The 144,179-nt window shown below is 45.5% G+C and overlaps 1 protein-coding gene across 1 annotated transcript; it reads left to right on the plus strand.

The window, feature by feature from the left end:
• Positions 1-36,801: 36,801 nt before the first annotated feature.
• On the plus strand, positions 36,802-94,200 carry LOC147708211 (uncharacterized). Its single transcript, XM_086925716.1, has 4 exons — positions 36,802-37,165; positions 38,390-38,476; positions 39,651-39,773; positions 94,091-94,200. The coding sequence occupies exons 1-4, from the start codon at positions 36,802-36,804 to the stop codon at positions 94,198-94,200; spliced, it is 684 nt and encodes a 227-aa protein (XP_086781842.1).
• The last annotated feature ends 49,979 nt before the right edge of the window (positions 94,201-144,179 follow it).

Here is a 144,179-nt window from a genome sequence, read left to right on the forward strand (position 1 = left end):
TAGTCAATTCAATATGAACAATTCATTTACATTATATAAAAAACATTTTAGCAACGGAGAAGAAAACTGCCAGATGCAGTGAATTGGTGTAAAGGTAAGTACTCAAGTGATTGAGGAAGAAAAAAAGGGGAAAAAGTTTCAGAAAAGCAATTTCAATAATTAATATCCAGCTGAATTACAATTATTCTAGCTGAATAGCACAAAGAGGCCTGCCAACCACAATTTGATCACAAAACTAATTCCTGATGTCTGATTTGGTGTAACTGTAACCATGCAGACAATCAAAAGACTGGGGAAAGGAACCGAAGTGCAGGCCCCGGAGGGGGGGGGGGGGTGGGCGGGAAAACGCCAACATTTTGACCCTGGCGCAATTGAGGGAAGATTAACACCTGTGCTACGGGTCTTCTTCAGGACAAAAGGAGGGGAAGGGGATACCTAGGTTGCAGGGGAACTTGAGTCCCAGCAGAATTTCAGGCAACCCGTCAGTGGTGTGCCCAATTTTGCAATAGACGTATTAGAGCGATGTCTTAATATCAATATGTGTCCGTTAAGTGGTTGGAATTTATTTCCAGTGTGGTACTTGTTGAATCAGGACACATATTGATATTAAGACATCGCTCTAATACATCTATTGCAAAATTGGGCACACCACTGACGGGTTGCCTGAAATTCTCCAACCTTTGTTTGACATATTTGATTTATTTGTGTGTTATATGGAACAAGAGGGGAAGAATCAACAACATGCTTATGTTAATATTTGCTTGTTTTACTTGCAAATTGGACTCTGTAAAACTAAACAGCTTCTAGGTGATTTCAGAGATTACTAATCATATTAATAGTAGCTTACAGTGCAGAGTTAGTTAAGGTCATAATTCTGCAGTGTACATAGTGGGATATCTCGATATATGGGATCCTCTTGGTGATTCTGCATTAAGCTGTGAATGATGTAGTGGCTCAGATCTTAGGTTAGGTATTAAAGTTAAAATATTGAGTTATACAATTGTCTCAGATATTTTGAGTGTCCTACTTGAGTAGAAATGCCTGAGTGTGGTAAGTGGTCCTTACTGCTTTACAGTATATTGTAGGAAAAACATTTTCGAAGACATACATACCCTTTCTTTATGTGGCATCTTTGTTCATAGCCCCTTTACCATAAATTAATTGATAATACTGGGCCTAAAATGTTGGTAGTATCACAGAACAGTTAGATTAGCAAGCTCACTCAAGTACAACTTGCAAGACATTTTTTTTGTTTAGCAGTGTATTTACCAGAGATGTCGAAGACCATACTTCCGGCATTTTGTCAAGTATTGTCTTTGGTTCCATCTTTGAATTTAGTTGCCTTTTCTTGCAAATTCATCAACGGCTCATATTCCTAATTCAAAATAATACTAATCGCTAACTGTACAAACTTTCTTTCATTGGATGATTTTACCTAACCTGTAGATGTTACATCATCCAGTGTTTCACTTGGCTTCTAATGAAGATGGATTGAAAAACTCAAGGAGGCCACCTAACTATAGTACAGTGCCTTTAAGCCAACTTGTCTCCTCACAGTGGAATTTAGGGTCAAATGAGAAGGCACAATTGCCATTTCTTTCAATCAAAACCATCCCAGTTACTCTCTTTCGAAAAGGGTGCTCTATATAGCAATACAATTCTTAATTTTACAATTCATGGTCTACAGAAAGAAACTGCATAACCCAATATATATGATTCGATTTATTGAGTCTTTCATTGTTATCCTAGCTCAGACAGCTAATGCACTACCGTTGTAGCTTTTGGACAAACTAAGGAACAAATAAATAAGTATAAACAAGTACTTTGACACGCCTTTACTCCTATTAGTCTCATCCACATGGGTTGCGCGTCCTCATAGATCGTTTCGTAGGACATGCGCCACTTCTCGCGGACTGCACCTGTACGGACTACCTAGGCTGTACGCACTCAGACCATAATCCTCACACAATACAACTACAAGGGGACAGCATAGTACAAACCACCGAATGTGGAGGTTACAACCCACAGTGTTGGAACAACCCCCTTAGGGCCTTGTTAGGTACAACTATAGATACCTATCTTTAAACAAATGCAGACTCGGTCCCTGACACAGGCATAGTATGGGATACGTGTAAGGCAGTAGTCAGAGGACAATGCCTAGGGATCAGTTGGAGCATACGCCGCAAAACGCATCAAAGACACTCATTAGCCTAGAAACTGATATAGCATGCAACACTGGCACCCAACAGGCCTTGGACAAACCGAGGCAAGAACACACAGAAGTTGTAGAAAGACTGAGATATCTAAACTATGCAGCACACTCAGCGCGCACCCATGCAGCAGCTGCCACAGTGGGTAGACTGCTAGCGAGACTGATCAGGCAAGAACACACACAACCAGTTCTTACATTGCCATGGCAGGGCAATTACAGACTCGTCAGCATGACAACCATCAAGAATTCACCACCCACTACACCAGTGTGTCTAAATCAGTTGTCCATGTAGAATTTACAGCGCTAAAGTCCTACTTGTGCCCACTCTCCATGTCATCAGTGTCCTCAGTGTTTAGGGCTGAACTTGATGAGCTGATCACACTCCTAGAATTCCAGGTGGCAATACAAGCACTGCAACAGGTAAAGCGCCCAGCACAGACTGCCTACTAGCCGAATATTATAAAACATATCAGACAACTTTGGCCCCACAATTACTCTCACTATTCCACAGGTCACAAGAGACATCTATCCTCCTGGTGACGCTCCGTGAGTCCTTGTTAGTCTCATTGTCTAAACCAGACAGAAATACGGAGTTGCTAAGCTCGTATCCTCCGCTAGCATTATTAAATATGGATTACAATACACTAGCCAAAATATTAGCAAACTGACTGGCAACAATAGAACGGCACCACGCAGACCACAATGGTTTTGTGCCTTCTCGTTGCACATCGCTGAACCTGCGACGCTTTTTCCGAGTAGCTCATTACTTGAGGGAGCGCTGGGATTCACTCAGGTTGCCTAGTGTTTGACTTAGAGAAAGCGTTTGACAGGATGGAGTGGGACTTCTTATTCGCCACTCTCAACAAGTACGGACTAGGCACCAACTTCCTAGACCTCGTTAAATTGCTGTACATGCAACCTACGGCCAAAATCAAGACAGGCTCTTACGTATCTAACTCGATCACAATTGAGCGTGGTACCAGGCAGGGCTGGCCACCCTCTCTGCTGTTGTTTTCATTGAGCATTGAGCCTAATCCCTGCGCAGAACAAAGGAGGACTGGGGTATCCCTCTGGGGGACGGCACACATGCAGTTTCCCTGTATGCGTATGAATTGTTAATATATCTCTGGGATACTCGGGAGCCATGCCAAGCAATAGAAAGAGCATTATCAGAGTTTGCTTCCATATTGGGGCTTCGAGTAAATTGGGGAAAATCGTGCCTGTACCCATTTAACCAGTCTACCCCTGACCCAGCAAGCATTGGTGGTCAGCGATACATTGGTTCGCTGGCAACAGTTGGCATTCCTCTACCTAGGAATCAGAATTTATCGAGAATCAGGAGTACCTCCTAGAGGGTAACCTCACAAACGCTATAACAGCGGTCAGGTCGCAGATGACATTCTGGCGCACACTCCCATTGACCACCATGGGTGGAATTGGAATTGGAATCTGGAGAACCAGATGGTTCTCAGAATCACTAAGGATACATGCTGCACACCCACTGACAACACTTAGGCATCACTGGGACAAAAACTTACAGCGACAAAGCACTGTGCACAAATGGGTGACAATCTTAGAAGGATCCACACATATTCCTCGGAACGCTGGGTACAGTCGCATACAATTCTTCATAATGCAAAGGGCTTACAGGACACCAGCTAAGCTTTATTTATGCTATGGTCATAAATATGTCCAATGCCCAGATGTAGACTAGTGGGCGGGTACTCATACATATTTTGTGGATCTGCACTGCAGTTGCCACTTATTGGGAAACAGTCACAATGCACAGTTGATACCATTGAGTATACCTGGGATGTGTGCCTCCTGAGCCTTTTCGAGAGGTCCAAAAAATGCATAGTGAGGTCCTGATTCACAGATCGCAGGCTCATTGTAGCCAAGTGTCTAACCACTGTGTGCGGAAAACCTCAGAACCCCCAGCCACGAAAGCCTGGTATCAATCCCTAGTATGCTGCGCCCAGGCAGAGAGTTTAGCGCTACACCATGAAGACACCATAGGGCTACGAACATTGCAGCTGGCAGCAGCATGGGATGCAATACTATTGGATCTTCACAACTCCTGGCAGGATAATTTGGAGTCTTATGCTGTTTTCAGTTTGAGATCACAATTCCATATGGGTGCCAATCATAATCACCATGTGATCAGTATCCCTCAAATATGAATAGTTGAATATTTAACTGGATATTTACAATCTGTACTCATATCAATTGTTTAGGTAGGTCAACCAAGTGCACATTAAAGGGACAGGGACAGGGACAGAGATATTGACCAAGGAAACCTTTTTTTTACAACTGTCTGAGCCTGACTTATTTTTGTTTGCATCGACATAATCTAATTGCTGTAGTTTGTCCTAGAGGATGGAAACCAGCTTGAATGTCCACAATGGTGTTTCAAAACGTTCAGTCTGCATTGTGGACTTTCAAGACAGATATTCCAGGAAAACAATTGTATTCTTCTTGGCCCCAACCCACTTTGAAACCCTGCTTGGTTTCGAAGACTCAAAACGTCTGTCTCTTCACGGTCAGAAAGATGTCCTATAAACGTTGGTGCATCCCTTACAGCTTGCATACAGCATAATTCAGTTAAACCCATTGGTGTCTCAAGACTTTCTTGAAAATTAGAAATAATATTGTTACTTGCCAAACCGTTGAACTTTTTGCACCTCTAACAGTGGAATTAGGACCACTTGGCAAACGTTTCCAGAGGTGCCCCAGACAACCAATTTGTATCCACCACCAAATAGATCAGTAATTTATTAGGTTCCCCCTTTCAACATCTGCCTCGGTGGTTTCCAGCTCTAATTATCTTTTATCACTTCAATGAAAGTTAGTCCTACTAGAATTGAGGCAAGAGATTCGGTCACTACTTACTGTACAACAGTCATGTCCGCCACATGCCAGGTTACTGTCCCCTCTTGTACTGTGACCTTTTAGCTGGGAAAAACTTCGGGGCATATTACCAAGGGGGGTGATAGGCAATTATCGCCGATTTAGCGGCGATAATTCTATCGCCCTATTAGCAAGCTGTCGCTAACTGATGTTAGCGACAGCTTTTAGGCGATAGGGAGCGGTTTGGGATCCGCTTTGCATGTCAGCGATGTTTATCGCCAATGACATGCAAAGTGGGCGTACCCAACCAGTTAGCGACTGAAAGCAGTCGCTAACGTCGCTATCGCCTATTAGTAAAGGCAGGGGTAGCATTGGAAATATTCGCGCTAAGCGCGAATATCTCCATATACTAACACCTGCCCAGACCAGTTCTTAGCCATGTTATCCAATGGGAGGTGGATAACATGGCTAAGAGCATTTCGTCGCTAATGCGTGAATATCGCTGTATTCTCAGCGATATTCATGCATTTCGCCGATATCGCTGGATATTTTAGCACAATGGAGAAAAACGTTGCTAATAGCATGTTTTCTCCGCTAACATATACAGCGCTAGGCAGCAAGAAAAAAATTGTCGCTAAGCCTATTTAGCGATAATTATCGCTACTTGTTGGTAATATGCCCCTTCATTTTTATTGCAGCACCTGAAGGATTTTAAGCGAAAAATGTGGCCTGATTCAATGCCAGAAGATGTATTGCTCACTTTTCTATGCCATTCACACATAAGTACACTGCACTTTTATAAACCAGTACGTCCCTCTGTAACGACTTATAGAGTTTACCCTGGTCTAATTGTGTGTTTGTCATACGCCCAGGTCGCACCATCAACTGGCCAGACAATACCGTGTGTTGATCACATGCCTCATCAAAGTATGCGGAAGACATGAGATTATTAGTCTGACATGTATTGCGTAAATCTTTAGGTTAAAAGGTTACTACCGAACGCATCCCACATCATGAAACAGCCAGATCCTTAAACTCCCCAAACGACATCTTAATATCCCTCCAGAGCACTTAGCTTTAAGTATTTGCAACAGTCTTGAGTAAAATGCCCAATTTACCATGCAACCTATGTTGGTATTTACCATACCAAATACCCATCAAAGCATCTTGGCCTCCACAGCACATCCCTGTACACAGCTTGTACAATACGCACGTTACTATTACATGTCAAGAACAAAAAACACACTTTATTTCCCTTTCTCTTAGACAAATACAGCCTCATTGGACTCATTCATAAAGGTTTCACTCAATCAGTTCATATTCACCAGTTGGGTGGGGATATATGTGCTGCCTGATACTACACCTCAATCACCTTTGCATAATTTCTCAAACAATAGACACTCCTGATATTGGAAGAACAGTTTTGGAATGTATGTCATTTTAATGCACAGCACTGGCCTTTGTTTGGTCCACTTCTCACTCCACCCACACCAGATGGAGAGAAGATCTGAAAAGCTGGAGGCTCCCACATCTAGACTCTTTATAGATGTAAATACCTTTGGTCAATGAAAAGACCGAAAATTCCTCGTCCACGGGCCCCAACCACGTTCCATGTGGCTATGGCAAAGCCATTTCAACATCTCTGGCACTGATCTGTGAACACATTTAGGATTATTTATTTAGTAGCAGAAGAACTTGTAAAGCTTCCTTCACTCATCACTTTAACTCAAGCAAGGGATTTCGTTGATAAATAGAATAACAGGCTGCATAATTATTTTCTTATTCTGCTCATGCTGGAAGACTTGTTTCTGGTTTCCAAAAGGTTTGGGTACCTAAGGGCATATTTACGACCTCCCTTGTGTCCCTCTTGCACCATGCAACGTGGTGCAGGAGGGATGCAAATTAATAAGAATAATTATGAAGTCATGCAAGGCCACCTTGCCTGGCCCTGAGTGTCTTCATAAAACTCGAGTAATGCAATGCAGCGATTTTGCGCAAACCGCTGTGTTGCATTAGTCTGCGCAGGGAAGGCATTTCCATAGGTTTTGGGTGGGTGTTCTAGCGCAACATACATGAATTTTGACACATTCCCAGAGTTACCAGAAGTGGTAGACCGGGGAATATGCTAAAAACGTACGCCTCTCCAGGTAAGGCATAACGAGGTGAAATATCTTTTTTTTTTTATTTAAAACTTTTAATTAAAATATAAAAAAAAGAATATACATGTTTGCATTTGTATATACAGTACATAATGTGATACGCTTCGCCTTTATGTTCTCCGAGAGAGAGAGAAGAAAAAGAAAGAAGAAAGAGAGGGGGGGGGGGCTCTTAGTTGCATGTCTTGGGCTGGGCTAGCGTCAGCTGTGCGTCTAGGAGCTCCCACATCTCTTCTTTTGAGTTGTGTTCCTTTGAGAATTTCCCCGTTATGTTGTCTGCTCCTCTGAGAAAGGTGACCCAGTACATCCATGTTTTAAAGTTAGCTTTGGCCGTGTTTTTCCAGTTCGTCAGGTTTATTTTTAGGGCAGCTGTGAGCAGTAAGTCTAGTAGGTCTCATTCTTCTTTGCTGTTTAGGTCTGCTGTGATGTGTTCTGTGGCCAGGCCTACAAAGCTGATTGTTAAGTCTTTGTTGAATATATCGTTCAGAAAGCTATTCACCTTCATCCAGAACTTCCTGACTTTGGTGCAATTGAAGATCAGGTGTTCTAGAGTTCCTTCCTCTTTCCCGCAGTTCCAGCAGCTGCCTGATTCTGTAATGCCAATTTTGTGGAGTCTTGCCGGTGTCCAGTAGGCTCTGTGGAGGAGCCAGAATTTTGTCTGGGCTAGTTGTGGGGTTATCTTGTTTGTTAATGCCGAGCGCCACAGTTTGCATTGTTCGTTGTCGTTTAGCTGCCTTCCCAGGAGTTGTTCCCATGTGCTCGTTGTTTTCTTGTTCAGTGACGATGTGGATGGGTTTAGGAGCTTGTATATCTTTGCCGTTTGGTGGCCTGCCGCGTTCAGGCTTTGCATGTATTTGATGATGGTCGGTTCTTCCTTGCTTAGGTTCGCTTTCGTTATGGCTGTTTTGATCTTCAGGAATGTGTAAAGTTCCCGGTCCGAGAGCTTGTGTAGTTGTTGCAGGTTTTGGAATGTTAATGGTGACTGTTTAGTTTCTAGCTGGCTCGGGAGGTTTATTCCTTTCTCTATCCATGTCTCGTTGTGCATTGTTGCTCCTTGGTAAGTTATCTTTGTGTTGAACCAGATCGATTCCCATGTCGTGCCCTTCAGTTTCCGTGCCATTCGTTTGTCTATTTTCATCAGTGCCTCTTTGGTGTGTCTCAGTATTGGGTTTAGTCTTTGGGGGTGCTTGTTCGCGGTTAGAAGCGCTACGGGGTTTAGCCCCCCCAGGATGTTCCTTTCCACCTCTAACCAAACAGGTTCGTAGCTTTGGGTGTTGTCTAGCCAGAGGATTCCTTGCCTCGCTAGGCATGCGGTTTAAAAGTTTTTAAAATTCGCTAGGTTGAGTCCTCCAAGGTCTTTCGTTAATCTCAGCTTTTGTAGGTTGATTCTGGGTTTCTTGTTTCTCCATATGAAGTTGTTTATGAGTTTGTCCAGCTTTTTGTGGAATGTGTCTGTCATCAGAAGCGGTAGCATGCTGAGCGTGTAGTTGATGGCTGGCGTTACCATCATCTTTATTGTTTCGATCCTGCCCCACCAGCTTATGTATTTGGGTGACCACAGGTCCAGTCTTTCCTTTATCTTCTTCAGCTTTGACTCCTCGTTGTGTTCTAGTGTGGATGTTAGGTCTCTTCCGAATAGCAGGCCTAGGTATTTAAGTGGTTTTGTCTGCCACACCAGTCCTGAGTCTCCGAGTACCTCTCTGGTGGTGTGGATGTTCATTGGTTTACATTCTGATTTATCTTTATTGAGCTTGTACCCCGAGGCTTCAGCGTACTCTCCTATTGTGTCCATTAGGGCTGTTATTGACGTTGACGGATTGGTTGTTGTGATGAGGATGTCATCCGCGTATGCTGCAAGTTTGACGGTTTTGTCTTTGATTCTGACGCCTGCTATTTCGTTGTTGTCTCTTATTCTGGCTAGTAGTGGTTCTAGTGCTAGAAGAAAGAGGCCCGGTGAGAGGGGGCAGCCTTGCCTGGTGCCTCTCCCCAGCGTGAGTGTTTCCGATGTGCTTCCATTTACTACCACTTTTGCTTTTGGTTTGTTGTACAGGGCCATTACCATAGTTCTGTATTTGGCCCCCAGCCCGAACCTGCTCTTACAGTTGTCTAGGAATGGCCAGGAGACCCTGTCAAACGCCTTTTCTGCGTCCAGTGCTATCATCAACGCCTGCTTGCTGCTGTGTGTTGTGTGGTTGATGAGATGGCACAGTAGTCGTGTGTTGTCTTGCGATAGTCTGTTTTTGATGTATCCTACTTGCGAGTTGTGGATAAGATTTGGCAGGACCTTGTTTAGTCTGTTGGCTAGTATCTTCGCGTATATCTTACAGTCAACGTTTATGAGCGAGATCGGTCTGTAGTTCTGCGGGTATTGTGGGTCCTTCCCCTCCTTGGGGATTATTATGATGTTCGCTCCGCCCATGGACTCGGTCATCTTGCCTCTCTGTATGCAGTGGGTGTATGTTTCCGCCATTAGTGGTTTGAGTTGTTGGCTGAAGGTTTTGTAGAATGTTGTCGTGTACCCGTCTGGTCCTGGTGCCTTGTTTGGTTTGAGCTGGTTGATGGCTGCTTCGATTTCTGTGTCTACTATGTCCACGTCCAGTGATGTTCTTTGGTCTGCTGTGAGCTCTGACAGGGTGGTGTTGCTGAGCATGGCTGCGCCGTCGTCTGCTTTTAGATTCTTGTCCTCGCTGTATAGTTCCTGGTAGAACTGCCTGAATACCTCGAGTATGCCTTTGTTTGTCGTTTGGGACTTATTCGTTTTGTCTGTTATGGCTGCGATTGTGTGTTGCCTCTGTTTTGCCTTTAGGTATGATGCCAGTTGTTTCCCAGCCTTGTTGGCGGCGCATAAGTTTATGGATTTGAATTTATTCAGCCACGTGCCAGCTCTCTCGCTTAGAATCTTGTTCAGCTCATATTTCTTCTTCGTTATTTTGTCGTCAGGGTGTTCTTGTCCGTTATGTTAGCGCAGTGCCCTCTCTCCAGCTGTGTTATTTCCTCTTCCAGTTCACTGATCTTTTTGTTCCTGCATCGGTTCATTCTTGCTTTGATGTTGATCAGTTTTCCTCTTAGCATCGCATTGAGGGCGTCCCAGATGGTACCTTTTCCCACCTCATCGTTGTCGTTGTGTTCTAGGTAGTCGTTTATTGCGCCTTTGATTTCCTTCACGTTGGTTTGTTCTGCAGGATGTCGTCATTTAGTCGCCATCTTCTCGTTGGCATCTCGTTGTGTCTTCCACTTAGTGATAGTGTGACGTGCGCATGATCTGAGATGGTTATTGGCGCGATTTCTGTGTGGTCGATTAGGTGTGTGTGGGTGTTGGACATCAGTATGTAGTCTATCCTGCTGTAGGAGTTATGTGGGTGCGAGTAAAAGGTGTATTCACGTGCATTTGGATTTTGTAGCCTCCACGGGTCTGCGAGGTGTAGTTTGGTGCATAGGTCTTTCAGGGTGTTGGTGTTTTGAGATTCGTGGCTTGTTCTATGTAGGTGTCTGTCTGTGGCATGGTCCATTACCCTGTTCATGTCACCTGCTAACAGCATGAGGTCTTCTTGAGGAATATTGGAGAGCATCGTGTCCACTTTCTGCCAGAATTTCTTGTCCTCAGAGTTTGGCCCATAAATGTTGGCTATGTGTATTTGTTCCTCTCCTCTCAGTAGGCTCGTTATTAGTACTCTACCTTCCTCGTCTGCGTTTGAGTGTTTTAGGATCAGGTTTGCCTTCTTGCTCAGTATGGTGATTACACCTCGTTTCTTCCCGTTTGCCGGCGAGCAAAAGACTTCCCCTATCCACCTCGCTTTCAATTGCTTTGCTTCTTCTTCTGTGAGCTTGGTTTCTTGCAGTGTGTAGATGTCACTTTTCAGTTTGGCTAGGTGGTCTAGTACTTTCCTTCGTTTGACTGGGTGGTTGAGGCCCTTGACGTTCATGGACACCACCTTGAGGTTTGTGGTTAGTTTGGTTTTTGGTGCGTTATTCATGGTGGTTTGGTGTTCTCGCTGTATTCTATGTTCTTCGCTAGGTGCATAGCTGAGTGTTTTGTCCGTCTTCCTTGGGTCTTCCTAAGAGCCTCCCCACGAGGTCTGGCGTGTGGGATGTGGGATGATAGGTGGAAAGAAGATATAAGAAGAAAAAGATGACTAAGTTGCACAATTACGTACTGTACCATTCGCCGTCCCGTCTACATGTCCCCCCTTCTCCCTCGTCCTCCCCCCTCCCTCCCTCCCTTCCCACCCTCCACCTGTAGAATTGTGGGTGTGTGACAGCAAAGGTCCTCCCGCTCTCTCCCCCCCCAAGTCTCTGTCTGGTGGGAAGGTGTAACGTTCTTGCCCTTGTGTCTTTGCATAGTGTTGGCACACTTAGTTCAGTTAGTGACTATTAGTTGTTATTCTGAATAGGCATGGGTTACAGGGGTTTAAAAAGGATATAGCTGGTATCTTCTTCTTTTTCTTCTCGTTAGATCGCGGTTGTGGTTGGTCTGCTGAAGCTGTACCCTTTCCCCTTGTTGAGGTAGATGCGGTTGTGTCTATGTGCGTGCACAAATGTGCGTTATCTGAGGTAGTTGTCGTTCGTACTGCGCCTTTGCGTGGTTTGAGAGTTCTGCTTTGGTTCTCTTGATTGTCGATGCGTACCTTAGTAGTTTCCGTAGAGTAGTCTCTGTTGCATCTAGAGGTAGGGGGCAGAGTCTCACAAGGTTTCCGCAGGGTTGGCCAGTGTTATAGTGTTCTTTGCCCTTGTTTCACTCCCCCCCTCCTTCAGCTCCGTCCGACGACGCTCTTCGCTTTGCTCCTGGGCTTTGTAGGTCCATTTCCTCCGGGTCCGGGCCTTTTAAGTATCTCCGTAGGTCGCTGGGTTCCTCAAAAAGTCTGCTTCCGTGTCTGTCCGTTATCTTCATCCTGGAAGGACTAGCGAAGGTGATGTTGCTTCTGCGCAATTGGTCGCGTAGGGCTAGGAACCCTTTCCTCACTTCAACTGTGAGTTTTGAGTAGTCTTGAGTGATTGTCACCTTTTGGCCATTGATCAACATTGGCTGGCCTTTCCTAGCTACTGCGAATATAGCGTCTGTATAGTTGGCTCGTAGAGGCTTGCAGATTATTGGTCTCGGGATGTTGCTGTTCGCCGGTTTCCTAGCTGGAATGCGGTAGGCTTTTTCGATCTCGAAGGGTCTGTCAAAACTGAGGCCTGTAAGCTTTGGAATTATGGTCTCCAGCATGAGGGCGCACGCGCCTGGGGTGTCTTCCTCCTCTTTGGGGACTCCCAGTAGTCTGACGTTCCCCTTGCAGCTTCTGTCCTCCTGCTCCGCCAGTGCCCTTTGTAGTGTTGAGGTTCTTTTTATCACTATGCCCAGGTCTTTGTGCATTGTCCCTGTGCGGTCCTCGAGGTGGCTCACTCTTTTCTCCGCTTCATCTATCCTTCCGTTTCCTCTGTTCTGCTCTGCTCTTATTGCTATCAGCTCCATTTGGATGTTGTCCACAGTCTTTTTTGTGGCTTTTGTTAGATCGTTGCCTTCCGTGATTTTCTTCAGTAATGTGTCCAGCGTTATCGTTTCGTTGCCTTGGCCGTTTTTGTTTTTTGCTGCTCTTTTTGGGGTCGTTTGTGATCCTCTTGTCCTCCTTCCCTGCCATTGTGTCGAAGCCTCTTCTGACTTGGTGGGTCAGAAGTCTTCCTTCCTTCTGTTGCTGCTTTGTTGGTTCTGCCCTCGGATCTTTTGCTGCTTTGGTGGTTTGGCTGCTGAGTGGGAGCAGGGTGTCTTCTCTGAACCTGCACGGCCACTTGATGGTGCGGGTCCTGGTCTTCGCCCCCGCCAGCCTCCTGCGTTTTGCACGCACCTGCTGCGCCTCCTGTAGCCTGCACTCCACTGCAGCTATCGAGCTTTCCTTTAGTGATTTATCTTGGCTTGCCTCTGCCTCGGTGTTTCGCTGCGTAGTCCACCTTGTGCTGGAAGCTGTGTGCTCTTACGTGTTGACTGGCGCCCAGACCGGCTTCTCTAGGCCCGCTTATTGTCCGCGCGTCCCCCCGAGCTGCTCTCACTCTTGCTCTGTTGTGATCTCTCTGAGCCTCAAGGTGGCTACCTGTGCCTCCTATGTCCTTAGTCGGATGTTTGTTGCGCTTGGCCTTCCTCGTTTCTTTCCGTTTCGTGCTTGTCTCTGGCGTCTTTTTGTTTGTACTGCTGTTCCGCTGCTCGACGTTGTCTGCCCGAGCTTCTCCCACTTGTGTATGTCGCTTTGTGTGCTTTGCTAGTTTCTCGCTGTACCGTTTTACCGCTGCATCAAGATGGCCGCCTCATGCTTCTTTCCTTTACTAAGATGGCCGCCGTATTATCGGCTTGTTCCACGACGCTGTTTGTCTGCTTGAGGCTTGAGGCTTGTGTATGCCGCCTTACAACTTCCTGCTTTGCGCCTTATCGCAGCGTCACTACGTTGTGTCTCTGTCTGCGCTTCCCCGCTCGTCTATGTCGCTTAACTGGTTCCCCGCTGTTCCGCTTTATCGCTGCAACAAGATGGCCGCCCCGTGCTTCTCTCCCTTTACCATGATGGCCGCTGCGTTGTCGGCTAGCCTCTTTGTTACAGCTGCCTATGCTGTGTCAAGATGGCCGCCCCTTGCTTCTTTGACTTTGCCAAGATGGCGGTTTGTATTCTCGGTCAGCTCGTTTGCTACGCGCAGATTTGGCTGCCTGCCTTGCGGTGCGCGTTTGAGCTGTCTTTCGCCGGGGGCACGCTTACTTGATTACCGCCTCCCGGTAGTTGTGCTGAGGTGGCTGTTGCCTCTTTTTTTTCCTCTGGGCTGGTTGCTTCCAGTCGCTCGTGATATCATGCCTCCCCTTTCTCCTTTCTGAGGGCTGTCCGATGTGGGGGCTTGGTTGCTTGGGTGCTGCGGCCGCTGTTGCTCTGGTTCTGCCTATCGCTTGCACGGCCGTATTATCCTCCCGCGTTTCTCTTTCTGTCTCCGGAGTCACGCCGCCATCTTGTGGTCGCTCCTTCCTCTCCTGCCCCGATTGCCTTCTTCCCCGCCGTTGCTTCGTTCTTTATCTTTTTGGTCTGTTAAGCCTCTCGTGGGGTGCCGCTTCGTTTCCTACACGCCCTAGTTACTTTTGGCTCTGTTTCCTTCGCGTTAACCTTCGTTGCGCGCCGCTCGTTCGACTTGGGGGTCGGGAGCTCCGGACTTAATAAGAATAATTATGAAGTCACGCAAGGCCACCTTGCCTGGCCCTGAGTGTCTTCATAAAACTCGAATAATGCAAACCGCTGTGTTGCATTAGTCTGCGCAGGGAAGGCATTTCCATGGGTTTTGTGTGGGTGTTCCAGCGCAACATACATGAATTTTGACACATTCCCAGAGTTACCAGAAGTGGAAGACCGGGGAATATGCTAAAAACGTACGCCTCTCCAGGTAAGGCATAACGAGGTGAAATATCTTTAATTCTCCTAGTTTTTACCTCTTTTTATATGTGCTGTATTGTTCTTCTTCCTGCCAAAAACAATCCTACATGCAACACAGGCACCCTTTTGCCATGGTGCAAGGGTGCCTGCGTTGGCGCTAGGAAACAGGGTGCCAGTGCAGGGGAAAAGGTGGAATGCACCATTTTGACCTAAATATGGCACATTCCTGTCCTTTCTTTGTTACGCAGTGCAGTGTTGCAAGGTGACTTGCTGTGCTGTACTGCTTGTCTTGGCCATAAATGTGTTCGAAAGTTCTTTTTTTCTTGATTATTTCCAGGATGCCCGTTGGGTGACAGAAGCGCTCTACAAGTGTGTTATACATACATTATACATACATTCTGTTAGCAAAATTATACCACGGGTCAAACGTGTTGCCATTTGTTTTTAGTGACGTTGTCTGAAATTCTTTTGAAATTCATTGATGACTTTGTGCCATGTCTAACACTGGGCATAGGACTATGCTACGCTCGCGGAACAGGTGTAGTTTGCACAACTACGCGCTACGCAAATTGCATGTAGCACAGTGCAAAAATGCATAGCGTAGCGGGCATTTTTTGCTTGCTCGCGGTCCTCAACGTCAAGTTGGTCAGCGCGAGCGAGCAACATAACATCCCCGCTAGACTTTTTCCTTGTTCGCGATCAGCAACATCAAGTTGCCAATCGCAAGCATGGAAAATAAACATCCAGGCGAGATTCTCAATGTGGGGAGGTCAGGTTTTTCAATGCGAGTCGTCGCGTATGCTCGCGACCGATCCCGATGAGAAACTACCAGTCCGCGTTGAGAAAGCTGCCGCTCGAGTACAAATCTACTTGTGCAGCAGAAAATGACTGCTTGCACTGTGCAAGATGCGGTTTGCAATGATTGCACAGTGCGGACAAGCATCCGGCAGTGTGCAATGAGTACAAACAGCATTTTCCCTATTGCACTACGCAGTTCGCGCAGCTTGCATAGTGCGAAGTGCACTTCGCGTAGCTACTTGTAGCACTGCTACGCAAACTATGCCCAGGGTTAGCCATGTCATAGTTGATGGAGCAGATTTCATCTGCAGTCAGGCATTGTTTATTTTTGTGCTTCAGACAGACTGCATTTAAATTGCCCCACACATTTTGGTGCAAGTTAAAAACATGGCACATGAAAAATATGAAAGTGAGGCCTAAGTCAGTCTGAAATGCTTGTGCTGAATTAAGATGTGTTTTTGCAATGTAGATAAAAGTGGCCTTTTTAGCTTTGAATATTAATAGAATGTGTTTCTCTCTTCCCAGCTCACCCCTTGCAATCTAAATTCACTATTCCTGTCTTAAAAGACTTAGGCTTGTTGCAGATTTGAATAAACATGTTTAGTTTAAAACACCTCTTTTTATAATGTGTGTGAATTAAATAATGCACCAAACACTACACATGGGGCTAAATGCTTTTTTGCATGAAAAGCTATCTAAAACATTAAAGCATGTTGCTGTGTGCGCTGTATTAACTCTGTGCACTGTATTAACTGTGTGCGCTGTATTAACTGTGTGTGCTTTTACGTTTTACACTAAAGCATAAAAATGCGATGTTGCAAATTGCACATTTATTTTGCATGTTGTCATAAATAATAGAAAAGCTGTTTGAAACTAATAGCTTGGCCAGGTAAACATTTATAAGGGGTATTAGTATGAGGGAGGGAAACATAATGGGCTGATTTACATGAAAATAATATTCTCTTTTGTGTCAGTTTTATTTTTAGGGCCTAAGAAAACATGGCTGGTTGTAAATCCAGCAAGGCTATGACTTGCATGAAAGAAGAGTGCATGCGCAGACCTGTTTGACTCAAACCACGAAGAAGTCAAGGCCTCTTTGTACTGTGAACTGGACATTCTTGTGATTGTGCCAATGTACCAGTTAGTTAAAGATATCCTTCCTGACTGCACTGTGGAAGGAAGGAAGAGAATTAGAATAAAACATTTTTCCTAGCAGATGTTGCAAATATATATAAAATGAATGTATTCATGTATGCTTCTTTTGTTAAAACTGGTATAGTCAGGATTTTTGAATAAATCAGGATTCTGAGACCTCTTGCCATCATGACTGACCAATCACGAACAAGTTTTCCTGAAGATGCAACGTTTTTGTGTAGTCTGCCAAGAATTAGAGTATAAATAATGACCTCTCTGGAGGCATGGTTGGCTATTAGGCTACTAGGCTCATTAGGCTTCAGGGGGGCATGTGAGCTCTTGAGAGAAGGAACAGATTAGACCAGACATTCTATGGGTTAGGTACGAGATTGTCACGGGTGCAGCCTTGGGCGTCCGAGAAGAGTCAGATGGGGGGTTCCCTGGTGATTTTTTTCCAAAGTCCTGGCACATCATATTTTGGCCCTATAGGTCACATTCCTTTGAGGTCTTGTGAAGGGCGGGCTGTTTTGCTCTTTAGGCACAGACAGGAGCAGAGAGTTCAGTGGATTAGGATAGAATTAGATGCTAAACTTTAGGTTTATGCTTTGACTAATTAATTAGGTTTGAAAAGATTTATTTGACTTATGCATTTTTTTCTCTTATTGGGAGATTTTTGCAAACTATTAATTAATTAATTAACTATGAATTAATTATTAATTTTTAATTTTTACGCAGATCCATTGCCCCATCCCCCACAATCCCTGTCCTGATGAAGACCCTCTAGCAAGGCTTATACCACGCCTGCACTTCACCTGGGTCGAAACGTCGACACTCCTTCTTGTGTTCAGCCTCCGTCATCATTTATTATTATTGATTTCCTTTGAGGCATGATTGTCTAAAGCAACTGATTAATGAATTGTTCCATTGTGTCAATTTTTTAAAATTCTGTTGTATTTTGGTCTTAATGACCATCTTTTTTAGTTCTTACCTTTCACTGTCCCAGCACTACCCTTCCCTATTTTCATTCTTAGGGGCATTATATGTGATTTAACATGTACTCATTTTTATGAATGATTCTTATATAATACACGTTGTGATTAAAAACAATGTCGTTATAATTACCTGTGTATGTACTTATTCTTGTTACGATTGAGTTTATTGCATGTTTATCTGGGACCACTTTGTCTGAAGGTTTAAAGAAGCTGTTAGGATGTAAAGTGAAAAAATTGTTTTTTATTGGTGCTGCTCCTGAAGGAACAACTGTGCATTTTATGTCTACCAATTTGGGACAAAATACATGTAAGTAGGTCCACCAATGGTGCAAGATTACTGGAAAAGAGGGTGCTTTGAGGTTTCCAAAAGATGGTACTTTTGAATTGCAAATTATTGCCAAATTAAGGGAAGTGTTATGTGAAATAAAGACACCATCTAAAGCTGCACAATTTGAGGCCTTAAGCTTGTGGGAAAGACAGCAAGAGAGAAAGCAAGTGAGGATAAAAAGGCAAAGCACCAAATGCAGGAGAAGGGAATTAGTGATGATAAAGAGCTTCAAATAAATATTAATTCAGGAGATGAAATAATGGATGCATTGTTAACTGAGTGTCCACCACTTTATGTGGTTCCCATGAAAAATACTGAACATAGTGCACCAGTAAGTACGGCAGTGGCTACTGCTTCTATTGAACAGAGAAAAACACAGATTGAGAACACTGTGCAAACATTTCAGATTGACCCATTACCTTTTGATTCAGCACTGACAGTGATACCTCCAGGTGTTACTGCTTCAAATATGTCTGATTCAGTCCAAGAATTGCTAACTGCAGATGCACAGATAATGCCTAGAAAACTTATGACTGTCCCAATTGATATGGTCCCTACTGAAAAGGTTCAGAGAGCTGCAGAAGGAGTGACTATGGCAGAGTTTATTTCAGAAATTCAGAATTCACAGATTATTGAACAGAAATTACCCCAAGCACTGAAAGGTGAGGGAAAAATGGCCTTTACAAGATCTACAGCTCAGGATAAAATAAATATGTTTGAAAATGGGATTTCTCAAACCTGCTTGATGAAGCAGCAGTGATTAAAAAGATAGAAAACATGGGAGAACATATTAACACAGGCCCTGAAAAAGAGAAACAGCTTAGTCTTTTAAATTCAGCACTTGAACATGGAGAAAATAACAGTCCATGCTGTTTAAATAATAAAAATGTGAACCAGTGTCAGGAAAATGAATTAATTTCCCTGAGTCAGGAAACAGCTGCATGTGCATTAACTACACATAATGGCCTGACAGATTTGGCTCAAAAATATGAAACTGATGGTTCAGGAAGTTTTTCATTTCAGAAACGTGTCAGGGTACATATGGATGATGAAGCAAATGAGAAAATGTGTTCTTCAGGAATGCAATTGCACATTGCAGAAAAAAAATATATTTTTAAAAGCAATGGGTTTGAGAAATTAAAAGACAAATGGGCAAGAAAACATGAGAAGAAAAAGAAACCACCAGACCTAGCAAGGAAACTGGATAAGGAAAAGAAGCCACCAGATTTAGTTGAGAAAACTAATAAGTAGAATGAGGAGAAGCTTTTGCTTACTCATTGAGAGAAATGGTGGGAGAAATGTTTGTGCATATGCCACAGAATAAAAGTGAACCTGCAGCAATTCTGAACAAAGTCCCAAAATTGAGAGACAAATCAATGCTGTGGTACCCACAAGTTGATGGATTTGTTGAAATTTTAAAGGAGTTGTGCATTCATTTGGAAATGTTCTTTTACATTGCCATGCAGACTAAATTGTGGTTGGAATCTAAAGTTGTTCAAAGGCCAGGTGAGGAGACAGTGAAAAGGGTTTGCATGAATGCACCATCATTTGCTGTTGTTATGGAGAAAAATATAGCAGTGATTTCTTTCCTGAAGGGCAGACTGCCAGCAAAAGATGCTGATTGGGTACAGATTAAAAGATCACAGGATGGAAGTAAAGGTGTTTTGGTTTGTACAAATTCAGGTATGGATTTTGTACTGCTGGAAAGTGTCCTTTTGCCATCTTTTTAACAGATTTGAGCATTGGAAGAAGAAATATACATTTAAACATGATGCACAAAAACATAAAGAAATGCAGATGCAAAATATGCCAGTTAAGCAAATGCAAATGTCAGTTCAGAAACACATACCTATAGCAGGAATTTTTCAAGCAAAGATGGTCCCACAAAATATGGTAAATGCTAAAATGTATTTAAATAAGGTGTCCAGAGCAAATGTGAATTATTTCCAGAGGCAAAATCAGAACCCAGTCTAACAGGTTGCTGTGTTTGAAAATGAGAGTTTTAACCCTCACAATTCAGAATTTACCAAGTCCATTGTGAAGGCAGTGGATAGTCCGGATTTAGTTGCAGGAGTTTTGAACAAAGAAATTGCAATCTGCTCCATCATAGTTATGGGTACATACATTGGGCATATGCAAATGATTTCTGTGCATGCACCAAGAGCAAAATTTCCACTCCTTCATATTGGGGTAAGTCCTCTATGGAACTTTGCTTTATGTTTACCGCATAGTTGAATTGCACATGCATACAAAATATATTTTAGCCCTAGTCTTAGTTTGGAATTATGCTAAAACACGTCTTGCATTCTCCAAATGATGCATTAAATCTAGTGTAATGCTTTTGCTCACATGCCAATACATTTTGCACTTACGATAATGCATTTTGAATGTGTCACTATATCTGAAGCAAATTTAAAAAAAACATTTTTGTAGTGTAATGTGCTATCACCCCTTGGAAGGATGGCTGACACAGTCTATTTTCTACTGAATGGCTACTGATTTAATAACTACAATTGCATCAGACTTCCTAATGCTTTAGGCTGCAGAGTCACAAAATCTTACATTAGGCCCTTAGATACAAGTGATTTTTTTTTGCTCAAAAACAGTCTTGACATAACCAACCTTTTGAACATGGTTTTAGATGTTTCAATGTCCTAGAAGCTTTGACCATCCTTAAAGGTCCTGGTATGTCCATTGCCGCACTCAGCTCAACAGCATTGCTCATGCACTGCTTCACAAAATAATCCCCAAAACACTATCCTGCTTGGCTTAGCAAAGAGTAACAGCACTGGCTGCAGTGACATAGACGTTGCTTGACACAAGTCAAGCTCTCAGTGGCTTAGACACACCATGATTGATTAGATTTAATAAGGTTCAATGCTTTTCTCCATATTAGAACATTGGAATGTAGGGAGCTCCATTGAAAACAATGGAGTGCTCTGGGCTTCTAATGGCTGGTAGAAGCCAAGAGCAGCAACATTCCAATGTTTGGTCACAGCTGCTACTGTGACCAAAAGCTTCACGGATCCCAAGGGGAATTCAACCACCTCGGGCTCCTTGAGGCCTTTGTTTTATTTTTATTTTTTATAATATTTATTTATTGTTTTTATGTGAACTGGTACAATCAATACAGCAGACGTAATTCACAGGTAGAGACAGGATGAATATAGTAAGAGAAGAAGGTATGTTTATTACAGTAATGTAGATTGACAGAACATCATGAGAGTATTGCACATACAGTACTCATCGTGCTAGGGTACATACATGAGAGGTCACTACTACCCCGTAAAGACAATTATGCATTAGTGGAACTTACAGTTAAATCAGCAAGATGCAGGCGTCAGAGGCGTATAAGCGGGAGTTGGTCAAGTGTCCACAGTACTAACTCCCTTGGTGGTGTTGGTGTCATCCATCGGGTGAGTGAGCAGGTATGCCGTAAAGGGGCCCCAAATATCACAAGGCCACAAGGGTAGAGGAAAGAGTTCTGCAAATGTATATGTTTGTTCCTGCCAGAATACCATGTCTTGGATCCAATCCTTGAATTTGCGTGCCCTGTCACGACCCCATCTACATCATATTCTACGTTTAGCTGAGAGGAGGCTGAAGGAGACAAACTTCCAGTGCGCAACAGCCGATTTCTCAGTGTCGCCCAGCAAGGCAAATAGGGGAGAGAACAGAAGCTGCAACAGTGTCATTTTTTCTAATGCTGCATGAACTTGATGCCAATAGCCCTGGACAGAGATGCAGTCCCAGGCGAGGTGCAGGAAATTCGCTCCTGCAACACTGCAGTGGTCACAGTTGTCATTGTTACCAACGTATACCGCATTTTTAACATTGTGGTGGGCAGTGTTTTCAGCAGCACCTGCTGCAGTGTTAAAAGGCATTTTTGCATTTGCATGCACAACGTGGCAGGCACCGCGAGGCGCCTGCCATGTTGTGCATGCAAATGCAGGAGGGTACCATAGGTACCCCAATGTTCATCACCCACCCCCCTAACACCCTCGGGGCCCGCAACAGGCCCCCACATGCGGAATCCGCCTGCCTTTCAATTGCGGCAATACCCCCATGGAAAGGCACATCACCGCCTGCATCTTGATATGGATGGCAGTGTCTTGCAGACACCACCACCATATCAATCCCCTTTTCCGCCCGGTCGCCTGTTTGACTGGCGGAAAACCGGCATACGGTCTTTCCGTCCGCCAGGGTCCCCCCGCCATCCTAATATGGCAGGGGGAAATGGGAGGCAGGCGGTGAATAATGGTGGACGGATTGCCACCGCCATTCGGGCGGTGGCGATCCGCCCACCATTATAATAGACCCCTAAGTGTGATGCAGCAGTATTATGCAGTATCATGCACAGTGGGGTGACCTCTGGAGGTTCTAGTGGGTATGTAGGTGAGGGCTCTTGAGGTCCTGCCTCAGCCGAACATAGAGGAAGGTATCCATAGGAGACTGGGGGTGTTTAGAGAAGAGTTGTTGTGATGTACGGAACTTGCCGTTGAGTTACAGATCCCCCCAGCACGTAATCCTGTGCTTAGTTTTAGTCTTTTTGAAGGCACCCTCCTGTCGGACCATCATCTTCAGATGATAAACCAGTGGAAGTAATGGTGAGTATAGCATGGGGGCCTGGGAGCTTGTGGGGATGTCTTGCCATGCTTTCACAGTGCAAACAATCAGTGATGGGTCGGCCCCTCGCGGAGTGGTGGGAGTCAGTACGGTGCCCTCAAGCGGTATGGGGTAGGAAAGCCAGTGTTCAGCAGCTACTTGAAGCATGCATTTAGGGGGGTGAAACCAGAAAAGAGCATAGTGGGCTTGCGCACATGTGTAATATAATTCAAAGTCTGGGACATCATACCCTCCCTGGGAATATGGCTTAATGTGTCCCATTGCAGCTTACTTTGTTTGCCTCCCCTGGTTAGCCAGATCAGCTCCGAGCGGAGTGAGGAGAAGAAGTGCCTGCCTGGGTTATACAGAATGTTGAAAAAGAGGTAGAGAAATCGAGGAACGATGACCATTTTTATTAGGGAGGTACACCCTGGGAAGGAGAGGGGAAGAGCGATCCATCTCGTGATGTTGTCTTTGAGTGCTACCATGGCCCTGCTGAAATTGAGCCACATCAATTCTTCTCGATCAGTAGTGAGAAACACTCTGAGGTATTTCACCTCATCGGTACACTACTCAATGTGGAAGTCTGGTGTGAACACTGCTACAGATGAGGTGAGGGAGCAATTTTGGGACTTCGCCCAGTTTATGTGAATACCAGAGAGTTCACCAAATTGAAGAAACTCTCTGAGCAGCGGGTTAAGATTGAGGTGTGGCTCTCGGATATATAGGGTGATATCATCAGCGTAGAGAGAAATAAGAATTGGTCGGAGAAAACAACAGAGCGCTTTGTCATGATGGTATTGTCTCACCCTGGCAGCAAGAGGCTTGACTGCCAGTTCAAAAAGCGGAGGAGAGAGTGCGCGGCCCTGCCTAGTGCCTAGAGTGATGGGGAAGGAAGCAGAGGAGTGCCCATTGATAAGAACCCTCGCTGCAGAACCAGTGTCCTATAGGCGGGTCCATGACAGGTACCCTTTAGGCATTCCCATGTTCTGAAGAATAACAAAGAGGTAATCCCACTTAACGGAATCGAAGGCCTTTGTGGCGACTAGAAAGACTGCCACCAAAGGCAATTGGGGGTCAAATGACTGTAGGATTGAGAAGAGGGTGCGTAGGTTATGCGATGTTGCCCGACCTGGGATAAAACCTGCCTGATCTTGGAGAACCATGTTCTCCATAAGTAGGCTGAGGCGGTTAGCCAACATGTTGTCCTGGATTCTCACGTCTGTGTTGATGAGAGAGAGAGGGCGGTAAGAGTCACAGCAATCTGCAGGCTTGCCGGGTTTTAAAAGTGAGCAGATCAGAGATTGCCTCAGGGATGGATGGAGGGACCCCAACTCCTGCGGCTCATTGAAGACTCGTTTGAGAATGGGGAGCAGCTGATTCAGGTATGTTTTATAAAAATCGATGGGGATGCCACACGAGCCCAGGGCCTTCCCTGACTTCAGATACATGATTGCCTCACGGAGTTCGTCATTCTCGAAGGGTGCAGCAAGAAACTCCCTCTGTGAGTCTCCCAACCAACCAAGAGTCATATCCTGCATATATTTTGTGATGCCCGGAGGCCTGGTCCGGCAGGTACTATATAAATCAGTATAAAATTCAGTAAATGTGTTAAGAATGTCTAGGCTGTCCCTGTGACGTCTGCTAGTATTGTCTTGGATTTCCAAAACGTAATTAGAGAACTGGGGGAAGCGGATTTCATGTGCCAGTGCTCTGCCCGGGTGCTCACCCTTTCCATATTCGGGCGCTGTAAAATATTTCCCACGGAAGCGAGCCTCCCAGTCAGCCGTTTGTTTATAGTCTGAAAGCTTATCTCTGAAGGTAGCTAAGCGCTGCACAGAGGAATCCCTCCAAAGGTCCTCCTCCAGCTGTTTAAGCTCGCCCTCGAGTGAATGCAAATTACGATAGAGGTCCCGCAGGACTCCGAAGCTTTTTGCAATGCAAGTCCCTTTAATCATAATTTTAAAGGGCTCCCAGACCGTGCCCACCTGTGTGGCCGAATCTATGTTGCGCTGGAAAATGGCTGTGATTTCTGTTCCCAGCTCAGCCCGGAAGACGGTGTCTAGCAGGGCTTCTGGCATCAACCTCCAGAACCTGGAGGTGGCGATCGAATTGAGCAGGGCAACTGTCATGAGCACTGGGGAGTGGTCAGAGTATGTCCTGGCTAGGTGACGGGCTTGGGTAACCCATAGGACAACTCCTCAGGAGCCCACCCAGTAGTCCAGGTGGGACCAAGATGAATGTGCTGCTGTGTAGTGACTGCACTCCCTACCGTCCGGGTGCATGTGTTGCCATACATCTGTGAGTCCATGAGCCAAGAACATGTCCGCCAGTGCCCCTTGTGTCTTAGTGTGGTGTGCGGGTAGGGGATTAGTCCTGTCAAGGGCGGAGTGGAGAGCAGCATTGAAGTCTCCTCCACAGATAAGAAGTATGGAGCCTATTGGAGTATGCACCCCCAAAAGTGTTGTGAAGAAGTCCGGTTCGTCACTGTTTGGTCTGTAACAGCAAACCAGTGTGACCGGTTGTGTTCCTAGTGTGCCCCATAGTATGCAGCTCCTCCCAAGAGTATCTTGTTGTGCGCCTCCCAGAATGAAAGGAGTGTTATTTTTTACCAGGATCACTGTATCTCTGGAGTAAGTGGAGTGCGGCCCATTTACTGGAAAAAGTGGGCTTACAGGCCGGATTGAAGTGAGTCTCCTGAAACATTGCAATGTGAATATGATGCCTTTCTAGGTATGCAAGTATTTGTCTGCATTTCCAGGGGTTCCATGTGAGGAAATGTGTTTGTAGTGCCTCAGTATGTGTGCGCACAGCTGCTTAACACGATTATGCCGTAGTGTGCCCTGAAATAGAAGTATGAGAGTGTACGTCTGTATATGAAGTTTCGAGTCTACCTGTAGAAAAAAGAGGATTTTAAAAGCAATCCTGGAAGACTCCCATTCCACCCCCACCCACAACCGGACCCGATCGTGCCAGCATAATTTTCCCCACCCAATACCAAACAGACCTTCATCATTGCTAAGTGAAGACAATAAGAACTAGGGGGAACACCTGTGTGGGGGGCATTGGTGTGCAACAAAGTCCTCCCCTCTCCCATAGCCGAGAAGCCAGGACATCAGTGGTAGGGGGAGAAAGAGGAAAGGTGGGAGGTGCTTGGCATAGTTTAGATTAGTAGCAGAGAGGAGAAAGGAGAGAAAGTGCCCATCAATATTGCCAAATTGCATGTTAAAGTTCCATATCATTTATCTAATAGTGTATAGCAAACCAGAAGAGAGAGACATATGTGTGGAAGGAGCAGTTCAAATCAAGAGAGTCAACAGTGCGAGATATTAATGACCTCTGCCAGACGTTCAGGTTGCACCAAGTGTAGAGTGACTAACTGGAAGATAAGCCAGAGGCACCTAAAGTGCAACATAACAGGAGAAGAAGAAAGGAAGGGGGGCGGGACAGTTCAAAGCATCAATCAGAGCCCAGGGATGGCAATCTCGAGAGGCGCTCTTGGAAGTCTCTGTGTAGTGAGTCCTTTCTAATATTCAGGAGGAAGTTGTCAACTTGCTGCCCGTTGGTAAAGAAGTGTTGTTTGCCCTGGTGTATGACTCTCAGTCGGGCCGATAGAGTAAGGCATAATCGATTTGTGCCTTGCGAAGCTTCTGATTAGTCAGTAGGAACTTGCATCTCGCCTCCTGGGCAGCAGCCGTGAAGTCCGGTCAGATGGTGAATTCGGTGCCTTCGAAGTGCAGATTTCTTTTGCCCCTGGCTATTTTCAACGCGGCATCACGGTTACGATAGTTGAGAAGGTAAGCAACTATCGGGTGCGGGCTACCTCCTGAGAGAGGCCGGGGGCCCAGGAAGCAATGTGCGCGCTCCACAATCAGTTGGGCTGAAAAAGCTTCTGCTCCAAAAGTGGTGCACAAAAGACGTTCGATGAAGTCCTCCATGCACTCAGTGTTGGTGCTCTCAGGTATCCCAATGACGCAGATGATGTTGTGCCTACTTCGCGCCTCCAAATCTTCATTTTTGGCTGCAATTACCTTGAGAAGTCAGTCCATCTGTGCCACCTGCTGCATTACTTGAGTTGTAGCATCTTCATTGTCGGAGATCCACTTCTCCGCCTCCTTGAGCTGTTCACCATGCTTCTCCACTTTTAAAACTAGAAAGGCCATGTGATTGTTCATTGAGTCAATTTTATGAGAAATGTCAGTAAGACCTGGGTAGGTGGGGGAGCTAGTGCATGCTCGCCTGTGATTGCCCCTGGATCTTTGGAACTAGAGCGTGTGGCCACTTTTTTTGCATCGATAAGGAGCTTGGACTGGGGGCCATCTGGTTTCCCCATGTTGGTAAAGGTGCAAGACGTCAGCGGCGAAGCACCAGAGGAGGTCAGGAGCTGATACCTTGCACAAACGCCTCCAAGAAGAGTGTCCCAAGATAGACACCTGCTGGTGACGGTATAGTATGGGATGGGCTCCAATAGTTTTACCCTCTCCGGGACTTCGAGTGTTCAGAACTCGTGAGGTCCGTGCCTCTGTAGTAGTCGTCAGGCCTGGTCCGCAGGAAGGCTCAGAGAAGGGAGGCGAGCCACCCCCAACAGCAATTGCAGGAGCTGGGGTATATTCAAATAGTGGTTAATCAGAATAGGGGGGGAGAAATCTCAGTATGCCATAGATGAACCGGATTTCCAGTTGACTGCGACACCTCACTCCTATGGGTTGTAATTTATGTGAGGAACAGAAGAGGGATAGCACTAAACCCTGCAAGCGCCCAGTGACATACAGTAAAGGTCTGTGTTCTCCGCGTTGAAGATGTGCTCTCCACTGTCACAACCAACACCCCCAGAGAGTTAGTAACAGATAGCGACCAAGGGGGTTTCTTGTGGGAACACAATCAGATGTGGGCAGTGGGAAGCACTAGATGCACAGCCACAGTCTCTGGCTAGTCATAGCTGGGTTGGTGCTATTGAGGCGGTAGGTGAGGCGGAGATTGCATGAAGGACACAGTATGGCGGCTATATTGGCAGTCGGGGTGGTAGGCTACTGTTGTAAGCACAGGATTGTATTAGGGGGCATCGCCTGGGCAATGCAGGCGGCCAACTTCAGGAACCGCAGCCGTTGGAATCTGCAGCAACAGGCTCACCCTGAGACAAGGGCGGGTGCCGGACACGATCTGTGTCGGCCCATGCAGTGCTGAGAGTTGCAAAGGGGTATCAGGTATTATGGCAGACTGGAGGGAGTGTAGAGCACTTGTTCTCTCCCACCCCATCACAGTCCAGTAGGGGGGAGTCATGTCTCAATCTTAGAGGAGATGTGGGAGGGCAGTGTGAGGTCTCTTTGCGGTAGAGCAGCGGCCGCGCTGGCATGCAGGGTGCAATATGCATAGGACGGCCGAGGCCTACACGCCACGTGGGATCTCAGGCCCTCAGTTACCTGCAGCAGTCGCCGAGGTCCTCCGTCAGGCTCCACCCCCGCTCCGGGCCGGAATCCTCACGTCCACAGCAGCGTCTAGCGGCGGCAGTGAGAGTTGATCTTAGCACCGGAATGAAGCTGCCCACTTAGAGATTCATGGCGGGCACTTTCAGCAGGAGATCAGCATGCAGTGAAAGGATAAATGCTGAATTTTGTCAGTCACCACGCGTCCAGAGCCTCACAGGCGTGCCGCCATCTTGGTTGTGCGTCCCGTAGCCCCCGGCTTTGTTTTTTATGTTAGAACATTCTGTTCTCTAGTGGCAAAATGTTCTAATAGCCTTAGAGCCCTCTGTAGTGGGCTCTATTGGCCATTAATGGCCCTCTCCCTTGTTAAAGGCCCTCAATTTTGGCTCGGGCCTTTAACACTGGAGCGGCCCTTTAATGGCTGGTAGAGCCTGCTTTGTCAAGCTCTAAGGCTATAATGGAAACTTCAGACCATCCAAAACCAACTTAGAACCCAACTAGCATTATGGACTCCCTATGACTCACTAGGTGCTCCCTTTTCCTTACTACTAATTAATGTATCTGTGTTCTTCCTCTGATTAAATCACACTGTTACCATTTTTAGAGGCTCAAGCCTAGGTAATAGGAACAGAGTAAGTAGTGAACTGGGATATGCAGGTGAATAGTAAATGACAACTTTAGTGCACCTCTCAATGCCACACTTAACTGAATACTGACACTTTACTCAATAAAGTAAACATCATCACGATTTATAAAAAGATGCATGAATATCAGGCTATAAAGATGAAACCCTCTACAAAGTGCATCTCTCTTAAAACAATAGACTTTACTCCACCCTCATTAGTGAGAATCCTCAAAACAACCCCTAGCTATGGTGCATATCAAAAAATAATAATTTGCCAGATGTACTAATATTAGATTAAAAAACAGTAGTCACAAATTGTGGACCAACATTTTAGGAATCCAAGGAGCTTTTGTGAACTGACCTATACAATTAGGTTTGTTTGCAAAATCACAACTCAGAGTGGCTCGCAATGCGACCTACCTCATGAATATTAATGAGGTAGGTTCCATCTGATTGGATGTCATCACAGGGATGGCGGAATTACCACCATGTTTGTGAATGCATTTAAATAAAGTAAACCTTTTTCAAATAGAGTCCCTATTACTGTTTTTGAAAATCTGTCTGACAGTTGCCAGTGGTCCCTTAGACCACTGCCTACTCCCTAACATTTTTTTTTAACATTTACAAAGTAGAAGTAGCTTCCAAAGAGTCCCCTTTGTCTTTGTAAGAGTGTTACAACCTCCTTTGGGGTGTTGTATCTTTTCAATGGTTTACAACTTAAAAATTGTAGTTGCCAACCATTGATAGATTGCTTTGAGAATCTCAGCTTGGAAGCGACGTCCTAGATATGCCCTTTATAAATTGTGATTTGTTATGCATTTTTAAACCCATTTTGGGAATCTGCTGGTTGCAGATTCCCAAAATGGGTTTAAAAATGCCAAATCACAAAATTGGTTTAGCACATAGTAAAAATCAATGTAGTGTTTGCAAACCCTGTGATTTAGCGAATTGCAGGGTCTGCAACCGCAAAATTCCTTACTTAGAACATGTAGGCCAATATTCTTATAATTTTTTGCAATTTTCGATATCTATATTTCATATTAGACAGCTACTACTTGTTCCCATTTAGCAGTACTCTGGTGGATAGGGTATGCCTAAGCATGGGCCCGAGCTCGTTCTACCAAGCTGCAGTTTGTTGATGTCCTCAAGACAAAACATCTGGTGGTTCCTTTCCTTCCTGTTCTGTGAGGACATGGATCAGTTGTCTGGACTGTCCCTTTTGGCAGAGACCAAACCTGATTTAGATATGGTTGACCCATGATAGAAATTCCGCAATGAGAGCGCAGACAAAAGAGAGTCAGTAATTCTGTGTCCGATTTCCTCAGTAATTCCCTATTTTACCGAGGAGTTATTTAAAGTAAGTGCTCAAGTTTGTGGGTGGCATCAGGAGCTCCCTGGACTCCATTTTCATCTTTATTTATTTGTAAATAGCTGCAATAGACATTAAATGAGTAGCTGAGTTTATGTTTATGTTGGGGACAATCCTTGTAAAACATATAAGACAAATACAGTGGGCCTGATTCACAAAGGTAAAATAAGACTTTTGTGTAAGTTTACGATTGTTTGCGATTCACAAAAGTATTTTACGAGAAGTATCTTTATGACTATGGAGTCTCCACACATAAAATTATAGGACTGTCCTATATTTTTATGTGTGGAGACTTCGACGTTGTAAATATACTACTAGTAAAATACCTTTATGAATAGCAAACAATCGTAAACTTACAAAAAAGTGTTTGTGAGCCATGCCCAGACAGACAAAATATAATACAATCCACATTCCATAAAGAACATGCAGAATTAAAATCATGAGTCCATTAACACAACATAATCCATCCATAGAAACTCTATATACTATTACTTAGCCTATGTTTTAGGTGCTGCTGTGGCACAGCCAAGCATTTTACAAGTTTCCTCACTGTGACCCTGACCACGGAGGTGAGACCACATTGCAAAGGGTGGCAGTGAGAGAACAAAGATGGCCCTACAGGGCCTCCTGGTGCTTCAGACCCATTGGGTGCATGCAGGGGGGGCATATGTGCCCCCCTGTTTGTGTGAATGCCCACCCTTTCCTGCACAGCATGGACTTCACAGTCCCTGCTGTGCAGGAACTTTGACATTCCCATTGCGGTGCCTTTTTGAAAGGCACTGCTGTGGAAACGCCAAAGGACCACGCGCCAGACTACAAGGAAACTCGTAATCTAGTGGGTGGTTGGTGGTCAAGTTTGGTGGTGCTGATGCGGGGCAGTGATGTGCCACTCTGCTGCTCCCACACTGCCAAACTTTTAATCAGGCCTAATTTATCAGATCTTACTATCCTTAGTGCATCTTCGCACTGTCTTACAGCCATTAAAATGCAAATAGGGGATTATCCATTTTTTTCGGGTATAAAAGTATGCTGGATAGAAAAACTAAAAATCAGCTTTAGATTTTGTGTGCATTTTGCAGGAAGCTTTCAGGCAATCAATATTTGCTCAGCACTATAACAGATAACATTTGAATGAGAAATGTCATAAATAGCAATCTTACCTCAACTGGTTCTGTTTGATCGAAAACAGTTCAACTCCAGGACATTCTTAAAATCCAAAAACCTCTCAGTCAAGGAGCTCAATTTCAAATGTGACCAACATCTTTCCTGAACATAGAGCCAATACCTAACTTTAACAGAGGTAGCTAAATCCTTAAAAGGGACTCATGTTTATCCAAAGCTTCATGGAGGTCAAGCTTCTAAAACCAAGACTTTATGTAAACAAGCCAAACTACTTTACATTCCTTATCCATTTCTCTCAATTCGGAAAATGCTGATAATTTATTAGATGACAGTCTCACCCAATATAACAGGGGTTTAAGATTGGCTAATTCTGCTATGCTCTTTGTGAAAGATTAAGACATGCTCACATAAATCTATTTTTCACATCGACAAAACATTTTAAATTGCAATTGCCCCAGAGCTATGCACCATGTACAGCTGTAACTAACCATTCTGCAAAATATATTGCCAGAGTTTGCAAAGTGGTAGAGAAAGGGGGCATGTCCTACTACCAGGTCATAGCAATCCTTCTGTGTGGGACTTACCGTAGGTCACAGGAGGGGTAGTTGGCCCCCAAAGATGTTCTTGGTGTCCAACTACCCTTCCTGTTATCTCCAATAAGTGGGATTCCTAAGAGGTCTTCGGAGGCCACGCTCCCTTTTCTCTACCACTCTGCAAACGCAGCTCAAGTTACACTACTGGTTGGGAGATAAAATCCACTTTGCTCTTGAGGGACCATTCAAGACAAAGAAGCCTTCCTGGTACTCCTGTAAGTCATACACAGTGGGATTCCTGAGAACTGGTTGGAGGACCAGCCCCCTTTCTCCACCACTCTGCAAAACCCAACTACTAGTTAAGAGAAAACATAGAAATTCACTGAAAAAACCAAAGCTTACAAGAATATTATACTTCGGAATTAGCATTTAAAAAAACCTTGGAAATTTACAGAAAAAAACAAAGGTTACAGGGACATTAAAGTTAGGAAATGGAATCAAAAAACCTTATAAATTCACTGAAAGAAACAAAGGTTACAGAGACATTATAGTTAGGTGCAGGTGACACTCTAACAAAACCATAGAAATTCAACCATTAAGGTTAGTGATTTAAAGTCTGATTGACTCCCTTAGTGTGTGAGTAGGTGTGTGAGTAGCTCTATGAGTGACTGACAGTGTGTGAGTGGCTTCATGGCTGTATGAGCGGATATATTAGAAGCTGTATTAGTGAGTGAGTTGGTGTATGACTGGCTGTATGGGTAACTGAGTGGATGTGTGTGTACACCTATGAATTAGTGAGTGGGTGCATAAGTATTGGTATCGGTGTGTCAATGGTATTGAGAATGGTAGTGTCGATGTTGTAGTGGGTGTATGAAAGGTTATATTGGGGTGTGAGTGGGTACGGCAGAGATTCTGTGGATGATGTTATCAGTGATGTCATTTGAGATGTCCTCAGTGATGTCATCAGTAATGTCACTGACCATGTCATGAATAATGTAATATGTAAGGTCATAAGCAGTACATCACTGGGGCGTGAGCTTTAGTTAGCTCATCTAACTATAATTGCTGAATTTCGCTGGTTTGTACGAGTGAAACTTGAGCCTAACTATAACGTCCCTGTAGCCTTTGTTTTTTTAGGAAATTTCTAAGGTTTTTTTTAATGCTAATTCCTAACTACAACATCCCTGAAGAATTTCAAAGGTATTTTAAATTTTATTTCCTAACTGTAACCTGAAAACTTCGAGAGAGGTTGATTGAGTTGCTGTATAGGAAGACTTCGAGAGTGGGTGTAAGAGTTGCTGTATAGGTTGCTAACTGGGTGTGTGAGTGGCTGTATAGGTCTGTGGGTGATTGTGTGATGTCTAGGTATTGCATAAGTACATGAGTAGTACATGGGTGATTGAATGATTGCATTGGTAGTGCATGTGGGATTGTATAAGTGCAATTGACAAGGACACACATTGGGAATAACAGGTGTTTTTGATAAAGTGTAAAACACATATAGAAGCATATTTTACATAAAATTTCAGTGTAGCTTTTTGGTAAGATACTAATGTAACCCCTTCCATGCTTGTGACGGAACCACTCCGTCACGAGCCACAGGTGGCGTGTGCTCATGAGGGAGTGGTTCTGTCATGCCGCGGCCGCTCCGCCCACGCGGCACTGATTCCCCGCCTGTGCGGGAGAATTCGTGAGTGGGCGGAGTCATGATGGAACCACTCCGTCATGAGCAAAGCCCGCCAGTGGCTCGTGACAGAGTGGTTCCGTTACAAGCATGTTGGTGCAGCGCGACCTCCTCTCCCCCGCGCCGCGGCGGAATTATCCCCTCGGCCAAGGGGTTAACTTTCACCGTTGTATTAATTTGTAGAAATAAATACATCAAAAATGCATTTTCCTTCTTCACAGCAACACCAGAGGCCGCAATGACATCAGCAGTCGCAAATACAAATGACAAAGTGTAAAACAGATATATAGACATATTTCACACAAAGTTTGAGTCTAGCTGTTTATAAAATCATGTTTCTAAATACAACAGTTTCAAAAAATACCTTTCAACATCTAACTCACAAATACAATATAACTACCCAACAAATATCAACCTATCCATTGTTACCCAAAATCATGGGGGAATCAAAAACTGCGGCAAACTGTTACACTGGTCCTATGGCCCTAGCGGTCGATATTTGGCACCAAGCGAACAAGACACTTGGATGGAATGTAACGATAGCTCAAGCTACCCCTCTATGGTCAACACAGTGACTGGGTACGCTGACCACTGAACCGGGATTTGATAAGTGGGAAACCATTGGGATTTCTACCATATTAGCTAAACTGGGGCGCAGGAAACACTGTTGCTGTATCAGACTCTGCACAGAGAAAGCAACATTCCATAGTGTAATATGGAGCTGCCTCATAATATCACGATTTTGGGGGAAGATTACATGACAAAGACAATAGGGAAGAAATTCATGCTAACACCAAAACTGGAACTCCCAAATATATGGCATGTGACAGACTTCACCAATATAGAACAACAATGGGCCACAATGGGATTTACACTGGCCAAACAAAATATAGCTAGGCAATGGGGGGCAGAGAACCCTCCAACTATGGGGGAATGAGAGAATGTCATGGACTAAACCATGATTGTAGAGAAGGATGTACTCAAAAGTAGGGGATGCCGCAAAAAGTGGGGAAAGTGGAACATATACCGAGGGGAGATATATGTATCTCCATCTATCGAACTAGCAGCCGGGAGCAAGAATAGGAACCAATCTACCAATCACTGTAACCCATAGTGCCATTGTCTTGAATATCTATGCTATGTTGTGAAATAATCTTTATTTTAAAATGGAAAGTTAACATGACCTGTACCGTTGTATTATTAAAACGAATAAAAAGAATATTTAAAAAAAACGCTGCAAAACTAGTGCAATGCACAATGTGTGACAAGACCCTCTCTAGAGGGATGAACAAAAAATATTCATGTGGGATGACGTCCAGCCTGTATTATCTTAAAATCTATCATAGAAAATGTCTCCAGCTGGCAAACTACAAGAGGAAAGCTGGAGGACCATCTACATTAGTGGCAGCGGCAACAATACAGAAAGTCCCTTCAGAGGTACACACTACTATAACAGATATGGCTCTAGATTTTTCAAAAATTGCCACACATTGCATGAACTGTAGTATTGTTGTAAGTGCTGGTGAGCAGTATGTTACAGTTATTCGCAATGGTGTAAAAAATCAAACATGCTATTTCTTTCTCCCCTTTTATATTTCTTGCACATTTCTCAAGACACCCCCATCTATCTATCTGGAACCATCTTTAAGAAGAGTTCATAGTGAGCAGATTTGCACAATTCACAATATGTCACAAGACAATGTCATGGGGTATGAATAAAAAATATTCTTGCTGGACTACGTCCATGCTTTACCATCAAAAAAACAAACCATAGCAAAAGTGTAAAAGCAGCAAGAAGGCAACATAAGGCTGAAAGATTATTATTATTATTATTATTTGGAATCTTGTATAGTGCGCGGTTACACTCGGGCATCCCAGCGCTCGTTCATCACTCAAGGGTGTGGAGCTAAGAAGACAGCATTAAGCGGGGAACAGGTGGGTCTTGAGTAGCTTTCGGAACCGAATAGTACCAGTCTCTATCCGTAGATTCAAAGGCAGCGCATTCCATAACTTGGCTGCGTTCACTGAGAATCTTCTACCACCCGTCCGGGCTCTTTTCACTCTGGCCACTTGTAACAAAAATTTGTGGTCAGAGCGCAGGGCTCTAGTAGCCTTGTAAGGGAGCACCATATTACCCAAGATGGGAGGCCCCTTCCCCCGCAGGATTTTATGAGCCGCACAGAGAGATTTAAATTTTATCCTCTCCCGTACCGGAAGCCAATGCAACACTCTTAATGCCGGTTTTGCTGACTGTCTCCTTGGAATATTCATCAGCAGCCTTGCTGCTGCGTTCTGCACTTGTTGGAGTTTATGGAGCGTTGCTTCCGGAGCGCCCAAAAAAATTGCATTGCTATAATCCAACCTCGAGACAATCAGCCCCTGGATAAGAAGTTTCCTAGAGGTCGGAGGGAGAAGGGGTAAGATCTTACGGGCTGATCGGAGCAGAGCAAAACAGACTCCGGCGTTTTTTTTTGCATGGGTCTTAAAAGACAGGTCTTGTTCCAGCCACACACCCAGGCTTTTGATCTCCTTTTTGGGGCTTGGAGGATCGCCAAGACAACTTCAACTTCAGTAAGCATGGGCGAATTTTGCCAATCTGGCGTTCGCGAATTTGCGTATTTGCGAACTCGCAATCCGAAAAATCCGCGAATTCTCGGGAATTAGCGTTTTTTTTTTTTTGGTGTTCGCAAGGGTTTCTGCCAGTTCGCGAGGGTTTGGTACCAGTTCGCAATTGCGAACTTACTTGTCGGCTCGCAACGGTTGCGACTATGTTGTTTCTACGTCTGGTTCATCATCACAGGTTCCCAGCACCCTCTGTTTCACCACTGCCACCCTCTGTTTCACCCATGCCACCCTCTGGTACATCAATGCCACCCTCTGGTTCATCATCACTGTAGATTATGGGGGTAAAAGCAAGCACACCTGCCCTGCTTCAACTGACATGAATTAATTTGGGGTTGCTTTATTAATGTGTCACTGTTTTAAAATTCCAGTCTGGCACCTGCTTCCTTATCAGTAATTTGCTTTCTGTTGCAGTGCATTTTTTTTCCAGGACCTTTGTGGCCTACTTGTAGCTATTCTATGAGCCTGCTGTGAGGGTCAGAGCAGGGTCATACAATTGTTGCAACTAGCAACTGAACTCTGGAGGGGCCCCAGTCAGGAAGCACTACAGGGAATGGTTACTAATGATGAGTTTGAACTTTTGCACCTGCTGAGTGCTTTCACTTTTGCAAAACTCGTTTTTCTGCAATTTCGCGGGATTCGCGGGGCGCAAACTTGCGCGAGATCGAATTCGGAAGCCGCAAATTCGTGCAAACTTACCCGCGCGGTCGTGAACGGGTGCGGCCATCTTGTTTCTCATTCATTGCTATGGTTCTGGGCATGCTTCTTCTATCCTCTCTGAATCTCTGCCATCCTTTGCTTGTTTGAATTTTATTTTGATCTATTTTACTTATTATCTATCCCTCTATTTTTCTAGCTCTATATTTTTGTGTTTTCTGCTACTTTTGGTTAATTTGAAACTACTTTTTTAAACTCTTTTCTTTTCTTCTCTTCCCTATTCTATTTTCTTTATTATTTAGCTTCCTTTCTGCCCAGACCATGGTAAAGGGAGCCGGGAAGCATCCCGAGAAGGGGAAGGGTCCCGCACCCCGTGCCCGGCTCCCGTGCGGGCGTTTGAGGGGGGAGCAGGTCGCACCCCGGGAGATCTTCAGCCCGGAGGAGGTGGCCGCACTAATTTTTTATGTTCAGCGCCGCCTCCCCAGGACCATCATGGCAGGCGGCAAGATCGCTAGCGGGTACGGGATCCAGGAGCGCCGGAAGCGGTGGGAGAAGGTGTGCCGGGCCATGTACCACCACACTCGGGTCCGGCGCAGCTACAACCAGACCACCCACCGCTGGATGGATGTCCTGGACCGGGAACGCGATCTGCTCGACCTGCTCGGCCTTGAGATCCCCGGGCTTGGTGAGTAGTAGTAGCTCTATTTCTTTACTATGTTTTCTCCTGCTCTGTGTGTTATTATCTTGCAAATTTTTGTTTTTTAACAAGAGCAATAATGCTGCTGATTACATTTTAGGTAAATTATATTTCAAAATCTTCTGTGCATTTCAGGTGCACTGCTCTCCTTCTCAGTAGCGCTGCTACTATGCTTATTTGTTTTCGATTTTGTGCTCATTTCATTGGCCTGTGAAATTATGCATGAGTGTAGTTTAAAGAACTGCCTAATGCTAGACACTAAGGGTCAGATTTTTAATTACCGGCGCATCCCTGCAAAGTAGCAGGGATGCACCAGTAATTGTGCGCCACGCCACCACCACCCATGGTTTGCCGTATTAACAATGCGGCCCACCATGGGCCCAAAACGTCACCAAAGTGTTACGCATCTGTGCCGTAAAGGCGGCGCATTGCTGGACTTGCGTCGCAACGATGGCGCAGCTCCAGCAATGCTCTGGGGTGCCCTATCTGCTTCAAGCAGGCGCAGGGTTTAAGTCACGCATCATTGTCCTCAAAGTGACTGATTGAAATCTTGTAGATTTCCCTCAGCCACTTTTTACAATGCGTTCCTGCGCAGGAACGCCGTCCCTTGCGCCGGAATGCCCCTTGATGGCGCAGGGCTTTACAACGTGATGCATCTCCCATATGCGTCACGTTGTTAATATACGCCGCACCATGGCGCCTCTTTTGTTCTGCCGCTGCGTCACAAAAGTCACGCAACAATGGAGCAAAAGAGCCGCAAGGGGCTTCTAAATCAGCCCCTACAGACTCAAGTCCAGTCCTTCCTTTGTACACATGGCGATAAGAAGAAATAGTGGTGGTGGATTGATAGTTTGAGTATTTTAATGACTGGTTAATGTAGTAGGAAACTTTAGTGTTGTCGCTGATCTGCAATCACGATGGACTTTGTCTGTCACTTCGCGTGCTGCGGACTGCTGCCTGCCAGTCCTAGGCAAACCTTTTTAGTACTTTATTTAGTGAGTTACATAAGAACTTTCCCAGTCGATGGTCCGCAAATCAAGCAATACTAATAACGTAGTAGACCACATGAGATCGGTCAATATATCCCGTGGAATAGTTGTCTATTTGCTATTTCGCCAAAATATTTTGTTATTGTTCTTTTGAAATGTTTGATTTGGTTGACAAATCTCATCCATGTTTTCTGGTCTTTCTTTCTTTCATGTTGTACATCAGCTCCCCCCAGGGGCAAGAGGGCATTGGTGGAGGCTGCTGCTGCTGCTGAACAGGATCGGTCAGGCGAGGGCTCCTTTGCTGGCCCCGGTAAGTTTTAATTTTAATATAGAGTACCTATTTTTTCCTAGCGTTCCTGATTAGATTTTTTGTAAATCATCTTTGATCTTCTTGTAGACTGTATCTAAATTCTTATCCTGCCTCGACTATGACTCCCTGTGGTATTACTAGATTATTCTTATTAGTCTGTCTGTGTAGCTAAGTAAGATTGCACATTTGGCAATTCCATTTGACTCCCATTCTAGTCAGCAATAGCTCTATGCACTGAGTGCAGTCCTCTGGGATTGTCCATAATGTCTTTTCAAGTCTTCTAAATGTTTATGCTTTGACAATTGCCAACAATAAAAAGGTGAATGACCACCAAGAATGAATAAGATACTACTTTACTTTTGGTTTGGAAAGGAGGACAATCCATTCTACTACTGTTGCAGGGACAAATCTGCACAAACAGAACTATGGACACTAAATAGTGCATTGTTTATCAATTATAATAGGCGCAGGTAGACTTTCCACATACCTCAGTGATATCAGACTTTGAAGAACCCACAATCTCCTTACTGACTAGATAGTGTGGCAGAGTCATTTAGCTCCCGAATTCATCGATGATTGATCCCCAATGATGAATGAATATCCAACGCAGGACAAGAGTACGGAGTCAGAGTCCAGAAGTGTCAGTGGCACGGGCTCATGCTTGCAAATTGCAAAACCTTTTGCTCATTCACTCATGACCAAAAACCACAGAGTCTATTTAAGTTTTAAAGCTTTATTAAAAGTAAAAATATTTATTAAAATCAAGCTTGTCATAAAACAGAAACGGTTGATTAAAAATGGAAAAGTGCTAATAGTGATTTATTTCACACATTTATTGTGGGCGAGCCGAGCCCTCACCTGGTTTGAACTTTAATTTTTCTTTTTGGTGATGAATCATTGGTCCCTCTGTCCTAGTGGTGATGATGATGATTTTTTCTTAGAAGTGAAGCTTCTGTCTGTTATTAGAAAAATGGTGCGTGTTAAAAAGCAAGCATTCATCAGTTGTGCCAAAAAGTGCAGCAAGACAAGACCCTTCACTGGAAAATTTTACTTTAGAGTAGACAGTCACAAATTATTAGATTGGTTTCTGTATTCACATTTCTTCATTCCTAGACAAAATGCTAGTGAGTGGTGTATGTCTATGACATCTAACATTCTTAAAAGTACTTTGTAGGTGGAACATCTGGTGCTGGGCCCAGCGCGGAGGTGGAGGAGGGAAGCTCTAGGGAGGAGGCGGTGCAAGTGCCGGAGCCGGACCAAACTGCTGTGCGGGTTGCCACAGTAGTGGCGGGCAGTGGTAAGCTCTTATATTCCTTACTTATTGAGATTGCAGACTGCATAGTGTGCTGCTCCCTGTGAGAAAACGTAAGGTTTGTCCAGATGAGAGACATGAAGAAGAATGATTGACATTTAGGGGCCTATTATGATGGCGGACGGACCTGAGTCCGTCTGCCACCATAGAGTAGGAGGGACCGTCCGCAGGTGCAGTGGCGGTCCCTCTGTGGTAATTAGAATGTGACCGCCACCCTGGCGATCACATCCTGTATTTTTATCATTGCGGCGGGTGCTGCTTGAAGCAGCACCCGCTGCAATGATAAAAATGTAAGTTGTGCATTTGCATGCACAAAGCAGCAGGCACCGCGTGGTGCCTGCCGCTTTGTGCAGGCAAATGCAGGGGGTACCATAGGTACCCCCCATGTGCACCCCCCACCCCCCCTTCACCTCTGGGGGCCTGCAACGGGCCCCCAAACAAAAATCTGTATGCCTTTGCACATCGGAAATGTCGCCGTGTAAAGGCATGTGTTCCTCCAGACATCCTAATATGGCTGGCGGTGTCTGATAGACACCGCCAGCCATGTTAGTGCTTTTCCGCCGCGGACGGGAGGCGACCGCGACGGAAAAGCTGCGGACTGAAAAACGATCCCCCAGCCATCCTAATCTGGCGGGGGGTCTTTTTCAGTCCGCTGCGGATTTCCCGCATCCTCCGGGCCGGCGGTGGATTCCGCCGGCCCGGAGGATGCGGGAAATCCGCAATCCTAATCTGCCCCATAGTTTGAATGGATGGATCCCTGGATCATGGTACTATCTGAGTCTTAGATAGCATATGTGTATCTAGAGAGAGTGGACGGTCACTGGATGAACTAAGTGTTACTTTGAAGAGCATGTAACACCGCACCCGTACGTCCGTCCCAGTGTAGGAAAGGCAAGGAAAAGAAGTTGTAATTTTGTCCGAATACTACCATGCATAGTAGCAGTAGTTTGTATTGCAAGCACAGCATATATCCGGCTATTACGATGGCCACTCACTACCTCTGTTAATAAGTTTAGTAGAACTCGGTCATTCATGTGTGGATGCATCACTGTTCACTCAATAAAAAGCAAAGCACCTAAAGTCATCCCATATGTAAGTAAATGCATACCATGTGCAGTGATAGATAATCAGATTATTTATCTTCTTCATTTTCCTTTTCTAGTATTCATTGGCACTGTAGGGTGAAACTAACATTAATTAAGCAGTAGCCCTTGTAACAGTGTATTCTCAGTGCCACCCGTAATAGAAAAGTAACTGCATCACCACCTGTATGTACTGGACTGGTACAGTAACGCAAGTCTGTCTCACTCATCATGGCGGGCGTCTGTTTTCCTCGGGTGCAAGTTGACTACGCTGGCATGATGCCGGCTTGCAGAAGTTAACGTACCAATTTTGCTAAACAAGAGAGAAGAAGAAGAAGAAGCCTGGTGTACTGTCATAGTCGACTCTAATGGAGTGAGTCCATAGTGCTCGTAGAATTTATTCCTTAAACTCCCACTAATGTTAGAGCAAGGGTGAAGAAGTGGGAGGTTAGATAGATACTGGCCACAATAGTTATGTACTGCACTTGCAAGTTGCTAGTTCTACTGTGACACAACTTTCTGCTGAATCATTTTTTGTTAATCTTAAAGAGCATTGGTTACAGACTATGTCTTTCTTTCTTCATATAGATGCTCCTTCCAAACCAACCCGGAAGGAGCTGGCTACACAGGCCCGGCAACGGAGGCTGGAGGCCACTGTCGCTGAATATCGGCGGCTGGTGGCCCAGGAGGAGGGGGACACGCAGTCTACCACTACATCTACAGGGACTGCTGCATCCTCCTCTGCGCTCCCTGGGCCACCCAGACAGCGCAGGTCTCCAGCGGTAGAGAGCCGGGGTACCGCAGCCACCCACCACCGCCGAGCGAAGAAATCAGCTGCCCCCCACAGCAGTTGGAAGAAACATATGCACCGCCTTTCCCTGAGGGTTTCCTACCTCGAGCACGAGCTGCTCAACACCAAAACCCTGCTCGAGACCCTCCGCAAGGAGCATTCCGACCTGGCCCGGAAATTCAACAGCAGCAGCCAGCAGTAGGAGGAGACTGTCCCTTGCCCCTTTTTTAAAGACTTCTGGGGGGTGGGAATTGGGAGGTTTTTTTTTTACTTTTTTGGACTTTTCACGGACATTCGTTGGGGTTAGGGAGTAGGGGTGGGTTGGGTCTTGTGGGAGATTATTTTTGCCAGGGATATAAATATACTTTAAACTCTATCTTAGCATACGTGTTTTTTATGCTTTTGAGGCTGGTGGGTGGGGGTTTAACAGTAACTTTGTTTTGGTGACACTTAAGTGGCATCTTGTTTCAAGTTGTGTAATTATTTGCCCAAATGTTTTCAAAACTAAGTGCCTCTCACAGAGTAAGTGAATTCAAGAGTGCTAGGACTTTAGTACTACTACCGTCAATCTCTCGTCTCTCCTAATACTCCATTATACTACCTCCCACCAAACGCTTATCATACCTGTAATTTGTGTTTGAAAGTAGGGCTAGGCCCAGGGCTGGCTCCACGGGAAATGGCGATTAAGGTTGGCAATCCTGGGCGGATGAAATGTCCTCATTGCGGTGGTACTAGTGGTGTGACACAGTGGCAGTTGCATGCCTATGGAAAAAAAGAAAATGAAACCTGGTTTGTCCTTACTGTAGCATTACAACGGTACGATAGAGAATATAGCAGGTGACAGTACACTAGAACAGTGCCACAATGTAGCCTAACAAATGGTAAAGTATTGAAAGTATAACTAGTACTTGCGTTGAATTTCTTTGACATTGGCTACTTCTACAAGAAATAGTACTGAATATGCGTAAGTCTAGAATATATCCTCGGATTCCTTCACCGGCCTGTTGCTATGACCTTATCCTCCCCAGCAAGTGTGTGGAATTATTGATGTCATTTAGTCACACATCAATCAAAACCACACAGCCCGGGGGAAGAGGGTTAGGGTTTGGAAAATGGATGGGAATGGGGGTTTCTTTTTGGGTAGGTTTTGTTGAGAGAAAAAAAAAAGCACAGCATTGACAAACAATAATTGAACATAAAGAAATCTTTGGGTACAAAGCTAACCATAAATCTTTTACGTGACATAAAGGAAGTGCATGCACTACTGAATGCATTGTTACTGAAAAGTAAGTAGTACTTTCAACAACCGTGAATGACAGAATGCGACAGTACAGGGCTACATTAAATTAGGTTTAAAAAATAGCCGAAGTAAAACCTATAGAATGGCTGTAGGGATCAATTTAGAAGCAGAGAGAGATCCAAGAAATGCTGTCACACTCATAGAAGAAAACAATGGATACTGTATCTGTATGTTGTTGTAGTTTCCTGTTGAATTTGCTAAGTAAGTTGCATGCAGCAAACCATTCCTCTTATTAGCGGCACTCCTCCATTCCAGCTGACGCTTCGTCCATCAATGTTGGTGACCAGAAGACACCCTGTCCACTGCCTGCCTGATGCTGAATTGCGGCTCGCTAATGTGAAGCCTGACTCCATCCTTTTTTCCCCAGTGCACAGACTGAAACCCGGCCTGTAATTATTGAACGAAAAACAGGAAGTGATATTACAACACCACTGATAAATAAATATAAGGCATGTACGCTGTGTAGTGCAAAAAGTCACACTTTGAGTTTCCTAATAGACAGTACAATATTTTTGAAAGTGCGTACTCTGTCTGAGTCTCCTTTTGAAGGATAAATAAGTATGGACAAATTAATTTAGCGGATCTTTCCCCTCAAGCTAGGTGTACTGTAAACTGTGTTTTAGAACAAAATTAGACCTTCCCAGCAGTGCTCCCACCCAGACCCTTACTAAAGCCATTCGCAAAAATGTAGAAGACCCCAATCAGATCTAAAAAAACGAGGCCTAGCAGAAAACTGGTGACAAAACGTACTTTGAAAGTAAAAGTAGGCCCAAAAACCCCCCTTACCCACCATGGATTGTATTCAAACCACTTGCAAGCAAGCAAAAGTATCCATAGCCAGCATCGCTCCAAGACTCGAAAACCCCCCCACCCAAACACATGCAATAGAAATACTGCTAACCCTAACGAGCCCTAAGTTAAGAATAGTGGCAAAGGCTTTCTTTAACTATGCCAAATCCCCCCTTTCCCACCATGGATTTTCTTCAAATGACTTGCAACCAAAATTACACATTCCCACGAGTGCTCTAGGACCCCAGAACTCAGTTGCAAAAATCTAGAACACCCCGAAACACATGCAATCCTGCTGCTAGGGCTAACCCTAACGAACCCTAAGTTACAAAAAGTGCCAAAAGGCTTTTCCTTATGGATTTTGTCCAAACCACTTCTATCCGGTATTAGACCTTCCCAGCAATGCCCCAAGACCCGCCAACCCACCCGCAAAAAAGCACAACACCCCCAAACAGCCAAAAAGGAAAATCTCATACTTACAATATTTCTCGGCCTTCGGTCCAAACGCGCTGTGCAGCTAGGTCATAACTCCCGTTTTCCACCACGGGTTTCCTGAAAAGCAAATGCAATCAAGATTAGACTGTCCCAGCAGTGCTCCCAAACCCCAAAACTCACCCACAAACACCCGGAACCCCCCCAAAGAGCACCTGAAAGGCATGCAAGTCAGCAAAAACGCAAAAAAAAACTTGCCTCCGATTTGGTCCAAACCACTTTTATCCGGTATTAGAGCTTCCCAGCAATGGCCCCAGAGCCGTCAACCCAGGCAAAAACTAGTAGAAGACCCCCAAACAGCCAAAAAGCAAAAGTACAAAAATGGGGACTTAGTCATTTTTTTTGCAATTTCCAAAATAACTCCGCGCGTGCTCTGCAGCTAGGCCCTAACTCCCCTCTGCCACCATGGATTTGCTTCAAACCTCTTGCAATCTAAAGTATCCATAGCCAGCAGTGCTCCCAGACCCCGAAACCCACCCACAAACACCAGGAAGCCCCCCAAACAGGCCCCCGAAAACGCTACATTGAGCAAAATGTCAGAAATAGCAACAAAAAAAATCTGCATGGATTTTGTACGAACCACTTCTATCCGGTATTAGACCTTCCCAGCAATGCCCCAAGACCCGCCAACCCACCCGCAAAAAAGCACAACACCCCTAAACAGCCAAAAAGGAAAATCTCATACTTACAATATTTCTCGGCCTTCGGTCCAAACGCGCTGTGCAGCTAGGTCATAACTCCCGTTTTCCACCACGGATTTCCTGAAAAGCAAATGCAATCAAAATTAGACTGTCCCAGCAGTGCTCCCAGACCCCAAAACTCACCCACAAACACCCGGAACCCCCCCAAACAGCACCTGAAAGGCAAGCAAGTCAGCAAAAACGCAAAAAATAATTCGCCTCCGATTTGGTCCAAACCACTTTTATCCGGTATTAGAGCTTCCCAGCAATGGCCCCAGAGCCGTCAACCCAGGCGAAAACTAGTAGGAGACCCCCAAACAGCCAAAAAGCAAAAGTACAAAAATGGGGACTTAGTCATTTTTTTGGCAATTTCCAAAATCACTCCGCGCGTGCTCTGCAGCTAGGCCCTAACTCCCCTCTGCCACCATGGATTTGCTTCAAACCTCTTGCAATCTAAAGTATCCATAGCCAGCAGTGCTCCCAGACCCCGAAACCCACCCACAAACACCAGGAAGCCCCCCAAACAGGCCCCCAAAAATGCTACATTGAGCAAAATGTCAGAAATAGCAAAAAAAAATTCTGCATGGATTTTGTACGAACCACTTCTATCCGGTATTAGACCTTCCCAGCAATGCCCTAAGACCCGCCAACCCACCCGCAAAAAAGCACAACACCCCCAAACAGCCAAAAAGGAAAATCTCATACTTACAATATTTCTCGGCCTTCGGTCCAAACGCGCTGTGCAGCTAGGTCATAACTCCCGTTTTCCAAAACGGATTTCCTGAAAAGCAAATGCAATCAAAATTAGACTGTCCCAGCAGTGCTCCCAGACCCCAAAACTCACCCACAAACACCCGGAACCCCCCCAAAACAGCACCTGAAAGGAAAGCAAGTCAGCAAAAACGCAAAAAATAATTCGCCTCCGATTTGGTCCAAACCACTTTTATCCGGTATTAGAGCTTCCCAGCAATGGCCCCAGAGCCGTCAACCCAGGCGAAAACTAGTAGAAGACCCCCAAACAGCCAAAAAGCAAAAGTACAAAAATGGGGACTTAGTCATTTTTTTGGCAATTTCCAAAATCACTCTGCGCGTGCTCTGCAGCTAGGCCCTAACTCCCCTATGCCACCATGGATTTGCTTTAAACCTCTTGCAATCTAAAGTATCCATAGCCAGCAGTGCTCCCAGACCCCGAAACCCACCCACAAACACCAGGAAGCCCCCCAAACAGGCCCCTGAAAACGCTACATTGAGCAAAATGTCAGAAATAGCAAAAAATAATTCTGCATGGATTTTGTACGAACCACTTCTATCCAGTATTAGACCTTCCCAGCAATGCCCCAAGACCCGCCAACCCACCCGCAAAAAAGCACAACACCCCCAAACAGCCAAAAAGGAAAATCTCATACTTACAATATTTCTCGGCCTTCGGTCCAAACGCGCTGTGCAGCTAGGTCATAACTCCCGTTTTCCACCACGGATTTCCTGAAAAGCAAATGCAATCAAAATTAGACTGTCCCAGCAGTGCTCCCAGACCCCAAAACTCACCCACAAACTCCCGGAACCCCCCCAAACAGCACCTGAAAGGCAAGCAAGTCAGCAAAAATGCAAAAACATTTTCGCCTCCGATTTGGTCCAAACCACTTTTATCCGGTATTAGAGCTTCCCAGCAATGGCCCCAGAGCCGTCAACTCACCGGCAAAGAAGTAGAACACCCCCACAAGTGCAGAGTCTTTCTTCATTGGGCGTAATCCAGCCCTCTGCTTTGAGGGAAATAGGAGTCTGGAGGAGGAGGATAGAGGAGCATGTTCTTGTGAACTTGTGAACCTGAGGAATGCAGACTGCGGCACCTTCAAATCAATAAGCAAACAAGTGAAGACAGTTCTGCTGATGGGCTTGTTTTTGTGATTAGGTGATTAAAGTTTGAATTATAGTAACTGTGCACAACAAAGAAAGACAGACACACAGGAATAAAAGTGAATAAGGACGAAAAAGAAAGTTATTGATTCATTGTCTCATTTTCAGGGCTCGGTGTCAGTGAATAAGAATAAGGCTTCGTCATCATACTCTGCGAATTCAGGCAGGGTGAGGTCAGTGTCACCTAACAGAAGACATTCCCTCATCTACGTTGCTGTCCACCTCGTCTTCATCCGGCGTGCTTTCTCGTACTTTGTAATCTGGTGGTATGAGGTGCTGATTCATCTTGATCATTGTTAACCTCTCCACATTTTTGGGCGAGAGGCGGCTCCGTTTGGAAGTTACAATGCCACCAGCAGCACTGAAAACACTTTCAGAAGACACGCTTGCGAGTGGGCAAGACAAGTAGTTTATAGCCAGGTTGGAGAGCTGTGCCCACAATTCTTTTTCCCATGCCAATACGCCAATGGGTCAGCATTAACATAGACCTCTGTTGAGTCATTCAGATAGTCCTGCACCATCGACTCAAGGTCCTCCAAGGTTCCTCCACTTTGCTTACTTTTTGCTGTGACCTTTTGAGAACCAAACCCAAGCCGAGTTAGCCAATCCTCTTCTGCATCCAATGTTACTGTTGTGTCTGGTGCAGATGATCCGGTTGCCGGTGTCTTTAACGGCTGAGAGGTCACTTGTGCCACAGCCACAGGTGCAGAAGTTGATTCTTTTGACTTGGGATGGTCTGCTGATGCTGATGTACTGCCTTTTCCTTCAATTTTCTGCTGTTCTCTTTCAAACCTCTTGGCTGACAAGGCTAGCCAACGTTTGTACTTTGTAACATCTTGATCACCAAAAGGAAAGAATGCTTGGCCTGCCAGTGCCTTTTTGTAGCGTGGATCCAGAATAGTAGCACAAATGTAATGCTGTTCTGAGTGGATCATTTTAAGACGATCATCACCAAGTAGGCGCTCTAATAATTTCTCCGCCAAAAGAAAAGCGTCTTTCATTTCTTCATCTTTTTCAAACATAGAAGACACCGCCTTCAGTTAGTGCTCCAGCATGCGCAACAATGGGATAGCTTTTCCCAAATTACAGTCCTCCTTGCTGACTGAACGCGTGAAGACCTCAAAAGGACGAAGCATGTCTGTCAGGCTTTTAACTAGGTTCCATTGCGCCGCATCTAGCCTCAGGTCCTTCTGAGCTGTACCCACTGTTAAGAAATAGTGATCTAGTACCGTATACTGCTCATACAGACGATCAAGCATGTAGAAGGTTGAGTTCCAACGTGTTGCCACCTCCTGGATGAGTCCTTTCACTGGCATTCAACGTTCATGTAGCAGGCTCCTCAGATGCTTCCGGGCCTTAAAAGAATGGCTGAAATGGTTGCACATTCTTCGGCAGATGGCCACTAACTCGCACGCTGGACTGTCTTCATCACTCAAGAATTTTTTAACAACCAGGTTTATACAGTGCGCCAAACACGGCACTCTGAAATAGTCACCCAGCTCCATGGCCTTAACTACATTGGCGCCATTATCCGTGGAAACATAACCAATCTGGCGTTTTTTTGGGGACAGCCAGTGAAAGACCTTTGTGTTAAACTCATTCAAAATGTTTTCTGCTGTGTGACGTTTCTCCAAGCCAAACATGGCTAGTGTTGCATGTTTCCGAGCAGCTTTAAAAACTTGGTCCGGGTCAACACCTGCGTTTAGCTTTGCTTTAACCCCTGAAAAAGAGACCCAGTGTGCAGTGATGCACATGTAATCAGCGCCTGCGCCACTGGTCCACATGTCTGTTGTCAGATGTATAGTGTGAACAGCACTCTTCTGCAAAGCTGCCCCAATGACCTCCAGCACATCTTCATGTAGTGCTGGAACCGCAACTCTGGCAAAATAGAACCGGCTAGGAACCTTCCATTTAGGGCAGAGTGCTGCCACTAATTCTAGAAAACCAACCCCTTCTACAAAAGAAAAAGGGAGAAGGTCCAGAGCTAGCATTTTAGCCAGCTTAGTGTTATACAGACGCGTCAGTGGGTGGTTGCATTCATATGGCGCTTCTGTAAACAACATGGTTCTAATGTTACCCTGGACCAAGCATTTACGGGATGATGATGATGACTTCTTCGACCCAGTTACGCTCACTGATGAACTTTTTCGCATTGGTGTCTCACTCTCTCCCACACTCTTAGTGTGGCTCACATGGGGTGTGCTGCTGACAGGGGTACTGGGTGTAAGTGAAGTGTTTGACACGTCTTCTTCCTCCTTGTCATCATCAGATGAAACATCAACGTTTTCTTGACGTGCAATTCGGGCTTCCTTGATCGCCTTTAGGTGTGCAAACCATTGGACAGCGTGCTGTCTCTTAAGATGACCTCTCTGGCCTCCGGTACCATAGTTGGTACCAAACTTACCACGACTAACTGCAAGCTTACAAATGCTACAAATGGCAAAGTTTTCCCTTTTTGGGCAAACACTAAAGAAGTCCCAAGCTGGGGACTTGAATTGTCTGTGGGGGCCGGAGGAGGCGGCGATACTGGTGGTCATGCTGCTAATGCCAGATGAAGTGGAGGATGTGGATTGCCGAACTTTACTACGTTGTGCACTTTCACCACCACTAATTGAGGTCGAGGTGGATGGAGGTCCCTTCTAGCGAGGAAGAAATATGGAAGCGGTAGGTGTTGGTGTACTAGTTAACTCCAATGATTGTGGTGTTTCCATTGCCTCCTCATCGACAACATCATCATCACGCTCAGCAGCTTCTCGGGCTAGGGTCAAAATGTCTGTTTGCTGCATGCCCCCTGAGGCTGGAGTGAAGCCTATGATGACTGCGTCGTCGTCGTGAGAGTCTTCATCAGCAGCAGTATCCGCCACTTCTTGTTGAGCCTCATCACACTCCATAAGTATGAGACTTTGGACGAGCTTCCTTTTACGCTTAACTACCTTTGTCAGATCATGGTGTGCCTCACTCTCAGACGGCAATGGTGCTGGTTCCCAATTTTGATCCATATCATCAGAAGGAGGTGTGCTTGAAGAAGATGTAGACACCACCCTTGATCTGTTCCTTGCTAGGGGTGTGGAAGACAATGAATGATCATCAGGAGGAGTGGCTTCCTCAAATGATACCTCGCCTTGATTGTCGATTTCCTGATGTGCCCCTACTTCAGGAGGAACAACTATTGTGGGCACTTGTGACCCTCCATGCACCTCTGCATGCACATCTCCTTGCGCTGCCTCTCCTTCCACTTGTACTTGGGCTTGTACTTGCACATGTGGTTGTTGTTGCGGCTGTGGTTGTTCTACACTCGTCAGATGAGTTACAACAACCTGTGTTGATTGAGGGACATTGCTGCTACTTTCTTGCGATGAGCCAACATCACTGGTCGATGGTAATTGAACAAGTAGACTGGCTGCCTCTGCAGCACTCAAGGGCTTGTACCTAAGTTGGCGTGGTGGTGGTGGTGGCACTGAGCCCAATGGAGCGGGGGTGCTGCTCCCAGCTTGGTCCCCAGCAGATCCCGCTGCTGCTGCAGGCGTACTTTTTTTTTTACTCCCAAAAAATGTGGCGGGCGGCACACCAGTCTCCTTGGTAACTTGCTTCTTCTGCTCCTTACTGGCAACTTTCTTGCTAGAGGAGCTACGGGGAACTTTTTTTGGGGCCATCTTCTTCAGAGCAGGTCAGAACAGCAGGCTGCAGTTGCACGAGTTGCAGAGTTGTCTGTGGCCAGACGTGACGTCGCGTGACGTTATGCTGCACACACACACACCGCTGCAGGACTTCTTCCTGGCACTGGTGGTTCTCTTGAGTCTTGTGCACCTAAAAGCAATGGAAGACAGAGGAACATCAGTTCAGTTATACACCCCAAAAAAACGAAAATCACAGAAAAATCAGCACAATCCCAAGCCATCCAGGCCCTCCATGATGTTTAAATTCAAGACACCCCACAGAAAGACTAGGCCCATGCACCACTCACTACCCCTGGTGAAAAGGCCACAACAACAGCCCAAAAAAACGAAAATCACAGACAAATCAGCACAATCCCAAGCCATCCAGGCCCTCCATGATGTTTAAATTCAAGACACCCCACAGAAAGACTAGGCCCATGCACCACTCACTACCCCTGGGCATAAAGGTTGAAAGCTAGGCAAAATGGTTGCAGACCTAAGAACACTGCCTGCATTCAAAATGGCCCCCTGCCTTCCAGCACATGGCCAGGGCCTGCCTGTAGCAGCACTCAAAATGGCCCCCACCCACATGGCCTGTCCCCATGAACACCCCAAAAAATCGAAAAACACAGAAAAATCAGCACAATCCCATGCCATCCATGCCCTCCATGATGTTTAAATTCAAGACACCCCACAGAAAGACTAGGCCCATGCACCACTCACTACCCCTGGTGAAAAGGCCACAACAACAGCCCAAAAAAACGAAAATCACAGAAAAATCAGCACAATCCCAAGCCATACAGGCCCTCCATGATGTTTAAATTCAAGACACCCCACAGAAAGACTAGGCCCATTCATCACTCACTACCCCTGGGCATAAAGGTTGAAAGCTAGGCAAAATGGTTGCAGACCTAAGAACACTGCCTGCATTCAAAATGGCCCCCTGCCTCCCAGCACATGGCCAGGGCCTGCCTGTAGCAGCACTCAAAATGGCCCCCACCCACATGGACTGTCCCCATGAACACCCCAAAAAATCGAAAAACACAGAAAAATCAGCACAATCCCATGCCATCCATGCCCTCCATGATGTTTAAATTCAAGACGCCCCACAGAAAGACTAGGCCCATGCACCACTCACTACCCTTGGTGAAAAGGCCACAACAACAGCCCAAAAAAATGAAAATCACAGAAAAATCAGCACAATCCCAAGCCATCCAGGCCCTCCATGATGTTTAAATTCAAGACGCCCCACAGAAAGACTAGGCCCATGCACCACTCACTACCCTTGGTGAAAAGGCCACAACAACAGCCCAAAAAAATGAAAATCACAGAAAAATCAGCACAATCCCAAGCCATCCAGGCCCTCCATGATGTTTAAATTCAAGACACCCCACAGAAAGACTAGGCCCATGCATCACTCACTACCCCTGGGCATAAAGGTTGAAAGCTAGGCAAAATGGTTGCAGATCTAAGAACACTGCCTGCATTCAAAATGGCCCCCTGCCTCCCAGCACATGGCCAGGGCCTGCCTGTAGCAGCACTCAAAATGGCCCCCACCCACATGGCCTGTCCCCATGAACACCCCAAAAATTCGAAAAACACAGAAAAATCAGCACAATTCCATGCCATCCATGCCCTCCATGATGTTTAAATTCAAGACATCCCACAGAAAGACTAGGCCCATGCACCACTCACTACCCCTGGTGAAAAGGCCACAACAACAGCCCAAAAAAACAAAAATCACAGAACAATCAGCACAATCCCAAGCCATCCAGTCCCTCCATGATGTTTTTATTAAAGAGACCACACAGAAAGACTCAGTCCACCCACCACTGAGTACCCCTGGGCAAAAGGCCCCAACAACAGCCCAAAAATCGAAAATTCCAAAATTGTAGTTGCAGCAACTGTAATGCCCCAAACAAACTTACTTGCATAAATTTCTAATCCAAAAGTGATCCAAAGAAAGTCAAAAAGGCCTCAAATCCAAATATCCAGCAGCATCCATAAAAAGTAATCCTTCCAGGTGAAGAATCCGAATGAAAGTGACCAGCACATGAAGAAAGCACTGGGAGGGGCCTGCTGGACAGGAACAGGAAGTTGGAGACTGTGGGGCACTTCCTTCCTCCCCCCCCCCCCCAAAATGGACTCCTTGCAAAAAAAAGTGCAGGCAAATGTCAACCTGAGAAGTTATTCTGATAAAAATCATCATTTCCAGAAGGTTTATGCTGCTTGCTGGTGGATTTCTTGTGCAGAATTGCAAATTTTGTATTTTCGCGAGTGCAAGATTGTTGCCGCCCACCGCATCTACGTGTTCACAATTGCGAACTCCCGCGATCACGGCGTACTCGCGTTGACAAACTCTCGCTGTGCAAGGTGGCAAGCCGCGATGACGTAATCGCGGTCGCCAAACTCCCACGGGATCCCGCAGCAAGATCCAAAATGGCGCAGCACTCGCAAAATATCGAGAAAAACAACTCGGCAAACGCTGAATGACGGTAAGTGAACGCCGCGCGCCGCAAAATTGTATCACCAAGAAAAAAAAATCCGCTGCGTGTGAATTTGCGGATTTTCGGTAAATTTGCGAGCCTTCGCGGATTGCGAATTTACCGAAAATCCGCAAAATCCGCGAGCGGAACGGATTTTCCGCCCATGCTTAAACTTCAGTAGCAACCGCAATAACACCGGGGTGGAGAGTCCCTTCAGAGGTCCATTCTCAACTTCAGGAATTGGCTCTATAGTTTTCCCATGTGGCATGGATTGGGGAGCTGCAGTGAGTGTTGGAGCCATAAAAGCTCTTCACAGTACTGTAAAGAATCATAAATGTTGTTTTTTTCTTTTGCTCCTTATAGTTTTTCTACATTATCAGGCATTTTACAAAATTGGTATCTAATATCTATGTGGTCTTCATTGTATTATCTTGAAATTTATTGTAACACTACTTACATACCACTTGCCATATAGACAAAGCCAAAGCATTCCACTACAAATAGATACACACCTAAATTTTGCCCATTGTAATTATTTACTTTTTGACTTTTTAAATACAAGTCAACAGTCTGTGTTTGAATCTTCTAGTGAGTGCGTCAACAAGATATACAAAGATACATACATACATTCAAAAGTGCTCTATTCATTTCTCCTAAGCATAAAGTGTGAGTTTTTATATAGTACAGCCTCCTAACTAAAGTTTGCATTGTTGAGTGATGTACAGCTAACATCCTGAAATGATGAAAGGTGCTTTGGCACACGTTCTTTGATATAAAAGCTAGTGAGTGTCCCTGCAAATTTTAGGGGTCAGTGTATCTGCAATCTGACCCCTTATGCTAGCTTTCACACAAGTTTTCAGCCCTGGGCACCATTCCCGGACATTCGCAAATCATCACAAAATCGTTGTGAAATATCTGCAGCCAGAGATATATTTAAAATGTTTGGCTTAAATTTTTTAAAAACTATTTGACGCATTTGCACCAAATAAAAAAAGTACTCTCTGCGTAACAACATCCACATTTCTGCCAAATTTGGTGTAATTCCATCCAGCATTCCGGGTTGTAGTTTCGCAACTCGTTCCTAAGGTTATTTACATTACAAACACATGCTTTTTTTGGTGCCCCTATTTCTATGTTTGCATATCCCCTAGCATTTTACAAAGATCTTTTAAAGTTGCCATCTTGGAGCTACTGCTTGGGAGGAACGTTGAATTCGTGGGCGGATTATTTCTGTCAAGAGTTCCTTAAGTTCCTCAGGAGCAGTACCCTCAAGAGGCCTACCTTGTGGCAGCTCTGACTCTGGTTTTTACAATAACAGAGGTTCAGAATGGCCAGATGAGGGGAAGGGAATTTAGGGAGGGTACTGCGGGGAGGGAGACCTGAAGAAATACAATAAATTTGTTGAAATTGATTTCCAACCCATAATACATACAATTCTTGCTGTAAGCAATGGTTAAAAGACTCTTTGATTTACCTGTAGATTAAAATAAGACTGTCTTTGAAGATCCTTCTTTGACATTTTTTGATGATGTCTTTTCTTTATGTTCAATAACCAACGTAAGGGCACAATAAAAAAATGGTGAACAATATACAACAAAAACACATAAGGAAAAAGAGCACCACATACGATCATGACTTATTTCTGCACCACATTATTCTGCAATACAATCTTATATTGGTTTAGCAACATAATTATACACTGCAACAAGCATAGTCAAAAAGGCTGTCATGGTTTGTCCAACACCAGTACCCTTTTCTTTGTTCAGTTACCTGGCAGAGGTACTGGGGATTCATGACGCCCTGCTTACTGTACTCTGAAAGCTGTTACACAAATCATATTCTCAACATATTTAGCTGTTATCATGTAATTATTCACAAATGTACTGCCATCTCGTCACTAGAATTCAAACCTATAGGTATTAGGGTAGGATGTCAAAATCAAAAATAAATCTTGATTCATTGATTGGGGTCTTCTTGAGAACACTTCAATTTTTCTTGATTCCTATTTGGCTCCATTTGTAGTCGATTTGAGGTCGTACTGTCGTGACAGGAGAGTCTTTTTTTAAAAAAAATCCATGATGTCAAATGGGAGAGTACCCATCTTATGATATCATTAGATATATGTTCATTGTATAAATGCATTGAGCAAGGAAAGGGAGTAGAAGTATGCCTGTATTTTCAGCAGGGTCGACCATTATCCCTATTGGATCATACCAATATGTTGGTAGCTATGATGCTTTTCTGCCAGTAACAGAATCTTTTTTTGTTTGAAGGGGCTGTGTACAGACAGAAATCAGGTACGGCCATGGGCACATGCTTCGCTCCAGCCTAGCGAATCTTTTCCTGGGCTGGCGGGAGGAGCAGGTGGTATGGGCAGAATGCCATGATATGTTTCTGAGCACATCCCGATATAGATCAGATATATTGACTATCTGTTCCTTATCTGGGATGGTGATGAACATACTGCAAGAGAATTCCTTTCAGTCCTGGAAACCAATGATCTTAATCTCTGTTTTACCTATGTTATCAGCATCACATACTGTGAATTTCTAGATGTAGCAATTGAAATTGAAGATAACACATTGCTCTTTAGAAAAAAGTAGGGGTGGGCGGCATTTGCGTAATCGTGTTACGCAAATCTCTGCGAAACGGTAAAAAATCTCTGCAAACAAGCACAAAATTCTGTGAGCACGTGGAATTGCATGTTTGCAATGCTTTTTTACCGTTCGCAATCGCTCTCTGCGTGCTTGAGGGGAAATATCTTGCGAACACGCATTTTGAGAACGCAAACAAGCAAAAAATTTCACGAACTCGCGGAACACAGAATTTTTGACAATTTTGCGTACTCCGCGGAACACGAAATTGACCAAATTCCGCAAATTCCGTGAGCGGAACGGAATTTACCACCCAGGTCTAGAAAAAAGACCGCAGGAAACAGTATGTTACATGCCACTTGCTACCACCCAGCACCCTTGATACACAGTATACCTTACGGCGAACTCCTGAGAGCTTGTCGTAATTGCAGCAGGGATAAGACCTAGAAGGAACAGGTCAATATTAATCATAGATTTATGCAACGGTGGTACTCACAGAAGATTTTATGCCAGGCCACTAGGAAGTTAGAAGGGGTTAAGCAAACTGATGTCCTTTTCTAAAGTATAGCTGAAGACAAAGATGAAAATAAAAACAAAAATGATAACAACAGACCCAGGCTTATCACTACATATGATAAGAGATCAATACAGTTCAGACGTTTGCTCAAACATTGGAATTTTTTGGTCACTGATCCTATCATTGGCAGCTCCATAGGTGTTGCATCACAGGAAACATACAGATGTGCCATGTCACTGAGGGATTTCCTAAAACAGACTTCTTCAATCTGTGGGGCGTCATTTCAGGGAGGGGCGTGCACTTCACCTGAAACCTCACCTTTGTTTTCAAATGTACCACATCGACTAGAAAGTACGTTTACTTCCTGCATTTCTGCCCCATTTCAAATGGGGAATTTGGTTTGGCTGACTCCTGCATAGCAGCCAATCAGCACTTAGTAATGTTATCAATGATCATGTTACACAAATGAAGGGGAGAGCATTACAGATGGCAGGAAGTGCCGCGAAATCAGGAGCATAAAGCTCCTGAATTCTTTAACTTTTTGGGTAGTGTGGCGTTTCTTCACTCCTCCCGTTTGCTGCCTTTTACTTCCTTAGGTTGCTGTCCTGTCAAGGTTATCTTGATCTGAGATTTGTATTTCGCTTACTCGCTGTGATGAATTCTTCTGCTGATCCACTGTAGTTCTTCTGCTTCTGTCGGAAAATTTAAACCGCCAGTTTATTTGCAGTGTGTGTGAAAATATTCTTTCGATGCAAACATGCAAACATTGTTTTGATAATTTCAAAGTCATGGCAGAGGTGGATGGGGAGGAGGCTGAGGTGGGGTTGGGGAGAGAGGAAAATCGAAGGCACACGATGTTAGTTTTAACTATTTTGCACTGGGACACAATGTGCTCATACTTTTGAAATTTAAAGAAACCTCCCTGGGGGTTTCAGCAAGGCCTGCCAGGAACAGAGGTGTGCTTCTTATCTGGGAGACTTGCAAAAGTTTTCTCTGTACCTCGGTTTTGCAAGGTATTGTGAGCAGAAACTGCAATATTTTTCTTTTTCTGTACACATGTTATTTTTTTCTCGATGGAATAGGATGCATCCAGTAAAATTGATGTGGGGAGAGGGGAGGGAAGCTTGGTGTGAATGTCTGCCCACCTTTGTAAGGTTACCAGCAAACTCTGCGCTCCTGTGTTCAGCAGGTTTTTTTTTATCAAATCTAGTTAGGAAGGGCCTGTGGCACTCCAGACCTCTGCCCTTCCTCGCTCTCACACACGTGCCTGCCATGGACTTTTCTTTCACAAATCAGCAATGTATTGTCTTCAGTTGGAACAACAAATCCTAAGCGATAAAAATCGGCCGAAATGCATGAATATCGCTGAAAAGTCAGCGATATTCATGCATTACCGAGCTAATGCTGTTAGCCATGTTATCCACCTACCATTGGATAACATGGCTAAGAACTGCTCAGGGGCAGGTGTTAGCTTTTGGAGATAATCGCGCTTACGAGTGGGTGGCGCCCCCGCAATAATGACTGTTCCCAGCTTCGTGGTCTTTTAGCACAAAGAAAAAAGCACTTGTGGTGGCAAGTCCTCAAACTTTTTTTAGGGACTCACGGTGTCCAGACGCGTTACCAACCAATAGATTATGTGGTATGTTCCATATACAACTGGGTTCACCATTCGCATTTTTTCAAGATAACGCTCCGGTTGCGACACAAAATCTTTTGATTGCAAACACTTCTAACAAAGGTGCAGGTTTGACACATTTCAAACCTAAGTCAAAATACTGCCCTATCATGCTGCATGATGCTATAGATACGTTCCACGAAGTTATCACTAAAAAAATTAAAAATTTAAATAAAAAAATTGGAACCAGCGCAATTATTCAAAAACATCGCAATCAGGACCATATGTATTTCCAATTAATGAAAAAATTGAGTAACAACAAGGAGGTCATAATCCGAAATAGCGATAAAGGAGGAAATATAGTGCTATGGCCGCATGATGAATATATGAAGGAGGCCTTGAGCCAATTAAATGACAGACAATGTTATTCACGAACTGATGTTGGCAAACTGAAGGAAATGTATCAAGCCTACTACAAAAAGCTATCAAGTTGGCGCAACAAAAAACTCCTAAGTGAGAATGAGCACAAGTATTTAAAAAACGAAAATCCTACTGTACCCACAATGTATTTTATACCTAAAATACACAAGGACAGCAAGAAACCACCAGGGCGTCCTATTATCAGTGCTAGGAACAGTATCCTAGAAAAAACATCAGTTTATGTGGACTTTTTCCTCCAAGACTATGTAAAATCATTAACATCTTACGTTAGGGATACAAGTGACTTTCTAAACAAAGTAAAGAATTTTCAGTGGAACCCTGAATACATTATGATGGCAATAGATGTATCATCACTATATACCAGCATAAAACATGATGACGGCATCCAAGCTGTGGAATATTTCCTCAAGGAGAGAGAACCCATTTATCAACAACATAGTGAGATGCTTGTGGCAATGATAACATTTTGCTTACACAACAACATATTCATGTTCAATCATCTTTTGTACTGCCAAATACAGGGAGTAGCCATGGGTGCCAGCTTCTCCCCGAGCTATTCATGCCTACATATGGGCAAATGGGAGAAGTTGGTCCTTGGGGGTATACATGGTGATACAATGTCAACTAAAGTTAAAGTTTGGCTGAGATTTATAGACGATTTGTTTGTAATCTGGCATGGAACAAGTGGGGATGCAGAAAATTTCCTGTGTGAATTGAATACCAACGACCTCAATTTGAGATTTACTGCAGACATTAGTAATTCCAGGGTGAGTTTCCTAGATACAGAAGTGTATATAGACAACAATACTTTACAAACAACGTTACACCGTAAAAAAAACTGCCGGAAACTCCCTGTTACATGCCTCTAGTTCACACCCACATCACCTAGTGAACAGCATTCCCTATGGGGAAATGCTTAGGATAAAGAGGGTATGCAGTACACAGGAAGAATTACAACAGGCCCAAAAACAGAGCAAACAGCGGTTCCTAGCCAGAGGTTATTCCAGACAAACTATAGACAGGGCCATTACCAAAACAATGTCATTAAATAGGGAAACTTTATTGGTCAGTAAAAAAGACAAAGAACATCATGAATGCCAGACAAACGAGGAGGAATTTTTTTTTCGTTTGATCATAGGATACAGTAAACAGCACAAGGCTATACAGAAAATCATCCAGGATGAATGGCCTATACTATTGAGTGACCCAATATTAGGACCCCTGCTACCGCAGAGGGTGTCCATTACATATAGTAGAGGTCCCTCAATGAGAGATTGCTTAGTTGTATCAGATCCAGAAATCATTGGCAAACCAGCTTGGTACCAGAATTTAAAAGGTTTTAGAAAATGTCCCACATGCAAAGCCTGTACACATCGCACTAATACAAACACATATCTCAGTCCATTCAAGACTAAACCATATACGATAAATAAAATGTTAAATTGCAAGACAGAATTTTTTGTATATGTGCTTACTTGCCCATGTGGGTTAAACTACGTGGGCTCAACTAAACTACAAGCACCTGTTCGAATACTTCAGCACCTTCGAGCCATAACAAATACAGATAATACATATCCGGTGGCCCGACACTTTAAGGCATTCCATGGGTCAAACTATAAAGGTTTGACTTATTACCTTATTGATGCAATCCCCCCCAACAGACGAGGAGGTGATCGTGAGAATAAGTTAAGGAAGCTGGAAACCAGATACATTTTATTGTTAGATTCAAAATATCCGAATGGATTGAATCTAACGGACGATTTGTATACTTGTCTGGTTTAGATATACATGAAGAGAATAGGTTCTGAGATAGTGAGAAGATAATCAGCTAAAGTACAGACAACAAAGTACTATTTTATATCCCTCATAAAACACATAAGACAAGTTCATGACATCGGATATGAAAGAGGAAAAATAAGGTGTTTTATGTTGTAAATATTGTACATATGTATTTCATGAATAATTGGGGTACAAATGATTTTAAATATTTGTAAATATCTTAAAATGTTGTTCTTTTAAAACATTATTTATAGATCGGATCAAATATAAATATCTGGTATGAAAGGGATATAATTAAATTCTGGTACTGATATATAGAGCATGCATGTTGGACAAGTTCCATACAATAGAAGTGGTACTGGCTGGAGAAAAATGTTCATGAGAAAGTAATTGCAATGGTTATCCAACATAGATAAGATGAAAAACATATCAAGAGAAAAAAGAAAGATAAAAAAAGTAATAATTGGTAACAAATATGTGGATCGTATCAAGAATATTTAACTTAATTGAATTTATTTGGTTTTGTAAAATACGAAGAGAGTAAATGAAATGATTTTAATGTCACTATCACTTTTAAGCACTTTAGTCATGATTTTTCGCCAATAAAAATGGATAAAATGTTTACTGAGTTAATGTAACGGTTTAAGGGCCAGTGTATTTTACACAAATTCACTTAAAAAAGCTGATATGGATTTTATGATTATGCTTTTCTAAAAATTGGTTGATTTTAACATAAAAATGTATTTTACAAATATTTTTATATATCAACTGATAGCCCAACAAATGCACAAACCAGTATTATACGATGAATGTAGTATTTTTTCTATATCCATGGTGAATAGATAGCACGTGATTCACTTTTGTATGCACTGCCCCTTTAAAAATGCCTTCTGGGTAAAAACAATTTGTCGAGTGAACAAGCGGCGTTCGCGCCGCGAAACGCGTCTCAGACACTTGGAAGAATAAAGAAGTAATCAGCACAAATCCTGGGTCTGTGTCCTGTTTGACTCCTGTGCGTGATTAAAGATGTGGCATCTGTAACAGGATTTGGAATATATATATATATATATATATATATATATATATATATATATATATATATATATATATATATGACTGCTCCGAACTTGCACCAATTCCGTGCACTCGCGAGCGGGTGCTTACGAGTGGGTGGCGCCTCCGCAATAATGACTGCTCCCAGCTTCGTGGTCTTTTAGCACAAAGAAAAAAGCACCTGTGGTGGCAAGTCCTCAAACTTTTTTTAGGGACTCACGGTGTCCAGACGCTTTACCAACCAATAGATTATGTGGTATGTTCCATATACAACTGGGTTCACCATTCGCATTTTTTGGAAGAAACGAGTATATAGTTTGATAACTGTAATGTATTTACATATTGCATTGCTCGTTTAAAAATGGCGTCTCAATTTGACATGAATGGTTTAGTCCCTTGTTGGTTGCCACTACATGTGTAAAGCTTTATTAGTAGTCATGAGTCGAGTGTCATTGAAACTGACGAAGGCTTAACGCCGAAACGCATTTGTTTGTAAAATAAAGACCGTTTGAAACTGCCATCACCGGAGTGCTGCTTTCCTGTTTCTTAGCAAGAGGAGACTGAGCGCGATATATATATATATATATATATATATATATTCACTTAAAAAGCCATAGGTTTCAGGTCATATATAGTTAGGAGTTAGCATTTAAAAAACCATTGAAATTGCTCCTATATAGTTAGTTGTACTAACTATATTTCGCGCACCCGCTGTAGTGTAGTTCCTATTTTCCCAATAGGCTCTGCGCATTGGAATAACATAAACAGCAGTGTAGACGTAGGACTGAGGTAATCTAGGTCTCTACTGACTATGTTAGACTTAATTCAGGTTTGCCAGCTAGCTCAGAGGTCACTAGAAACTTTCTCAAATGAATAGGGAGGGGTTAACTTCCCTGGTTCAGACAAGAAGGGATTCAGTTTCTGACAACCGCATAAACATGACAACTTTGCTCCCTCAGAATAAAGAGTGTATCTTTAGAGTCGTGTGAAAACAATAGGCAGCTATTTCACTCAGTCAACCGCGCATAATTAGTTTCACCAGAGTGCAGAGAAATAGAGAGACGGGCTTTTTTAATAAAAAGGTGTTATTTTATTGAGCTGTCTTCCTTCTCATGCAAGAGAAAGGAATTGCCACAATTGCAATACTTATTATGAAGTAAAGTGCGTACAGTAAAAGTAGTATTACGAAATAATACTGTAAAAGCATAGATATGGTTTCTTAGCCATATGATACTTAAAATAGATAAAATATATATACATACATAAAACCATTGACTAACGTACTCAACTGGTGCTTCTAACTACGCCTACCACGATGTACCTGACCTAAGCCTAATACTTGGGAAGGAGTAAGTAAGTAGCAGTTTAAGTTAAGTTGGTTAAGATTGTTTTTGCCAAGGATCTGATTCAAGAATTCTCTTTAAGGGTTTAGTCAGCTCCGTACCTTAGTAATAGAATGTCGGAGGTCTGGTATCTCATTCTTCAGGACTCGATCTCCCAGCAACCCGCAAGGGTGACTCGGGAACACCGGAGTTAGATTTTCTCGGCGTGAGAAAAAATAGCTTCTCCAGCGCGTCAAAGAGGAGGGGCGGCTTCCGTGGGCTCTCGCATCAGCTGGGCTCTCGGGCAAGTAGATAGCCGCTCTGCTCCAAACCACCGTGTGTTTGCTTAAGGCAACTGTTGGTATTTTATACCTGAAAGGTGCCGGGTTTGACATAAGGTTGGACATAAGACGTCACTAAGAACTAACAGTTCTTGCTGGACTCCAGGAGTTCTTGTTCAAATCAAAACAAAAGCAGGGGGGGAATTTCCCGGGCTGCTGGAGGCTTGGTTTGTTTAAAGAACGCGTTGTACTTTCTAGGAGTCTATGGGAGTAGCCGTGCTGTGCTTTGGACTGCAAGGGCTATTACAGAATATGGATTTGATTCTTATACCTTTGTAAGGATATTATTGTTTATAACTGCACAAGGGCATGAATCGGGAATATCGAAATAGGGTCCTAGATAGAAATACAACACCCACTCCACGGATTATTGTCCATCATTACTAAAAAACTAAGCAATAATAAACATGTAACAATGCATGTGTGTTTTCCAACCCACCCCGAAATACATATTTCGCATTTGAAATGGTATATGGTAAATACACGAAAAATTAGTATTGGTACTGTACGCTTTTCAAGTAGTGTCATCATTCAGTTAAATGCATATATATATCAGCTGAATGATTTGCGAAAATTTACACATGAAATGGCTCTGAATACAGAAAGGAAGGTCGAGACCATTCCATCACATATTTATACAAAATGCTGTATGTGCTAGAGGCTGAGGTAAATTATTGTCTCTAGTATCTTAAAAATAGAAGCTCTGTTCTCTAAGAATAGTTCTACTTTAAGCAGAGTACCATGTGCCAAAAAAAAAAAAGTAAATATTTTGGGAATGGAAAAATTAATTTTGTTTTCAGGGGAAAAAATAGTTCCAAATGTTTTCAGTAGCTTTGTTTATAAAAAATGAAGGCCGAATTCAGAGTTCAGGGAACGCTGTGTGCTCATTGTTTTTTAAGAATTATTCTCGTTGACTGGAGAGAACATCATATCAGACAGACTCGCAAAAAAGTGGTCTACAACATCAGGTGAAAGTTCGACCAAGTTCGAAAATGCTGCGACTGTGCAATTTGGAGCGTGATTGCTATCATCGATGTTTGGATCAGCAATGCTCACAGAAGGTTGTACCTGTATGGTGCTGCTTTCCTCTCGTACCTCACCGCCACCTACTCGTAGTGGTGAAGTCTCAACGAATGCCGTCATCAGAATAGGTAGCCGCTGGGGACAACACGATGCATGAGTCGTTACCGGACCTAGCAAAGTATCGATATCCTTTGGTACTGCTGATGGTAGTGTAAGACAGGTGTCTAACATGCATTCTTCTCTGCATAGCAGACATAGAAGCACAGGTAAGATGCAATCCTGCCAGATTGGTCTGAATGAAAGAAACCAGGTTGTACTTAGATCTCTTAGCCGGGCCAATCCGAGGACCTTAGTGATACGGTCTTGGTATCGTATTGCTAGGATCGTTTCTTCCATCGTTGCTAGAGTCTTGTCTGTGGATTGGCTTGCCATATTGGAGCAGAAGGAACAAAAATAAAATCCCTGCCACGAGTTCCAAGATTAATGGTAGGCCGCCAAAGACAGAATGGACAAAATTCGGGAAGATGCCCAGAACTGTTTCAAAGGGTGCTAACAGTCCCGAAAAAACTGTCTTAAATACATTTGCGATGCCACTGGTATCAGACATGTTTAAGATTTGGCTTAACATTTCTGCGAAATGCACGGGGCAATTTGTCGATAAAAGAGAATGTATCTCTGCCAATGTCCTTGCCATTTGCAGATCATACGTTTCTTTTGATGACGTTAGAGGCACAGTTGTCTGTAAAAGAATAGACTTCATTCTGCTTAAAGTATCAATTCGAATAGAAGAGATATTCAACGAAGGCCACAACCCAGCCCCCGTGTCTGGATTGCTGTGTGGATACAATACTTGCATACAGCAAACAACCCTGGAAGTTACGGTCACGAGATAAGCTTTCCCTGGCACCAACCCACAACAGCTGTGGTCACTATTTAAAATGTAACTCCTGTTACTAAGCTGTTTGAAAAATGGCTCTATCTGTTTTGCAGGCGTGCCATGCAGGTGACATGAAAGGTTATTTGAAGACATTTCGCAGGCTCCATGCAAGTTAATACCTTGACACAGAAGTGTACCGCTTAGTGATTTTTTACATTAGTTACCACTAAGGAATACATTTCTTTTCACTTCACTATAACATCTGTGTGTATAGGGTAAATCCCATGTTGATTTGATGTATTCTTTACCCAACATTTCATACTGGCCTGCAGGTATATACTCTTGGCAGTATTTAAACTGGAAAGTTGTTATCGGAATTGAAATTGTTCCGTGTATTATCCATTCAATGACAGGTCTCTCTGACATTGTCAATGATAATCTCTCAAGTTTTTCAATGCTCAGAATTGTATAATCTGCTCCTTTTTGTGCCAAACTGATTTGTTTATCAGTAAGGTTAAAGAGACCGAATAATGACGTTGTGTTGATTAAACACCATGGTACGTAGCCTGAACGCAGATTTTGCAACGTCCAACCAAGCTGTACAATAGAACGTAATTGAGACTGACCATGTTGTAACATTAGTAATTCCTGTTCTATTATATCAACGGCAGATGATACAATGCTGTCCAATGAATATATTCTGGAGGACAGAGTCGTTAACCCATTGTCTACTACAGAAAGTGATTTTTCCAAATTAATATGATCAATTTCTCGTATTTTTTCTGCTGTTTCAATTTGCATTACTTTCCAAGCTTCGTTGTATGCAGCGTATATACTGGCCGCTATGAAACATTTTTGACGCTGTTTGCTTGGTCCCATTATGAAATCACGCAAGTCAGCACCGTCTTTAAGTAAAGTCAAGTGTTGCTTAATTTCAGCCAGTGTGGATTTCCGTAGCCACTCAAGGCATAGCTTCCCTACACTGTATGTTGTAACTATCCCTGGATGTAGTCTCTGGGAGTATCTTGGGTCTGGCCTGGTCATTTTTAACCCCTGTGTTTTGTTCAGGAATCTATCTTGACAGTTATTCGTGTCTGTTGCCCAGATCAACCACTTTTTCCAATCAGGATGTGTTCTGTTTTGGTGTAAAATATGGGATACGTCTATCTCCACATCCGTAGTGCTATCACTATTAGTAGTGGGTTTCGGAATAGACAGATTATTTAAGTCTTTTATCTTAGCTAGGCCAAGACAAGTAGTTTGTTGAATTGTGTCATTCAAAAATATCATTTGTCTGGGATCATGCAGGCCCTAAATAATGCTTCTAGGCCTTGTACTTGCCAATCTATGGTACCCCAGATTGTTTTTGTTTCAATGTTGTTTCTCCAAAATTCGAAACCAAATGTAGACATTTTGTCATAAAATTTTTCAGAATACATTAATTTAGTATTTGTCAACATTGTTTTCAATCCTGTCCTATTTAACATTTTAAAATAAAATGTTTTCGGATCACTGTTGTTAAACCCTGAAAAGTACTGGAATTTCTCAAAAAATGTTTTCGAGCTGCCTTTTGGGGGTGTTGGACAGTGTTCCCATTGGTTATAAGATAAAACATTTCTAGGCTGTGCAGTTTTATGCAAATAGTGATCACCAAAGTGGTAATAACAGTATAGCTCTTCATAATTCGATGAACCCTGTAAGTAATCATGTTCAGTAAATTTGGCTGACATTACTAAATCTGACATCATATTATTAATGTTTTCAAAGTCTCAATCATCAGAGAAAGTACTTGGTGTCACAAAGTCACTTAATGAAACCGTGAACTGGTGTGGATACTTCAAGAGCTCAACCGGGCCAAAATGTCATATTCAGTTCTGTCCCATGCTAGCCCACCGGGTATTAGTTTGGCTGAGATGTTTACTGATGATAGTTCTCTTTTCTCGATGTGGGAGGATGTGTGAGGCTTTAAGACCAAGTTGATGTTCTGACTTGCTGTGTCCATTATACTATATTTCCCATCAATGAATGTTCCCAAACATAGAACCATGATGAGCCAAAGCAGGAGAGTAAGTACACCTAACACAATTCATAATTCAATCCATGGTGAAATCAGATATGTTTCTTTTAGTTGGAGAGAAAGTTCAATTACTTTGTCTTTCAATGTTTTTGTTGCAGGCTTTTCTTCATGCTCACTTGGATCTTCTGAGAAGTCGTCGAAGTTGATGAAGTAACCAGATGCAGTTCTGTCAATTGTTGGGATTTTTTCCGGATTTTCATTTGCTTTTGCATTTTTCTTTGTTTCATTAGAATAGTCAGAGGCTACATCATTGCAGATTGGTGTTTCTTGATGAACTGTTACTATTTGGGTTTCAAGAGGCACAAGTTCCATGGCATTACTGCATAGTCCTTTTTTATTCACTGCAGGTTTATCAAATTTGATTAGTCTCTCAGCATGAGCCTCTTGGATTGTAGCACATTTCGGTATTCTGCTATTTCTTGGGAGTCCACTGGGCCTACTACTTATTACTGGGCACATGATTGTGGTTTTACCAAGTCGATGGATACAACTCGGTTCTCCTTTTTACCAGCAAGGGGCGGTAGTACAACTGATCTCGTTCCGCTGATGGCTAAGACAGGTACAGCTTTTCTGTAAGAAGGCCCAAATTCCTTCTTTACCGCGATCTTTTCTCTGACCAGATCCCCAATCTTTGGAATCCAGACAGGTCTTGCTGGGACAGGTGGTTTTTCTTCAGTGGTTGTCGGCTGTTGTTTCAATTTTATGTTACTCAGGTTTTTCTTGTTTCATTTAGATCCTGTAAAACAGCCAAACGGACTTTGATATCAAAGCATTTTTCTTCTACCACTGAAGTGTGACAGTCAAGATCCTGAATTAGCATTCTAGTACCGAACAATAGTTCGTATGGAGTGAGACCTTTTTAGAGAATTTCTTGGCAGATTATTAAGACTACGTTGGGCACTTGTTAAATGTTTGACCCACCCTTTACCCTAACACAATACCCTCGCCGTTATAGATTGCTTTATGTCCCGGTTTTTTCTTTCCACTACCGCATTTCCCTCAGGATGGAAGGGAGAAGAGTACTGCAATGCGATGCCCATGCTGTTCATGGCTTCTTTGTAAGCTCGAGAGCTAAATGCAGGACCCTGATCAGAATGTAGCATGCCAATTTCGTGTGTGCCGATAAAGACTCACAAAACTTTTATACCAGTTCTGGCCTCAGCCGAGCGCTGGGGCCACATCCAAATGAATCTTGTGCATGAATCCAATGCAACCATGATATAATTATAGTTACACAGACAAAAGAAAGGGAATCAAAGCATAAGGTGCCAGCACTAGTCTTAAAAGTCCCTATCAGTTTTGGTGAAAGGAAAAGGTGCAAACAAAGGGCTGGAAGCACAATTCCCTATACTCCCTCAAAAAGGCTGATTCAACGAACCTAACCTTCAACAATTCAACAGCACAAAGTAGCCCAGCACACTTTAAACACAATTTATAACAGCAAATGAGTCAAAGAAAGTTTAGTTTCCCGGGCAAGTCGATGTTTTCAGTTTCAGTTATTCTTTATTGTTCAATCTTTAAAAACTTTTGACAGCATCACTTTTGGAACCGCCAACGCGTTTTGTCCCAACCAGGGACTTCTTCAGTGCTACAAAAGTACATATAAAAAAAGGGACTATTTACAATTTTATACATAACAATATTAGACAAGATAAAAACACATACATCGACTTTTATACAGTTTATAGAGCAAGTCTATTGACACTACATGATGTCATTCTTTATACAGTACGTTTTTCACTAGAGGAACGAGTGAGAGGATGAGAGGGAGGAACAACTTTCCAGTGTTACATAACTAGATGCATCAACACAAACAGTCTGAAAACATACCTTAAACAGTGAATATAATCTGTTTCCAGTGTTACATGACTAGATGCATCAACACAAACAGTCTGAGAACATACCTTGAACAGTGAATATAGTCTATTCTGGTTGACAATTTACTATAAGTTCTTGTTGACAGTTTCTTATAGATTCTTAAAGGTAGTACTGAAAATATGATTGTAAAGATAAGTTTATCAGTACGGTTGCACTACAGGGGCGTCTAGCATTTGCATTAATCGTGTGTTATACTTACATATATTTCAGAGAAAGGAGTATTCTATTTGGTGACCCTTTTTTATTCACAATTGATGATTCTGTAAAAATCAGTTACAGAAATGTTTTGTAAATGCAATTATATTATAGCTGTAAGTATTAGCTTACTCAGCTAATTTATAGACTACTTACATAGAATGTCACTTTAGATCGTTTCTTCATGTGTTAGGCATCATATTTGATAGTTGGAAAGTCTATTTTGCAAGGTAATGACCTAAAGTAAATAATATTTATTACAGATTATTGTCTAAGACAGGGTCATGTTTGATTATAGTTCTCATCAGTGAAATCCCCTAAATGATCATATTCCGCATTCTTGAAAACGTGAAACCTATATTTATAGGGACCCAAACCATATTTTGGCAAAATGACAAAAGAGTTTGTATATATAGGTAGACATTTTAGATCAAAGGCGATCAGTTAATACAAGACTGCCATTTATTAAACCATATTAGTTCTGTTCTAGAATTAAAAGATTGGAGATTATATATGTGCAGTTAAGAGGAGCGCATTGAGCTAGGTAACATGGCAAGGTTACTCTCGAGTTGTCAAAAATCGATATGGTCAGACAGGCGCCATGTTGTAACGAGAGAATGCTCCCCATGTTTAAAACATGATGAGGGAGTGGTAAATATTCGGGATTGTTTACGAATGATGTTACTTGGAAGATAAACAAATGGCAATTATTTAAAGCTTAGGTCAATATTTAAAGCCTAGGTCAATATTATTACCGCAAAGTTCTGTTGTCTAACTCGCACAGCGTTGATTTCAAAGTCTGAATTACAGGACATAATCGTTCACATAAAGGTTCACCAAACTGGGTCCTCTAACCACGATTGTTTGTAATTTGACAACTTCGATATAATAGCTTTAGACATCAGTTTACAATGCGAGAGAGTTTCCCCTCTAGCGTTGACAGATGATGGGCGGTTTTTTCAAAGTCCAACTCACCCGGATATGGTAGTTCGGGTCCGCAAGGAGGGTCCTCGATCGTCTCTGCTCCACATGAATCACCACGATACAAGAGAGGCAAAACCATGCTTCTTATATACTGGGATTAATTAGGAATTAGTCCACATTATTCAATTACTAATTGTCACAAATTGGCGCGCTCTTTTAATTAGTTAGCATTTGTTTAGAACTTATATGCAAGAGTAAGCTCCATCTTGGAATTTCGTTATTAAGTATAGTATGAGCTTATATTAAGCCTCACAACGTTTGTTTGATAAGCGCTATCGCTTAGATTCAAGTCAATATATTAAGTTCTTAATTTGATCGAATTATTTTAGTATTTCAGAGACTCGTGTTACGACATATTAATTGATACCACGGTCATGCTAGATTAGTTATATTGATATAATATGTATCTGATTACGTCTAGCAAGAAGAACGACGTACTAATGGTATAACCAAGTGATATAAAGTGTTGAAGTTAATGGTATTGATCATAAATTTGTTTGAGGAAAAGCGTGATAATTATTATTCAGGTCCCGCCATCTTGGTACAGGTAAACATACAAGGTTCATGTCTGTTTCCGACATATATTAATTTATACCACGATCATTCTAAATTGATTATATTGGCAATACATCTATCCAATTATGTATAGCAAAGAGAACGACGTGCTGATGGTATAGCTAGGTGATATAAGGTATTTAGAATAATGGTTTTGATCGTAAGTTTAATTTGAGAAGGAACGGGATAGCTACTATTTAGGTACCGCCATCTTGGCGCAGGTAGTCATTCCAAGGTTTATTTACTTTTTTATATAGCGGAATGATCATCTTAAACCCTCCGACCTCTTGACATGGGCAGTCAATCTGAGCTGCAGTATAATATAGTAAAGATGTAGATACATCTATCTATTCTATAGAATAAACACATGATTAGAATTTTGAATATTAGCATTTTGAATATTAGCATTCCAGTACCGATGAATAACTCGAATACTCCAGTTATTAATGGTCTGTCATACTTAATGCTAAATTGCGCACGTTCTCTTATTGGCAAATATTTTTACGTTATGATGTCAGACTTAATGCTTAGTTATACATTTTTTTCTTGTTTGTGACAAAAGAAACACCAACACAGAGTAGAAATGTAAAAAATAATGGAAAGAGGAACAAAGAAAGAAGGAAGGGAAAAGGTGGGAGACGTAAGGGAGTCTGCTCAAATGTATGGGGGATTTCCCATATTAGTTATATACCATTACTATGATTCAGAATTGATTACAGCAAAACATACTTTTTAGCCAAAAAGGTACAGACATAAATACACATAATCTCAATCTGTTCTTGCTTATGATGTCAGGAGGACCTTTGGTCTCTAAAGAAAATGATGAAATTCATTATTGATATTAAGGCCAGAGATCACACATCTGAGTTTACAAATCCAAAGAGATTCCATCTTTCTCAGATGTACAGTCCTGTCACCACCCCTCGCATTGTTCTTTATATGATCAATCGCATGAAAGGTGATATTCTGATTTTCCGGATGATTCTCCAGTATATGTTGTACTATTGGGTTAGACACGTCACTATGTCTAATGTTCCTTAGATGTTCCTGTATCCGTACTTTAAGACATCTGGTACTGCTGCCCACATAAATTTTGTTACATGCACACCGAACAACATATACGGTGTATGTGGTGATGCAGTTGATGAACGTTTTTATGTGGTATTCCTTTGGACCATTGTACTTAAATGTTTTCTTTTTATTCTGGCCAAATTGACAAACTGAACATGCCCCACAGGTATAAAAGCCACATGGCTTTTCAGGGAACCAGGTCACTGACTTAGATTTAGGTCTAGTAGCATAACTGGGACATAATAGATTTTTTATGGTACATCCCTTTCGATACACAACCTTGGGTTTGGTGGATACTAAATCAGATGACTGCCCATGTCAAGAGGGCGGAGGTTTTAAGATGATCATTCCGCTATATAAAAAAGTAAATAAACCTTGGAATGACTACCTGCGCCAAGATGGCGGTACCTAAATAGTAGCTATCCCGTTCCTTCTCAAATTAAACTTACGATCAAAACCATTATTTTAAATACCTTATATCACCTAGCTATACCATCAGCACATCGTTCTCTTTGCTATATGTAATGTAAAATGTAATGTAAAAAAGATTTATAGAGCGCAACATACACCGGACGGTTTCTTGGCGCTGTTCACTACATCATAGAGAGACAGAGGAGGGAGGGAGAGGGAACTTATGTGTAAGCACAGCGGAAAAGGTGAGTTTTTAGGAGCGACCTGAAGTGAGGGTAAGAGGAGGAAAGTCTAAGTTCCAGTGGGAGAGAATTCCAAAGTGAGGGGGCCAAAAAAGAGAATCTGAGGCCTCCATGCTTTTTGCGCCTAAACCTGGGCGTCTGAAGGAGAGCATGGTGGGAAGAACGGAGGAATCTAGAAGGGACGTACGGGTGCAGGAGAGACGAGATGAAGGAGGGGCCGATGCCGGCCAGGGATTTATGGGTCAAACAGCCTAGTTTGAATTTACAGCGCTCTGATACAGGAAGCCAGTGGAGGGCTTTGAGTAGAGGATGGACGTGATGGTGTTTTGGTTGATGGTAAATCAGGCGGGCTGCCTGATTCTGTATCAGCTGTAATCTTTTGATTTGGTATTGTGGGATACCTCCATACAAAGCGTTGGCATAGTCAATCTGAGAGATGACTAATGCCAGCAACGTCAGGGTGAGAGCTTCGGTGGTCAGAAAATGAGCTATTTTACGAATTTTTCTGAGCTGGTGAAAGCAGGAAGACACTGTAGCACTGACCTGGTGTTGCAAGGAAAGATCATGTGAAATATAGACCCCCAAGCTTTTTACCTTGTCAGCAGGGCGAGGGGAGGGGCCAAGGGCAGGGGGCCCGAAGGTGGAGTTCCAGGGGTTGGATGGGCCTCCGACAAGTACAAGCTCCGTCTTGTCGGGGTTGAGTTTGAGATGGTGAGTGCCCATCCAATTGCTGATATGACAGAGGGTAGACTGGAAATCCTGGGCCGCATCCTGCGAGGAGTCAAGATTGAAAATGAGCTGAATGTCATCTGCATAGTTAAATGCAGTGATATTCCTTCCCCGGAGGGAGCGGATCAGGGGGGTGAGGTACAAATTAAAAAGAAGTGGGGACAGGGACGAGCCCTGTGGCACACCGCAGGTGAGTTTCATCCTGTCAGCCGTAAAGTGGGAAAGTCGGACAGATTGGTGGCGGTTCGTCAGGAATGAACGGACCCAATCAAGGGCCGTCCCTCCATTACCAGCCTCTTTGACACGGTCGACCAAGATGGTGTGGTCGACCGTGTCAAAGGCCGCCGATAGATCCAAGAGAATCAAGGCTTGATGAGTGTTAGAATCGGCGCCTCTACGGAGTTCCTCCATTACAGAGAGAATGACCGCCTCAGTCGAATGGGCGGGTCTAAACCCAGCCTGCTGGGGGTCCAAGAATTCGGAGTCCTCAATGAAAGAACTGAGGATACTAGTTACATACGTCTCAAGTACTTTGCTTAGGTAGGGAAGAAGGGAGATGGGACGGAAGTTGCCCATAACCGTAGGGTCGGCAGTGGGTTTCTTTAAAATGGGTACTACCTCCGCGTTCTTAAACTGGCAGGGGACCTCACTGAGCAGAAGAGAACTGTTCAGGAGGGCCAGTGGAAGAGTAGGGCAGGCTGAAAAAGCAGCCCAGAGAATCGCAGGGGGGCAGCAATCTGTGGGGGAGCCTGAGGAAACTTTGTTAAGCAAGGAGATGAAAACGTCTTCTGATAAGGGGGGAACTGAGTCAGAGAGTGAGAGTTAGTGGAGGAAGCAGCCTCAGTGAGGGGTGTAGTCGGGGGTGTGGAGGAAATACTGTTTTTGATTTTGCTATTTTTTTCTATGAAGAAGCAGTTGAGGGAATCACAAAGTGCTTGAGATGGAAGGAGTTTGATGGTCACCCTATCCGGATGTGAGAGTTCTTCTACAATGGCGAAAATGTCTTTGGATTTTTGCGCGGAGTTGAGGATTTTGGTGGAGAAGTAGGTGGTTTTGGCGGCTGAAATTGCTTGTTTATATTCTCCCAGTAATTTTAAAAAAGGTAGTTTCTCTGAGGGATCATAGCTTCTACGCCAGCAACGCTCGGCTTGGCGGAGACCAAGTTTTAAAGATTTAAGGCTGTCAGAGAACCAGCAATGTGCGTCGTGGGGGCGCTTAGTTCTGATGAGCTTGAGGGGGGCAACCTTGTCACTGGCGGATTCTAGCCATTTGACAAGTGCAGCTTCTTGGGAGTCAATAGGACCAGAGCTGGGCAGAACTGAAGATGTTAAAGAGGTAAGAAACAAGTCAAGGTCTGCTTTGTTCCAGTTTCGAGCCAAGAGCCTGGGGCCTCGGCTGCGAGGGGGCGGAGGAGGGACCAGGAGGAGGAAGGAAATTAAATGATGGTCTGACCAATGGCAAGGTGTGATCATAAGTGACTTGATACCAAGATTATAGGTCCACACCTGTACACCTATACATAATTGGATAGATGTATTGCCAATATAATCAATTTAGAATGATCATGGTATAAATTAATATATGTCGGAAACAGACATGAACCTTGTATGTTTACCTGTACCAAGATGGCGGGACCTGAATAATAATTATCACGCTTTTCCTCAAACAAATTTATGATCAATACCATTAACTTCAACACTTTATATCACTTGGTTATACCATCAGTACGTCGTTCTTCTTGCTAGACGTAATCAGATACATATTATATCAATATAACTAATCTAGCATGACCGTGGTATCAATTAATATGTCGTAACACGAGTCTCCGAAATACTAAAATAATTCGATCAAATTAAGAACTTAATATATTGACTTGAATCTAAGCGATAGCGCTTATCAAACAAACGTTGTGAGGCTTAATATAAGCTCATACTATACTTAATAACGACATTCCAAGATGGGGCTTACTCTTGCATATAAGTTCTAAACAAATGCTAACTAATTAAAAGAGCGCGCCAATTCGTGACAATTAGTAATTGAATAATGTGGACTAATTCCTAATGAATCCCAGTATATAAAAAGCAGGGTTTTGCCTCTCTTGTATCGTGGTGATTCCTGTGGAGCAGAGACGATCGAGGACCCTCCTTGCGGACCCGAACTACCATATCCGGGTGAGTTGGACTTTGAAAAAACCGCCCATCATCTGTCAACGCTAGAGGGGAAACTCTCTCGCATTGTAAACTGGTGTCTAAAGCTATTATATCGATGTTGTCAAATTACAAACTATCGTGGTTAGAGGACGCAGTTTGGTGAACCTTTATGTGAATGATTATGTCCCATAATTCAGACTTTGAAATCAACGCTGTGCAAGTTAGACAACAGAACCTTGCGCTAATAATATTGACCTAGGCTTTAAATATTGACCTAGGCTTTAAATAATTGCCATTTGTTTATCTTCCAAGTAACATCATTCGTAAACAATCCTGAATATTTACCACTCCCTCATCATGTGTGGAGAAGTGTGGCTCACTGGTTAGAGCAGGCAGACCCTGAAGCAGAGGTCAGACACGGGACCAGGGTTTGATTCCAGACGCGGCAGGGTGTTGAGCTCAAATATCCACGGACTCGATAATTCTCGCTTCGGTGCCTGACCTAATCATGGGTTCACACTCTGCAACTCTGGGCATTAAGCTAGCTTAATCTCCACAACGGCCCCCCGCGGCGGAATGCCTGGCTTTCACCTTGGGGATGCCCTGTAGGGGCTATCTCACAGGGAAAAACCAGGACGGGTTCCCAAGGCAAGCGCAGAGATACCCCTTTGGGGGTCGATTCTGGCGCTATATAAGAAATATAATAATAATAATAATAACATGGGGAGCATTCTCGCGTTACAACATGGCGCCTATCTGACTATATCGATTTTTGACAACTCGAGAGTAACCTTGCCATGTTACCTAGCTCAATACGCTCCTCTTAACTGCACATATATAATCTCCCATCTTTTAATTCTAGAACAGAACTAATATGGTTTAATAAATGACAGTCTTGTATTAACTGATCGCCTTTGATCTAAAATGTCTACCTATATATACAAACTCTTTTGTCATTTTGCCAAAATATGGTTTGGTCCCTATAAATATAGGTTTCACTTTTTTCAAGAATGCCGAATATGATCATTTAGGGGATTTCACTGATGAGAACTATAAACAAACATGACCCTGTCTTAGACAATAATCTGTAATAAATATTATTTACTTTAGGTCATTACCTTGCAAAATAGACCTTCCAACGATCAAATATGATGCCTAACACATGAAGAAACGATCTAAAGTGACATTCTATGTAAGTAGTCTATAAATTAGCTGAGTAAGCTAATACTTACAGCTATAATATAATTGAATTTACAAAATATTTCTGTAACTGCTTTTTACAGAACCGTCATTTGTGAATAAAAAAGGGTCACCAAATAGAATACTCCTTTCTCTGAAATATATGTAAGTATAACACACGATTAATGCAAATGCTAGACGCCCCTGTAGAGCAACCGTACTGATAAACTTATCTTTTCAATCATATTTTCAGTACTACCTTTAAGAATCTATAAGAAACTGTCAACAAGAACTTATAAGAAATTGTCAACCAGAATAGACTATATTCACTGTTCAAGGTATGTTCTCAGACTGTTTGTGTGGATGCATCTAGTTATGTAACACTGGAAAGTTGTTCCTCCCTCTCATCCTCTCACTCGTTCCTCTAGTGAAAAACGTACTGTATAAAGAATTACATCATGTAGTGTCAATAGACTTGCTCTATAAACTGTATAAAAGTCGATTTATGTGTTTTTATCTTGTCTAATACTGTTATGTATAAAATTGTAAATAGTCCCTTTTTTTATATGTACTTTTGTAGCCCTGAAGAAGTCCCTGGTTGGGACGAAACGCGTTGGCGGTTCCAAAAGTGATGCTGTCAAAAGTTTTTAAAGATTGAACAATAAAGAATAACTGAAACTGAAAACATCGACTTGCCCGTGAAACTAAACCTTCTTTGACTCATTTGCTGTTATAAATTGTGTTTAAAGTGTGCTGGGCTACTCTGTGCTGTATAATTATAGTTACCATCCCTTTGTAAGGGACCACAGTGGTCCAGATAAACACATGTTAATGGTTTATCTGAGATTAGAAGGGGCGTCTGTACTGGTAGTTTTACTGTTGATACTTTCATTTTTTGGCATATTTTGCATTCGAGAACATAGTTCTTAGTTTGCTTTCTCATGCCCGGGCCACCAATATCTCTGATTTAAAAATGATGTTGTGGCGGAAATACCAGCATGTGCAGAAGCTAGCCCTTCATGTGCCGCTTTAATAAGTCCTAATCTGTGTTGCATGTTTGGAATTGCTCTATCCCCCACTCCAGGGATTTTAGCAAATGGAACATTATTCGCATCAGTTATGTATGAGTACTTTACTGGAAAGCCTTTCGGGAGTGTATTTGTGTCTCTTTTTACTGTAGCACTGACAGCTTGCAGTATATTGCTGTCTATTTTTGTTTTTGACTGGGTAATAGCAGCTACGGAAGACGTTTGCACAGCTGCCTTTGCGGCTTCATCAGCCAATGAATTCCCCGCAACGTGAACGCCATCACGTTGATGACTCGGTGTATGGATCACATGAGTTTTTTGTAGTTGTTTCTGTAAAAGAACTATTTGTTCCCAAAGCGTTTTATGCTTGATTGTGCCACCTTTTGCATCTTTGAAGCCGTTTTGAACCCAGTTCTGCAAGTATTCATTATAAGACTGAACGCAGTAATACAAATCGCACACTATTAGAGTGGGGAATTCACGATTGGTATTTTCAAGCGCCATCTTAAATGCTAATAGTTCAGCTCGCTGAGCCGTACAATCTCCTAGAGATTGGGTTTTAGTGACCATTGGTCTAAATTTCCCTCTGTGCCAATGACCTTTAACAATCGCGCACACAGCACTATATGCTTGCTTACCCTCAACTGCGGGTTGTGCTGATCCGTCTGTATATATTACACAGCCGTAATGTTCCAGAGGCAGGATTTCGGTCGGCAGAGGACATTCATATTCATATTGTAGAAATTCTGGTGTTTTTAAGTTAGGATCAAATTCGTATACTACGTCTGTAGCAGCAAGAGAATTAACCCATTGTATCCATCTCGGATGTAATGCTTTGGCATTTGGAATGCTTGCTTTTGTCACTGCTTCTAAGGCAGGTATCGGTGTAACGATTATTATTCGTTTACCTTGTGCTACGGCTCTTTATTTTGCTACAGCAGTTTGAACCACAGTTAGAATTTTCTCTGTAGAGCTGAATTTCATTTCAGCTTTAGTGTACCAATGTGATTTGTAAGCTATTGGTACTGTTTCTCCCTCATTAGAGGTCAGGTATGTGAATCCGCATCTTCCTGGGATGACTCGGATTACAAGATTGCGTGTGTTTTCACATGTTTGCAATTTTGTTTTAGTTAACATGTCTGTTTGTAGAGATCTTAAAATTTCTGTGTGTTTCTGAGTCCAATTTATTGGTTTGAAATCAGGTCTTATTAATTCATTAGAGGTTTAACTCTCTCTGCATAATTTAGTATGTATGTTCTTCCGAAATTCAGGAAACCTAGTATTGATTGTAAATTCTTCTGCGTTTTTGGTGCTTGGAGTACAGCACATTTCTCTAAGAAATTGTCTGCTAGGCTCCTGCCTTCACTTGATAATTCGTATCCTAAAAACAGGACAGTTAGATTGGCAATTTGTGACTTTTTAAAGTTGAATTTGTAACCCTCTGAAGCGAACCCAAGTATTATGGTGTTCACTCTTTTCAAGTGAGTCTCCAGGTCATCATCTGTGAGATAGATGTCATCGACATAGGATAATGCCTCATCGTCATATATTTGTAGTAACTCTGTTACCCTTGCTGAGAATAATCCTGGGCTATTCTTGAATCCCTGTGGGAGTCGACAGAAGTGTTTTTGTGACCCAATTATTGAGAAAGCGGTCAAATACCTGCTTTCAGGTGCAATCTTTTGACAAAAGAATACATTGGAGATGTCTAATGTCGTTTTATATTTTTTACGCACAATGTTATTCATTAGTGCTGCACTATGTGAGTTTTGTACAGCAAATGTTTTACAACAGGAGTTAAGGTGTCTGTAGTCCAAAACTAGACGATATGAATTGTCTGGTTTGGAGACAGGAAACAAAGGATTGTTCATTTGTGAGGTGCATGTTTCAATCACCCCTTGATATTCAAATTGATCTAAAATCTCTTTGACTTGCTTTTTAGCTTCTTTTAGCTTCTTGTTTAACTGGGTACTGCCTTTGTGCAGTGGGCTGATTTTTTAACTGGATTTTGTGGTGAGGTGAATCCTCATCCCATCCTACATGGTTTTTATATAAAGCTGGAGCTTGGGCTACTGCCCATTTTCTAGCAAGTGTATATTTTTTATGAATTGGTACATGATTAGAGAAGGCAGGCATAATTATTTCTTCGCCATGAGGGCACTCCCTGACAAACTCTGGTGGCCAGTCTTTTTCAGCTAACAGGATGTCATAGCCTTTCGAAAGGTTATCCCAAAAGAGACCCCTTATTTTTCTTGTCTTGTCCCCCTCTACACGTAATGTTATTTCGTATATTTTATGGGGTTTGCTAACCCTGGTATCTGCAGTTTCCACCTGAATGTATTCATTCGTGTCCACTGTCTCCAGATGATTCATCAGGATCTTGCGCTGTCTAGCATTGTCTGGGCCCACTCTCTGTTTTTCAGCTGTGTCCTCAGTATCCTCAGCATGTTTAATTTTAATACTTGCTACCTTCTTTCTTGGATACTGTGACTTTTTACTTTGATGAGCAGGTTCCTTGTCTTTGGACTTGACGTGCTCTTCTCTGTGTTCTGACTGTCCTCTTCTTTCCGATTTCTGTGAGGAAGATCGAGAAAGATTGAGTGAGAAGGATCGAGAGGGACGTGTATCAATATCTTGATATCTATCAGGTTTTCTTAATTTATCCCTATCTCTAAGGTTGTATCTTTTTTCAGAGGGCTTCCTTTGGGGAGACTTGTTTCCTTGGTCTGGAGATTTTTCTCTTCGTTGAGGAGACCTTCCTCTGGACTGAAATCGTTTTTTCATGGGAGTCGGCTGTTTATTACCCTCCCAGCTCCTTTTTGGAGTATTCAGATTATTTTTAATAAAGGTTTTTTCAGGATTTTCAGTTAGTTGGGGTTTTTACCGGTTTCCCACCCAAACTATCTCTCCCTAGTTCTTCATAGGATTTTTCTATGATTCTGGCAAGTTCAGATGGCTGTTCGGCTATATCTGTCTCCTTCAATTTCTGGCGGATCGCCACAGATGCTGCTTCTCCTTTCATGTTGGCTAATGATATAGCCGAGACCTGCTTGAGAGACAGAGAGAAAAACTTGTTTATTTAGAGTCTGGTCTTTTAAACAGTACAGAACACACACACGCTTGAAGTCTTTCAGTAATTTCATACCCAGAGTTAAAGCAGGTTCTGGACCGTATTCATTTTGAATCTGTCTAAGTACATCTGGTATAACCGCCATGGATGGAACACCATGTGTTTTTGTGTACTTTGAAGCAAAGACTGTGCCCCAAGTGTCACAGTCTTCCACATGTGGTGCGGTCCCCATTGGAAGACAGATAGTCAGAATTCTGTGTTTTTCAGTAGGAGTAGTATCTGGAAATACTGCCTCTATTTGAGTAATTTTCTGTGCCAACCAGAATGGAATTTGTTCCCGTTTTGTGGGTACTTTACCAAGACATTGTATGTTCTGTGGTGTAATTTTGTTTATGTTCCCCTGATGAGGGATCGGCTGTGGAATGTTAACGATTGGTTGGACTGTTGAAGTCCACATGACATATTGGACCAATTGTCTATGTATTTTAATTAATTGTTTTAGTTGAACTAAAAGTTCCTGGGCTTGCATTTGATCAATGTCTGGATGTGGTGTGTAGCTGGCTAGAACCGGCCACGTTGCTCCCGGTCTACCTAGTGGACTGTGCCTGGTGATGTGATTATTATGTTTTAGGGCGCCATTAAACCAGAGCAGGTGCTCTTGGTAATTTAGTGGGATTTCAACGTCCTCGAAATGAGTGTATATATCCGGAGGTTCCTCTATTTTATAATAGTGGAATTCTTTTGTTATAGAGTTTGCTGCTGGAAAGTGTATCCATGAATAGAATACCTCTGTTTGCCGATATTCATGGGCCTCTACCACGAATATGACTGTACCACCACGTGATGTCAGTCCATTTTTTATAAGTTTAAGAGTTATAGTTCTCCTTACGTTTTCCGGGATGCTGATTGCATCTTGTTTGTTATCATTAAACCCTGTAAGAACTGCACCTGGTTGATTCACATTTACTGTGACATCACCGGTTTCGTTGTTGTCGCCATGTACTGACATTGTTTTATGAGAGTTTTTTGTTGCAGATCAAGTTTCAAGGAAACAAAGATTAGGTGCACAATATTTTTGGAACACTGTATCCTTCAACGTTGACTAAACCAAAAACTAATACATAGGAATCTCTTCCTACTAAGTTCCGGCGGATATTAACCTTTCACCCACTCCAGACGTCTTATGGAGTTTTTTGTTTTTTTTAAAATTTTTAAAACCTTTATTTAGAAAAGTGCACACAGCTATTCAGCCTAACATCCCGGAGGCAAGGCAGCATAAAGAAACAGGAGAGCAATAGTGCAAGAATAATGGCACAGTACAATGAAGGTTGATTTTATTATTTTGTTGCATAAGGAACATAGAGAAAGAAAAGAGGAAGACGCCAGAAAGGTGCATAAAGAGTGGCAATGGGGTAGAAGAAATCAGTGAAGCGTTGGCAGTGAGGCAGGGGGAGCAGCAGGGAACACAAGCACGAGTACCGGAGAATAGGACAGGGTAGAAGGGGGGGAGAAAAGGGAACAGGATACAACAGTACAGCGTGTCACAGTTGGTGTCACAGGTTATGGCGACAGATGTTCCTCTAAAGAGACAGGTTCCGGGGGCACACAAATATCTCCCCTGTAAGCATTCCAGGCCCCCACACTTTCAACCACTTTTTGGGCTTACCCCTGGCAACATAGACCGTCTTTTCCCTAAACATACACCAATCCATGTTGGCTTTCCATTGCACCACCATGGGAGCCGCCGAAGCTCCCCACTTCTGTGCGATATCGCATTTGGCCACCATGTTGCCGAGGGTCACCCACTGCGTCTGAGCCACATTGTGATCCGTCGGACCCCAAATGTTGAGGAGGCACCTCCTTGCTTCCGCCGTCGCCACCACCCCAGTCACTTCATCCATAATTCGATGCCCACGTCTCCAGTAGGAGGCTATGGCGGGGCACTCCCAAAGAATGTGCAGAAAAGTGGCAAGAGCACCGCAGCCGCGGCGACAAAGCCCATCGGTCGAGTAGCCCATATGCACAAGCCGGGGGCCAGTCACATACACCCTGTGGAGGATTTTGAGCTGCACCAGCCGGAGACGAGAGGAAATGGCGACTTCCTTAGGGGAAGAAACTGCACTCTGCCAATCCTCATCATCGATCTTCAATCCGTCACGCACCCACTGATCCCGCACACCCAGGAGGAGGTCAGCGCGAACATTGATACGTTTCTTATAAGACAGTGAGATGGCACTGTCAGGCATATGGCCATCCAGCACCCTGTCCTCCAACGGGGAGCTTTCGGGAATCGCCCCCTCAGCTGGTTTAGCAGAGAGCAGTGCGTGTCGCAGCTGGGCATATCGGAAGGACTCTGAGCTACCCAGCTGGTACTCAGCCTGCAGCTGAGAGAAGGTCTTAATCTCACCCTTCGATATCATATCATCCACCCTGGAGATACCTATGAGGTCCCATTTATCAAATCCCTTGGTGTGCCACAACTTGCCCAAAATATCTGAATCGTACAATGGGGTGAACCTAGTCAACCTGCCTTGCCAACCCTGTGCCTTGGTGATTGACCTCCAAATATGGACCGCAGTTTTCGTTGGACCCGACATCCGCCTGTCCAGAGACCTCGAATACAGCGCCCTGTAGTAATTGCCGCCACTCAAGAGCCACCTATCCATCGCATATCCAGGGTTATTCTCCGGACCATAGAAACCATGATTGATAGCCGCCAGTTGGGAGGCCCAATAGTATCTGCGTACATCCGGCAATGCTATACCCCCGTCGTACCACGGAAGCGTGAGCTTCGCGATAGCGACGCGGGGTCGGCCGTCCCAGAGTAGGGCACGTTGAAGGCCTTCAATCTCTCGGAAGTATCGGGCGGGGACCGGATCTTGGGTATTCTGCAGGGCGTACAGAAACCTGGGCAAAGACATCATCTTAAATAATGCCGCACGCCCGAGTAGAGAAAGCGGAAGTTTGCGCCAACCCTCCACGTCACGCCGGAGGCGCTGAAGAGGGGGAAGCAAATTGTGCTCATAGCGCGCCTTCACATTACCAGAGATATAAATCCCCAAGTATTTAAAGCCCTGGCTGGCCACCTGGATGTTGCAGCCTCTGGGGAGGCGCGGTGTGTCCCCTTTCAATACGTACAGGGAAGACTTGGCCCAGTTGATGACAAGGCCAGAATACCGGCCAAAAAGTCGAAGTACGTCACATGCCACAATAAGTGACTTGCAGGGGGAAGTGAGGTAAAGCAGAATGTCATCTGCATAGAGAGAGACTCTGTCCTCAAAGCCAGGGGCCCAGCTTATACCATGCAGATCCGGGTGTGTACGTAACAGGGCCGCAAGCGGCTCAAGAGCGAGCGCAAACAAAAGCGGCGACAAGGGGCAACCCTGCCTGGTGCCTCTATGAAGGGCAAAAGTCGCCGAGATGCGGCCATTGACGGCAACGTTAGCCAGTGGGTCAGCATACAAAAGCTTCACCCATCCCACAAACACCGGGCCAAAACCGAGCTTCGCCAACACCGCCCAAAGGTAGCTCCACTCGAGAGAGTCAAAAGCCATCGTGGCGTCCAAGGACGCAAGGACTGCCGGCTCCTCCAGGGTGTGGGCCCTGGCCAGGGCACCATGGAGTCTACGCAAGTTAAGGGCAGTGTTGCGGTGTGGAATAAAGCCCGACTGGTCCGGATGCACTAAGTCGCCGATAACACCAATCAGTCGATTAGCGATTATCTTGGCGAGAATCTTAGGCTCGGCATTCAGGAGAGAAATGGGACGGTAGGAACGGCACAAGTCTCTCGGCTTCCCTTCCTTGTGAATGACCACAATGGTGGCCAACCTCTGGTCCAGGGGAAGTAGGCCAGTTTCCCGCGCTTCTAGAAACATGCTACGCAGGTGGGGGGAAACCACATCCGGCCTGATCTTATATAGTTCAACCGGGATACCATTGGGACCAGGTGCCTTGCCTGATCGCAGTGAGCGGATCGCAAGGGCGACCTCATCCACCGAAAGGTCCCTATCCAGGTCGTCGCGCTCCTCGTCCGAAAGGCACGGGAGATCGACAGCCGAAAGAAACTCTGTCGAATCGCTCTCAGACCGGCCTGAAACAGAGGTATAGACGCCTCGAAAATAATCAGCGAAGGACTCGGCAATGGCACTTGGATAAGTGACGGCAACTCCGTCCTCCCCCATTATCTCGGGCACAACACGGTTAGCCATCTCTCTTCTGTCCAGCCAAGCCAGCAACTTCCCGGCCTTGTCGCCGACGTCGTATATCCGACCCTGCTGTTCTTTAGCTAAAGCAAGGGCGGCGTTTGTGGCAAGGTCGCGGTATTCAGACTGTTTGAGGGAGAGGTCGTGCAAAAGAGCGAGATCGGGCCCTGCCTCCAACTGGGAGTCAAGCTCCATGATCTCCTCCTCGATGCGTACTAAATCAGCATCTCTGACTCTACGGGCCTCCGCTATAAGGGCGAAAGCCTCACCCCTCAAAACTGTCTTGAACGCCTCCCATAGAGTTGCGGCCGACGCAACCGATCCCTCATTTTCAGTAAAATAGAGGTCGATGGCCTTGGCTAGGAGATTGCGAGTCTTGGGATTGCGGAAGTACCACGGGTTAACCACCGCCGGTCGGTCCGACACGGCGACGTCAAAGTCAAAGGAGACCCACAACGGGGAGTGATCAGAAATACCCCGTGCCAAAAAACGGGCCTCAGAAACAGCAGGCGCGTGTGCAGCCAATGTAAGAACATAGTCGATCCTAGAAAGACTACCATGGGCGCCCGAGTGGAAGGAATAATGACAGAGCGTGGGATGTAGAAGCCGCCAGCTATCTATCAGCCCCATGGTCTCGAGGAAAGATGGCAACCACAATTGGGAGCTACGGAGGTCTCTAGGCGGATGGCGGTCCAAGGAGCCGGAGCAAACCAAATTGAAATCACCCCCCACTATCAGCAATCCAGCAGGCAAATTCAAAATGGCACCACCAAGGTCCTGGAAGGTGCTAGATTGCAGACCCGGGGGAACGTAAACTGAAAGTAATGTCAGGGCGCGCCCCCCCCATCGACCCGCCACAGCGGCGTACCGCCCCCTATCATCGATCACAGTGACGTCGACCTCAAGCGGAAGGGACGTACGAACAAGAACTCCCGCCCCCCGAGATCCCGAGGAGAACCCCGAGTGAGCCACCATTTTGTACCCTTTACGGTTAAGTGCTTTGCACGTGTTTCCAACCAGATGTGTCTCCTGAAGGAGGACGACGTCGGGCATATGACGTTTAATCAGTTGAATCACAACCCCTCTCTTGATACGGTCACCCAACCCGTTAACATTCCAACTGAGGACCCGTAGTTTCCTACCCCCCATCATCATGTCCCCGGCCCCACCCAACCCCAGCAAGCCTCAACAACAAATGGAACTGAGCAGTATATACATCCCATTGCCTAAGGAATAGAAAGAGAGAAAAGAGAATAAACAAACAAAGTTCCCCACCACCACCCACCACCCTGCACCCCTGCAGCAGACTAAGAAGCCCCCCCAACCAGCAGTGTGCCTGTCGCCCCATAAACTAATCTACGAAAAGTCCCTAGAGGAGTAAGGAATCTCTGCAAACCCCTCCCGCCACCCTCCATGTACAAACAGGAAAACTATCAAAATCGGAATAGCATTGGTTTAGGCAGTCACAGACAATCGGGACACCAACCGCTATAATCACCACAGCAAAGTCCTAGTCAAGTCCTAGAGATCAGAACCACCAGTTGCTCCACCGGAATGTTTGTCGTGTTCCTCCCGGCGTTGTGGCAAAGTGTCCAGCCAATCGCTCGCATTCTCCGGCACATCAAAGAACATAGCTCGGCCCTCGTACTCAATCCGCAGTTTAGCAGGGAATAGCATAGAGTATTTAAAACCCATGTCTCTCAGGTGTCGTTTCACTCCTGCAAAACTCTGACGTTGCCTCTGAACGGCCCTAGTGAAGTCCGGGTAAAAGTGAACCTCAGAGTTCTGAAACTTAAGCGGCCCATGTCTCCTAGAGGCTTGAAGGATCACATCCCGGTCTCTAAAGTTGAAGAGCCGGGCAATGATGGGGCTAGGCGCAACACCCGACTTCGGAGGGCCGCCAGGTATCCGATGGGCACGCTCCACAGCGAAGAAGTTGCTCAGGCCAGAAGGTGCGAGATGCGTCTGTACCAAGTCCTCCACAAAAAGGTCCGCTGCCGCCTCCTCCGCTCCCTCCGGAATACCAATAATGCGGACGTTTTGCCGCCTCGCACGCCCTTCAAAATCCTCCAACCTTCTGGAAAATTGATCGTTGACTGATCTTAGGGTCCGGACCTCCGCCTGCAGGTCCGAAACGTCAGTAGTTAGGCTGGAGGTCTTGAGATCAAGGGATTTCACCCGATCATTGGTCTTCCCCAGGTCGGCCCTGATCAGGTTCAGATCCACGGCCAGAGTGTCCACCTTGTGAGTCAGGACCTTGTGTTGCTTCTGCATTTCAGACCGAATGCCCGCGATGGCCCCCATAATGTCACTCAGAGTGGGCTCGGAACCTTCGGGCGAGCCCGCACGTTGCATGTCTTTAGAGGAGGCCACCACCGTGGGCGAGGTCCGCTGCTGAGCGTAGCGATCAATCTTATTTAGCTGCGTGTGAGTCGTCCTACGGACACCTCTGTTCGACGTCTTGTCGGGGTCCCCTCTGCCGGCCATGATGGATCCAAGGAGAACAAAGGGCTACGGCGCCCAGACAAAGAAGCAGATGTGTAGGACAGAGGCGAAGTCAGCAAACAAGCCAAGCTGGTAGCAGGCGACTCCGCAACTACACGCCCTCCGCCAGCAGGGCTCAAAATTGTCCACTTCGCATTCCAATCATGCGGAGCGTCGGCACAAGCAGCAGCCACCCATGAGACAATGGCGCATCACTGGCACGAAGTTCAGCTCGACGTAACTTTGCCTAGGAGCTACAGATTCAAAAGCGGAAAGCAGTTCCCGCGTCTGCGACCTCTCACCAAGCAGAATCCACTAACGTGGACCAGGATTTTCAGCAGGATATTTGCGGAGAGTCGGAGGGTCCGCGGAGCTCCGAGCTTACGCGGCCATCTTGGTCGCCCGCGAAGCTCCTCCCCCCTCTTTTGGAGTTTTTACGGAGAAAGGGTTCTGTGTGAAAAAGCACGACTGAGTTACTCTAGTGTCTTGCGTTAGATTATCGCCTTACCAAACGTTGGGCGCCATGTAGTGTAGTTCCTATTTTCCCAATAGGCTCTGCGCATTGGAATAACATACATAGCTGTGTAGACGTAGGACTGAGGTCATCTAGGTCTCTACTGACTATGTTAGACTTAATTCAGGTTTGCCAGATAGCTCAGAGGTCACTAGAAACATTCTCGAATAAATAGGGAGGGGTTAACTTCCCTGGTTCAGACAAGAAGGGATTCAGTTTCTGACAACCGCACAAACATGACAACTTTGCTCCCTCAGAATAAAGAGTGTATCTCTAGAGTCGTGTAAAAACAATAGGCAGCTATTTCACTCAGTCAACCGTGCCTACTTAGTTTCACCAGAGTGCAGAGAAATAGAGAGGCGGGCGTTTTCAATAAAAAGGTGTTATTTTATTGAGCAGTCTTCCTTCTCATGCAAGAGAAATGAATTGCCACAATTGCAATACTTATTATGAAGTAAATTGCGTACAGTAAAAGTAGTATTACGAAATAATACTGTAAAAGCATAGATATGGTTTCTTAGCCATATGATACTTAAAATAGATAAAATATATATACATACATAAAACCATTGACTAACGTACTCAACTGGTTCTTCTAACTACGCCTACCCCGATGTACCTGACCTAAGCCTAATACTTGGGAAGGAGTAAGTAAGTAGCAGTTTAAGTTAAGTTGGTTAAGATTGTTTTTGCCAAGGATCTGATTTAAGAATTCTCTTTAAGGGTTTAGTCAGCTCCGTACCTTAGTAATAGAATGTGGGAGGTCTGGTATCTCGTTCTTCAGGACTCGATATCCCAGCAACCCGCAAGGGTGACTCGGGAACACCGGAGCTGTATTTTCTCGGCGTGAGAAAAAGTAGCTTCTCCAGCGCGTCAAAGAGGAGGGGCGGCTTCCGTGGGCTCTCGCATCAGCTGGGCTCTCGGGCAAGTAGATAGCCGCTCTGCTCCAAACCACTGTGTGTTTGCTGAAGGCAACTGTTGGTATTTTATACCTGAAAGGTGCCGGGTTTGATGTAAGGTTGGACATAAGATGTCACTAAGAACTAACAGTTCTTGCTGGACTCCAGGAGTTCTTGTTCAAATCAAAACAAAAGCAGGGGGGGAATTTCCCGGGCTGCTGGAGGCTTGGTTTGTTTAAAGAACGCTTTGTACTTTATAGGAGTCTATGGGAGTAGCCGTGCTGTGCTTTGGACTGCATGGGCTATTACAGAATATGGATTTGATTCTCGTGCCTTTGTAGGGATATTATTGATTATAACCGCACAAGGGCATGAATCGGGAATATCGAATTAGGGTCCTAGATAGAAATACAACACCGCAATCCACTGCTGATGATGTCACATATTACATCATTCATGACATGGTCAGTGACATCACTGATGACATCTCAAATGACATCAATGATGACATTACTGATGACATCATCCAGGGAATGTGGTTTGATTTGTTATTTAAATATGCAATATATTTATAGCAATTTGCATTGAAGTATGAGTGGATATATAAAAATAAATATTTGGATGGAGAACTTTAACAATTTATAGTGTCTCACTAAAGATAGTGGATAGTGACTAAACTGTGTGAATATCTGTATCACTTTGTCAGTTGTTGTGTAAACTGTTTCTCCAGTTGGTTACTAGCTATGTGAAAGTCTATATTAGTTATTGATTAGTTAACTGAGTATTTGTATGGGAGAGTGAATGTGTGTGTGGTTCGGTGGTGGGTGTGTGACTGCTCAAAGATGTGTGAATAGTTGATTCAGTAGATAAACTAAAAAAATAAAAGGCAGTGTATGTGTCAATTGTTGTATATAAATGAGTATACAGAAGACTCAATGATTGTGTGTGTGACTGTATGGATAACTGTATACTTGTAATAATGATTTTATTCTATACTAAATTTGACTTACTATCTAAATAAATAGATGAAGTGGTGTTTGTATAAGTGTGTAGCTAAGTAAGTATGTAAGTATGATTCACTGTTTGCATAAGTGAGTAGGATAACTTCATATGTGAATAGGTTGTGTTTTGGTGTGTAATGTCGATATAGGTGTATAAGTATTTTTGATAGTGTTCTATTGATCATTGACAGCATGTATGAGTGAATCTACAGGTAAGTGATTAGATGTGTGTATACATCTAGGAATCAATGAGTGGGTTTTTAGATACTTGTATTGCTGTGTCAATGGATTCAAATATGATACTCTGTATTTTACAAAGAGTGATGAAAGATTTTACTAGTGTATGAAAAGGTGTTTGTGATTGTCACGTGGATGATGTCATCAGTGATGTCATCATTGATGTCATTTGAGATGTCATCAGTGATGTCACTGACCATGGCATGAATGATGTAATATGTGACATCATCAGCAGTGGATTGCGGGTGCGCGAAATGTAGTTAGTACAACTAACTATATAGGAGCAATTTCAAAGGTTTTTTAAATGCTAACTCCTAACTATATATGACCTGAAACCTATGGTTTTTTAAGTGAATTTGCAAGGTTTTTTAAATGCTAATTCCTAACTATATATGACCTGAAACCTATGTTTTTTTAAGTGAATTTGCAAGGTTTTTTAAATGCTAATTCTATTAGCGGATAACGTTGAAATATGTTAATATCCTTCTGGGACCACTTTTTAAATGCTAATTCCTAACTATGTCAGGCGTGAAACCTATAGTTTTTTTCAATAAATTTCAAAGGTTTTCTAAATGCTAATTCTATTAGCAGATAACGTTTAAATATGTAAATATCCTTCTGGGACCACCTGAGCAGCCCTAGGGGGTCAGGGTGTTTCTACCCTGCCCCCTTTTTGCGTTCTACACGTTTGTTTTTCTGCTTCTTTTGTGCCTTGGTCTACCTAGCACAAGATGAATGCCAACACTTCCTGGTTAGAAGTGTTGACAGCCAATGAGCATGCTGCTTTCCTGTGAAAGGCATGCTGATTGGCTGCCACTGTCTGTCAACACTCCAAACCAGGAAGTGTTGGCAGCCATCTTGTGACTCGGTAGAACCAAGGCACAAGAAAGCAGTGAAACAAAGGTGCAAAACACGCAAAGGGGGCAGGGTAGAAACACCCTGACCCCCTAGGCCTGCTCAGGGGGTCCCACAAGGACCCCCAGGCCCCCCAAATGTTTTTTTTTTTAATTTTGGGGGGGAAAAATCGTGGGGTGCGCGCACCGTGCGCGGACCCAGCGATTTAAAAAAATATATATATATTGTTTTGGGCCTGGGGGGTCCTTGTGGGACCCCCTGAGCAGGCCTAGGGGGTCAGGGTACTTCTACCCTGCCCCCTTTTTGAGTTCTACACGTTTGTTTTTCTGCTTTCCTGTGCCTCAGTCTACCGAGGCACAAGATGGCTGCCAACAATTTCTGTTTTGGAGTGTTGACAGACATTGGCAGCCAATCAGCATGCAGCTCGCGCACGCTAAGGTCCGCGCACGTGCAAGGACAGTGCAAGGACAGTGCGCGCACGGGCACGCACCGTGTCCCGCCCATAGATATATAATTTGAAAAAAGTCGATTTTCTCAACAATTACTGGAGGGATTTTCACCAACTATACAAAAGGCACTTCTGCATACCAGGCTCTACCATTTTGCCAAGTTTGCAGTAATTCCATTCAGCCGTTCGGGCTGTAGCTGTGTCTAAAGGTCCTATGGAAAATTGCATTGGGCTACATTTTACATTCAATTTTCTCAAGAACTACTGGAGGGATTTACCACCAAACATACAAAAGGCACTGCTCCATACCAGTCCCTACCATTTTGCAAAAATCTGGTGTAATTCCGTTCAGCCGTTCGAGCTGTAGCCTTGTCAGAATGTCTCTATGGAAATTAACATTGGGAAAACACGTTTTGGGACCCCCCTTTTTTCTCGGCCCCCGCTTGACGAATCCCCCCGAAACTTTCAGGGAAGGAGTTAGATTTTTTTATGTCAAGATGGGTGACAAACTCTCCGCCAAAGAACACAGGAAAACAGATCGGAAAAAGCAGAACCATCCGTAGGCGGCAGAGGAGAAAAGTGCACAGAAAATGAATACAGTGCCTAGAAACAAGTGTTCCGCAGATGGAAACACAAATAGCCAAATGTCTGACACCAAATCGCACAGTCATCAATTTGGCTAACATAGATCTTACCAAGACGGAAGAACAACTCCTGTCTCTGGGTCTATCGACTGTTCCAAAAGTACCTTTAACTATGCCAGTACAAGAATGGCTGTTTTAAATGTGTGTCCAAACTGAAATTTCAAAAATATCATCTACTTCGGAACAAAGAAAGCATCAATAATAATGAGTGCAGTGCAAAAAGCCAATTCACCAATATTCAACCTGACTATGTAAGATCTACCACTGTTGAAAGACCTACAAGAACTTGAGACGGAAAATGAGTATCATGCTCCCAGCAATATAACTGTGACAGTACAAGGCTGATGGACAAGTCTCCAATCCAGTTTATCTCAAAACAAATAAGGAGAGAATCAGTACACCTTTTAAACCTAAATCGTCATTCAACGCTATCACACCAAGGGACCCAATTGACATATTTCATGAACAAATAGTGTCAGACATCAAAGAATCTAAATCAATAAGTGCAAGGTACCAAACAGAAATACAGCAAACATAACCATTGATACCACAAATGAACGTCCAACTTACGGAACAACACAAGATAGTAATTTGCAATTCCGATAAAGGAGGTAACCTGGTAATTTGGCCAAAAGATGAATACATGGAGGAAGCCATGACACAACTCAATGATAGAACTTGTTATAAAAAGGAACAATATATTGTCTCTCAGGGCTATCTATAATGAGTTCTATGCTAAACTACTAGCATGGAAAAGTGCAGGACTGATCTCTATGCAAGAATACACATTTCTCAAAAATGAGAACCCTACTGTGCCGGTTATATACTTCATACCCAAAGTCCATAAAAACCCAATTATATCCGCAGGAAACAGCATATTTGAGAAGATATCACAATATGTGGATTATTTTCTACAGGAACACGCGCAAAAATTGCTCTCATTTATCCAGGACACTAGTGATTTCCTTGAAAAAGTGTACAATTTTAAATGGCAAGAGGGCTTTCTGCTTTTGACGCTTTACGTAACGTCATTATATACTTGCATAAATCATCAGGATGGACTAAGGGCATTACAACACTATTTCAACAATAGCCGGAACAAATGGTGCATCATAACAAAATGCTCATAAAAATGGTGGAATTTTGTTTGAATAACAATGTATTTATGGTTCACAATATGATCTACCAATAAATGCCTGGTGTTGCCACAAGAGTCAGCTTCTCACTCAGCTATGCATGTTTACACATGGGATGGTGGGAGGAGCTGGTTCCAGGTAACACCTGCAGCATTACCACAACCAACAATGTAAAGTTATGGCTGCATTATATAGATGATTTATTTGTGGTCTGGCAATGTACTTCGACAAGTGCCCAAGAGTTTGTCAACAAGATCAATGTCAATGAAATCAATCTGAACTTTACTGCAAACATCCGTACTGAATCTGCCAATTTCTTAGCTGTCCAAGTTTACATGTGTAATGGCAAGATCAAGACTCAATTACATCAAAAGGAAACTGCAGTCAATTCAATACTGCACGTGACAAGCTTTCACCCAAAACATTTAGTCCAAGCATCCCTTATGGGAAAATACTCAGATTAAGAAGAATTTGTAGCAACAACACTTATTTAAAAGCCGCACAACAGGCCTGCAAAATCAGATTTTTAGAGAGAGACTACTTAATCAAAACTATCAATGCTGCAATGGCAAAAACCAATACATTAGATAGGTCAGACTTGCTCAAAAACAGGCAGGTATACAATCAAACCCTGCCCACAGTGATAAAAACAAGTGTGAAACCCACAGAAGGGGACAATATCTTTAGAATAATTTTAACATACAGCAAACAGGAGCGGGCAATAAGGAACATCATGAAACAAAATGTACCCATTGTTCTGATTGACCCTGTAATTGGCCAGCGTCTACCTAAAAATCTACCCATTATATACAGTAGGGCAACATTCATGAGGGATTGCTTGGTAAAAAGCAGTCCTGAGGTGTCTGTGGGAACCATGTGGCTGGCACACCGATAAGGATTCTATAAATGCAAAACATGCAATGCCTGTCAGCATGGTACTAACAAAACATTGTACACTGTCCCCTTTGGTAACAAAGAATGAAAAATCTCAAAGGCTCTCACCTTCAAAATGGAACATGTTGTATACGTGCTCGTGCTTGAGTGTTCTTGTGTCTAACGGTATGTGGGGAGTACCAAGCTTCAAGCACACAAAAGAATACTCCAGCACATTTGAGCAATTAACAATCAGGACCAGTCATATCCAGTGGCAAGCCATAGTCGCAGTTCAAATCCAAAAGATCTACAATACTTTCTAATTGATGCTGTGCCACCCAAGAGGAGAGGGGGCAGCAGAGAGAGGACTTTACATCAACTAAAAACCCGTTATATCTTTGAACTAGACTCCAAACTTCCGGGGGGTCTTAACATTACAAAGGACCTCTATACCTGTCTCTAACAACTGCAATAGCAATGTTCCAAAACTGAATTGAGGAGTAGAAAGTCATGACACACAATCCACTAGGGATAAGTGGGCATGGACACTCGAGCAATGGGGGTCTACATTTTATAATATATGATTGACATCAATTGCTGCCAAATGCTGCCAGCCCAAAACCATACACATTTTAATATGTATTTGTTATCTGTATAACACTTTAAGTTTTTACCTTGGGTGTTTGTAGCACATACAGTTTCATCTGCATTGGGCTTGCACTTTACCAGTCGAGAAGTTTACTTTAAGAACATCTTACTATTAAGCAAAATCAATGTGGACTACATACATAAGCCTTGACGAACAGTCTTGATAAATTCTCAACACTGAACGACATTTTAAGACTTTTTAAAGGATGTATGATACTGTTAGATCTGGGGGTCTCTAGTTGGAAATGGTATTCACCTTTGTCCAAATAGGGACCCTTACTTCTAAGTCAATATAAGGGGATTACACTCCTTAAATAACCCCTGCTCACCCCCTTGGTAGCTTGGCACGAGCAGACAGGCTTATCTCAGAGGCAGTGTGTTAAGCATTTGTGCATATACACAGTAATACAGTGAAAACACTACAGATGAACACAACACAGGTTTTATAAAAATAAGTGTTCTTTATATAGACTTAACACAAGACCACAAACGACAAAAATCCACAATACTACACTAAAGATTGCTTTAAAGATGATAAAAATTACTTAGTTCAAGTTGATGATAGATGCAACAAAGTTCTCAACAAAGTACCTGGATGCATAACGCGAAGTAAACAAAAGGCTCGCAAAAAGGGAGATGCGTCGGTTCAGTGATACGGGGGAGATGATGCGTCGTGCCTCAATGCTTGCCCAGAGTAAGGGATGCATCGTTATCCTTACCGGTGCGGAGGTGATGCGTAGATTCCCAGCGTGCAGGCCCGTTGTGGTGCGCAAGATGGTGCCTTGATGCGATGCGAGGATCCGTATGCGATGCGAGAAGATGGTGCCCTTGATGAGACGATGAGATAACGCTGCGATGATGATGCGTAGGCGCCATGGCAGCCTTGCGATGACTCTGTACTTTGGAGCCACGACAGGCCCTGGGACACGCTTCTCCGGTGATGCGATGGCAGGCTGCTTCAATGAACACATGCCTCCAGGGAGATGCGGCGAACGCTTGCTTCTCCGGCGATGCGACGATTTCAGCTGTGGCGTTGATACACTTCCTCTCGATGCGCCGCGCTTCCAGCTCCCAGCGACATGCAAATATCTGGAGTTGAGTATTCCCAGCAAGAAAATTCAGAGGGGAGCTGGAGATGAAGTCTTTTGTCCCTGAGACTTCAGCAGGAGGCAAGCACAGTTGAAACCCTTGGAGAATATTCTGTAGATGATGAAAGTCATTAAAAAGTTCCTTCTCCATTCTTTGGCAACGAAGAAACAACTGCAGGCCAACCCAGCAAAAAGCACACTGGCAGAGGGGCAGTAAAACTCCTGCAGCTTCCTTGGTTCTTCTCCTTGGCAAAAGGTTTCTTGTTCCAGAAGTGATCTAAAGTTCTTAGGATCAGGGTCCCAATATTTATACCCCAAAATCCTTTGTTCTCTAGTCCAAACCAGTTCCTGAGCACTTTGTTTACATGACTCTCTTCTTCCTTTCACTGTGCCATGCAGAGACATCAGCCGCCCCACACGAGGTGGAGCCAGCACAGGGGAAGGAAGGTACAGCCCTGAAGCACTTTGTTGACAAGATTCCTTCTCTGCTTTCACAGTGCAGGGCAGATACTTCAGACAAGCCACAGGAGGTGGATCCAGCAGTGTAGAGGGAAGGCCCAGCCCTATTAAGGTCCCAGGTGCAACTTCTCCCTCCCATCTAGATGCAGATCTCTCTATTCACCACTGGGCTACCCCAGCCTGTCTCCTGGAATCTCCCAGCCATGTCATTCACAAACCCAGACAAGGAATACACAACCTAGCAGAGGCAGGCCTGGACAGTTAGGCAAGAAAATACCTAATTTCTAAAAGTGGTATTTTCAAACACAGAATATTAAAACCAACTTTACTAAAACATGTTTTTTTTTATTCTGAGGTCAGGCATACTAAATTCGAATTCCTACCATGTTCCCAGAGTCAATTAGGAGTATAAGAATGTAATACTCTAACTGCCCATTCTAGCCTATGGAGAACAGGTAGCCTTCAATAGTGAAAAACGAAAATGGCTGTAATTCACTATTAGGACATGCTACACACACCAGAACATGTCCTACCTTATACTTACGATGCACCCTGCCCTTGGGGCTACCATAGAGGTGTCTAACATGAAGCAAAGGGAAGGTTTAAGGACTAGCAAGTGGGTGCACTTGCCAAGTCGACATGGCAGTACCCAACTGCACACAGTCCTTGCAATGGCAGGCCTGAGAAACACTTTATAAGCTACTTCTGTGGGTGGCACAACCAGTGCTGCAAGCCCACCAGCAGCATTTGATTTACAAGCCCTGGGCTCACATGGTGCACTGTACTAGGGACTGACAGGTAAATCAAATAACCCAATCATGGAATCACCAATTAGTACATCAATTTAACACAGGGAGCACTTGCACTTTGGCACTGAATAGCAGTGGCACAGTGCCCAAAGAATATAACCAGCAAAAACATATCAAAACAGAGGAGGCAATCCATCAAAAATGGAATCGAGACTCACGCCAATGATGCCAGGTCTAACACGTGCCCCCTTCAGCTGAAATGTGGGGAGAACTACCCTTCCCCTTTGGAGTTCTCTTCACTAAGGCGGAAAAATCTGGAAAGACCATCAGCGTTGGCGTGTTCTGTACCAGGGCGATGTTCCACGGTAAAGTCCAAACCATGTAGGGAAATGGACCACCTCAGCAACTTTGGGTTCTCATCCCTCATCAGCCATCTGAGGGGCCTGTGGTTGGTCTTAACCAGGGAGTGAGTCCCAAACAAGTATGGCCTCAACTTCTTCAGTGCCCAGACCACAGCAAATGCCTCATGCTCAATTGCACTCCATATCTGTTCTTGTGGAAGTAACCTGCTACTGATGAAGGCTACAGGTTGGTCTAGGCCCTCTTCATTAATCTGTGATAGAACAGCCCCCACACTATGCTCTGAAGCGTCTGTCTGTACAATGAATTCTTTTGAGAAGTTGGGCGCCTGAAGCACGGGTGCTGTGCACATGGCAGTCTTCAGGGCGTCAAAAGCTTTCTGACAGGTGTCAGTCCAGTTCACTTTCTTGGGCTGCTTTCAGGAAGTCAGCTCAGTCAAGGGTGCAACAATGTTGCCATACCCCTTGACAAATCTCCTGTAGTAACCCATGAGTCCTAAAAAGGCTCTAACCTGTGTCTGAGTCTTTGGGGGTTCCATGGCAGAATGGTGTCAATCTTGGGCTGTAGGGGTGCCACCTGGCCGCATCCTACCTGGTGGCCCAAGTACACCACGGAACCCTGCCTAATCTGGCACTTACTCGCCTTGATCATGAGGCCTGCCTTGCGCAGTGCCATCAACACTTCCCAGAGGTGCTGTAGATGTTCTTCCCAACTGGCGCTGAACACTGCAATGTAAAAACGCACCTTCCCCCCCCCCCCTCAGTTAGGCTCTCCGCTTTCCGTACTTCCTCCTCACTCCCTCTGTCTCTAGCGCCAGGAAGCTTCGGCGACAGTGCGCTTTACAAATGACACTTAAGATAAGATCCAGGTAGGCGGCACTGAAATCCTCCAGTCCAGCCAACACATGGTTGACCAACCTCTGAAAGGTGGCAGGAGCATTCTTCATCCCAAAGGGTATAACCCGAAACTGGTAGTGCCCATCTGGTGTGGAGAATGCTGACCTCTCCTTAGCCCCATCAGTCAAGGCGATCTGCCAGTACCCAGACTTCAAATCAAACATGCTGAGGTACTGTGTAGCCCCTAACCAATCAATGAGCTCATCAGCTCTGGGGATGGGGTGTGCATCAGTCCTGGTGACTGATTTGAGCCCTCTGTAGCCCACACAGAACCGGAGTTCAAGTGTGGCACCCAGCGATGCAGCCTTTGGGACCAAGACCACTGGGCTGGCCCAAGGACTGTTTGAGGACTCAATGACCCCTAAAGCAAACATCTTGGAGATTCCCTCCTTAATGTGACCCCTAACCTTGTCAGTCACTCTGTAAGCCTTGTGCTCCACAGAAGGACTTTCTCCAGTGTACACAACATGGCCGCACCACTCTGTGACACCGGGAACCAAGGGAAATAGATCAGAGAATTGCCCCAACAGCTGGCTACAATCTTGTTGCTGATCAGGGATCAGTGTGGCAGAGAGGCTGACACCATCCACTGACCCATCTTGCTCTGTTGCAGACAGGAGGTCAGGAAGAGGCTCGGTCTCCTCCTCCAGTTCCATCATCTGTCGCTAGGAGCATGCCCACTTTGGACCTTTCTAAGTGGGGCTTTAGGCGGTTGACATTCAGGCCCCTCAAAGGGGTTCCTGGGAGACTGCAAGTTCACCAGATAAGTGACATCACTCTTGCGCTCCACCACCTCATATGGACCGGTCCACCTGTCCTGGAGCGCACAAGGCTCCACAAGGGCCATGACCTATACTTTCTGTCCAGGCTGAAGCTCAATCAGAGTGGCATTCTGATCGTACCACGCTTCATTTCCTCCTGGCTGGCTTCCAGGTTCACCTGAGCGAGATCTCTGAATCGCCGAGTCTGGTTCCTGAAGGCCAGCATGTAACTATATACATCCTGGGGAGGTTTCCTGGGAGATTGCTCCCAGCCTTCCTTGCCCAAACTTAAAGGTCCTCTTACCGGGTGTCCATACAAAAGCTCAAAGGGGCTGAACCCTAGGTACTTTTGGGGCATCTCACGGTAGCCAAACAGAAGGCATGGCAAGAGGACGTCCCATTTACACCTCATTGGTTCCTCAAGACCCATGATCATGCCTTTGAGGATCCAGTTGAATCTTTGAACCAGCCCATTACCTTGTGGGTGGTAAGGAGTGGTAAACTTATAGGTAACACCACACCCATTCCCCAGAGACTTCATATAATTAAAAATGAAGTTTGTACCTCGGTCGGGGCATTGCTTGGCCGGCTGCAAGATGGCCGCACTTGGAGTGGGCTCTGCCGACCAAGCTGGAGAATCCGACATAATCCGGCAGGCATCCGCACCTCACCTGCACTTCAACGCTGTACTTTGCTCCTCCAGGCTGTGGGGAGCTGATTCCTCATGCTGCGCCCCTTCGGCGAGGTCCAGGGGCAAGGATTGGACATTTCAGGCCGACGCCGGGCCTAGGTTTCCGGGCCCACATTCGGCAGCTTTCCTTGCTGTGGGAGTCGGAGGCCGCTTTGCGTGGCTGGCAACTCGATTGGATCCTGTGACGGTGACCGGTCGCACCAAGTGAGCGGTGCTTCCTCTCTGGCTTGACTGGCGGGGTCGGGGGCCCGCGAGCCGCTTCGTACTGCCCGGGGTGCTGCGGCCTGGGGCGGGCACTTGTAGGCCCCGTGCTCTTCACCTCTCACAGCTGTTTGCACCCAGGCATGGCGGTGTGGGCGGCGGGCCCCCGCAGCTCCCCGCTGGTTGTCTGCCTCTGCTTGGTGGGTGCCCCCCTTCTCCATTGGCCTCCCGGCCCGCTGCATCTCCTGTGCCCTACCCGCGCTCAACACCCGGCTACCCGGCTCCCTGGCTGCATTCGCCTTCCTCTGCCCCTGGGCCCTCTTCAGTGAATCGAGGGCGGGGGATTGGGCCTGACGGTGGCTGCTCCGCTGCAGTTCTCCTCAGCCTGGTCTCTGGCCTGGGGGTCAGCGCTGGACCTTGGCACTCCCCCCTGCTATTTCAGGTCCCGTGCCACTGCCTGTTGGGCCCACGCCTGTCATCCACCCTCTGCCTGCCCTCCACGGGGGGGTCACCACTGGAGCCCTCAGCCTCTACATCGGCGCGGCCCTCATTTTCACCGCCTTTGTGGTCTGCGAGCGCGGACTCTACCCCGGAGCCCACAACTTCCTCTTTGACACACTCCTCCACTCGGGCTGTTGTCTAGGGGGACGTGGGCCCCTGATACCGCCCTGCAGACCCTGCTGTTGCCTGGGGGAACCTTTCTCTCCTCTGCCTGCATGTGTGTGGCCTGAGGTGTGCCAGGCATCATCCCTGTCCCTTACACGTTGTGCCCCGGCCCGGTGGCACGGAGCGAGTTGTATGGCCGGCTTGTACCTCATGGGGGTGCGTGGGCTGTTGGCTCCTTCGGACTTTTCATCAACCCGGCTGCTAAGATTCTGCGGGGCCAAGGCCTTCCTGTGGTGCACCTGCCGGGGGTTGGTTGGGGCCCCAGCCTACATTCCTTTGCTCCTTGTCGCTCCTGTGGTGGGCTGTGGGGGGAGGTCCTCGACAGCTCTGCTGGTTCTCTGCCTTGGACACCCTGACTATCCCCAGGGCCATTCCTCTGGACTGCTGCAGTCTGCCTCTGAAGCGCTACTGCTTGACAATTTTGTATCGGTCACTGTCAGATCCTTGTGGGGGGCACATCCCGGCTCTCCCGGGCTGCCGGTTCCTCTGCATTGGCCCAGCTCCTGCTGACTGCTCCTCTCATCATGGGGAAATCCCATGATGAGATGACAGCCCAAGATCACGTTTGAGCTCCTGAGAGCTTTGCAGAAGGACATCGCTTGCTCTGAGGGTGCCGACTCTGCTGTCACCATGGATGCCTCCTCCGCCCGGGACGATGACCTCAAGGCGATCATTTTGGACGTCAAGTCCACGGTGACTGGCATTGCGACCCAGGTGGATCAGCTCTCTGCCCGCTTGGACTCTGTCAAGGCCCGCGTCGACTCTCACGACAATCGCTTACTTCATGTTGAGACCAGGGTGTCGGATGCTGAGGATGCCGCCACTCTTCTCTTCTCAAAGTAAACAAAAGGCTCGCAAAAGGGGAGATGCGTCAGTACCGTGATCCGGAGGAGATGATGTGTCGTGCTTCAATGCTTGCGCAGGGTAGGGGATGCGTCGTTATCCTTACCGGTGTAGAGGTGATGTGTAGATTCTCGGCCTGCGGGCCCGTTGCGGTGCGCAAGATGGCGCCTTGATGCGATGCGATGATCTGGTTGCGATGCAAGAAGATGGCGCCCGTGATTCGACGATGCAATGACGCTGCGATGATGATGCGTTGGCACCCTTGCAACGACTCTGTACTTTGGAGCTGCGACAGGCCCTATCACACGCTTCTCCGGTCATGCGATCGTGACTCTCTCGATGGCGTCACGCTTCTCCGGTGATGCAACAGCAAGCAGCTTCATTGAACACATGCTTCTAGGAAGATGCGGCGAAGGCTCGCTTCTCCGGCGATGCAGCGATTTCAGCTGCGGCGGCGACACGCTTCCTCTCAATGTGTCGCGCTTCCAGCTCCCAGCGACACGCAAATATCTGGAGTTGAGAATTCCTAGCAAGGAAATTCAGAGGGGAGATGGAGATGAAGTATTTTGTCCCTGAGACTTCAGCAGGAGGCAAGCACAGTTCAAGCCCTTGGAGAATATTCTGTAGGTGATGAAAGTCCTTAAAAAGTTCCTTCTCCTTTCTTTGGCAACGCAGCAACCACTGCAGGCCAACTCAGCAAATAGCACACTGGCAGAGGAGAAGTAAAACTCCTGCAGCTTCCTTGGTTCTTCTCCTTGGCAAAAGGTTTCTTGTTCCAGAAGTGATCTAAAGTTCTTGGGATCAGGGTCCCAATATTTATACCCCAAAATCCTTTGTTCTCTGAAGGCAGAGACGCCTCTGCCTAGTCCAAACCAGTTCCTGAGCACTCTGTTTACATAACTCTCTTCTTCCTTTCACTGTGCCGGGCAGAGACATCAGCCGCCACACAAGAGGTGCAGCCAGCTCAGGGGAGGGAAGGTACAGCTCTGGAGCACTTTGCTGACAAGATTACTTCTCTCTTTTCACAGTGCAGGGCAGAGACATCAGACAAGCCACAGGAGGTGGAGCCAGCATTGTGGAAGGAAGACCCAGCCCTATTCAGGTCCCAGGTGCAACTCCTCCCTCCCATCTAGATGCAGATCTCTCTATTCACTACTGGGCTACCCCAGCCTGTCTCCTGGAATCCCCCAGCCCTGTCCCTCGTAAACCCAGACAAGGAATACACAACCTAGCAGAGGCAGGCCTGGACAGTTAGGCAAGAAAATACCTAATTTCTAAAAGTGGTATTTTCAAACACAGAATATTTTTAAAAAATTACTAAAAGATGTATTTTATTATTCTGAGTTCAGGCATACTAAATTTAAATTTCTACCATGTTCCCTGAGTCAGTTAGGATTAAAAGAATGTAATAATCTAACTGTCCATTCTAGCCTATGGAGAACAGGTAGCCTTCAATACTAAAAAATGAAAATGTCTGTAATTCACTATTAGGACATGCTACACACACCAGAGCATGCCCTACCTTTTACTTACAATGCACCCTGCCCTTGGGCCTTCCATAGGGGTGTCTAACATGAAGCAAAGGGAAGGTTTAGGGACTGGCAAGTGGGTGCACTTGCCAAGTCGACATTGCAGTATTAGACTGCACCCAGGACTTGCAAAGGCAGGCCTGAGAAACACTTTACAAGCTGCTTCTGTGGGTGGCACAACCAGTGCTGCAAGCCCACCAGTAGCATTTGATTTACAGGCCCTGGGCACACATGGTGCACTGTACTAGGGGCTGACAGGTAAATCAAATAACCCAATCATGGAATCACCAATTAGTACATCAATTTAACATAGGGAGCACTTGCACTGTGGCACTGAATATCAGTTGCACAGTGCCTAAAGCATATAACCAGCAAAAACATATCAAAACAGAGGAGGCAATCCATCAAAAATGGAATCGAGACTCACGCCAATGATGCCAGGTCTAACACGTGTCCCCTTCAGCTGAAATGTGGGGAGAACTACCCTTCTCCTTTGTGCGCTTTTTTGTATAAAGAATCCAAATAAAGCCTGGGAAGCCTCAGATACCCAGGAATTCTGGTACTGGGCTCTCCATACAAAGTATATAGGGCTATTGGATCTGTGAAAGATCTAGGAAGAGCTTTTGGAATTGCTTTACGTAGGGGGTAACCAGAATCAACTGTGATTTTTTAATATATATTTTTATGTTGAAAATGTTTTGGATAAATGTTTTTAATTATGAAATGTAATGGATTAATTGTATCTATGATATGTATTGGATGTTGATGTTTTCGGAATATTTCCGGAATTTTAATAGTGTGAGAAGATAAAATCTTTTTAATAAAAACATTTTTGTAAACGTTACATTTTAGTTGGCAAATATATTGTGGACAGCAATTTGGTTCTTTTATATGGTGGCATGAAAGACTGAGAGAATGCTGTGAATAAGGATTTATTGTGGCTTCCAGGGATTTCCCTTTTTGGCTTTATTTGTCTGTAGTACCCTGTTCCCTGGAACTAGTGGGGTCATCACTCTTTCTTTGACACAAAATAAATGCTGACAAGATGGACACTTTTCCTCAGACCATCCTATTGCCATTGAGTGGCAAATACCCTAGGAAACGTCGATATTCATTAGATCATCTGTTTCTTGTTGGAGCATCATCTTCATATTGGTGTTGTGAATGTAAGAAGGTTGAGGCTTGAGAGCCTGAACACATGTTGCACAGAGCATTGGCAGGTACTGACTGCACAAACAGCAGGAGACTAGGACAGCTACTCCCAAGGCAAGGAAGATGAGGACCCTCCATCCCCATTGGGAAAGGAGGCCCCAGATCCAGCCTGTGAGGGACCAGTTATGATGAATTTCAGAGGAAAGGTGATGCAGACGTTGGATGGCATCATATACTGTGGGTGCGTGATCTGGAATATACACACAGTTGCTGGAGCCAATCAATTTACACACACCACCACGATCAGCGAGGATGATGTCAAGGACCATACGATTTTGAAGTGTTACAAGGTGGTTTGCCTGCAACTCTGCAGCTCTGCAGTGATGTTGGAGAGGGCACCTGCTGTTTCTGTGATGGGCACCTCAAGGACCCTGGTCAGTCCTTGCATAACCCAACTGTTTGCCATGGGGCCCCAGAATGGGAGGAAACCCTTAAAGAAGTCCCCGGCTTCCTGGCTTACTGTATCCTCAGACGATATGACAACCCTACGTGAGCGGCGCAAAGCGCCCTTTATCAACAGGTGTTAATCTCCATGGGTAGAATACGTTGGTGGAAGGAGGAAGGCCAGATAGCAGGTACCAGACCAGTTAATGGGGAGCCAAGTGTAGGCTGCTGCGCCACAGATAAAATAAGTGTTGGGGGACGCCACCAACTTTGGAGGAGACGTAGAGTTTAAAGTTTTAATGATGTCACAGATACTAGTACCAACTTTCTTAGTTCCCACGCCATGGATGCAGACACGGCCCGCACATTTATAACATTCAGAGTGTTACGTACATCAGGTAGTAGCCTTCTGGCGCGAAATTTGGTAAATGTCTGTCGAGAAGTTGAGTTAAATACCAACATCTCACCGAGTTCATCCATTGGTAATAGCAATGTTGATGAGCCAGTCGGGCAAAAAGGGGTGTTGGTATTGCCAGACCTGTTTCACCAGAAGTCATCTCGAAATGTCCCAAGGATAGAATTGGCAGTACCATTGATAGTATAGGCCTCCTGCATCAGCATCCACCATGCAAGACAGGACCCAGAAATAGAAAAAGGATAAGGAAAGAATGGGACAGGTTGTGTCATAGCTTGCGGCATCAGTCCACATACCCAACAGTTGGAAGTATTTATGATCAGCTGATGATGATGTAACATCTGGACAAAGGTGGTATTGAAAAATTCTGCACGGCGGGGTAATTGTGGACGGGTAACGTGAAATACTGATGCTCTGCAGGAGTCGGGGTAGGAGTTGGTGGGGTAACAGGATAGTAGATCAGTAACATCCAACCAATGATAGACAAGATGATTGAGACAAACAGTGTCACCACGGGGGCCACAAAGCACTTGCCATGTAGGAGACTGACATATCGTTTCTGGACTTGGGTGTATTGGACGGCAGCCATTGAACTAAGCTAGGGATCACTAGCAGCTGTCTGTGATTGGTGGTTGCTTCTCTGGATGCAGGTGCCAAGCGCCCTAGGGGCGTACCTTAGTCTGACACACCAGCACCAGTCTTAGCCGGAAGATCACAGCCCTACAGCCTATAGGTACCTGGGCGAAGTCAAGGGCAAGCCTCCCTTCTGGAACGCAAGTTATATCGGGTAGAAGTAGAAACAGTATGGTCGGGGAATAATTGTTCCTGATGCTGAGCAGAGTGAGGGGAGTGTTCCACCTTTCCCTTTAGTATACTGTCACTGTCTGCTTCCGTAGATGTGAAATGTAATCTTGGGTCGGAGTATGAAACAAACGTCAAGACTATTCCTGTCTCTGAGTCTACTCGTCCTTCTCTCACCCACTGGTCATAGGGGAGAGGCAGAGGCACTCGTGTACAGTGTGTCGCGTGGATCCAGTTCTTCCGTCCTTTAACATTCACGGGAGTGCGGGTGGCCAGTAACACTTGACGGGGCTGTGTCCAGCGGGGCTCGAGGCTCTTAGTACGTTGAAAGTTGCGAATCAGAACCCAGTCGCCAGGTTGGATAACGTGTCCTGGGCCTTCACTTTTATCAGGTATGGCCTCGTGCACCTGGTGGTGATGAGTACGAAAGGTGTTAGTCAAACTGTACAGATAATCAGTCAACACTGGCTATTCAACATCAGACAATTTCTGGGGCCGTGGAACACCCCACACATTGGCAGGCCTCCCGAACACAATCTCATGGGGAGATAGTCCTATCCTTGTATGGGCCGTTGTCCTGGCAGACAGCAGAGCCAGGGGCAGAGCATCAACCCAAGTGACACCAGTCTCGGTTACAATCTTGGCCATTTTAGTCTTTAGGATGCCATTGTACACCTCCACTAGACCTGCTGACTGTGGGTGGTTAGCTGCATGAAATTTTTGTTTCGTACCCAGTGGTGAACAGACATACTCCATTATTTGAGCTGTAAAGTATGTCCCGTTGTCATTCCAGACCAAATGGGGCAAACCAAATCATGAGAAGTATTCTTTCATTAGTATTTTGGGGGTAGTGATAGCGGTGCAGTCTTTGACAAGGTAGGCCTCCACCCATCGGCTGAAGGTACAGACCACCACCAGGACGTATTTTAAATTGTTACATCTGTATATCTGGATTTAATCCATCTGGACGGCTTTGAAAGGAAAGGTAGGGGGAGAGAATCCTCCTCCAAGGGTTACTGTACCTTTTCCCGGGTTGTACATAAGGCAAATCATGCATGTTTTGACCATCCTCTCAGCATATACTGGTATCTTTGAGTTATACCAGGTGGGTTCCAGCAACTTACATATCCCTTTCGGACTAATGTGAGCAGGGCCATGGGCCATCATTACTACCGGTAGCACATGACTGTCGAGCCACATCCATTGTCTCTCCATAGTGATACGGGCCCAACAACAATCTATTTCCTTTACCGCCAAATGCTCCGTCCACATCCTCATCTCCTCAGGGGTAGCATGGGACTGAATATCGATCACACTCTGTACTGTATCTTCAACCATGCCCCCCTCTGCCACCCACCTGGCGGGATCTCCCACGTACATTCCTTCCTTTTTCTTAAGAGCTGTCTGTCTGGGTGTCTGGTCAGCCAGGGCATTGCCTTTTCCAACATCACCTGTTACTTTCTTATGCGCTTTACATTTTATAATGGATACCTTTCTGGGAAATGTCAGGGAGTCTAATACTCAGTGAATTAGGGGGCCATGTTAAATTTTCGTCCCATGTGAAGTAAGGAAATTCCTTTCTTTCCACAGACTTCAAAAGTTGTGAGCCACCCCAAAGGCATACTGACTGTCAGTGTAGATATTAACCATTATTCCTTTGCTTAACTCACAGGCTCTAGTGTCGGCCATTAATTCTGCAGCCTGAGTGGAGCACTGCGGAATCTGAGCTGTGTCTACTACTTGCTCCAATGTCGTGAGGGCGTAGGCGGCTGATGTGTTACCATCTGGCCCTCTGAGACATGATCCGTCCACATACAGTGTACCTTCTGGGTCTGCTATCGGGGCATCCTGTAAGTCAACCCATCCCTTGGTCTCCTCCTCTGTCGTTAATATACAGTCATGTGGATCTAAACAGGCATCCTTAGTATCCAGTGGGAGTAAGGTGGCGGGATTCATCAAAGTGCATCGCTTGATGTTAATGTGGCCGGAAAAGAGTGTCAATTCATATCCTGTGAGTCGTGCGCTAGTGAGGTACTGTGTCTTGGTGTTATTAAGGAGGGTATCCACAGAATGCAGAACCATATGAGTCAAGGTGGAGTTCATGACGATCCACGTACTCTGACGGACCATGAGTGCAGCCGCAGTTGTGGCCCGTAGGTATCCTGGGAAAGCCCTCGCAACAGGATCTAAGGTAGCTGCAAAATAGGCACATGGCCGACAGTGACCTCCGAATATATGGGTCAAGACAGCGCATGCACAGCCATCTGTCTCATGTACAAAAATAAAAAATTGTTTGTTAAAATCAGGAGTACCAAGAACTGGAGCAGTACACAGAGATCTTTTTAAATCCTGGAAGCCTGCCTATGTTTTCTAGTCCATGGAAAGGAACTGTCTGATATGTCTTTAGTGGTGAGGGCAAGAAGAGGTTTGACCATGGGCGAAAAATTGGAAATCCACTGTCTGCAGTATGAAGTTAGACCTATGAAGGCTCGCACCTGCTTTTGTGTCCATGGGGCTGCCATAGCATTGATAACGGCTACACGATCAGCGGTGAGCTGCCTTCCTTCCTTCGAGAGGAGATGACCTAAATAGGTCACCTTTTCTTGACAAAACTGAAGCTTTTTTAAAGAGACCATGTGGTTTTGGAGGGCAAGGTGGCGTAACAGACAGAGAGTAGCCTCTTTACATGTCGGGCGGAATTTGCAGTAATGAGGAGGTCATCAACATACTGCAGCAGTGTGGAATTATCAGGGAGTTCCAAAGAATCTAGTTGACTTTTGAGAGCTTGACTATAGATACTGGGGCTCTCGGTGAAGCCTTGAGGGGCGCGGCAAAATCTAAAGCTCCACCCACTGAGGAAAAGTGTTCTTCTGATCGGCATCATTTGTACCTGGACTCCATTGCTTTTTCATTGCCATCTCGTGTCAAACACTTCCACACGACCAATCTGGTTGTTTATGCTGATGCCTGAGGAAATTCTAACTGACACGACAAAAACCATCTTGCAGCCTGCACTTCTGCCCAGGAACTGTCACACACCCAACCCCCCCTGTTCTTTGCAGTTTACCAGAAAGCCACAAGACACTCACACCCTGTGTAAATGATTTGTTTTCCATCTCCTGCTCCCAGCCTGGTAAACATCCTTGACACCGTTATCAGGTTATCTGGACAATGGTCTGACTGCTGGGCCTTGATCAGGGTGATTAAACAATGACCTGAAAGACAGGGCTTTGATCAAGGTGATTAAACAATGACCTGAAAGACTGAGCCTTGATCAAGCCAGGTGAACAATGATTTGTGTACCAAGCCTTGACCAGGTCATCATCTGCAAACGTCGTCTGGATCTGGTTATCAACTGCAAACACTGCCCTGATTGAACAATGGACTAACAGCCAAAAGACTGAAATGAAAAAGTATAAAAGGCTTGTAAGCTGCGGAGTAAAGTAGCAGACTCCTCTGTCTTGTTTCTGACGAGCTTGGGACTCGGTTCCATAGCCCGGGCTATTTGAATAAATCTGGGTTTCTCCTGCAGATGAAGGCTCCTGTGTCTCCTTTTACTATGTATGAAGGGTATGGAAGGCTTGGGCGGTTCCCCCGTCGCCGAGACCCAGTAAGTGGGTTAATCCGGTTCTTCAAATGGCGCCCGAATAGAGACTCCACGAGCACAAAGGTCAGACCCGGTGGATGTGAGGAGGCGCACGGAGAGACTACGACAGAGGTACGCTACCCGAGGGATTCTTGCAATCCGGTAAGCCGAACGACTCGCCCGCTGTTCCTCCCCACCCGGTCATGTGCCACATGACCGCGTTCTTGCTGGAGTCCCCTAGCAAATAATTTCTGGAGCAGGACACAGCTCTACGTCTGCAGAAGAGAACTACCCCTGTAAGGTAAGGGTGGACTGATCACCCACCAATTCTGTATAATTCTGTTATTGACTTTCGCAAAAGCCAAGCTGTTATTGACTTTTGCCAAAGCTAAGCAAGCGAGGTGAGTTTTTTTTTAACACCCGCTGGTGTTTGTTCTGTATGATTCTGCTGGAATTGACTTTTGCAAACGCCAAGCAAGCAAGGTGAGTTTTAAAACCCGCTGGTGTCTGTTATCTGTTTTTAAGCATGCCAGTCAGTAGTAAGTTCAAGAGATTATGTTGTTGTATGTGTACGCAGGACTCCCAGCTGGACGCGGACCCCATGCCATATGATGTATGTTAAACATGGCCCTTCTGCCGTAATGTTTTCCTCATTCTGGGTAAAATATACGAAACAAAGTAATGCGGAATTACAGTGGCCACTTTATGGTTCTCGCCAACTTAGAGGAACAATTAATGAAAAGAAAAACGCGCCCTTCTATGTTCGAATCTGTCCGATTTTGGAGGAAAGAGATAGAGCAGAGAGCCAGAAAGTAGAAGGCTCAAGAAAGAAAACAGGAACGTATGTCAATGACCGACCACGCCAGAGAAAATTTGCAAAATCAAATGACAAAATCGTAGAAATAGCCGATAGGGAGCATGGGGCCCGGGTACAAAAATGTTATCCAGCTCGGTAGGAGAAAGGAAAGGGCAGTATGGAAGGGAGAGAAGAAGGTGATTCCTTGCTTGATACCATGCTAGAAAGCCCTCCGGCATATCCCCAAATGTACCCTGCCCTGACGCCTCACACCCGCATGTCCCGCCGCAAACGCCCACTCCTGCCCCCACTGCCCCTCTTACTGTTCTCCCTGTCACACCATCCCTCCCGATTTTTCCTATGACACCGACCACGCCCGCTAACCCTGTCCTTGCTGCGGGAATGACAAGTCTCCATCCTCCCAACCCCTGCGGCTTTACACCTACACGCCCTTTTCCTACTTCCCCGTGGTCTACAGTTAAGCAGGATTTATATAAATTGTTGAATTCCCCCTGACTGGTCTCCTTGCGCTTTGCAGCCAGCTTTTCATCCCTTCGAGAAAATAACCTACAGAAGCAACAATGTGAATGTTGGATAAGTACCGGGAATATTTATACCTTTAACCTCATCCGTGCGGCCCCGATTTCCCCCGGTGCTGATCCCCAATGCAAATGGGTGTGGTCATGACGGAACAGTTCCGTCATGAGCACAGCTCGACCGATGCTCATGACGGAACCGTTCTGTCATTAGCATCGAAAGGGTTAAAGAAATATGGTCCACCTTTTCCCATTGGACAATTATGGAACCGACCACCTGGGCTGAATACATGTGTACCCTGGTCATGCAAAGTTTGAGAATGCGCTTATGCAGATACCCACCGGATTAATGGACCTTAGGTCGCAAATTAAAAGAGGCGATGCTCAGGGAGAGGGGATGTTTGGCACTATGTCTGCTTTAATGGCTTACCGTGATATGACCGCTTTTCCCAACACCCCTCTAGAAACAGCTGTGCCAATGAGAGAGGCGGCCCCTGTCTTTGTTAACGCACTTACCGATGCCCAGAATAATGGCAGAGGGGCTGTTGAGGCACACTGGCACTGGCTTTGGGTTCATGTTCCTTGGAAAAGGTCAGATGTAATGCAGTTAAAAGGACAATTACCAGATCCCCGGAAGAATCCGGCTGACTTTTACAGAGAATTAGGTCAGATTATATCTGCAGGCACTCTTGTTCTTGAGGATATAGATTTACTTTTTGGTACAGTTGTCCCCACTGAAATTTGGGACAAAATTCGACATACTGACCATGAAGTAGCATTTGGAGGTAAATGGGCTGACCTAGAGGCTATGGAAGAAGCAGGGGAAGGAGGGACTAAACCAGAAGCTGCCATCCTGACTTTGCCCGGTAAACTAATAGCGTTTATGAAAAAACTTTTGCCGGAAACTGTCATTAAATGGGAGAAAATAAACGCCTGTAGGCAGCGAAAAGATGAGAATGTGGCTGACTTCTTTACCAGTTTTGAGACAGAATGCAAGGGACATAGTGGTTTGGATCCACGGATCCCAGGTTCTGGCCCAGTATTTGTCGATAAGTTTGTCAGCAACTTGCTTCCTGAGATCTACACCAGGCTTAAGAAAGTTGAAAGTACGTGGTCTGCCCAAACTATGACTGGTATCTTGGCTATGGCACAACATCACGAGAATAGGGAGAATGAAGATAGAGACAAGGAAAGTAAGAAGGTTAGGGATCTTAAGACTAAGGCACTTTTGCAGCAGGCTTACCTTCCCCGAGGTCCCGATGCCCGCAGGAATTTCAGACCTCAACCCCAACCCCCTCAGAGGGCTCGCCAGTCTACCCCCTCCAGCCCTCAATGTACGGGAGCCCTCCAAACAGATCAGTGTGCTTATTGAAAGGGGTACGGCCATTGGATAGATGAGTGTCCTGTGTTAGCTGAAAACATCCGATCAGGGAAGACTCAGCCTCGCGCTCCCAGGGAGGGGAGGCCGACTAGGAACCATGCACGCCCCATCCACAGGATAAAGAACGCAGGCCCAAGGATGACGCTCCCATCCGGCAGCGCCCGGCCAGTAGGTTTGATGGGTACGAAGCAACATGCACTTATTACAATGATGATTATGATGAAGTTGATGAGACAGGGTCCTACCAAGCATAGGACAGCCAGGAAAGGGGTATTGCCAGAGTACAAATTCCAGTGGATCAAAGGGGCCCGTAAGTTCAAAAGTCAGTTGTGGGGAACGATCAGAATTTTCTTTTGGATACTGGGGCCACCAGGTCTTCTATTGCACGTCTGTCAGTCCCGGAGGCACCCCTTTCTGGCAATATGAATGACTCGGTGGGTTTTGCAGGAACACCTGTGACCAGCCCTGTCTCTGAACCCCTTCCTCTCGATATTGGCCCTGCACATGTTGACGCGCCTTTGGTCCTTACTACAGGTTGCAGTGAAAACTTGTTAGGCATAGATTTACTGAAAGCTCTGTATGAGACCATATCATGTAGTCCCCAAGGTGTATCCCTAACAATTTCCCCCACTGCAGCTTCATATATGTATCTATCAGGTCCCCTCTCATCAGAGTTGCAGTCTTTACCTTCCTCCCTCTTGGCATCATCAGACACTGATGTAGGGTGTCTCAACATATTCCCTCATGTAGTACGCATCCAGTCAGGTGCACTTCTCCCCCGCCTCCAGCAGTATCGACTGACCGCTGAAGGAGAAATGGCCCTTTTAACAATAATATCTGAATTAATGGACAAGGGAGTAGTGGAGGAGATATGTGCCAATATCTGTAACAGTCCCATTATTCCCAATTCTTAAAAAGACTAATGGAGCTGCTCTCTCCCCTAAAATATACAGATTTGTGATTGACCTGAGAGCCCTTAACAAAATAACAATCTCCCAATATCCTGTTGTCCCCGACATTACAGCCCTCTTAACTATGGTCTCTTCTGATGCAACACACTTCTCTGTCATAGACCTGAAGAATGCTTTTTTCAGCATTCCTATACATCCTGACAGCAGACATGTTTTTGGTTTTTCCCTTGGTGGGCGGAGCTTTAGATTCTGCTGCGGCCCTAAAGGTTTCACCGAGAGCCCCAGTATCTATAGTCAAGCCCTAAAAAGTCAACTAGATTCCTTGGAACGCCCTGAGAATTTCACCCTATTACAATATGTAGATGACCTCCTCATTGCTGCAAATTCTGCCCCAGCATGTAAAGAAGCTACTCTCTGTTTGTTACGCCACCTTGCCCTCCATAATCACAAAGTCTCTTTGAAAAAGCTTCAGTTTTGTCAAGAGAAGGCAACCTATTTAGGTCATCTCCTCTCGAAGGAGGGAAGGCAGCTCACCGCTGATCGAGTAGCCATTTTCAATGCTATGACAGCCTCATGAACACAAAAGCAGGTGCGAGCCTTCATAGGGCTAACCTCATACTGTAGACAGTGGATTTCCATTTTTCGGCCATGGTCAAACCTCTTCTTGCCCTCACCACTAAAGACATATCAGACAGTTCCTTTTCATGGACTAGAGAGCATGCACAGGCCTTCCAAGATTTTAAAAAGGCTCTGTGTACGGCTCCAGTCCTCGGTACTCCTGATCATAATAAAAACATTTTTTTCTTTTTGTGCATGAGACAGAAGGCTGTGCATGCGCTGTCTTGACCCAGATGTTCCAAGGTCACCATCGGCCCTGTGCCTATTTTTCAGCGACCTTAGATCCTGTTGCAAGGGCTCTCCCAGGATGCCTACGGGCGACCGCAGCGGCCACCCTCATGGTCCGTCAGAGTGCTGGGATCATCATGAACTCCCCCTTGACTCTGATGGTCCCCCATTCTATAGATACCATCCTTAATAACACCAAGACACAGTACCTCACTAGCGCACAACTCACAGGATATAAACTGACACTCTTTACCCCACCACATTACTCCCACTGGATACTCAGGATGCCCGCTTAGACCCACATGACTGCATATTGAGGACAGAGGAGGAGACAAAGGGACGGGTTGACTTACAGGACACCCCGATAGCAGAAACAGAAGGTAAACTGTATGTGGACGGATCATGTCTCAGAGGGCCAGATGGTAACACCTCAGCCACCTACGCCCTCACGACATTAGGGCGAGTAGTAGAAACAGCTCAGATTCCGCAGTGCTCTGCTCAAGCAGCAGAATTAGTGGTCCTCACTAGAGCTTGTGAGTTAAGCAAAGGGATAACGGTAAATATTTATACTGACAGCCAATATTCCTTCTGGGTGGCCCACAACTTCGGGAGGTTATGGAAAGAAAGGAATTTCCTTACTTCCCATGGGACCAAGATTCAACATGGCCCCCTAATTCACCGATTATTAGACTCCCTGACACTCCCCAGCAAGGTGGCCATATAAAATGTAAGGCCCGTAAGAAAGTGACAGATGATGTTGGGAAAGGCAATGCCCTGGCTGACCAGATGGCCAGACGGAAAAGGGAAGGAATGTATGTAGGAGGTCCCGCTAGGTGGGTGGCAGACGAGGGCATGGTTGAAAAACAGTACAGAGTGTGATTGATATTCAGTCCCATACTACTCCTGAGGAACTAAGGGTGTGGAAGGAACAATTAGCAAAGGAGGGAATTGATGGTTGTTGGGTCCGTACGACTATGGAAAGACAATGGATGTTACCTGACAGTCACGTGCTACTAGTAGTTACAATGGCCCATGGTCCTGCTCACATTAGTGCAAAAAGGATATGTAAAGTGTTGGAACCTACATAGTACAACTCTAAGATACCAGCATATGCTGAAAAGCTGGTTAAAACATGCATAATTTGCCTAATGTATAACCCATGAAAAGGCACAATTACTCCTAAGGGAGGATTCTCTCCTCCTACCTTCCCTTTTGAAGTCCTCCAAATGGATTACATCCAGATAGACAGATGTAACAATTTGAAATATGTCCTAGGGGTGGTTTGTATCTTCAGCCGATTGGTGGAGGCCTACCCCGTCAAAGACTGCACCGCTATCACTACCGCCAAAGTGCTATTAAAAGAGTACCTCCCACGATTCGGTTGGCCCGCTTATTCTGGAGTGACAACGGGACACACTTTACAGGTCAAATTATGGAATATGTCTCTACAGCATTGGTATAAAACAAAAATTTCATGCAGCTAACCACCCCCGGTCAGCAGGTCTAGTGGAGGTGTACAATGGCATCCTAAAAACTAAAATGGCCAAAATAGTAGCCGAGACAGGTGCCACTTGGGTTGATGCTCTGCCCTTAGCCCTACTGTCCACAAAAACAATGGCCCACACCAGAATAGCAGAATAGGGCTATCCCCCCATGAAATTGTGTTCAGGAGGCCTGCCAATGTATGGGGTGTACCACGGCCTAAGAAACTGTCTGACGTCGAATAACCTGTATTAACTGATTATCTGTACAGTCTGACTAATTCATTTCGTACTCTTTATCACCAGGCGCATGAGGCCATACCTGCAAAAAGCGAGGGCCCAGGACAAGTCATCCATCCTGTGGAGTGGGTCTTGGTGAAAAATTTTCAACGGACTAAGAGCCTCGAGCCCCGCTGGAAAAAGCCCCGTCAGGCGTTGCTGGCCACCCGCACCGCAGTAAAAGTAGAAGGTCGGAAGAATTGGGTGCATTCGTCGCACTGCAGGCGTATGCCTCTGCCCCTCCCCTAGGATCAGTGGGTGAGGGAAGGACAAGGAGACTCAGAAACAGAAACAGTCCTGACGTTTGTCCCATTCAGTGATGCCAGACTGCATTCTACATCTACGGAAGCAGAGAGTGACAGCATACTGAGAGGAAGGGTGGAACCCTCCCTTAACTCTGCTCAACACCAAGAACAATTGTTTCCCGACCATACTGTCCCTACTTCCGACCAATACTACTTGCACCCCAGAGGGAAGGCTTGCCCTGGACTTCCCCAAGTGCCTATAGGGTGTAGGGCTGTTATCTTCCCGGCTGAGAGTAGTGCTAGTGTGTCAGACTAAGGTACGCCATAGGGATCCTTGGCACCTGTGCCCAGTGAAGCAACCACCAATCACAGACAGCCACTAGAGGTCCCTGGCTTAGCACAATGGCTGCCGTCCAAAACACACGAGTCCAGAAACAATATGTTAGTCTACATTTCTTAAAGTATTTGCCACTCAATGGGAAAAGGAGGGTCTAAGGAAAAATGTTCTTCTGATCGGCATCATTTGTAGCGGGACTCCATTGCTTTTTCATTGCCATCTCGTGTCAAACACTTCCACACGACCCACCTGGTCGTTTCTGCTGATGCCTGAGGAAATTCTAACTGACACAACAAAAACCATCTTGCATCCTGCACTTCTGCCCAGGAACTGTCACACACCCAACCCCCCCCTGTTCTTTGCAGTTTACCAGAAAGCCACAACACACTCACACCCTGTGTAAATGATTTGTTTTCCATCTCCTGTTCCCAGGCTGGTAAACATCCTTGACACCGTGATCAGGTTATCTGGACAATGGTCTGACTGCTGGGCCTTGATCAGGGTGATTAAACAATGACCTGAAAGACCGGGCTTTGATCAAGGTGATTAAACAATGACCTGAAAGACTGAGCCTTGATCCAGCAGAGTGAACAATGATTTGTGTACCAAGCCTTGACCAGGTCACCATCTACAAACGTCGTCTGGATCTGGTTATCAACTGCAAACACTGCCCTGATTGAACAATGAACTAACATCCAAAAGACTGAAATGAAAAAGTATCAAAGGCTTGTAAGCTGCGGAGTAAAGCAGCAGCCTCCTCTGTCTTGTTTCTGACGAGCTTGGGACTCTGTTCCATAGCCCGGTTTATTTGAATAAATCTGGGTTCCTCCTGCAGACGAAGGCTCCTGTGTCTCCTTTTACTACGTATGAAGGATATGGAAGGCTTGGGCGCTTCCCCCGCCGCCGAGACCCAGTAAGTGGGTTAATCCGGTTCTTTACCACCAAGGGAGAAACGAAAAAAATGTCTGTTGTCAGGATGTATATGAATACTGAAACAGGCATTCTTCAGGTCTATGACAGAAAAGTGCGTGGCGTCAGAAGGGACCATCGTCAAGAGGGCTGTAATGTTGGGGACAACAGGATATTGGGAGATCGTTATTTTGTTAAGGGCTCTCAGGTCAATCACAAATGTGTATATTTTAGGGGAGAGAGCATCTCCATTGGTCTTTTTAAGAACTGGAATAATGGGACTGTTACAGATATTACCATGTGTCTCCTCCACTACACCCTTGTCCATCAATTCAGATATTATTGTTAAAAGAGTCGCTTCTCCTTCCGTGGGCAGTCGATACTGTCGAAGGCGGGGAAGGATGGCGCTGGGCTGAATACGTACTACATGAGGGGGTATATTGAGACAGCCGTCATCAGTGTCTGATGATGCCCAGAGGGAGGAAGGTAAAGACTGCAACTCTGGTGGGAGGGGACCAGACAGATACATATAGGAGGCTGTGGTGGGGAAAATTGTTAGGGATACACCTTGAGGACTACATGATATGGTTGCATACAGAGCTTTCAGTAAATCTAGGCCTAATAAGTTTCACTGCAACCTGTAGTGAGGACCAAGGGAGCGTCAACATGTGCGGGACAATATCGAGAGGGAGGGGTTCAGAGACAGGGCTGGTCACGGGTGTTCCTGCAAAACCCACGGAGACCTTCATGTTGTCAGAAAAGGTTGCCTCCGGGACTGACAGACGTGCAATAGAAGACCCGGTGGCCCCAGTATCCAGAAGAAAGTTCTGAACGTTCCCCACAACTGACATTAGAACATACAGGCCCCTTTGATCCACTGGAATTTGCACTCTAGTAATACCCATTTCCAGGCTGTCTATGCTCTTTGTCCTGCGGACGGGGCGGGCCATGGTCCCTAGTTGGCCTCCCTCCCTCGGAGCACGAGGCAGAGTCTTCCCTGTTCGGATGTTTTCAGCTAATACGGGACACTCATCTACCCTTTACAATAAGCACACTGATCTGTTTGGAGGGCTCCTGTGCGTTGAGGGCCGGAGGGGGTAGACTGGCGAGCCCTTGGAAGGGGTTGGGGCTGTGGTCTGAAATTCCCACGGGCATCGGGACCCCAGGGAAGGTAAGCCTGCTGTAGAAGTACCTTAGTCTTAAGATCCCTAGCCCTCTTACTTTCCTTTTCTCTATCTTCATTCTCCCTTTTCTCATGATACTGTGCCATAGCCAAGATACCAGTCATAGTCTGGGCGGACCATGTATTCTCAAACTTCTTGAGCCTGGCTGAAATCTCAGGAAGCAAGTTGCTGACAAACTTATCGACAAATACTGGGCTAAGGACTGGGATCCGGGGGTCCAAGCCACTATGTTCCTTGTATGTTGTTTCAAAACGGGTAAAGAAGTCAGCCAAACTTTCATCTTTTCGCTGCCTACAGGCATTTATCTTATCCCAGTTAATGACTGTTTCTGGCAAAAATGTTTTCATAAGCGTTATTATTTTACTGGGCAAAGTCAGGATGGCAGCTTCTCGCTTAATCCCTCCTGCCCTTGCATCTTCCATAGCTTCCAGATTAGCCCATTTACCTCCAAGCTCTACTTCATGGTCAGTATGTCGAATGTTATCCCAAATTTCAGTAGGAACAACTGTACCAAAGAGCAAGTTGATGTCTTCAAGAATAAGTGTACCAGCAGATATTATCTGGCCTAACTCTTTGTAAAAGGCAGCCGGATTTTTGCGAGGATCTGGTAACTGCCCTTTCAACTGCAATACCTCTGATCTTTTCTAAGGGACATGAACCCATACCTTACGCCAGTGGGCTTCAACAGGCCCTCTGCCATTATTTTGGGCATCGGTGAGTGCATTAACAAAGACAGGGGCCGCCTCTCTCATTGGCATAGCTGTCTCTAGAGGGGGTTTGGGGAAGGCCGTCATATCACGGTAAGCTATCAAAGCAGAAATAGCGCCAAACATCCCCTCTCCCTGCACCTCGCCTCTTTTTGTTTGTGACCTGAAGTCCACTACACCGGCGGGTATCTGCATAAAAGAATTCTCTAATCTCTCTATAACCAAGGTACACATGTATTTAGCCCAGGTGGTTTGTTCCATAATCGTCCACTGGGAAAAGGTGGACCATATTTCTTTAAATGGATAAATATTCCCTCTATTTATCCAACATTCACACTGTTGCTTTTGCAGGTCATCTTCTCGAAGAGACGAAAAGCTGACTGCAGAGCGCAAGGAAGCCAGTCGGGGGGATTAAAACATCTATATAAATCCTGCTTAACTGTAGACAACAAGGAAGAAGGGAAGAGACGGGCAGGGATAGAGCTGCAGGGATTGGGCGGATGGGGACTCGTTGTCATTCCCGTGGCGAGGACAGGGGTAGTGTGCGGTCGGTGTCATAGGCGTCAAAATAGGGGGGGTCAGTGTGATGGGGGCAGTAGGAGGGACAGTGGGGGCAGGAGTGTGCAGCACGGCTGGTGCAGCGGCATGCGGGGCAGGGGGTGTCAGCGCAGGGTACATGGGGACATAAGAAGGAGGACTTTCCAACATGGTATCGAGCAGGGAATCGCCCTCTTCTCCTCATTCCATAAAGCCTTTTCCTTTCTCTTCACGGGCCGGGTAGCACTTCTGCACCCGCGCCCTATGTTCCCTATCAGCTATCTCTACAGATTTTTCCATTCGGAACTGTAAGTGCTCCCTAGCATGGTCAGCCATTGACATCCGGTCCCACTTCCTTTCTAGTGCCTTTTCCTTCTTTGCTCTCTGCTCAATTTCCTTCCTCCACAACCTGAGAGACTCAAACATCGAGGGATGAATCTTCAGTTTTAATAGCAGTTCCTCTAGATTTGCCAGAACTTGCGGGTCAAAAGACCCATATGGCGGCCATTTTAATTCTGAGTTACTTCGTTTAGTGTAATTGGTTCAAAAAGGGGAAAACATTATAGCAGAAGGACCATGTTTAGTATACATGGTGTGACCAGAGTTCCCCTCTGGAGGAAGCGGACAGGCTGCCTTCAGCTGGGAGTCCTGCGCACACATACAACAACATCCTTTCTTAAACTTACTACTGGCCATCATGCTTGTAAACAGATAACAGACAACAGCAGGTTTAAAAAAACTCACCTCGCTGGCTTGGCTTTTGCAAAAGTCAATAACAGCAAAATCACACAGACTCGGTGGGTGATCAGCCCACTCTTACCTGACAGGGGCAGTACTTTTCTGCAGATGTAGGGCGGTGTCCTCTTCCAGAAATCACTTGTTAGGGGACCCCAGCGAAGACGCGGTCATGTGGCCCAGACCGGGCGGGGAGGAACAGCGGGTGAGTACCTCTGTCGGAGTCTCTCGGTGCACCTCCTCACATCTACCGGGCCTGACCTTCGTGCTCATGGGGTCCCTGTTAAGGTGCCATTTGAAGAACCGTTTATACCCACTTACTGGGTCTCGGCGGCGGGGGAACCGCCCGAGTCTTCCATACACTCCTTATATAGAAAAAAGGAGACACAGGAGACTTCATCTGCAGGAGGAACCAAGTTTTATTCGAATAGCCCGGGCAATGGAACAGAGTCCCAAGCTCATTGGAGACAAGACAGAGGAGGCTGCTGCTTCACTCCGCAGCTTACAGGCCTTATGTACACATTTCTCACCTTAAGAAACCAGTTTGGATGGGGGCCTGGTGCCCCCCGAATTAGAATGCAGTTACGCCATCCTTTGTTCAGGCAGGACGGAGCTGCAACAGATGGTACAAAAGATTACGGACAGGTCTTGCAAAACAGGATATGTACATGAGAGAACAGACAGAACTTGAACAACAGGATATGTGAAAGAAACAAGTTCTGGGACGGTGGCGTGACCAAGTCTTGCGAAACAGGGTGGTTGTGTGCAGGAGTTCCGTCCAAGGGTGGTGAGGCCAATTCTTTGTTCCCCTTTTTCGAAATTGGCACAACCACAAGGAGCAGGAAGGGTAGGGTGGTCATGACAGTTAGAGTTTCATCAGACATCAGCAGAAATGACTAGGAGGGTCGTGCAGAGGTGTTTGACACGAAATGGCAATGTAAAAATAATGGAGTCCTGACACAAAATAAATGCCGACAAGAAGGACACTTTTCCTCAACAGGTTAATTTAGGGTTTGCCTGATTCTTCCCCTGACTGGGATTGTGGTTGCTGCTTGCCTAGGGCTCATCCCCCAGTCAACCAACAACCCAATTTCTAACAATGTCAATGGCTGATAGCGCCCTTAATTACCTGGTTTGTCTTCACACCCATCCTCTCAAATATATTTTGTTTGTTCCAGCACTCTACTCACAAATCTCTTGTAGACACATGCTCCTTCTTTCACACACATACTTTGTGGATACTTAGCCCAGGCATCCCCATTAATGGGCAAAATCTCCTGGCATCTTGAAAATTCCTGATAGATACTTGGTGTCCCATACATCCCTGGTACTTACCTGTTCCCATAATCATAGAATCTGTCCTATGCACTGGCTCTCACCTTTATAATGTTCCCATTAAGTATTTATTCCTGCTATCCCACAAACCCCTGTTAGGTGCCTGATCCTATCACGACACAGGTTAAGCAAGATGAGGCAAGCCTTTCAATTATGATTTTCAATTTTTTTTGCCACGCTTGTCACAAGTTCAATATCTCATGGGGCCAGCTCAGCTTTTAATTCTTTTGAAGTTGATAAATCCCATGTCATTAAATTGGTTACTGTAGCAAAGCATTATTTGCAACTTCTAAAGACAAGAGTTGGTTATTCCCAACATGTTCCGTCAGAGAATCTGTATATCCTTGTTTACAAAGGCAAGAGCCTTCCCAGATTCTGTCCTCACTGCCTATAGACAGCTACCCATGCACCACTACAGTCTAACGATCAACAAGAACCACATTAGTCCAATTCCATTCCAAACATTTTCTAACAAAGATCAAGGAAGACCCAGATTAGCAAGTGCATGGTGCAAATTTCCAATTACATTTTTGTTGCACGGTAGGCATTTGTCTACATATTTTTCATATCATAGGGCTAGATGTTGAAAGTGTTTTTGGCATAGCAAATGGCCCGATTGCAGAAATGGATCAATTGAGACTTCAAAAATGCTTTTTTTTTAAATGTACAAACACCAAATACTGATTCGGGATTTGCAAAGGGCATATTTTAGGTGTCACTTCCAAATTTTGAATCATAATGATATGTATTCATGTTTTACTGCCTTAATGCAGTCGCAAAACAATAATATTTTACCTCACGAAGGTGGTAACCCGCTCACAAATGGGAAGGGGTCCCCAAGTCATCCCTTCCCCTTTGTATCTTTTCAAAAATATATTTTTTTAAGAGTAGACAGTGATCCAGTGGGCCACTGCGTATCCTTAAAAAATAAAAATTGACTTTTAATCCCTGTGATGGCTGCAATTCCCTGTGGGTCACAATTAACAACCTACCTCATTAATATTCATGAGGTACATCAAATTGCGACGCACTATGAACCGGTAATTTGTAATTTGTACATAGGTCGCTTCACAAATTACCACACTGGTAGCAGAAATACTGGTCACAAATTTCAACCAGTGTTTTGCAGCCAGTTCTACGTACATCTGGCCCTTGGGGTAGAGTAGTTTATTTATTGTTAGCCTCTACGATGCCCCACATGGGAGCAGGGAGCGATGTACAAATGCTATAGAGCAATTTGCTATTCCACATGCAAACAACGTTTCTTTCTATAGTTTTAAATAGTGTTAGATTGTATGCTATCTCAAAAATCCTCCTCTATATTCCTTAAACCATGCATAACTTAAAACTTGCAACTGCTCTCTCTCCTTCCTTGCTTTGGAATAGCCCTTTTCATGCCATACTCTCTTTGAGTGTAACCTACCCTAAGCTACTTGCCTGTCTGCCTACTCTCTAATATTGTATTTCTACAAAACTGCCCATACCACAACACAATAAGCACAACCTCCTTCCTGGAAATTATATAATTGCTAACTAAGAATCTCCTCTCACCTGTCCCTTCATCACATTAACCAGCACTCAAGGGCGGCTGGCACGGCTTGCAGGTTGGGGGCAGGCGCGGGAAGTACGCGGAGAGGCCCTTACCTTGCTGTCGCTGGGTCCCTCGTTTCTGCTCCTGCTCTCCTGGTTTGACTTCAGGAACAGGAAGCAGGCAGCCCGGCTCCCTCCTCCCCATAGCCAATCACAAAGCTGCAATGCAGAGTTGTGATTGGTCTGAGTGCCGTGACACGGCGCTCAGACAGGGGCTGGAGGAGTGGGCATGTTCTCCATGCAGGCTGTAATGAAGCCTGCATGGAGAAGTGGGAAAGTGCGCATGACTGGTTTGGGCAGCCGGGGAGGACTGACCAAACAGTCACTGCACAATTAGGAGTAGGCAAACCACTCCTCCACTGCCCTGCTCGCAAAGCAGAGCGGCCCCGGCCATCTGCCTGCCCGCAAGGGAAACATAAAATAATAATAACTTAAATGTATTATCATTTTATGTTTCTTCCCGCACTACTTGAAAGCAGTAGGGTGACGCTCCTCCACTATAGCGGAGGAGCAGCCCCTGCCAGCACTTAATTTGAGCCAGCCGTTGTAGGTGGGGCCCACCACCAATCATGTTTGACCACAGGGACTTATTTTTCATCATCAGACATTCACCCAGAAGATGAGAGAGAAAGGCAGAAAAGACCAAAAATCAGGGAAGAGAAAGAGAGGCATAATTTACAGAGGGAGAAGGCAGTGATGAAAAAGAGCCTGGAAGAATGAGATAAAGGGGCAGGGAGTAGAGGATGTTGGATAAAAAAGGCATAAAGTGGAATCAAGATTAAGCTTTCTTGACATGCAGAAAACCCTACATTCAGCATAGAGGGCGGCAAACTTCTGCTACATACCCCGGCACTTATTATTTTACAAATTAAGCACTGCCAAACAATTGCAACCATTTGCAGAACTCATATGAACTTACATGCTCCATTAGTGAACGGCTCTGATGTCTATTAATTCAATCTACCACCAAGCAATTGAGGTAAATGCATGGAATGATGTCCTTGAGTGCACACAACGCATCCCAATAACAAAGAACTAGTAACCAACAAAAACTAATACCCAGTAGATTAAGCATTGACCTTGGTTTCTGGAGTAGTGTGCGACTCAATGAAAGCGTTTCAACGGCTGCTAAGAAGTAGGCAGCAATATATAGATGCAATTTACGACGTGAATGGGTTGTAATCAATATAGAAATGCAATTACAATACTTTTATTATGAATTTTGTTCAAACCGTGACGCCAGCGCCACAGCTACAGCTGCTTTTAGGCCAGACCTAAGAACAGAATGGCTGCCCGTTTGTAAGGTGTATTGCAATAATGACGCCCCACTCTACGGTCCTGTGATCTGCTGTGAGTGCAAAGCCTCCTCCTCACGCTGCATCCAATGTTATGACCAGGATGGGCCTTTCATCTTTTGTTCTGTGTAAGCTCAGCGCTCACGTCACTTAGGCTCTTCACTGTTCCAACAACACACCAGTCTCATGGCTGCAAACGAAGACCGTGAAACCAGACACATTCCTTTCCAAAAGCAGTAAAAACCTTGCAATGAGTGAGGACATTAAACTGAACTCCCCTCCCCCGCCCTTCCCCAAAAATTAACCTTTTTAAAAGGCGTTAGAGCGACGCAAGTCTGCAACCGAGGCTTCGCCGCCCAGCTACGGGGAGCTGTTTCCCAAGAGTTAACGCACTTGCATATGAAGGGAAAACAAATTAACTCGGGCTAATTCATGTTTCCATTGCCAGCAGGCATTGCTGGAAAAGTATACTGGGAGATCAAAGCGATATGGTTTGAAAGAAGCGTATAAATGTGCATAACCTGCTAAAGAAGCGACCTGTTCCTGCTGTTCAGGAGTAGATTACAAAACACATAAAACCCGACAAAATAAAGGACAGATTCTCTTATTAAATCTGTCACAAAATAATAATCTTCAGTTCGAAATCGGCGTCGTTAATTATCCAAGGGCAAGGTCTTACAGAAAGAAAAAACACACTTTAACTGAAAGAAAAAAAACACACTTTAACTGCAAGCTCACCAGACACTGCATCACTGAATCTGGTATTTCTGTTGTTTTGTTTTATGCAGTTCCAGTCATTCGCAGTCCTCACGCTACTTTTTCTTTAACTATTTTTTATTTTATAAAAATAGCAATACAGTATCTAAATGAGTTCATAAAATGCTACCTAATCTTAACATTATTAGAAGGCGAGAAGGGTATTTCAATATTGGGAGTGGGATTCTGATATGATGTACTTGGAAGTGAAACAGTTAAATGCAGGTTGGTTTATGAAAGCCTTTGTCAAGAGTTGATCTGAGGTATCTGCAATGACAAACATTTTATAAAGTAGACATCAAATGCAATCAGTACACTTTATTATGTACAGAGTTTGATGAGAAGCAGAGGAGGCTGTAAACCACGCTACAGACCCCGTTCTGGAAATATTGTTGACATTAAAGCAGCAGGCTCCTGAAGGTAGGCTCCTGGTGAAGTAATGGGGCCCTCATTCTTCACCCAAGGATTTTGGGGAAGAGACAAAGAGCTGTCAAAATATGCTGAGATGACAGTCACAAGGCAGTCATCTTGGAACTAAAATATGTGTCCCTGTGCATGCGCAATTGATGCAGCAGTGACGGAGCGCTTGGATGCAAATGAAACTACCAGTGACCACACGATCGGGCACGATTCTCAGCACCAGAAGGATTAGATACACCTAAGAGGGGGATGTCTGCGGGGGTCCCCGCTGTCATATTGGCTTGCAGGACCCACCGTAAGTTGATGAAGGAGTTAATAAGGGGTGGTATCATGGGATCACAAAGGGGTTCAATGATAGCTAAGATTGCAGAAATGAAAGAAGGGTGACATGAAGAGGTCGGTCACAGGACGGGGTCACAAACTAAGTGAGTCTAGAATATGGCACGTGACCTTCAACCCAGTGCAGGAAGCCAACAGGAGAGGGTGCAGAGATGGAGTAAGCCACAAAGCAGACTCCTATACAGAAAAAGAAGACCAAAGAAGAAAGGAAGACGGAAGACAAACATTTGGAAGAAAGAGAAAGAAAAAGAAAGGCAGGAAGAAAGAGAGAAAGAAAGAAAGAAAGAAAGAAAGAAAGAAAGAAAGAAAGAAAGAAAGAAAGAAAGAAAGAAAGAAAGAAAGAAAGAAAGAAAGAAAGAAAGAAAGAAAGAAGGTAGGGGAATAAAACAAAGAAAACAGAAATTAGAAAGAAGAAAAAACAGAAGTAGAACAGTAGGAAGGAAAATGAAAAAGCTAAGAACAGAATTAAAGAAGGCAAAACATTTTGGAAAGAAGGTAAAAAAAATGGGGAAAGAAAGAAGGAGAGAAAAGAAGAGTAAAGCATGACAAGAAAGGGCATGATGACCATATGGGTAAATCGAGCATTGGCAAAGCCAATAGGTTTGCCTTTGGCTGCCAGCCTTTCGGTAATTCTTTTTTTATTTTGCCATCGTTCTTTGCAAAACTTTATAGTTCAGGAAGCTGCACTTGTAAAACTTTATAGTTCAGGAAGCTGCACTGCCTTCATCAATCTAAAACAATGCAAGACTAAGGCCAAAAATATTCTCTTCCCTCAAAAACACACCTTGCCCATAGTACACACCGGCACAGAAGGAAACAACTTTTGAAGTGGATTTACAACTTTAGAAAGGGCAGTATGACTTAACTCAAAGTGACGCATTACCCCTTGTTGCATGTTGAAGTGGGTGGAGGTACAATGTGAATGACACAACCACAAATTAATGGATGAAGTCTGTATGAAAACCTCCATAAGTGACTTTGTTATACACATAATTTTAGTAAAATCAAAACATCTTGGTTAACACAAACCTAAAACAATCCAATTGTTCTGGCATTGGCTGCCAGTCACTTGCCTTTAAGAAAGAAGTAAAAAAAGAAGGCATTAAAGAAGGAAGTATAATAAAGAAATAGGGAAAGAAAGAAGGGAAGAAAGAAAAAGAAATAAAGAAGGAAGCCAAGAAAGAAAGAAAGTAGGAAACAATATGGTCATACGAAAGCAGGGAAAAATGAAGACAGGAAGACGGAAGTCAAAACGAAAGAACAAAGAGTAAGAAAGAAAAAAAGGAGAAAAAATCAAAAAGGAAAGAAGAGAAAAGAGTAAGAAAGAACGAAATAGGGCAGGAAAAAAGGCAGGGAAGAAAGAAGGCAACAAATAAAGACGGAAGAAAAGAAAGAAGGCAAGAAGGAATGAAGGGAAAAGTAAAAACAGGAGGGAAAAAGAAAGAAACAAGAAAGAAAGAAAAAGAAAAGGAAGAAAGAAAGAAATAAAGAAGGAGAGAGGAAAAAGCAAAGAAAATAGAAAGAAGAAGAGATAAAACTCGAAAAGAAAGAAGGAAAAAAGAAAATGGTAAGAAAAGAAAGAAAGACGACAAGGGAAGGAAAAGAGGTACAAAAATGAGGAAAGAAAGAGGGAAAGAAAAATGAGGTAAGAATGCCTGAAAGTAAACGAAAGAAGACAAGAAATAGGCAGAGAATGGAGGCAAGGAAAAATGGCAAAGAAAGAAAGAAGAAAAAAATGGGGAAAGAAGGATAGAAAAATAAAGAAAGAATTTGTGAAGGAAAGTAAGAAACAAAGATAGAAAAAAGACAGAAATAAAGAAGGAATGCAAAATGAAGGAGAGAAAGAAAGCAACAGGGAAAGCAAGGAAGCAACGAGGAAAGAAGGGAAGTAAGAAATAAGGAAAGAAATACAAACAGACAGACATGGTTGCAGATCTCTAGAGCACACTCATGAGCTTAACAGTGTGTGTGAGCAGCTGTCTGTATCACTGTTGTCTTTAAGAAAGGCTCTATTTTCCACAACCTTTTCAAAGGAGTAATATAGCAGCTGCTGCTAAGCAAAGATCTCTGCAAAAGGAATTTGTAACAGCCTTGGCAGAAGACAGGAACTGATAAAGCTGGAATGTGCCCTGTATATAAAAGCATCTTGTTATCAGATCAGGCTCTAAATGCAAAAGCAACACTAAAATAATTATAATGTAAAAACAAATACGCAGGCACTGAAGGGAACTACCTTGTGTGCAAATATCTTCTTTTTGAGAGAGCAAAACGCAGTCACGCAAAGAGAAGTTGGGCGGTCACTTAAGTAGGCTGACCTACTGTGCCATGCTGTATGCTGGAGTGGGAGGAAGCAGAGTGTGAGTAACACAACAGAATAGTGGTGCGTTGATGGCGTTTGCTATTTCGGATTCCTTGAAGTCTAGGCCTAGTTGTTTCGCTTCTTCATTCTGTAGCTTGGGTAGGTTGAGTCTTTTTAGGTAGCCTTCGGTGCCTCTTTCCGCTATATTGTCATCTTTTGTGCAGAGTTCCTCGTAGAACTCTTTGAAGGTTTGTAGGTGTCTGGGTGGCCTGTTTGTGTTTTGTTCTGTTTGTCTGTGTCACTTGCAATGGAGTGCTGTCTTTGTTTGCGTTTGAGGTATGACGCCAGTATTTTCACCGGCTTGTTGGCCTCGCACAGATTGATTTGCTTGTACTTTTTGATCCACATACCTGCTCTCTCGCTGAGGATTCTATTATACTCATATTTCTTGCTTGTGAGCGTTAGGTGGAGGTCTGAGTTTGTGGTGTCTTCTATGTGTTTTGCCTCTAGTAACTTGATGTCTCCTTCTAGTTTGTGCAGCTGTGAGTTAGCTTCTTTGTCTCTTCTGGCTTTGATTTCGATCAGGTTCCCTCTTATGGTTGCTTTCAGGGCCTCCCACAGGCATTTCGGGTTCATTTCCTCTGTGTCGGTTTCCGCTATGTAGTTTTTGATTGCGCTCTCTATTGTATCTCTGTCTTCTTTTTTTGCTAGTGTTATGTTGTTGAACCGCCATTTGCGGGTGATCTGGTCGTTGTGTCTCCCTGACATGTGAAGACTGATGCAGGAGTGGTCTGAGACCGTTCTAGCTGCTATGTCTGTGTGTTCCGTAAGGTGCGTGTGTGATTTGGAGATGGGGATGTAGTCGATTCTGCTGTAGGTGTTGTGCGGGGTGGAGTAAAAGGCATAGTCTCTGGTGTCTGGGTGCTGTAATCTCCATGGATCTTGTAACTGTAGTCTGTTGTAGATGTTTTTCAGGATATTGTGGGTGGTAGGTAGTCTTGTCTTGGAGTGTGTCTGTCTGTCTAGTGTTTGATCTAGTACTAGGTTGAAGTCTCCTGCCACGATGTTTAGGCTGTTTGTGTGGTACTTTTCAAGTCAAGTCAAGTCAATATATTTATATAGCGCACTACATACCCAGAGGGTCTCAAGGGGCTTGAGGGAGGGTGGAGAATTACTTATCGAATATCCAGGTTTTAAGATGTTTTCTGAAGGCTAGGTGGTTCCGAGTAAGGCGGAGGTGGATGGGAAGGGAGTTCCAGGTTTTTGCGACTAAGTAGGAGAAGGATCTTCCTCCCATGATGGTTTTGTGGATGCGCGGAACAGCGGCGAGGGCTTGGTTAGATGAACGCAGCTGGCGGGTGGGGGTGTAGAAGGACAGTCGCGTGTTGAGGCATTCGGGTCCAAGTTCGTAGAGGGCTTTGTGTGCGTGGGTGAGGAGGCGTAACGTTATCCTCTTATTGATGGGGAGCCAGTGGAGGTCTTTCAGGTGACCGGAAATGTGATCTTTGCGAGGGATGTCCAGTATGAGTCTGGCTGAAGCGTTTTGGATGCGTTGGAGTTTTTTCTGAAGTTTTGCGGTGGTACCGGCGTACAGGGTGTTTCCGTAGTCTATTCGGCTTGTGATTAGTGCGTGGGTGACCGTTTTTCTAGTTTCGGTGGGGATCCAGCGGAATGTTTTTTTGAGCATGCGTAGGATGTTGAAGCATGATTAGGAGACGGCGTTGACTTGTCTGGTCATCGAGAGTGAGGAGTCCAGGATGACGCCCAGGTTCCGTGCGTGGTCCGTCGGGATGGGTGCTTTTCCTAGGGCCGCTGGCCACCAAGAGTCGTCCCAGGTGGAAGGGGAAGTACCTAAGATGAGGACTTCAGTTTTGTCTGAGTTCAGTTTAAGACGGCTGTGCTTCATCCATTCGGCTACTTCTTTCATTCCTTCGTGTAGATTGGTTTTGGCGGTGTTTGGGTCTTTGGTGAGTGAGAGGATCAGTTGAGTGTCATCAGCGTAGGAGATGATGTTGAGGTTGTGTTGACGTGCGATGGTTGCGAGGGGGCTCATGTATATGTTGAAGAGGGTAGGGCTGAGAGAAGATCCTTGTGGTACGCCGCAGATGACTTCGGTGGCCTCCGACTTAAAAGGTGGGAGGCGGACTCTTTGAGTTCTTCCGGCGAGGAACGAGATGATCCAGTCCAGTGCTTTTCCTTGAATTCCGATGTTGTTGAGGCGTTGTATAAGGGTGCTATGACAGACTGTGTCGAAGGCTGCAGAGAGGTCAAGGAGGATGAGGGCGACGGTGTCTCCGTTGTCCAGTAGTGTTCGAATGTCGTCTGTTGCTGCGATGAGGGCGGTCTCGGTGCTGTGTTTGGCTCAGAAGCCGGACTGTGAGGAGTCGAGGGATTTGTTGGTTTCGAGGAAGGCGGCGAGCTGATTGTTGACGGCTTTCTCAATGACTTTGACCGGGAATGGGAGGAGCGAGATGGGGCGGTAGTTTTTGAGTTTGGTGGGGTCTGCTGTGGGTTTCTTCAGGAGGGCGCTGAGTTCGGCGTGTTTCCAGCTTTCCGGGAAGGTGGCGGAGTTGAGGGAGCAGTTGATGACGTCTCGGAGGTGGGGTGCGATGATGGAGTCTTCTTTGTTGAAGATATGGTGGGGACATGGGTCTGTTGGGGATCCTGAGTGGATGGAGTTCATCAGGCGAATGGTGTCATCAGTGGTGATTGGGTTCCAGTCGTTAAGGATGTTCGAGGGGGGTTTAGGTTCGGAGGTAGGTTGGGTGGGTTGGTCTCCGGGTTGGTTGAAGCTGTTATGGATGTCGGCGATTTTGTCATGGAAGAATGAAGCTAGGGAGTCGCAAAGGATTTGAGAGGGAGTGAAGTCGTTGGCGCTGGCAGTGGGGTTGGTAAACTCTTTGACGATGTTGAATAGTTCCTTGCTGTTGTGGGCGTTGTTGTCTAGTCGGTCTTTGAATGCTGATTTCTTGGCTGTCCGGATAAGTTGGTGGTGTTTGCGGCTGGCGTTTTTGAAGGCGTCTTTGGTGATAGTGTTTGGGTCTCGTTTCCAGGCCTTCTCCAGGGAACGGCAGAGTTTCTTGGATTTCTTAAGGTCATCGTTGAACCAGGGGGCGTTTTTGCTGCCTTGCTTGATTTGATGTTTTTTCAAGGGTGCTAGGTTGTCGGCGCTGTGGGTTAGCCATTGTGTGAGGTTGATGGCTGCTTGGTTAGGGTTCAACGAATAGGCAGGGGGGTTTTGAAGAAGCGATGTGGAGATCTGGTCGATGGTAATTTTGTTCCGGTATCTTCACAAAGTTGGTTGAGGGTGGTTGTGGATCGTGGTCTTTTTGTAGTTGAAGTGGATACAACTGTGGTCCGTCCAATGGAGAGCTGTGGTGTGATTGAAGGAGATGTGCTTGCTGGAGGTAAAGATAGGGTCGAGTGTGTGTCCTGCTTAGTGGGTGGGGGTGTTTACAAATTGTTTGAGTCCAAGATTGGCGAGGTTGTCCAGAAGGGTGGTGGTGTTAATGTCGTTGCTTTTTTCCAGGTGGAAATTGAGGTCTCCCAGTAGAATGTATTCCTCGGAGGGGAGGGCGTGTGGGGTGATGAAATCAATGATGTCTTCACTGAATTGTGCACGGGGTCCTGGTGGTCTGTAGAGGAGTGTGCCTCTGAGTGTGGTGTTGGGGTCGGTGTGGATCTGGAAGTTAAGGTGTTCAGCGATCGCGAGGTTGACGTCTGAGCTGGTTGAGATGCGGATGGTGTTCTTGTGGATGATGGCGAGGCCTCCTCCTGTTTGGTTGGTGCGGTCTTTTCGGATGATCTTGTAGCCTTCCGGGATGGCTATGGTGATGTCTGGAGCTGATGAGGCATTCATCCAGGTTTCTGTTAGGAAGGCGACGTCCGGGGAGATGGTGTCTAGTAGATTCCAAAGTTCGATGGCGTGCTTGTGAACTGAGCGGGTGTTGAGAAGGATGCATTTTAGGTGGTTAGTGTCGGATCTCTGTTTGGTGTTCGTGGATTTGGTGTGGGTTTTTATGCAGTCGAACTTGCAGGAGTGGCACGTGAAGGGTCCATGGGTGTGTCCCGGTGTGGCTTGGTGGCAGTTTGGTGGACGGCCGGGGTTGAGAGCAGTAAGGTTTGCGGTGTCGTATGTAATGCGGGGGGGCTGGGATTTGCGAGGGACAGGGGGTCTGGCGCTGGGCGCGGTCCAGGCGTGGACGGGTGTAGATGGGCTTACCTTTGGCGCACCTTCGGCGTGGACGCTGCGCGTTGGGACATCTGTCGTAAATGGATAGTGGAGGGGGCGGAGTGTGGGAGGGTCAGCTGGGAGGCGGGAGCAAGGTGGAGGGAGGGTCTGAGACAACAAACAAAATGGCAGCAACAATAACAAATGCTGCGAGGCAGGGCAAGAATGGGACACAGGCAGTGGCAGCAATGGGGCGCAATGGGGGAGAAATAAAGTCAATGAAACTGCAGCAGTGGTCAGCGGATGAAGCGCAGAGCCAAAGCACCACGAAATGTGCAGCACTCCCAGGTGCACAGGCAATGCAGCTCGACAAGCAAGCAGTCAATGCGCAAACAGCAGGTACACACTATACAAAGCACACACAGTGATTCACAAAGAAGGCGACGCTCAGAAGTGCGCGCCAGCGGCCAAAATCAAACCAATCGTCAAAAACAATGCACAGCCAAAGATAGTTCCCAGAAGTGCGCGCTAGCGGTATCAATCAATGCAATTGTTAAAATAATGCACAGCCAAATAAAGTGCCCACAAGAGCGCGCTAGCGGTATCAATAACAGATAACGGATGCAGAGTCAAGCGCTACGATACCAATATTATCAGGTGAGGAGGAGGCGAGGGGAGCGACCGCTCTTTTCCAGTTTCTTTGTTACCCCTTCCCAGAATACTGTGTCCTCTGTGTTTGGTGCATAAATATTTGTTACTGCTATTGTTTCTTCTCCCCTTTTTAATCTTGTGTGCAGAAGTCTGCCTTCGTCATCGTGTACTTCTCTTTCGATTGTCATTTTTGACTTGGCGCTCACTAGGGAGATTACTCCTCTTTTTTTCCCTACTGCCGGCGAGCTGGCTGTGTGGCCTATCCAACGCGCTTTGATCTTGTCCGCCTCCTCCGCTGATAGTTTGGTTTCTTGTAGGAGTATGATATCCCCTTTTGTCTTTGCCAAGTAGTCTAAGATCTTCTTTCTTTTAACAGGATGATTCAAACCTTTTACATTCAGTGATATGACCTTCAGGTCGGATTGTAGTGTCGCTTTACTGTTCATTGTGAGTTTGTGATGGTCGCTTTATTAACGATTTCTGCATGCATGGGAAGTATTTGTAGAGCCTGCTCTTGTTGGATGGCCAGTGAACAATGACTGCTTTGCTTGGGCTTGCTATCTGTCTGAGGTTACGCTTCAGGTGTGACTGTGACTTACATGACTGACGTGAAATCTCTAGCTGACGAGACAAAACGAATACACATAACATAAAAAATATTTTCCCCTCCCTTCCCTTGTTCTTCCCTTCCTTCCCTCCCCCACTTCTATTTCTCCTTCGTGCTGGAAGCGTGCGACAGCAATGTTTGCCTGGCTTCTCCTTTCCTTTCAGAGTGAGGGGCAGGGTCGTCAGCCGCCCAGCAGGAGGTGGAGCCAGCATTGTGGCAGGCAGGCACAGCCCTATTCAGGCCCAGGTGCAAACTCCTCCCACCACTCAGGTTGCAAATGCAGTCATTCAGCCTAGGGCTGACTCAGCCAGCCTCCTGGGGAATCCCCAGCCCCTGTCACTCTCAAACCAGACAGTCAATACACAAACAGGCCAAGGCACACAGAAGGGTCAGACAAGAGAACAGCAACTTTCTAAAAGTGCTTTTCTCAAACACAGGATTTAAAAACCACCTTTCCTAAAAAAATGTGTTATTAAATTCTGAGTTCAGGGATACTAGACTCTTATGTCCTATCTTGTTCCTATGAGAAGAAATGCTGGTAGCCACTGTAGCCAGCATCCCCCATGTTAATCGATGGAGCAAGATAGCCTTACAATAGTGAAAAACGAAAATGGCTGCCTTTCACTACCAGAGCATGTCACCTGCACCAGTACATGCTCTACCTCTCACAAACACTGCACCCTGCCCAGGGGGGTACCTTGGGCCTTCCATAGGGGTGACTAACGTGCACAAAAAGGGAAGGGTTAGGCCTGATCAGTGGGGACACTGACCAGGAGGACACAGCAGTTCCTAGACTGCACACAGGCACTGCAGTGGCAGGCCCAAGACACCATTTTAGGGCTACTCATGTGAGTGGCACAATCAGTGCTGCAGGCCCACTAGTAGAATTTGTCATCACCAGCCCTGGCACACCCAGTGCACTTTAGTAGGGACTTCACGGTGATACAAATATGCCAATCATGTATATCCAATCATGATAATAATTTACATAGGGTGCACTTACACTCTGGCACTGATCAGCAGTGGCAGAGTGTCCAAAGCATCTAAACCAGCAAAACGAAATCCAGCACAGCATCAAAAATATAGGAGGTAGAGGTAAAAAGATAGGGAGAAACCATGCCAAAGATGCCAGGTGTAACAAGTGTCCCCTCCAGCTGAAAGTGGGGAGAACTACCCATCCTCTTGGGGGTTCTCTTCACTAAGGCGGAAAAACTTGGGCAGCTAACAGCTCAGTGCGCCTCTGCAAGCTGGCGCGTGTTCCCTTTGAATGGGGGGGGGAGTCTCTGGTTTTCTGGAAGTAGTTGTCAGTGATGCCTTGCCTGTAGACTGTCTGTTGGGTAACGACCTGGAGAGTTCTCCATGGAAGGATGTAGAACACAGAACTCATTTGGAGATGTTGGATTTGCCTGCTTGGATCTGTGTGACCACGCGTGCTATGGCAGCCAGTAAGGGTGACTCAGCAGAGCTTGAGCCTGAAACAGTGGCCCAGAGACCTGCCAGGAGAGGAAGAGGCAAGGGACGCGGGAAACCCGCTCCAGCAGATCCCACGGTCCAGGAAGGAGCAGAACCCGAGGGGGATGCCCTGGAACATACAGGGGAACAGGTGGCCGAACTGGGAGACCTACCTGAGCTGACCCATTGGCAGTAAGAAGGTGGTCGCTCCAGGGAGACATTCTGCCAGGCGCAGAAAGAATGCCCTTCTCTCATTGGTCTGCGGCAACAGGCGGCAGACCAGGCAGCAGGTGGAGCGTCCAGAGGTCACTTTATCTACTGGGAAGATGACCTACTATAAAGCGAGCCTGGGTTTGCTGAGCCTGGTGCAGCCCGTGTGCTGGTGGTACCCGAGCGCTTCAGAAACTCCCTAATGGGTCTGGCTCATGACGTGCTTCTTGCTGGACATCTGGGGCAAGACAAGACCCTGAACCGGCTTGTCACGCACTACCACTAGCCCCAGATGAGAACGCACGTTGGTTCCTTTTGCAGATCTTGCCAAACCTGTCAAGCCAGTGGCAAGACTGGAATGAAGTTGAAGGCACCCCTTCAACCCTTTCCAGTGGTGAGCACCCCTTTCGAGCGGGTGGGCATAGACATAGTAGGGCCCCTGGACCCCAAGATAGCCTTAGACAATAGGTTCATCCTGGTCTTGGTGGACCATGCCACCCGGTACCCAGAAGCCGTTCCTCTCAGGACAATCACAGCACCCGTGGTGGGCTGTGCATTGACGGGGATCTTTTCCTGTGTGGGGTTCCCCAGAGAGGTGGTCTCTGACCGGGATACCAACTTCATCTCTAAGTACATGAAGTCTCTGTGGGAGGATTGTGGGGTAACTTATAAGTTCACCACTCCTTACCACCCTCAAGGAAATTAGTTGGTTGAAAGGTTCAACCGGACCCTAAAAGGTATGATTATGGGCCTAGCGGAGCCCATGAGACGGAAGTGGGACGTCTTGTTACCATGCCTGTTGTTTGCCTACAGGGAGGTGCCTCAGAAGTAAGCATGGGCGGAAAATCCGTTCCGCTCGCGGATTTTGCGGATTTTCAGTAAATTTGCAATCCGCGAGATTCGCGAATTTCCCGCAAAATCAGCGAATTCGCACGCAGCGGATTTTTTTTTCTTGGTGATACAATTTTGCGGCGTGCGGCGTTCACTTACCGTCATTCAGCGTTTGCTGAGTTGTTTTTCTCGATATTTTTGCGAGTGCTGCGCCATTTTGGATCTTGCTGCGGGATCCCGCGGGAGTTTGGTGACGCATCGCAAGACTTCGCAATTGCGAACATGTAGGTGCGGCGGGCAGCAACAATCTCGCGCTCGCGAAATTACAAAATTTGCAATTCTGCACAAGAAATCCACTAGCAAGCAGCATAGACCTTCTGAAAATGATGATTTTTATCAGAATAACTCCTCAGGTTGACGTTTGCCTGCACTTTTTTGGATTTGAGGCCAAGTTTTGACTCTCTTTGGATCACTTTTGGATTAGAAATCAACTTTCATAAGTAAGTTTGTTTGGGGCATTACAGTTGCTGTTCTGCAGAAAGCACTCAGCAGGTGCAAAAGTTCACTCATCATTAGTAACCATTCCCTGTAGTACTTCCTGAGGGCCCCCTCCAGAGTTCAGTTGCCTATGTTTGTTTGGGGCATTACAGTTGCTGTTCTGCAGAAAAACGAATTTTCAAAAATGAAAGCACTCAGCAGGTGCAAAAGTTCAAACTCATCATTAGTAATAGTAACCATTCCCTGTAGTGATTCCTGGCTGGGGCCCCTCCAGAGTTCAGTTGCTACTTGCAACAATTGTTTGACCCTGCTCTGACCCTCACAGCAGGCTCATAGAATAGCTACAAGTAGGTCGCAAAGGTCCTGGAAAAAAAAGTTGCACTGCAACAGAATGCAAATTACAGATAAGGAAGCAGTTGCCAGACTGGAATTTTAAAACAGTGACACATTAATAAACCAACCCCAAATTAATTCATGTCAGTTGAAGCAGGGCAGGTGTGCTTGCTTCCCCCCCCCCCATAATCTACAGTGATGATGAACCAGAGGGTGGCATTGATGTACCAGAGGGTGGCATGGGTGAAACAAGGGGTGGCAGTGGTTAAACAGAGGGTGCTGGGAACCTGTGATGAAGAACCAGATGTAGAAACAACATAGTCGCGACCGTTGCGAGCCACCAAGTAAGTTCGCAATTGCGAACTGGTAGCAAACCCTCGCGAACTGGCAGAAACCCTTTAGAACACAAAAAAAATCCTCAAATTCGCGAGAATTCGCGGATTTTGCGGATTGCGAGTTCGCAAATACGCAAATTCGTGAACACCAGATTCGCAAAATTTGCCCATGCTTACTCAGAAGTCCTTAGGGTTCAGTCCCTTTGAGCTTCTGTATGGCCACCCTGTTAGAGGACCTCTCACACTGGTGAAGAAGGGGTGGGAGAAATCCCATGGGAAAACCCCCCAGGATGTGTTCAGCTATGTGCTGGCCATTCGCAACCAGACACAACGCTTCAGGCAGCTCGCTTAGGATAACCTGGAAGCTAGCCAGGAAGAAATGAAAAGATGGTACGACCAGAATACACTCTGGTCGAATTTCAACCTGGGCAGAAAGTGTGGCAGATTGCGCCAGTGGAGCCTTGTGCACTCCAAGACAAGTGGACTGGGCCATATGAGGTGGTGGAAAGGAAAAGTGAGGTAACCTACCTGGTTAACCTGAGGACCCCCAGGCAACCCCTGAGAGTCTTGCATGTGAACCACCTCAAACCATACTTTGAGAGGTCTGAAGTGACAATGCTCCTGGCTATAGATACAGGAGGGGAGGAGGATAGTGATCCTCTCCCTGACTCCCTGGCAGCTAAGGAGCAAGACGGGTCAGTGGATGGTGTGGTCCTCTCGCCCACCCTGACCCCAGAACAGCAAAGAGACTGTCACCAAGTGTTGGGTCAGTTCTCCTCTCTGTTCTCCCTGACCCCAGGTGTCACCAATTGGTGCGTCCATTATGTGGATACTGGAGATAGTCTGCCTGTGAAACAGAAATTTTACAGGGTAGCTGACAAGGTCAGGGCCAGCATCAAGGAAGAAGTTTCCAAGATGGTGGCGCTAGGGGTGATTTAGACCTCCAGCAGCCCCTGAGCTAGCCCAGTGGTCTTGGTACCCAAAGCTGCTGCGCCCGGTGCCACTCCAGAACTTTGGTTTTGTGTCGACTACCGTGGGCTCAATGCGGTCACGAAGACTGACGCACACCCCATCCCCAGAGCTGATGAGCTTGTGGATCGGTTGGGAGCTGCCCAGTACCTCAGTACCTTTGATTTGACCTCTGGGTACTGGCAGATTGCCTTAACTGATGGGGCCAAAGAGAGGTCTGCATTCTCAACGCCAGAGGGGCACTTCCAGTTCTGAGTCATGCCCTTTGGGTTAAAGAATGCCCCTGCCACCTTCCAGAGACTGGTTAACCAGGTACTGACCGGGCTGGAGGAATTCAGCGCTGCATACCTGGATGACATTGCTGTGTTCAGCTCCACGTGGGAGGAACACTTGCAACACCTCTGTGAAGTGTTGAAGGCTCTGCAAAGGGCAGGCCTCACTATCAAGTCCAGCAAGTGCCAGATAGGGCAGGGATCTGTGGTGTATTTGGGACACCAGGTGGGGAGCGGCCAGGTGGCGCCCCTACAGGCAAAGATTGATACCATTCTGGCTTGGGAGCCCCCCAAAACCCAGACAGAAGTGAGAGGTTTTTTAGGAGCCACCGGGTATTACAGACGGTTTGTCAAGGGATATGGCACCATTGTCGCCCCCTTGACAGAACTCACTTCTAGGAAGTTGCCCAAGAGAGTGGACTGGACCGATGTTTACTCACAGTACCTTTTAATTGCGACAAAGTCCCAAAAGCAGAAGCTGGTGCGGTGGAAAACAAGCGAAGCGTTGCTCCTGAGACCCTGGGGAGGTGTTTGCGACAGCGCCGCTGCAGCAGCGGGCGTGTTGTGTCGAATCCGGTCTGTAATGGGAGGAAGACCCACAGTGATTGGTGTACATCACTAGTGAGTGCAGACCACTACGTCATCGCATACTACTGGTTTTTGATATTTGATTCTATTTTTGAGTAACTCTTCCAAGCATCATGTCTGTGAATGGGAAGGCACCCAGTAAAGAGGTAGAAGTCGAGTTGGAATTTGTCATTGGAGATTTGTATTCATACAAAGTTGAGCATCTTAGGAAATTCTGCCACGAGTTTGAGTGCCCGATCAAAACCTCCTACAGGAAGGAGGAGCTGTAGAGAATCTTGAAGGCCCATTGGGAGGCACAAGAGGCAAATGATGATGTGGATGCAAAGAATGGTTTTCAAGTCACAGATCTGCCAGTGGGCAGAGTAGGCTCAGGAGCTGGCAGCAACCATTCCAGCAGGGGCCTCACCCCAGAAGAGTTACAAGAAAATCAGAGAGTAAGAAAATATGAGTTGGAAGTCCTGCAAATGAAAATGAAGCAATTAGAAATGGATAAAGAGAGAGAAAAGGCGGCGGAGGAGAGCATAAGTGCCCGCGCCTTGGAGGAAAAGAAATTGCTTTTGGCTGATGAGTTGAGCATGAGAGAACTGGATCTTAAATAACCCTGGGCGTAGTGTGCGTAGTGGGGCTACGCGTAGCTACGCAAAGTGGGTGAGAAACTACGCCCACCTGCGCACTTCGCGTAGCCCCACTACGCGCCGCATGCCCCCCCCTCCCCTACATAGCTAATTTAATTAAATGGGCAAAGAAAAATAAATAAAATGCACTTACCTTGTCCGCGGCGTCCCGGGACTCCCTCTGCTTGTTCACGCCGCCGTCTACTAACCAATGCGCATGCGCTGGCATACCTGAGGCCTTATGCCTCAGGTATGGCCTTACTCAGGAGCAGTATAGGCTGCAGTTTAGAAACTCCAAGAAGAGAGAGTCTGAGACTTGGATGGAATGTGTGAATCAGTACTCACGAGCACTGGAAGGTTAGATGAAGGGCAGTAAAGTAACTGATTTTAAGGGGTTGTTGCATTTAATCAGTTGGGAGCACTTGAGTAGTCTTTGTGTTCTAGAGCTGCGCCAGCATCTTTTAGACAGCAAGCTGACAGACCCCATTGAGCTTGCTAAGAGGCGGACCGCTGGACCAGTGCCAGGGTCCACAGAGGAATTGTGGGTACCACAGCCAAAGGTGGGCAGGGTCCCCAGCAGAAGAGTGGGGGGGACAAGGGTAACCAAAAGGAGTTCTCACAAGGGCCCCAAAATAGTTCCCAGGGAAAGGAATCCCAATCCCCCAAACCTAGACAGCCATGGCCCCCTAAGGGCAGGCGGGACAATAGAGACAGAAGAGATAACCAAGGTCCCCCTACCTGCTATCACTGTAATGAGGTGGGCCACATTGCTCCAAAATGTCCCAAGAAGAAGCCAGCACCCACTGGTGCTCCCGCCCCAGCGTTAGCAAGTGTAGCTTTGGGAGGGGATTTGGTTTCTAGTGACTGGGGGGAGCTAGCAGTTATGACCCTTGTCTCTCTAGGAGACCGAGAGATGGTCCAGGAAACCCTACTGCCCTCTAACACTAAAAAGTATGGGCAGAAGGTGACCATCAATGGGAGGGAGGTTGAGGCTCTGAGAGACACAGGAGTCAGCGTGACATCTGTGAGGTGTCAATGGGTGTCTGAAGAGCAAATCATCCCTGATGTACTCCGCCCTGTAGTGACAGCTGACAGCTCAGTGCGCCTCTTCAAGCTGGCGCGTGTTCCCTTTGAATGGAGAGAGCCTCTGGTCTTTTGGAAGAGTTGTCAGTGATGCCTTGCCTGTAGACTGTCTGTTAGGTAAGGACCTGGAGAGTTCTCCATAGAAGGATGTAGAACACAGAACTCATTTTGAGATGTTGGGTTTGCCTGTGTGGATCTGTGTGACCACGCGTGCTATGGCAGCCAGTAAGGGTGACTCAGCAGAGCTGGAGCTCGAAACAGTGGCAAGAGACCTGCCAGGAGAGGAAGAGGCAAGGGACGCGGGAAACCCGCTCCAGCAGTTCCCACGGTCCAGGAAGGAGCAGAACCAGAGGGGGATGCCCTGGAACATACAGGGGAACAGGTGGCCGAACTGGGAGACCTACCTGAGATGACCCATTGGCAGTAAGAAGCTGGTCGCTCCAGGGAGGAATTCTGCCAGGCGCAGAAAGAATGCCCTTCCCTCATTGGTCTGCGGCAACAGGCGGCAGACCAGGCAGCAGGTGGAGCGTCCAGAGATCACTTTATCTACTGGGAAGATGACCGACTATTTAGCGAGCCTAAGTTTGCTGAGCCCGGTGCAGCCCATGTGCTGGGGGTACCCGAGCGCTTCAGAAACTTCCTAATGGGTCTGGCTCATGACGTGCCTCTTGCAGGACATCTGGGGCAAGACAAGACCCTGAACCGGCTTGTCACCCACTTCCACTGACCCCAGTTGAGAAAGCATGTTGTTTCCTTTTGCAGATCTTGCCAAACCTGTCAAGCCAGTGGCAAGACTGGAATGAAGTTGAAGGCACTCCTTCAACCCTTTCCAGTGGTGAGCACCCCTTTCGAGCGGGTGGGCATAGACATAGTAGGGCCCCTGGACCCCAAGACAGCCTTAGGCAACAGGTTCATCCTGGTCTTGGTGGACCATGCCACCCGGTACCCGGAAGCCGTCCCTCTCAGGACAATGACAGCACCCGTGGTGGGCCGTGCATTGATGTGTGGGGTTCTCCAGCGAGGTAGTCTCCAACCGGGGTACCAACTTCATCTCTAAGTACATGAAGTCTCTGTCGGAGGAGTGTGGGGTAACTTATAAGTTCACCACTCCTTACCACCATCAAGGAAATGGGTTGGTTGAAAGGTTCAACCGGACCATAAACGGTATGATTATGGACCTAGAGGAGCCCATGAGACGGAAGTGGGACGTCTTGTTACCATGCCTGTTGTTTGCCTACCGGGAGGTGCCTCAGAAGTCCTTAGGGTTCAGTCCCTTTGAGCTCCTGAATGGCCACCCTGTTAAAGGACCTCTCACACTGGTGAAGGAGGGGTGGGAGACATCCTGTGGGAAAACCCCCCAGGATGTGTTCAGCTATGTGCTGGCCATTCGCAACCAGACACAACGCTTCAGGAAGCTCGCTCAGGAGAATCTGGAAGCTCGCCAGGAAGAAATGAAAAGATGGTACGACCTGAATAGCACTCTGGTCGAATTTAAACCTGGGGAGAAAGTGTGGGTGATGGCCCCAGTGGAGCCTTGTGCGCTCCAAGACAAGTGGACTGGGCCATATGAGGTGGTGGAAAGGAAAAGTGAGGTAACCTACCTGGTTAACCTGAGGACCCCAAGGCAACCCCTGAGAGTATTGCATGTGAACCACCTCAAACCACACTTTGAGAGGTCTGAAGTGACAATGCTCCTGGCTACAGATCCAGGAGGGGAGGAGGATAGTGATCCTCTCCCTGACCTCCTGGCAGCTAAGGTGCAAGATGGGTCAGTAGATGGTGTGGTCCTCTCGCCCACCCTGACCCCAGAACAGCAAAGAGACTGTCGCCAAGTGTTGGGTCAGTTCTCCTCTCTGTTCTCCCTGACCCTAGGTGTCACCAATTGGTGCGTCCATGATGTGGACACTGGAGATAGTCTGCCTGTGAAACAGAAATTTTACAGGGTAGCTGACAAGGTCAGGGCCAGCATCAAGAAAGAAGTTTCCAAGATGTTGGCGCTAGGGGTGATTGAGCCCTCCAGCAGCCCATTGGTTAGCCCAGTGGTCTTGGTACCCAAAGCTGCTGCGCCCGGTGCCACTCCAGAACTCCGGTTTTGTGTGGACTGCCGTGGGCTCAATGCGGTCACGAAGACTGACGCACACCCCATCGCCAGAGCTGATGAGCTTGTGGATTGGTTGGGAGCTGCCCAGTACCTCAGTACCTTTGATTTGACCTCTGGGTACTGGCAGATTGCCTTAACTGATGGGGCCAAAGAGAGGTCTGCATTCTCAAAGCCAGAGGGGCACTTCCAGTTCCGAGTCATGCCCTTTGGGTTGAAGAATGCCCCTGCCACCTTCAAAAAGAGACTGGTTAACCAGGTACTGACCGGGCTGGAGGAATTCAGCGCCGCATACCTGGATGACATTGCTGTGTTCAGCTCCATGTGGGAGGAACACTTGCAACACCTCTGTGAAGTGTTGAAGGCTCTGCAAAGGGCAGGCCTCACTATTGAGGCCAGCAAGTGCCAGATAGGGCAGGGATCTGTGGTGTACTTGGGACACCAGGTGGGGAGCGGCCAGGTGGTGCCCCTACAGGCAAAGATTGATACCATTCTGGCTTGGGAGCCCCCCAAAACCCAGACAGAGGTGAGAGCCTTTTTAGGACTCACCGGGTATTACAGACGGTTTGTTTTAGAACTGGGGGTCTCTAGTTGGCAGAGGTAGGTACCACTGTCCAAATAGGGACCCTTGATTCTAGTCAGGGTAAGGAGGAAACCCTCTGGGATAACCCCTGCTCACCCTCTAGGTAGCTTGGCACGAGCAGTCAGGGCTAATCAGAAGGCAATGTGTAAAGTATTTGTACCAACACTCACAGTAACACAGTGAAAACACCACAAACTGACTCCTCAACAGTTTAGAAAAATAAAGGTATTTAATCTAAACTACACAAGACCTAAACGACAGAAATCCAACATACACAGTTCAAGAATATGGTTTCAAAAGAGTTCTTAAGGTTGTAATGTAAGTTCTTTAGGTTGCGATAAAATAATCCACAGATGAGTGAAAAGTTCACAGTTGCGTCACGTTTACTCACAGTACCTTTTAATTGCGACAAAGTCCCAAAAGCAGAAGCTGGTGCGGTGGAAAACAAGCGAAGCATTGCTATTGAGACCCTGGGGAGGCGTTTGCGACTGCCCCGCTGCAGCAGCAGCACGTGTTGCGACGAATCCGGTCTGTATGGGGAGGAAGGCCACTTGTATGGATACCGGTGCGTAGGTTCCGTAGGAAGTTTGTTCTCGCAAAGGCACGATGTGACGATCTTTGGAGGTGCGACGATCTCCGGGGCGACGATGCGCGGACCAGCGGTGATATTCTCTCTCGCAGCTCCTCAGCGCAATGGTTTCTGCGACGACACTCACAGCGACGTGATGCGGTCCATAGCAAGCGGTGCGGCGATCTCACCCAGCGAGGACAGGCTCTGCGACGACACTCGCAGCGATGTTAGACTTTCCTGCACCGGTCTGGTGCGTCCCGCAAATGAAGGATGCGACGGCTCTGGCAGCGGCAATAGACGCTGCGTCGATCTCGACCTTCGTAGCGGCGGGAAACTTCTCGCCCTGTCGGGGATGCGCTCCGCAAGCAAGCGATGCAACACTTTTCAATTGCAAAAGTCTCTCAAGCTTAGTTTCAAGCTTCCCAGCACAGGTACAACTTCCAGAGGCCCCACAACTGGATGAAGCACTCTAGGAAGGACCGAACTCTCTCAGCAGAGTTCAGGGAAGTTGGGGGTGAAGTACTTTTATTCCTGGGACTTCAGGACAGGGAGCCAGCTCTTCTCAGGCCCTTGGAGATTCCTTCAAGACAGGGGACACAGCACAACAGCAAAGTCATTCCCCTCTCCTTGGCAGCAGAGCAACAGGTCAGTCAGCAGAGCAATAGCGAGACAGTCTTCCTTCTTCAGATTCAGCTTTCTCCTTAG

The sequence above is a fragment of the Lissotriton vulgaris genome, chromosome 6, assembly GCF_964263255.1.
Source record: "Lissotriton vulgaris chromosome 6, aLisVul1.2, whole genome shotgun sequence".
NCBI lineage: Eukaryota > Metazoa > Chordata > Amphibia > Caudata > Salamandridae > Lissotriton > Lissotriton vulgaris.

Excerpts from the sequence above, each read along its gene's own strand:
- LOC147708211 (XM_086925716.1), top strand. The coding sequence starts at position 36,802 with ATGGTAAAGGGAGCCGGGAAGCATCCCGAGAAGGGGAAGGGTCCCGCA. Across the intron at positions 37,166-38,389 it reads CCTTGAGATCCCCGGGCTTG|CTCCCCCCAGGGGCAAGAGG; the intron begins GTGAGTAGTAGT and ends GTTGTACATCAG. Across the intron at positions 38,477-39,650 it reads GGGCTCCTTTGCTGGCCCCG|GTGGAACATCTGGTGCTGGG; the intron begins GTAAGTTTTAAT and ends AGTACTTTGTAG.